Genomic DNA, 144179 nt, shown 5'->3' with positions numbered 1-144179 from the left:
GCTGGTAACATACAGAAATATACTTTTGTGGTTGGTTAAGCGATATCAAGCAATATACTGTATCTAACCACACTGTATTTTAAAAACAAGATAAAGAAAAAAATTATCTCTTGAATCTTTCACTTCAGTAGTAGTGAAAAGCGTATGCCAAAATATGGTCGCTTTAATAGCAGTGGATTTGCTCATTAAGGTCTACAACAATGGGCCAACCTTATCGACCCAGCCAATTCTTTTTTAATGTAAGGTGCGGTCCTCTTTTCAATTCAATGCTGAGGTGAGGTCATATCAAGACAGGACAGCTGTGGGAAACATATCACTGTTGTTAGTGACTTCATGTTTGAATGGCTAATTAGGCATACAACGTCCTCAGGATATTAAACAGTATTAAAAGACATGGTGATTTCAGGCTCAATGGTACAATACAAGGCAAACTTTGATCTTGTTTTTCATTTTTGTCAAACATTATTTTCATTATTTTTACTTTTTACTAACAAAAATAAAAAATACAGAGTAGCCAGGACAATTGTGTTATCACTTTGACAACCAATAACTTAAAATGTGTGCTGTCCGCCTGTTCAGGGGAGGGAGGAGGTGGGGGGGATAGCGTGTACCTCCACATGCGTTACGCCCCCCTAGTGAGACCTTTCACTGTCGGGTGTAAAGAAGATGTTGGCTTGATGGCCCGGGTATCGGAGGAGACCCGAGGCTTTCTTCACCCTCCCAATGACTGATTGTGGGGGTTAGCAGAGATGGAGTACTTGTAGAGAGGCTGGGGAATTGGGAATTGGCTATACTAAATTGGGACTAGAAGGGGAGAAAATGTTTTTCTTTTATCTTGAAGGGGCATGTTTTGCACTAACAGTCTTTTCATTATGTCTGCCCACGATCTCTGTGATTTATACAGTACGTTTGTTTACCTCAGTCACTGATACTAAAATCTGATATTTTATTTTTATTTTTTCTATGAACCTGTGACCACCCATACTGTTATAAAAAGGAAATAAAAAGATTTTGAAAAGAAAGAAAATGTGTGCTGTCATATTATGTATGAAATACGAAGCACACCTCTTCACCTCAGCATGCATGAGAGGCAGACACACAGACCCTCGGCCAGTTATCAATCTGCCCAGCAGGTGATCTGCTCCTCACACATTTGGGGCTGACGGTGTGTCTTCGGCTCCACGGCACTGCAGTGTGATGCTGTCTGAGACAGCAGAGTCGGTGCCTAGCAACCTGATGTGAAAGGTCAGATGCTGTAGTTCAGCGCAGGTTAGGATTAGGGCTGAAAAGCCTCTACACACCAAACATGAGACGTCAGGTGACATCTCGTGTTTAAAAGTTGCTCCAGAAACATAGGCTGTGAATGGTGCTGAAAAAGCATCCTGTGTATGGTTTGGGTCAAGTGGTCGGTCAAAGCATTAACACTGCCATGGTGAGGGGTTCCATGCAAGTGACGGTTCTGTCCTTTTCTGCTCAGTAGTGCAACGACTGGGGTTTTATTTTCCTCTTGGGCTACCCAGGATAAAAATTATACCAACACCCCCAAATGGTATGAGATGGTAAGTGAAAGTGATAGGCTAATTTATAGAATCATCTACACATATTACAGATGTTCCATTGTATCCATTAGTTGTTCCAGACTAACATAAGCATAAGATGCATATCATTTTAAGAGAGTGTCCTGTGATGTTTTTGAACTTTAGGGGTGTTATCCGCAACTGCATGAGCTGTCAGACTGAACTGACATATTAACCTTGTCCCTGACTCCCTAGGCTGACTCAGGTGACACCCGGCTGTGACCCCCCTCGAGGCCCTGGCAGCCTGGGCGTGATTTGTTGGGCCCGGAGACCCCTGCATTTAAGCCACAAATCAAGTAGGAAAATCTCTGCGTAGCCGGCGGTTTTACACTTCAAACAGCCTCCCAGGTCACAGATTACACTCTCAGACACTTATCTCCTCCTCCAGTCAGTCCTCGGCAATACTAGTATAGGGCTGACATGGGTCCATAACACATGACTATGGTTCCCTATGTTATTGACTCTAGGAAACCTTGTGCCATAACTCACAAATTACACCGTCCCCTGCCTTACAGATGCATTGTGCAAATAAATAAAAAACTCCAGCTGTGCAAAGCATATGATAGTTATAGCTGCCAAACATATGACACCTATAATTTAAATTAGAGGGCTGCATTTTGTGCAGAGATGTAAACACTGCTGCAACTGCATTCCATATGTAAGGGAGGGTTCACTCCCAGAGTAATGTCATCTCTGATATGCCTCAGCTGAAAATTGGTTGACATATGTGATGGGATTACCGTAACATGGTGCTGGTTTCATATGTGATGGGATTACCGTAACATGGTGCTGGTTTCGGTCAGTTTCACTGAGGTTTCCAAGCATTAGGGGCCACAGTGACATAACGGTAGAAGCAGTCATATTACAACAGCAGGGTCATTTCCAACGCAAGATCAAAAGCACTGCCACACAGTAAAATCGATGATGGTTTTACTCTGAGAGTTACAATAATAATTATTATTATTATCGTCAAACAATACAAATGACTCTACAGCAGGCATGGGATTATAATTTATAGCCTATACTGTTGCTTTTCACACTCATCAGTGACAGTCAGAAATGCTCAGCATTTTACTGTAAAATCAACAAATGGAGGATCGACTTCACATTAATATTGTGAAATTTGCATCAGTGTTCAATCTACACATAACACTTGAACAATTAACATGAGGCATTACAAGTTTACAAAGACATTTCCCACACATCTACGCACTATCATACACAGGCATCTGCATTATTTTCTCTTGGCAACCACTATAGGCAATGTTATAAGAAAAGAGGTCTCTTAAAAGACGGTGTAATCTGGCCATCTGTTTCTTATCTACACTCCTTTATTTTTTAAATTGGTGAAGTTATTTGTCTTGTGGATACTGGGCTCCGAAGCAGCAGGCACCCAATCCGCTCCATAGGGATCGAGATAGAGGCACAACCCACCTGTGTGTGTGTGTGTGTGTGTGTGTGTGTGTGTGTGTGTGTGTGTGTGTGTGTGTGTGTGTGTGTGTGTGTGTGTGTGTGTGTGTGTGTGTGTGTGTGTGTGTGTGTGTGTGTGTGTGTGTGTGTGTGTGTGTGCGTGTGTGTGTGAGAGAGAGAGAGAGAGAGGGAGAGAGAGAGAGAGAGAGAGAGAGAGGGAGATAGTGAGAGAAACATTATTCTACTTAGAGAAATAACTTCTTCTGCGGTCTCTATACGTTGTACTTCAGAATTAAGCAGTGGTGGACAGTAATTAACTAAATTTAGCAGATATGCTCGATCACAATTATATATATTAGAATTTGGGGGGGAAATTCCCAAAATGTAATACAGCAATGCATTGATGTTAAATGAAAAAAGAAAATGTACTTTTGAATACTTATTAGTATTAAAAAAAAGTATTTTGAGTATTTAAAAAAGAGTAATAGTATGTATTTTTGTAAAGCAAGTACACCAGTACTTTAACTCAAATACAAATTTGATTGAGTAACTTTCACTTGTAGTTGAGTAATATTTTGACCATGAGTGTTGTTGTGATTTAGTTTGACCACCTGAGTGGTCCCTCATGAGTCTCTATCTAAACCAAAGGGGTGGTGGGTGAGGATCAGCTGAGTCACACATAGCATGCAGAGAACATAATGTCAACACCAGGCCACATTGTACATACATTCTAGTTTATTAGACACAGAGAAATATATAGTATTGACAGCGGACACATGACGTGCCTATAGCAGATATGAAAACGAGGATAAGAACAGAATGAACAGCAACAGAGCTGTACAGCTGTTGATGGCATCGTATCATGGATATCAATATGCTTACTGAGTCAAGCAGAAGTACTGGGAAAGAGTACTTTGTCCACCACTGGACTCAAGTCCAGAGTGACTTGAGTGACGTGCCTATAGCAGAACGAGGATAAGAACAGAATGAACAAGAACAGAACATGTATCTCATATCATTGCGCACAGACTCAGTGTCGAAACACTCATCTATGTAAGCCTTACATAGATGAGTGTTTCGACACTGAGTCAAGCAGAAGTACTGGGAAAGAGTACTTTGTCCACCACTGGACTCAAGTCCAGAGTGACTAGAGTGGTTATACACTTGCGCGAGCACACACGCACGCACGCACGCACGCACGCACGCACGCACGCACGCACGCACGCACGCACGCACGCACGCACACACACACACACACACACACACACACACACACACACACACACACACACACACAGGTTACTACAACCCAAGAATAATCAAATAAATGTGGAAGCCATGTTCCCATTTGCTCAGTAGGAATCATCAATCAAAATACCACAATTTGACTATTAATTAATAAGATAACACCTCATTAATTAAAATTGTTGTTTCTCTAGAGTACCACCGGTGCTCAAAATGGAGTCTGGGACCCCCAGTGGTCCTTGGGGGGTTTACTGGAGGCCCAGAAAAATGGCTGTCTGCCTGTGGCCAAACACATACATTTGGGGATCCTTGCAATGAAAATGTTTGAGAACTAGGCTGGTCTAGACCTCTGCTTTTTCAGCAAGCTTTACACAGCACAGTGACTGCTGGAATTAATTAGCAACTCCCCATTGTCACCACTAGGAGGCACATTTACAATTTTACCTTTCCACACTTCATTGCAGATAAATTGCCGGCTTGTGTCAGTATATTTGAAAGTAGACATAGGCCTACTCAAATACTCAATCATGAGAAAATCGTAATTCACTAGCCTATTACAAATTGTTTGAAATGTTGCCTTTCCCTCATTCATTATCCTGAAAACAAATGTAGCTATAAATCACCACAAATCAATCATTAGGTAAAGACGAAAAACAGTGTGAATCGCTACTTAACTTATGTGATGGCAAAAGAAAAATATAGGCTATATTTCCTTGTGGTAAATTAGTGGTTATAACTGCTAGGTAAGTGGCGTGAAGAAAGCATAGCCAAATCAAATTACCAAATGATGTGTGCAAAGTAAGCTATAATTTATCATAACAAACTATTCGAGATTATTTGAAGTAGGGCCTATACAAACACCTTTTTATCTACAAGGATTTATGAAACTTGATCCAGTGATCAAAAGGTTGCTGGAGGGTTGAAAGTGTGTGACGTTAATGGTTTCAGTTGTTGTTGATCACCTCGAAGCTCACACGACTGCCGTCGCCAATTCAGAGGTGCTTTAACTAATACGTTTTATTTCCTCTTTATTGTCTTGTTAATTGTCTTGTTTTGAGCTCGTACTGTTCACCGAAACAAAGAATCCTCTGCGGTAAATAATATAGTCTTAAATAGCCTAAATTGAAATTAGGTAGGAGTCTATCCTGTAAAACAGCCTTGCTCAAGTGGCAAGCCTTAAGGCGTCAGCTCTGAATAAACTTTGAATAAGCATTACGCAATATAGGCCTGTAAAGTAAGGTCCCTCACAAAGACATGACCGATGCGAAGTTTCCTTTTGTTTTTGTTTAAACCTGTTTGTTTGCTTGTCCCTTTATCATGGAAATTAATCCCCATACTTGACAATTGATTTCACACATCCCCTGAGCAAGCATTTACATCAATCTAATCATATGAACCAGTTTGGAAATTCACTGTTGATGTAGGCCAATTGTTATCTTGTTTCAGGCCAATATATTAAATATTTTCTTTCATTGGCTTTTTTAAGTGTAAAACGCAGAGTTAAATTTATAGCTCCTCCACAACACAGTGAACACACAAAAAGTGTGGAACCAACATACTGCAGGTTGAGTTTGCACCATTAACACCTTTTTTATGATTGTACAGTAATGCAAATCTGCAAACCTGCTTGTTCAGACATGCTCAGGGCATGATAAAAATCTACCTAAATGATTGACAAATTCATACACTTTAATATATTTACGTGATACTATGAAAAATAGATTTTTCAGATCATTTTCAGAAGGTGTATCAAAATCAGTTGCCAACTTTTTCTTTCTCTTATTGTCTTTTTTTCCGTTCCTCTTTTTTGTTTTCCATAAAAGAAAATATGTATACCATATCATAATGTTTGTGTAGCAATTTATAACCTGTTCTCAATAAAAAACGTATTTGACAAAAAATTAATTAGTTGTCAACTCAGCTACGGTTGAATTAGACATGATGTGAGTTAGTATAGCCTAATGCCAGCAAATACAGTCAGTCAGTGGGTAGTATCTGAACAGCATAGGGCCGGCTATTGCATGACTGTATGTCATCCCAGGCTCCCTCCCAGCAGCCACTGCCAGTGAGCCATGGTGTGTGCTAAAGAGGTGAGAGAGGAGGAGGAGGGGGATGTGAGACAAAAAGTGTTTTAATGGGGGAGGGGGTCGTCCTGGGAGGGGACTAGGGGGTGTGGAGGGCCGAGTTTAAAAAGGCAGGCAGCAGCACCAGTCCTCACTCTCACATGCATTCTGTGCTCTCAACGTAAATCCATTAAAACTCACAACTGTAACTGCTTTGTAGTCTCGGTTTGCACTGACATTTCGTTTGCTTCTTGTGGACAACTGAAGCCTTGGGATTTTACTCTGAAAACAAAGGAAACTACTTGTTGTGCCTTTTCTGCTACAACTCAACTCCAGCAATGGAAGCCACCACTATGGAATATGGAGATAACTATGACTATGACTATGACGACAACGAGACTGTATGTGACTTCTCTGAGTGGGAACCTTCCTACTCCCTCATCCCTGTTCTCTACATGCTCATCTTCATCCTGGGCCTCTCAGGCAACGGCGTTGTCATCTTCACTGTCTGGAGGTCAAAATCCAAGCGTAGGGCAGCAGATGTCTACATTGGCAACCTGGCTCTGGCTGATCTTACCTTTGTTATTACCCTACCTCTGTGGGCCGTGTATACCGCCCTGGGCTACCACTGGCCTTTTGGCGTTGCTCTGTGCAAGATCAGCAGTTACGTTGTTCTGGTGAACATGTATGCCAGTGTGTTCTGCCTCACCTGCCTGAGCTTTGACCGATACCTGGCGATCGTCCACTCTCTGTCCAGCACCAGGCTTCGTTCAAGGGGGACCATGCTGGCCTCATTGGGAGCGATTTGGCTCCTGTCTGGAGTGCTCGCTGTGCCCACGCTGTTGTTTCGCAAAACGGTCACAGATCCAAACAGCAACCGCACGATGTGCGCCATGGACTTCAGTCTGGTCACTGTGAACCGGAGGCATGAGTACTGGTGGATCGCAGGGCTCAGCCTCTCCTCCTCTTTCCTGGGCTTCCTGATGCCTTTCCTGGCAATGACCATCTTCTACTGCTTCATCGGCTGCACTGTCACCCGCCACTTCAACAACCTGCGCAAGGAGGACCAGAAGAAGAAGCGTCTGCTGAAGATCATCACCACCCTGGTGGTGGTGTTTGCCTTCTGCTGGACACCCTTTCACGTGCTGAAGAGCATGGATGCTCTGTCCTACCTCGACCTGGCCCCCGGCTCCTGCATGTTCCTTCGCTTCCTCCTGCTCGCCCACCCCTACGCCACCTGCTTGGCCTACGTCAACAGCTGCCTCAACCCATTCTTGTATGCTTTCTTTGACCTGCGCTTTCGTTCCCAATGTCTGGGCCTGCTCAACCTGAAGAAAGCAATGCATGGTCAGATGAGCTCCATTTCATCCACGCTCAGCGCCCAGACTCAGAAGTCAGAGATACAGTCTCTGGCCACCAAGGTGTAGGAGTGGATGGTGGAGATAGGTGGAGCAAGAGCTGCTGGACGGTTTCTGTCTCTCGCACTATTGGAACATTTAAAAGACACAAAAAATACAGACTTTATGTGTAGCTGATAAGACATGAATGATGAGATGATGAACTATGAAATGTCACTGCTCACCGTTGTGAGTTTCTTTATGTTTTCCTTTATTGCTGATGTATAGCTATGAGATGGGTGGGAGCTCTGCGTGTGTTTAGGCGGAGAGACTCAAATTGCTGGACTTTAAACCGGGAGCCAGCTGGCTGAGCTCCTTGGTTGCTTTTCACCCCCTCAAATGTACTGCAAAACCTTATCTTTGAACTATGATGGACTATGGGTGACCAGAACTATGTTTGTAACCACACACATGCATATTTTTTAATTGTGAGTTGATGACACATATTGGTCCTGTATTACCGTAACTGTAAATCTGTTTACACTGGGTAAACCATAAAGTTGTACAGTATTTTCATACCATATCTTTTTTCAAATCTATTGTTTTGTTTTGGAAGCACTTGTTAAATAACAGATTAAAAAATACACCCCAAAAAAAGACCTGCCTTGCTTGTGTGAATGGCTGTATCTACTATCTTCCTTAAGCTTGTTTGTGAGGTAGAGGTGCTGGGGAGCGAGGGAGGGGGGGTGTAAGAGTAAAGGTGTTGCAGCTTAATTATATAGTTTGTGGAGGAGACGAGGGCAGACAGGCAGATGGCTGTTGACAAATGTTGTCGGGGAAGTAGAAGGGATTGGGGGTGAGTGGGTGGCTGATGGGGGGGATTCACAATGTAGCCCTGACACTAAAAGTAAGAAATGAACTCAATAATTGTTTCTGTTTGATGTATATATTTTATTTTTATGACAATGTTGTAACTAACTACTGTATTAAAGATGTGTTCTAGGAACCCAAATGTGTATGTTTCTCGTGTGTGTGTGTGTGTGTGTGTGTGTGTGTGTGTGTGTGTGTGTGTGTGTGTGTGTGTGTGTGTGTGTGTGTGTGTGTGTGTGTGTGTGTGTGTGTGTGTGAGAGAGAGAGAGAGAGAGAGAAAGCAAGTCAAATAAAAACAAATGAAAACATAGGTTGTTTTAAACATCTCAAAAACATTTATCAAGGTTTGGGGGAAAATAGGATTGTGAAAACAATGCGTTGCAACTCTTAACTCCATTTTAATATTCATGAAAAGGTCTGTACGTGGCTCTAGAAATTCACAACAATTTGCAGCAGTGTCTTGCCCCTTTTTATTCATCATGGAGCATGTTTACATTAGTTTCACTGGAGAGCGTTTAATTGCTCCATCCTGTTATTTCTGTGATAAAGATCACCCAGAGGGGCCAGAGCTTTGGTATGAATGCCTTGCATTTGGTTTACACCTAGAGACTAATAGATCTCTAATCTCTATTCATTCACAACCACCATCCAGACTGTAACCGGATTATGCAAACCAACAGATAGTCACCCAGGAAGAGTGTGTATTGAAAACTCACCTGGACCTGCCTAGTACCTTCTGGCACAATAGGTCTCTGTCTACCTTTGGAAGGTTGAAAATGTTTTTCATCAAAATTCAGGTTTTAATGTTAGAAAATGTGGAAAAATAAATAAGATGACAAAAGACGTTGGTGTTATCAAAGCACGTTAAGGGGCACTCGTCCTTAAAAAATCACACCCGTGTGAACTGAGTGGTGTAAGGTTTTATATAGCATGATCAGCTGTGGTCTGACGTAATGTCTGACGTAATGAAATCATTATTATTATATAAGGTAAGGTATTATATAGCCTGATCAGCTCTGATCTGACGTAATGAAATCACACCCGGATGTGATTTCACAACTGGCCTTTTTTGTGCAGAAAAAATGACCATGGTTGCTACGGTCATCCAGTTCACCCGGGTGTGATTTAATTACGTCAGAAAATATTTTGAACATAGCAACCATGCTCATTTTTTTCTGCACACAAAAGCCAGTTGTAGGAGTGGTTTACACCACTCAAAAAAATAACCTAACCTAACTCTGTACTTCAGACAATTTGGTTGTATAAAATTGAAAAGTACAGGGACAAGTGAAACGATTTCAGAGAGGAATGGTTTCAGAACTGTTTCAACATGTATTCCGATCTATCTATCTATCTATATATAATATATTGACAAAAACAATACTGTCTGCACCATGGTCAGTTCCGCCTTAACAGCATTGCAGCCAATATTACCAGTAGGCCTACCTCTGGAATCTGGACGGGTTTATCTATCCACAGGAGGCAGGGCCAACCGCCCACATGTTCAATGAATAATGGGGTCATTACCAATGAGTGACTCTTCTGAGGGATTCTTTGATATAACAGTAATGAGCTCTGTTGGACATAATTACTGTTTAGCGGTAGTGGCGGTGGTATAGAGACTGAGAGAGAGGGGGGGGGTTCTAAACCTGGCAGAAATCGGGCTACTGAACAAGTCAATATTTGTCCCTGTTGACAAGAGATTGCCGTTAGAGCGGTTGTAAGGGTGAGGGGGGAGGCTGTGAGGCGGTGATGCTATTTGGTCGAGGAGGATGGGTGAGGGGGTATAGGGGATTATGCAGATGCCCAAACACAGTGATGATAGAGTGGAGGACTTTTGCACAAATCGCAGTTGAGCAAAGGAGAAATGAATTAGCATGGGCACCAAAAGTGTATGGATCATAGTTGTACAGGACAGGTTAATCCTGCACATTCCAGAAACCAACAACAGATGTGAAATGCTGAGAATGTTCAGGCAACGTGGTTCAGCTTTTCTTCATACAGATCATATGTTACTCATTGGCTATCGTGGAGAACAGAAGAGATCTGACAGCGGTGGGGCTTAACTTAAATCACGCATGACTGCAACACTGATGTACACAACAGCTTCAGCGTGTTTGTCCCATACAGGAAAAACTGACAGAGTGGCTTTAGTGGTGGGAGAAACCATCCTGTAACTCAAAGGCCACTTACAGGTTTAATCCTTGCAGCCCCCAATTTGGCCATCATCACTCATGAGGTATTTTCAAATGTATTTGAAAATACACAGCAACAGCAAGTTGCCCTGGATTACAGAAAACGGTATAAGGCAAACTAACTAGAGTGTACTTCAGTTTATGCATCATTTGGCTGATGCTAGTGATAAGTAATAGTTAATTGATAATATGACAGATAGAGTGGAGTCAATCATGCATGGAGGACTGACCAGACTTGTTGTTATTGAGATAAGTTGTGCTGACAGCTTGTCCAATGGTGTTAGCCAGTAAGACCGCTTTGGACTAACTCAACCAGAAGGCCAGCAGACCAAGGCACTGAGAGGGTGCATGGAGGCCACAGCCAATTGAAAAAGAAAACAATGGTACAAGCTCATCAATTATTTCTGTGCTTGTGTGTGGCCTGTTTGTTGTAGGTCTTTGGGTGTGACTAGGTTGTGCGCAGCTAGAGCGAGGTGTGTGTATGTGTGTGTGTGTGTGTGTGTGTGTGTGTGTGTGTGTGTGTGTGTGTGTGTGTGTGCGTGCGTGCGTGCGTGCGTGCGTGTGTGTGACTGTGTGTGCGTGCGTGCATGCGTGCGTGCGTGTGTGTGTGGTTGCGAAAGGGGTTGAGCTTCCTTAAGTATTTTCATAAAGAAATTGGGCATGTTAAGCCCTTGGGCCCTTCAAAACTATTTTAGTACCTGCTTGATTAACTCATCCATTAGTGTATGAGGGTTTTGTGTGTGTGTGTGTGTGTGTGTGTGTGTGTGTGTGTGTGTGTGTGTGTGTGTGCGTGCGTGCGTGCGTGCGTGCGTGCGTGCGTGCGTGCGTGCGTGCGTGCGTGCGTGTGTGCGTGCGTGCGTGCGTGCGTGCGTGCGTGCACAAGTTAAGGGGGTTGAGCTTCCTTAAGTATTTTCATAAAGAAATTGGGCATGTTAAGCCCTTGGGCCCTTCAAAACTATTTTAGTACCTGCTTGAGTAACTCATCCATTAGTGTATGAGAGTTTCTTTTTTTGATTGGGATATTCTTATCAACTGCCACACAGCTGTCAAACTATGCCAAGACGAAATAAAAAAATAAAATAAACACCCTGTAGGTAACACACTTTAAAGATGCGATCTCTGGAAGTTATATAATTGCTTGTGTGTGTGTGTGTGTGTGTGTGTGTGTGTGTGTGTGTGTGTGTGTGTGTGTGTGTGTGTGTGTGTGTGTGTGTGTGTGTGTGTGTGTGTGTGTGTGTGTGTGTGTGTGTGTGTGTGTGTGTGTGTGTTTTTTTTTTGTTTTTTTTTAGTTTAGCCTCAAGTTGTAAAGAAATGTAGCAATTTCTCTGGAATTTAACTCTAATCAATCTTAATCTGAACTCACAATCTAGTCACACCACATTTGGAGGCATGTCATGCCCAAACAAAAGTTCAGCATTTAATTTTAACCTCTGGAACTGCCACACAGTACAATGTAGTAGGAGTAATAATGTAAAACATCAAAACGTCAATTTGGCATTGATTGATTGCCTTGTGACACGCTCCATATATGGCCGTCACCATAATTATATGAAGATCACGACACTGACCTCATCAAACCCTGGATAGCCATACATGGAGAAGACTGGATCATCACCTAGATCTGCATATATGGAGCCGGCCAGCGAACTTACATCTGACCTCAAACCTCAAACCCTTAGATCTCCATATATGGAGCTGACCTGTTCTGACCTTCCATATGTGGATCTTACCTCATCAAACCCTGTACACTCAAGACACGCTCCATATATGGCCAGACCTCATCAAACCCTGTACACTCGAGACACTGCCCCCACTGCCACCCTTAGATCTCCATATATGGAGCTGACCTGTTCTGACATTCCATTGCGTTGATCTGACCTCATCAAACCCTGTACACTGAAGACACGCTCCATATATGGCCAGTACATAATTCATTCCATATGTTGATCTGACCCCCCCATGCCAAAGTGCCAGCGCTTACCCAGCAGTCTGCCGTCACACGTGTGTGTGTGTGTGTGTGTGTGCGTGCGTGCGTGCGTGCGTGCGTGCGTGCGTGCGTGGGGATTTAGCTGGACAGGCAAGTCAGGCATACTTTACTCCAATACAAACCCCAATCCCTATCCCAGATTGTAAAATGAAACACATTGAAACCAGCAGACACAGGTGCATGTGTTGTCATCAGTGTGAGCTGCCACACCCAAATGGGACATGAACACCCTACAACTCAACCAAAACACAACTGCTAGCCTTAGATCTCCCTGCTGTCCCATCCCACCCAAGCAGCAACAAATGTACTCTATTGTGAGTGTGTTTGTGTGTGCGCGTGCGTGTGTGCGTGCATGTGTGTGTGTTCATATGCACGCGTAAACAGAGATCACATTCCACAGCCTGTCAACACTAACCTACTTTCTCTCCAGCATTCGTCCACCTGTTGCAAGGCTGCAACGCACGCACGCACGCACGCACGCACGCACGCACGCACGCACGCACGCACGCACGCACACACACACACACACACACACCCACACACACACACACACACACACACACACAGACAGACAGACACACACAATGAAGTATAACAAATGAGGCTTAAACTTCCATTTATACATCTCTTTCCCTCTCTCTCTGTACACACACGGAAACACCTACTCCCACACACAAACACCTATGCACACACACACACACACACACACACACACACACACACACACACACACACACACACACACACACACACACACACACACACACACACACACACACACACACACACACACACACACACACACACACACACACACACACAGTCACACACAGCCACACACACACGTACACAATCACCTATACATACAATCAGCTCCTCGGGCAAATAATCAGTCTCAAAACAAACAGCATTAGTTGAAGGGCACGCTACACAAAAGACCCAGTTAGCGAAAGTATCCGTCCATACAATCCACCCATTAGTCAGGTCACAGAGCAATTAGATTGCACTTAGATACGACACAGAGCCATAAGCTGTGAGAACAGGGCCGCAAAGACTCCCCTCTCTCTTCCTTACAGCTCTTCTTCTGAGAGATCAAAGACCAGGGGTGTCATGCTTACTGTGCAGACTTGCTTCTTACCTATGAGGCTGGAACATAAAAGAGCCTGCCAGAGCCTAAAATCAAGGAAGAAGAAGGATTGGGGTGGTCAGTGAAGCACATTTGTTCTTGTTCATCAGGGAACGTGTGTGTGTGTGTGTGTGTGTGTGTGTGTGTGTGTGTGTGTGTGTGTGTGTGTGTGTGTGTGTGTGTGTGTGTGTGTGTGTGTGTGTGTGTGTGTGTGTGTGTGTGTGCGCGTGTGCGCGTGTGCGTGTGTGCGTGTGTGTGTGTGTGTGTGTGTGTGTGTGTGTGTGTGTGTGTGTGTGTGTGCGTGCATAGGTGTGATGTTTTGCCTTGCGGTTTTGAGTCAGGGCTGGTAGGCTGGTATATACCAATTGTATATACATTATAAAACCCTGGATCATGCATGGATGTGCACAGGTCGAAATTAACAATAATCCTCACAACACTCGGAATGAAATATGAGCAGGGGAAAGTTCTCAGTAGATGAAGAGATATATGGCAGCGATTCTAGGTTTTTGTTTCTCACAGCCTTTTCTTTTACACTATCTTGAAATATCACCTCTAATGTCTCTTATTATGACATTTTTTATATATTATATTGGTATTCTATCACTAACCAAATGTGCTGCTGCCTTGACCAGGTCATTCTTGTGAATACAATCTACCATTTTACCGGGTTTATGCTAGATGAGACTAGATCAGACCTTTTTTGTTTTGTTTATGTAATATAAGAATTAAATCATCTTAACTGAGGACAATACATTATAGGTTGATCTGGAGACATATGACCGTGTTATAAAACGGCTACAAACTGCCTGACATTTGGAGTCTTAAATTAATATGTATGCACACACTTGCAAATATGATGCTGGTGTTGGTGTGCACACCTGCAGCTGCATACTAATGTTTCTCTAAACATCATCACTATCACATATGCTACCTTATTGTATCTTTATTTGTTTTATTTAATCTGTTCTATGCCTTTTCATTTGCTCTCACACTACCGCTGTCCTCTCTCTTCTCACGGAATATACAAAAATGGAGTGCGCACAGAAAAAAATACATTTCACCCACTTTCACTTCTTTACACATGTAAACCTGTGATCTGACAAATTCAAAATTGATTCTGATAATGTTTTAACAGCATCATCATCATCAGAAAACAGAAATAGCAGCAGAACAGTATTATGTATAGAATCAGGACATAAATTGTGTCCCAACAAATACTTTCATGAGCATCAGAACAAAGAGGTCATTTGGTGTGCTATACTCATCTTGGAGAGACCAACTCCACTGTGCTGACTGGAGGGATTAGGACTCTCACTGCACCACTTTCAACCTTTCAACCTTTCAACCCTATTTTGGGCATGTGATTATAGGTGAAAAATATTCACGCAGCTGAAGCATGTGTTTCAGTGTTGCCTACAGTGAGTGTACACACCTTTTCCATTGTGCTTGTCTTTATTATGTGACTTTTCTTCCTCACTGATGCATGCCCCTAAAGCGTGAGATCCTTTGATGTTTCAAATGTCCCCTTTCTTGTGTCGTAATGAAGGTAACAAGACAACTCACCCCTTTTCTGTTTTCCTCCCGGAATTTTCCCCAGTGAGGGGTGGGAGAGGCTGGACAGCAGACGGCTGGACTTTGAATTTCTCTAACTATAAACTTTCACGACAGCAGACAGCCTAAGTACAACATATATTTATGAAAAGCTACTACAGTGAAGTCTGTTCACAGAAGTTGTTGTAGGCTATGTGGGGATTATCTGACCAGGTACCATTTGAGTGAGAAAAACCTTACATACTAAATAATACTAAATTGTTTATAGGGTCAATATAAGTAAAATAATATAGCCTTTCCACAGGAGTATCTTTTTATATTTTTCCAAAAAGAATACAAACAGCCAATAGCATATTACAAAGTTATCCCCCTCACTGGGGAAAATTCCGGGAGGAAAAACGGGCAAGCACCGGGGTGAGTTGTCCAGTATTCGTAATGAATAGGTCTGGGTAAATTAGCCACAAGTTAAATAACTCCTTACAGCTAGGGGACTATCAGTCCAAACAAGACGTTGGAACTGTGAGGTTCATTACACTGCAGAACAGGTGTTGGGACTTTATGGGGGAAACGTCTTATCAAACCCTTTTTTATCTCTCCTTATTTTTGTTATTTTCAGGTTCATATCGAAGGATCCCTCTCTGTTTCTTCACCTGAGACTGATTTTAGATAAGTTCATGGCTAAATGCAAGTAGCCTTATTTTAATTTTCATTCTGTGTTGACATGCTGTAGTAGGGGCTTTAAAGCAAAATAACATGATAGCAGAACTAATTCACCAAAACACTCACTCATTCTTATGGTTTCCATCTGTGATGTGAGTCACTCACTCACGCACGCACGCACGCACGCACGCACGCACGCACGCACGCATGCACAAAAAAAATCACACCTGTGTGAAGGGTTAATTCCACCCTTAAATGTCTAGTAAGGATGGACTTGGTTTGCCTTGGCTTATTTACAATAGTATTTAGATGGTAATTTTCATTTGCCACATTTTAAATAGTTAAATCCGGTCTTTCAAATGGGCCTCCGAATACACCCCTCCCTTAATTGTTATTCATTGTTGTGCAGGGTCATGCTCAAACCTATCCCACCCAACTGTACACAAACCCGATCTGTTTGGGTGAGGGAGCGGATTTCAGCCAGCTGAACAAATGCATAAGAGGATATACAGTAAACCACAAGGATTGGCGGTAAACCCCTCACATATGGTACTGGCACACTATAGTGTACGTCTTGATACATCTTTACATGTCTATATTCTTCTTTCTGTCTTCTGAGTTAAATTAACACAGAGGATTTTATTGTGCAATGTCATTGTCATTCTTATCTTGTTGAAACAAACAGGGTGTGACCTAACCCTAACCCTAACTCACAGATTTCCTCTTTCATATTGCCAAAACACAAAACCAGTTTCTCTGAAACTGTTTTAAAAGTAGACGATGGCAGCCAAAATGTATCTGGGAAAACCAAAGCCTTACATTGCACAGATGAAATGTTGAAATGAAAACCACTATGTAACCAATATAGCAAATCAAGGATGCTATAGTGAAGTGAAATGTAGGCCTACATATTATTTTAATGAATTTCCAAACCTTCTAATTCAAGAAAAGACCCTGGGGACCTGGTACATAGTGCATACTAATTAACACTGGTTCGGGTGGATATCGTTAGGCGAGAGGCACTGCTTCCGATGACAGCGTGGCTTGGCCAGTCCTGAATGTGCTGGGCCCGTGTCCCCTCCGGATATGGGTGCTCAGCGCTCATCATCACTGAGATACAAAGGTCCTCTTCACAACCTTCTCTATCCCATCCATTGTGGGAGGACTCCCTCGAGCCACACAGCTCCTATGCTTGCTACAGAACTAAATGCATCTCCTGTCATTGGCGGGTCGCTTGTGCCAGTTCAGCTGCTGAATGAACTCAGGTGCTCTGATCTGAGGTAAATGTATTTACTCAACTAGGGAAAAGCTAACTTATAACATAATAAAAACAACAGATCTCACACATAAGATGCCTACCTCATCAATCCCCCTGAAATCTTCATCAGACAGACAGACGGACGGACGGACAGACAGACAGACACATAAGTACATACCTACCTACCTACCTACATACCTACCTACCTTATTGATTATGATGATGAAATGTTGGATTAGTCTACTTTGTGGATGCGCAAGGCTCGGGCAGTGAGTATCATACAGTAGGCTACTCGAACAGGAATGACAAGCTTCCATTTTTTTCTAATCATTCTAGCTATTTATTATATAATTATATTGATCATTAGTTGAAGCAAAATTATGTGGCCGTGCGTGCATTGTGCAGGCGTGCAGTGTTTATTGTTTTAATTAACATATAAACTAGAGCGGTGCCCGCTGGGCATGGCCTACTTGGAACGATGCAAGTTGGAAATGAATGCCCCACTCAGTTATTATGTCTGAGTCCCTTTTATGCCCATATATGGACTTATGGAGTTCTTTGTCAGGCATGCCCAAATATGGAGTCTATGCAGATGTCAGAACAACATGTGATGTCAGAACAGGCCAGCTCCATATATGGAGATACAGGGGTGATCAGGGCCAGAACCAGGGAACAGGCTTTTGTGCTGGTTCTGGACAACGGTGTATCCGATGGACTCAACACCGGGCACTGCACTCCCTGTGGTGGTGTGGAACGCATGTGTCGAATTTGAAGTCGGTTGGGTGAACGGTTCTCGAGTTACGTGAATTAGGCTACAGACGCACACACGTACGTACATACATACTTAGTGCATTTATAGATACAAAATATACACACCAAAATTACATTATACTATTAATTACAGATAACTTCATGCCCATGCCCTAAGCGCACTCTTTATCATTTCTCAAACGATTTAAGCTGAGCATGTACGTGTGTTCATGTGTTTGTTGTTGAAAAAGACATCAAGCCATATGCTATTTTTACACCATAGTAGCCATCTGTCGGTATCGGCACCAGGTGCACTCAGCAACTGTTTTTGACTGATCTCTCGGCTTCATTCGACTGCCAGTCTGTAGTAATCTGAAGTAGTGTTTGATGGAGAGCTAATAGGAGGCAGAATGTGACACTGCAGGGATGATGTGCTGTATTGTATCAACTGTACAGGGCATAGGCTCTTTTTAGAAGAGTTGTGCTATCTGAGCGAAAAGCTGTGGTTACAATTTTGAGGTTCTTTTACTTTACTTAAGTAGGCCTATTTCAAAATTTCAATACTTTTTACTTCTGAGGAAAATACAATACTTTTTACTCCACAATTACTCCACTACCAGTTACTGCACATGTTGTTGTTGCGGTAATGACACCACATGAGGATCAATAAAGGCTTATCTGGTCTGATCTTAGTAGCATTCCTGGACTCATGAGTCTCAACAAATAGAAAAGATGTCATAAGGAGAGCTAACTGCTGCCATCTGTGGGTCAGGTTGTGCAATTACAAAAATATTTTCTCTTGTCTCTTACTTGGATATCTGAGTGAGATAAAACTAGATAGGCCTATAATTTATATTATGAGATGATAATTATATGGTCATAAAGTTTTTGTTTAAACTATTTATTTATTTTTCATGCAATATCTGGACAACAAATATAGACATTTCACATTTTTTACTTTACTGCTGTTGTTTGTCTGAACTCTCATCTGTGACTATCCAGCGATACTGGCAGGGGTTCAAACTCACATACAGTTTAAACCTCATTGAACCTGTCAGGGGTTCAAACCCCATGCCAGTATCGCTCTCAGGTAGTGATCACTCAAAACCTCAGTCAAGCACTCATTGGGGTGCAATTATTTTTTTTTAAACTGATGAAGCCCAGCAGTGAGGGGCAGTTTTTGTTTTCAGGCTCAGCACACCTGCCTCTTTATTTGGGATTGTGCACGTGTTTCCTTTTGCTAGCGGTCTTTAGGCATTGATCAGCTTCAACAGCTCCTCTGACAATTCCGTGCTGGAGAGCCCATCATCCTCCTCCTCCCTGTAGTCGTCAAGGAACTCTTTGAAGAGCACGTCAAGGTCATCGTCTTCCTGATGGAGGTCCCCTTCTTCTCTCAGGGGGCTGGTGATGGTAGCTGACTCCATCATGGAGAAGGGGTTCCTTGGACCTGCCAGTTGGTCCTTTCCGCTGGAGGAGGTGGGGAAGAACTTCTGACCCTCATTCATCTGTATGCAGGCTGGCTCCTCTGGAGTTAATGGTGAGGGGCTACATGAGGATGCCTCCTCCTTCTGAGTTGATGGTGGTGAGGGTCTTCTCCTTTTACATGAGGGTGCCTCCTCCTCCTCCTCCTCCTGAGTTGATGGTGGTGATTGCCTTTGGCTTCTCTTACATGAGGGTGCCTCCTCCTGAGTTGATGGTGGTGAAGGACTTCTCCTTTCACGCAACGGAGACTCCTTGGAGATGTTCAGCATGGTCTCCTCACCAGTCTTTATTGTGGTGAAGTTTACTGTTGTTGGTGATGAAGCTGGTTCACCCTTGTGTCCTCCAGAACCAAGTTCATTGGCTTTTTCAGGCACATGTGTTGTTGGCTGCTGAGCCTGAATCCTGGTTACTTTATCCTCAAATTTGATCTCGTCCAGTTTTTTCGCCCTCAATGTCATCACGCCAGCAGTGACGGGATGGGGGTTGCAGCTGGGTGAACATTGGACATTGTCCAGACGTGGTTTGACAGGTTGGGAGTTGTTGGGTGGGCGTTGGACATTGTCCAGCCGTGGTTTGTTGTGAAGGAAGGGACAGTCGGGCCGCCGACAGCCAGTAGGCCTAGTGTCGAACCGACACGGAACCATGTGGCGGCCACGCCCCCTCTCCCACCCTCTACCATTGTTGTTGTTGTTGTTCATCATGGTCAACGATGCTTGAAGCCAACTCATATCGTTTGTATTAAAGAAAAGAATGCTGCGGTGGCTTCAGTTTTCAGCTTAAATACACGATAGGGAGGCGTGACGTGGCATCTCTTGACGACTTGACCAATCACGTGAGGTCAGATTCAGAATCGTTTGTGCGCGACATTCAACGCAAACTCAACAAACGGTTCCCTTAACAACGGCTGTGCAATTTCACAGCACGTAAACCACGCCCTGCGCGACATTCAACGCAAACTCAACAAACGGTTCCCTTAGCAACGGCTGTGCAATTTCACAGCACGTAAACCACGCCCCCATACCTTGCGGCTGGAAATAACATAGGTCGTTTGGGATTGAATCATATTGAATACGGACAAATCTATTAATTATTTTCTCCCAATAGCGTCCCCTTTCCTGTCTCTGCACTAGCTATACAAAAACAACAACAGAATACTTACTTATTACGGCGCATTGCATTAGGAAACATCAGTAGCCTACATCACCAATTAAGGAGCAAGTTGTGGCTTGTGGCTGTGGGTAGGTGGGTCTATGTACAAATATTTTCGTTTCTTAATATCTATCTACAATAACAAAGCACACACAATAACGAGACTCACATTACTTTAGCCGATGTCTCCTCTCCAGAATTAGGCTGGCCAAACCACAACAATAGAATGTTGTATGGCAAACAACATTCTATCATCAAAGATGTAAAACAATAATGCAGCCAACTGACTAGGCTACTACACAGCATAAAACTAAATCCTCCTGAGTCCTGCCCTGATGTCGCTTATATATTTAATATTTATATTAGGCTACTCTCCAGTCCAAACACTTACTTTTGTATTTTAAAGTTTTGCCTCAAGATGGCGCTAGACTCAAGATAATGGAACAGGACCTAACCATCACTTAGCCTACAGTAGCTGTTTTGTAACAGGTTCCGACCTAGACCATGCTGTTCTTTGCTAATTTACTTGTCTATACGCGTTGAGATACTATGAACGTACGCGGTACGCCTACTATAACTTTCTCCAAGGACCACAATGTAAATAAGCTATTTCGCTTTTTATTTTATTTTATTATTTTGGATTCTATCATTTTGACATAGCCTATTATGCTGTTATGCATTTTTTTAAATAATCAGTCAAAACCACCAAAATCAATAGGTAGGCCGATGGTCCATATGAAAACCCTGTCCAGGTTTGACTATAGTTTAAATAAAATTATGCAGTTATAGATCTATTAATACGGTAATTAATCATTGAATTTGGACAGTGCGATGTGTAAAATTCACAAATTGTTAGGCTTCTAATTCAATATCAATTGGAAAAACTATGAAGTGAAATTTGAATACTGAATATACTATATATATATATATATATCTAGCAGCACATTTCAAAGCATACAGTTCACTTCTAAAGTGTGTCATGTGTTAAATTGTAATAAAAAACAAATAAATGCATAAAGAAAAGCACTAAGCAGCAATGAAGTTACTGAGAAAATGTAGGTGAATCAAAGGTGTGTTATAGACCCATAATTAGTCAAGCTTCACACAGTCTATTTTGGTGTTTGTTAAATATAAATCTCTGACTGTTACTTAGTCGTATATAGGCCTACTCATCAGTGTGTGTGTGTGTGTGTGTGTGTGTGTGTGTGTGTGTGTGTGTGTGTGTGTGTGTGTGTGTGTGTGTGTGTGTGTGTGTGTGTGTGTGTGTGTGTGTGTGTGTGTGTGTGTGTGTGTGTGTGTGTGTGTGTGTAGTATGGTCCCCTTACTTGATGACAGTAATCTGGTGAAAAGGATGACACTATTGTGGTGATTACAGTATATTGTCAGTTTTGACCCAACGAACACAAAAAAATACAATCATCATCATCATCATCATCATCATATGTAATTGTAATTGTAACAATTTTGACCACAATCCTTGTCCAAAAGCTTTAGCATTAATCACGGTTTAGAAAATCTTAGAAAACCGCGTTAGAAGACTATAAGTCGTCTTTGCCTCACAGTATAAAAGTCAGTTTCCAGGATGACCTTTTGTCCGAACTGGATTTTGGAGATGGGGAAGGATTGGAGGGCAAGTTGGAGGCAGAGGCCTGCGGTTATGGGGGCGCTTGCTGCTAGTACCTGGAGATGTGAAAACACAGAAGTCTGGATCTTTCAGTAGAAGCCGTGAACAGTTATCTCTTGAGGAGCTTAGTGTCTCTGACTTTGCTCGTGGACGCGGTCCAATGATGACGGGTGCACACGTCTTAGGGATGATGGTAGTCATGGTCCTGGTCAGGACTCTAGCTTTTCTGGAAGCTAGCAAAGGAACTGTTGGAGGCTTTTGTTTCTTATCTGGGCCTTGTTCTCTGGTGTGTCGCCCTGGTTGAAGGTTGTGAGAGTACCAGCTCTGCATCCTACGTTCCACATTCTTCACAGCCTGGTCAGTGTACACCTGCATTTCCTTACGCAGTTGGGAAATTTGGTCTAGAAATTCTTCTCTCAAAGCCTTCTTACTTGCCTCTATCTCTTTCTCAAAAATCACAGAAAAGACCTTCCCATTTACATCTGACTCGCCAGAGCACCTTTTACACAGCTGTCCTGTTGCATTCTTCTCATCATCACTGTTGTGATTACTATCAAGATTTTTGTTCGCTGATGCTAGCTCCATTTCTTGTTGGTGTTTGACCATCTGTACTAGCTCCGTAATGCTGTTCTTTGGGACATTTGTGCCCACATGCCCACATTTGATCTTGTTCCGTACCTGTTTGAAAACAGACTGCATTTTTGTTTGCATCTCCATGTCTGCAGGAATGCTGTCCTCTGTGCCGCTGTCACTGAGACGGACAGAGATGATCTGCCGTTCGTATGGCTGGGATGATATCAATGATGTTTCTGTGTCTGCTGCCTCATGCTGCTGTATCTCCTTCACTTCATTCTCCACTGGTAGTGGCTGTGTTTGTGAGTATAATTCACTCATTCTAACCATACGCTTGTGTGTCTGTCCTGCTCCTTGAACTGAGCCGAATATGAGCCTACTGTAGGTGTGGGAGGCTCATACTCATTGTCTCTTGTCCCCAAAGGGTAGTGACTATCAGGGGAATACATTGTGTAATCTAGCCTGACACTTATGTTTTTGTTGAGTGCCACATTATTAACACACCAATAGCTTACAGTATTCTCAGGATGCCACTCAGTATGAAAAACAAAAAGATATCTGGGGACAGGTGCAGTGGGAGCAGGTGTGTGTGTGTGTGTGTGTGTGTGTGTGTGTGTGTGTGTGTGTGTGTGTGTGTGTGTGTGTGTGTGTGTGTGTGTGTGTGTGTGTGTGTGTGTGTGCGTGTGTGCGTGTGCGAGAGAGAGAGAGAGAGAGAGAGCGAGAGAGAGAGAGAGAGAGAGAGAGAGATACACTCATTAGAGTGACACTTCATAATGGTCTGTATATAGTCTAGGACCTGGCTAAAATACTGTATGTATGCACTTAATTTAGGAGAGAATGTCTGTTCTTGGCTAATATGATCCCGCAAACAACTTAGGAACTGTGAGAAATTCTCTATCCGAGGCGAAATACCCGAAAATGACCACGCCCTTTTAAAAATAACCGCTACTTAAAACATGTCTCTATCTTCTCAACCGTTAGATGTTCTGAGATGAGACAGCCCATATATCCAAAGTCCTATCCAATTGTATTACGTTACGTCAAACTCACCAACATTGCAGCTGTACGAAAAGCTTGAATTATCCTCTTTCTATCTGCAAAGTGTTTGTTTCATGAATATCCAACATAAACACAAAAACTCCTTGCAGGTGATTTCTTAAGTGCCAACATTTAGGGAAAAAAATGTGTGGAAGCGTTCGTTGGGTAATCACTCAACGGCCCTGCATGCCACCTGTTTTGAATTTGAATGTATAATGCAGGAGGCAGCAGAACATTGCTTTACTGAAAGCGAGCGCTTCCAAACTCCAATACTTACACCTTGTATAAACAAAAAAATACTATACTATATCAACAAGACAACAACAACGTAACATTTTACTCTAGGCTCAATTTCATTTAGTGGAATGTGTGTTGCATGTTTTCTTTCTCTGTCTCAGTTTACTGTCTATATAGGCTACACTGAAATAGATAACTTGTAGGCCTACTTGTTATGATTCATGCCATGTACAGCTAAGTAAGTCAGAAGTCTGTGTACTGAACTTGAGATACAGTGTACTTGATATGTGACAGTACAGCTTGCATTGTGCTTGATAGCAATATGTTTCTCTGTCTGCATTGTACTTTCTATATATGTGAGGCATCCTGTTAGGTGGCACCCATATGCCACATGGTATGCGAGACAGTAAGGCTATCCTTGTACATCGTGAGGGCAACCTTACACATCAACATGCCACGTTCCTATGTCGCATATCTTCATATCTTGCTGTCTCATTTCTACGATCCAGCACTATAAATATTCCCTGTCTGTGTAATAAACCTTGTGAACCAATAGTGTGATACTGCCTACTGTGTCTCATTACTTGTTCTCCCGGGACCATCTCCGTACCAACAGAGATACTTCCACTGGATCATCACACACCACCCAGCCTACACACACTACCTGCCTGTCAGAGCCAGACCCAGGGTCCATTTAGAGATCACAACACTACTGTATCCCTGCTTTGCAAACACCCTATTTCCTTTAATGAATGGGTTAAAACCCCAAAACATTAATAAAATGGATAATTTCGTAAAAAGACATAAACCTGGCCCATATACTGTAGGCCTACTGATAAAATAAATAAATGCATTAGCTATCCTAGATACACTAATTACATTAGCTAAACACAATTTGCTTTGGGTAGCTTTGCCTATGTTTATTTAACAATTATTGTATTGCTTTTAATCTGCAGTGAAGAGTCTGAAGACAGAGTTATGGTCTAGCCTCCTAGCCTACACTTATAATAATAATCTTAAATTCCTGAAGAAGGTCGGGATGGAATGGGGGCATTTTGGGGTGGTTGACCCGCTCAACTGCTATGAGCCAATGAAATCCCTGCACGAGTGAGCCTCCTCTCGATACTAATTGTTAACATATGGAGTTTTACCCCCAAAAATGCAGCAGCACGGACAACGTCGTGCAACTTGCATTAAAGTAGCCTACTCCCCCCATAAATGATCACCCCAATTATCCTCCTATAGACTTCACACGTAGATCCTATACCTGCACAGTGAGGGAACAGAAGCCAGATTTTTATATTGTTTTACAAGTTGTGAGTAAGGATTATGCAACAGTGTATGCACAACAAGCATCATCTCCGCCTCCTCTCTCTCTCTTTCTCTCGCATCCCCTCTCTACCAACCTGAACCTCTCCTCCTTCTTGTCCTCACATGGGCGTGGAATTGTGAACTTCATTCATTTAAAAATGCTGGGTTTTCATTCCACATTCCCTTCAAGTATTGTGGGTAAACGGGAGCAAGATGGTAAGTAAATACACAACTTTATTATATTTATCTTATTATATTGTTTTATAAGCTATTTCTTAACAGCTGTTTCACAGGCTACTTTTGTTTGTCTAAAGGCGTGCCTATTTTATAATGCATACTTTCCTTGTATGTTGCATATTTGAATGATATAGGCCTAATTATATTAAATTGCATTATTATGTACTTTTCAGACAACATACACTGACAAAGGTGAAAAGGTAAGCTTATCACATAAAACATTGTATTGCAGCCTACAGATGTGATTATGATATACTGGTATTGAGAAGACTATATAAACAATATGTTCTGATCTACCAATATAGTTTTTGTTGTCCTATTGCTAACAGAGTAAAGCCATCATTGATTGTTTTGACACTCAAAATTCATTTTTCTTTTTTTTAAGCACGATCAAGGGAAGTTCCTCTGTTTTGATCATCTAACTTTCTGGGTTGGAAATGCAAAACAGGTAGGCCTATCGTAATCCTCCATTTAGTCAAACTTTGCTTTGGACATATTGAGAATGTTTTCCTTAAATTGTTCAGGGATGGAGGGGTAGGCTATGTGTTCTGATGATGTCTATTGGCTCTGCAAAGGGGTGGGTGAGTGGTGATGAAGCCCCTTCTGCTGTTGTTGGAATTATACTCCCTGTGACTCTTACAGTTTATTGCCAGGAGGTGGCAGTATTATTCAATTGAAGCACTATTTGCAACAAGAATTGTCCTTGAGTAAATTAAATCCACCATAATACAAAACGTGGGATTGATAAAGCATTGTATTAATCTTTCATCAGACACATAGTTATATATGTTTTTTCTATTGTTGCATTCCATTGTGATAATTGCTTTTAGTGCATATCTTTAATCCACTATCTATTTATTAAACATGCCCACCTTTATGAATTCCCTCAACAGTATCTTTTGACTGTTATGACAGTAGATTTCACCTGTTTTAACCATCAGTGTCTTTCATCAAGCTGACAGTTGTCTATTCTGCTTAAATCTATTCTAAAACTAACTGGTGTTACTGTAGCCATTACAGGGAATATGGGTTAGTGATGTTAGGAGTTCAAAGCATATTTTCTTCTTTCTCAATAGGCTGCATCATACTATTGTAACAAGCTTGGGTTTGAGCCTGTGGCATACCAGGGGTTGGAGACAGGTTCACGTGAAGTGGTGTCCCATGTGGTCAAACAAGGAAAGGTAATGAGCCCTTAGGCCTTAAGGCCCAAAATAATTAAGTAATATATAGAATCTCTAGAAATAGAAACTTTCTTGAATAAATTGGAATTTTAATTGATTAGTCATAATACAACATTTAATCATACATTCAATACATAACTTAACATTAATAACATAAGACAATGCTGCTAGGAGTTCTCACATCTCACAATCTTTGGGATTTCACAGATCTTCTATGCGTTCTCATCTGCCCTCAATCCAGGAAACAAAGGTATGGTAGATTTTATTTTAAAAAGAATCACGCGAATACAATGCACATGATCTCTATTAGTCATGTGATCAAGACGGATCTGTTGGATTTTTCAAATTCCATCCTGATTGGCTGAGATTCACATCTAAAGTTTACAGCCACAAATCATCTATCTGACCTGTGCTCCGAGGAGCACTTTTTCTAGTTTGCTTTTGTATCTAACAAAAGTCAGACTCGATAAAATACATCTATGATGTTTGACAATCAGACCAAAGACACCCAAGTGTTAATTGTAAACTCTTGCATATATTGACATTAAATTATGCCTAGGCTATAATTAATGTTGTGTGGGATATTTGGATATTGACTTGAAAAAAAGACATGAGTTTGGGACAGCAAAGTATTCCTGAAAGTTACATGCGTTTTGGGGAACCAGACACTGGCATTTATTCCTATGTTTGTTCTCAGAAATGGGAGACCATTTGATCAAGCATGGGGATGGAGTCAAGGACATTGCATTTACAGTACAAAACTGTGACTTCCTTGTGCAGGTAAAACTGCAGGCTTTTTTACAACCTTCTCAAAACATCTCACTCTACTTCTATTACAATACTTTTTTCCCCCACACATCCTTTACTGAAGTGATGTACTGATGGTGTGTTGAACTGATTGTGCTACTGAACAGAAAGCTCGGGAGCAAGGAGCTGTTATTTTGAAGGAGCCTTACACACTAGAGGACAAACATGGTAGAGTAAAGCTGGCTGTACTTCAAACGGTAAGGACCATTCATATAGACGGATTAGACGCATGTGCAGTTGTACTGTGATAATTTAACCAAAACCAAAAATGAGTGCAAAATGGACTCTTATGGACTCTTATGAGTTAAATGAACAAATTTCATAAAGTATCTTTAAGAAAATATTAATTTTGAATAACACTCACAAATAGTCCTACTGAGAATGTGCCGGAGTATGGCAATCATTCTTTCATTTTCTTTGTGTGTTAAAGTATGGAGACACCACACACACATTTGTGGAGAGAACAGGGTACAACGGTTTGTTCCTTCCAGGCTACCATCCTCCTCTGTACAAGGACCCTTCCTTAGACAAGATGTGAGTATGAAAACTACTCTCAGATGTATGACAATTTTACTATAAGTCTTAGAGCTCTGGAGGTTGCAACCGTGCTTTGTAGGATTTCACACCAATGATTCTTTGCAGGCCAAGTGGGAAACTAGACTTCATTGACCATGTCGTTGGTAACCAACCGGATGATGAGATGGTTCCTGTGGTGGAATGGTAATGTCACGCCCGATGTTTCTGTATAGACATCTCCACACATGCAAGTAGAATGGCTTACATCAGTGGTTCTCAAACGTTTTCATGTCAAAGACCCCTAAATTATATGTATTTGGCCACGGACCCATCTGAAAATATTTTGTGCCAGGGACACCCATACAAGATTTCTATTGTTAAAATGTTTTTTTTTCTTTCCAAGATTTAGAACAGATCTACAACCTCACAACACGTTTCATCGTGACCTGTCGAGAGCTTGTGGATCAGCTATTTTCAAATAGCTTATGTATATACGTAGGATTAACGTGGTTAAAATGTTAATATTTGATGCTATATATTAACTGATAGAGCTTTCAGATCTGCAAAATAGAATTGTGCTTAAGTGGTTATGTGCTATTGCGTATGGATTTAGCATAGAAAATAAGTCCCAGCTCATGGCCCCAGATGTAGTTTTGGGGGAGTTGGATGTGGGAGTATTGCGTAACTCCGCCCCTTTGGCATCAGTCAACCACCACCATGACTTGGCTTTTTTGGTTGAGGGGTCCCTGTGGTGATGGACATCTGGATTTGGTTTGGGCCCTGCATTACAGCACTGCGATCAAAAGGAGGGGCAAGGCACCTTTCCAAGTGAACATGGTCATTGGATGATTCTAGAAAATCCTAAAGTCCTCCACTAGAACAGTTCATATGAAAATCCTATCGTAAGGCAGTTCCCAATGTGAAAGCTCAGATATGGAAACAATTAAATTATTAATACACATTTGAATTGATTAATTCATATTTAATTGTTGAGTGCCATACTGTCAGAAGAACTAATTATTATTATTCTGCTTTTATTGATTGTCAGTGAGAGAGACAGGAAACCGGGAAAGCGAGTAGGACAATACGTTTTCTAAACTCTTAAAAAATAGAAATAAACAATAGCGGAAATAGATCTACAAGCTTAGATGCGTTGTGATCTTGCATTGCAGATCAGCTATTAGTATTTTCTCTATTCGTCAAAGTATACAGCGTTTAAGTGGCTGCAGTTCTTCACCCCTTGTTTGCAATGCCACAGGTATCGGAGGAACCTGCTTTTCCATCGTTTCTGGTCGGTGGATGATAAACAGCTGCAGACGGAGTTCAGTGCACTGCGCTCCATTGTGGTGGCCAACTATGAAGAGACTGTGAAGATGCCCATTAACGAGCCTGCTATTGGGAAGCGCAAATCACAGATCCAGGCATGTTCTTTTAAAAGCATCACCATACCATCAGTTTATTTTGCTTGATTGATTGATTGAAGAATTTATTAACAGTTTGCAGAATTACAGTACATTTCAAGCACAAACTCAATACAAAGGCTGTTAACTGTGAGTGGACGACCCAATTAAGCATTACACTTGTTTCCAATAGGGTCCACCATGTTCAAATCATCAAAACATTTAGAGACGTACAAATAGACACTTCTATAGACAGAACAGGAATTCATCATAAAGGAGGTAAAAATAAATATATACAGTGAGGGGAAAAAGGGGGGGGCGGGGGGGGATTCAGATTTTACGGGGGCCAGTTTCGAATTGCAGCCATCCGTAGGTGCCCTTTGAGAGCGGTTTTGAAGGAGTCAAGGGATTCGCATGTCTTAATGACAGTTGGTAGAGCGTTCCACATTTTGGTGGCATAGGAGCGAAAAGAATTTGCTGTCACAAAATAAACTGATATACATTTTGATCTCAGTAGTCAATGGTTAACAAAACTGTAGGTACATTTAAAAGAATATTTAATACAGTACATGCCATGGATCATATTTTACGCAACTCTAACGGGCAACGGGGCTCCAGCAATAATGTCAGCATAGTTACTTCAATGTACAATATATCACACAAGAACACTTTGCTACAAGGGAACATTTTAATCCTGTGTCTCACTTTGATGTATACGCTTTATCCATTACCATTAAGTATGTGGTATTGTTTGTTTTTAACTATAGGAGTATGTGGAGTATTACGGAGGTCCTGGAGTCCAGCACATTGCTATGAACACATCTGACATCATCACTGCAGTAAGTCCACAGACAGCTCCCACTGGGCCATCATTTGGACACATCCGTACTCCGTACAGTACATGGTGTGGCAGTGGTCATTCTGTAACAATTTAAATTGCAGATTCGTAACCTGAAGGAGCGTGGCATGGAGTTCATGGTTGTGCCAGATACATACTTTGAACAGCTGAGAGAGAACCTGAAACACTCACAAGTCAAGATTGCAGAAGACTTGGATGTCCTACAGGTTAGATTAGAACCATGATTGTACTGTAAATGTATACTTGAACCGTGTTCATGACTCTTCAAGCTTCCCCTTAAAACCTTTTTAAATCTCCATAGAGAAACATTGTAGAAGTAATGGCTGATGTTTATTATTGTTCCTATATCCAGGAACTAAAGATCTTGGTGGACTACGATGACAATGGATACCTACTCCAGATCTTCACCAAGCCTGTTCAGGATCGACCCACTGTGTTCTTGGAGGTGATTCAGAGGCATAACCACCAGGTGAGAGAAACATCGGGCCTAAAACACCATCTACTGGAGAAAATATTACATCTGCTGACATTTATTTAAGACAAAGAAAATAATAATTCCTATGTATTGTAGTGTGTCCACACAATGGCTTTTCTGAAAAACATGGCTTGTGTTTTCTTTACTGAAGGGCTTTGGTGCCGGGAATTTCAAGTCACTTTTTGAAGCCATCGAAGCAGATCAGAATGCAAGAGGGAACCTAACCATCCTGACACCAAATGGAGTGTCAAAGAGTATGTGAACCCAGACCAATAAAGGGCCTGTTATACTCCACACCGAAAATAGCAGATCTACAAGCTCACAACACGTCGCCACATTAGTGCCCGGCCAAGTATAAACACTCTTAATGCATCTCTCACCTCCTCCTGTTAGCTCACTGAACAGCTACGAGAGCTTGGATCGTGGAATTACACTTATATTCTCTGAAGACTTGGTTGGTTGCTAGAGGGACATGGTTACCTGTTACTCTATGAGGAACAATAAAGAATGCACAGAACATATTTTTTTATTTATGTAAAAAAACAAAAACAAAACATAGCGTTTTCATTTTTATGAATCTAATTTACATATATTTCTTCAATTCAGCATGTTATTATAATTGCACGTGTTTTTATTGAATATTGCATCATAATGTTTCCTGTGTGAGAAAGAGCAGATGATAGAATTATCTGTCAACTAATGATAACATCAATTTTTTTATCTTTAGGTCTCAAACTAGATGCAAGAGAACTAACGCTAATGCTTGACACAAGCAAAACATTATTAGCTCTCATAAGTGAAAACATTATTATACTTACTCATTGTGACACTGTGTGAACTACCAGAGCAGGTCAATAGAGAAGAGCATCACTCCTATTAAAATCTGAAGAAGAACAGTCCATCTTTGAGCTCCTCAGTGACCTGTAGACATTTCACATTTACTGCTTTTGGAACATTATTTAAAATTAAAATTAATCTCTTCTTGCCATATTTCAAATGTCTCTTCTTTTGTGTAACAGATTTCTGCTTTGGCATTTAAATTATTGTTCTGTTCGCACAACAAAGGTTCAAGGTTCAAGGTTCAAGGTCTTTATTAATGTCCCAGAAGGGCAATTGTGTTTACAGCAACAGTAGTGGTTTCCGACATACAAACAATACAAAACAATACAGGACAACAACAGACAAGAGACACCATGGCATAAACAGAGGTCTGGTCGCATCTATTGCAGGTAGAAGAATAAGAGATAAAAAATAAAAAAAGCAAAAAAGTGCTTAAGATATAAGATATAATATATAAAGTGCTGCATAAAGTGCATATTTCAGCATCATCGTCATCACATTACATGATTACTGGCAGCATTGACTGCACGAATCGAGGGCACAAAGAAGGCCCAGCCATGAGGCCCTCCATCCATCAACCATTAGTTCAGAGACCCTCGGCAGGTATCTGTCCCACACAGACATCAACCATTAGTTCAGAGACCCTCGGCAGGTATCTGTCCCACACAGACAAGGGATCTTCTCATCTTCAATGGGGAACTTGTAGTCATACGTGAACTCCTCATTGATGCTGATTGGCTGCCGGGAGTATATCACTATCTTCTTCTGAGATTCCACTGTGATTATCTTTGCGTAGCAATTAGGCTGAATGTCAAAACAACACAGGAGGCACATTAAGTTAGTTCCAATCATGTTTGCTGTACAATAAGTACTATACAACAAACTGGAGACAATACGTTCACATGGCTTATACACATGGCACTGTACACGAACAACAAGCTATATTAATTTATGAAAAAAAACATAAAAGGATGAAATATGGAGATACAAGGTTTATGTCCAACAGGAGTGTCCAGTCTTCAGACACAATTAATGAATGTTCTGTATTGTCTTAGTGGATTTACTCACATTGCAGCTGTGGTTGATAAACCTGGCTAGGTTCCCACACTTTGTGGCGTCAATGATGATATCGTCATCAATTCTGAACAAATAACTACTTCCGATACCCTCGTCTTCATATCGTTTCTCCCGCATGTCTGCAACAACCTGAAGAGGAAAAGTAACAAATCGAACCTTTAATAATCTGAGGAGAAGATGTGCTATCACCCTGCTACAAATTACATTTTTAAAGGTTAAATTAACACTCAGAATTTTGCTATGCATATTTCAGTTATTCTCATTCTTTGGTCTCACCTGTCTGATGGTCTGGCCAACATATTCAATAACCATTTCATCAACTGCTATGGGCTCCATGGCAAAAAGGCCCCAGTCATGGATGTGACTCCGGCTGAAACGGATCCTCTTCTTGCGGAACTGAGGGAAACGGGTAAACATTTGCTAGGATCATAATGTGTATTTTCTGGCACGGTGCTGTATACTGTATTGCCCATTTAATTGTCTCCACCAGGCCGAAGGCATGGTGAGAGAGTATGTTTTGCACTCCATCCGTGTGTGTGTGTGTCCGTCCGTGTGTGTGTCCGTCCGTGTGTCCTTCCGTCCGTCCGTTACCAGCTAATCTCCGGCACCGTTAACCCGGTCGATGCCAAACTTTGCACACACACTCCCTAGATGCCAACGATGAACCTCTGCCCCGCATTTCCCAGAACGGCCTGTTATAGCGCCACCATGAGGCAGCTTTTCACATTTGTTACCTAAAACTGCACCGATCTGCGTGAAACGTTGCATGCACACTCCCTAGAGGCCAAGGACAAACCTTTGACCTGCATTTTCCGCATCTGCCTTTTATAGCGCCACCAGGAGGCCGACTTTTGTAAAACACATTTTTGGATATTACTCCTCCAGATTCTGTCCAAAAATCTCACAAATCGTTACACAGTATCTCTATGGTGATGTGCTCAAGTCGGATCTGTCCGATATTTCATATTCCACCCTAATTGGCTATAATTGCCTTTCACAGTTTGCAAGATTGCCCCGTTTTGAACAAAAGCCTCAAATCATGAACACAGCATGCAATTTACGTGAAATCTTTCACACATTTTCTTACTAGGCTGAGGAATATATCCCACCCTTTTCACATTGGCCTGTTATAGTGCCACCAACACGTTGATTTTTGCAAAACAGGTTGATTGGAACAAAATGCCTCAAATCATCCAATTGCCATACAAGGCAAACATGTTTATATTACTACTAAACATTTTGCCAAACATCTCACACAGTCCTATCCTCCTGGTGGAGACCTGTGCCCAGAAGGGCACTTTTTCTAGTTTGTCCTATTCCTCATTGGTGTGTGTGTGTGATTGGAATGGTGTCTGAGTGTGACTGGTATTAGCTAAAGAAAAACAAAAAAACAACAAAAACACAGAAGAGAAAAAGCAGCAACAACCTGATATCGCACATTAAGAAAAACTAACAGACAAAGACAAAAGAAAGAAAAAACTGTGTGGAGTTCAGTTACCATATAGTGTGGTCTGGTCTCTAATTGACATAAATGTGGAGCGCCCCCAGCCTGCTGGACGACCACCCCCCAGTGCCACCATTGAAGGAGTAAAAGTGTTTGATGAGGGTAAGATACTGAGATGAGTTTTTATAGGGGATTTGCTGGTGTCAAATTGAGTCTAAATTGGTAACTATACTGGTAACTAGTAGGTGGAAAACGGGGAATATCCGCACTCTCTTAATAAAGTTTGAGTTTCTTTATTTCATGAAATCACATGCAGCATGAGCAGTCCATCTATAGAGAAACGCGTTTCGGCACGCAGGCCTTCCTCAGCGTTTCAAACTCAGTTTGAGTTTGAAACGCTGAGGAAGGCCTGCGTGCCGAGACTCAACTTGACTCAACTTGACTCCCTGAGTAGAGCACGCCTTCACCTATAACGGTTTTGTTGTTCTAACTAGTAGGTGGAACCACACAGGTGATTGGCTCCTGTCTTCATAGACTGGCCTATAAAGATGCCTTCCTCCTGCAGCTCTCTCTGTTCTTTATGTTACAGTAGTACTAGTTTAAGTTACCATTGGTTAAAGTTCTGGATAATGTAATGCCATGAGAGTGTAGGGGTGGGTGACCTCTTTTTGTTATTAGTTAGTTTTTGTTAGTTTATATTAAGTACGATATTTGTATTCTTGGTTTCCTGTCCCACCCTGAGGTAACGTTCACATGTTTTTTTAATTATCTTAAATATAAAATAAATCCTTGACATTTGGATTTTAAACCTGTGTGGACTGGCTGTTTGGGGACTGGGAAGGAGCTGGAGTCTGTCTATAATGTTACACCTAGTGACTCCTAGACTGGGTTGTAATAACACTAAAAACTGCTGTTGAGTTGAGGAACAGCAGCATTATTAGCAGTGAACAAATGAAGATGTTTTCTTACCTTGAGCTGGTTGAATCTGACCAGTTCACTGTCACAGCTGAACGAGGACAGCAGACGACGCTGCTCAGACCTGAAGTCAGATCCAGAGCGCAAGGAGGTCTGTGGTAGGGCTGGCACAGTCCCTCCCTGTAGGAAAACACAGCTTTCAAAAACTGTCCATGGAAATTTACTTAAGTGAGAGACCGGTGTGCTCACTGCATACCTGTGTGCTTGTAGATGGAAGGTCTGCGTTCAGTAGTGCATTGTTGAGGTATCTCATTTTATCCATCCTACTGATTTTGTAGAAACCCTCAGCACGGGCACATCCACTCACATGGCTCCGCTGCCAGCTGCTGTGGTCCTCACTACTTTCTGCCAGGACTCCACTCAGTAATTGAGATTAAGGAAGTACACACTACAGTATGATGTACAATATGACTTTTGTTATGGCACCAGACTAAACTGTGATTTCTTCATTTCAATCAATGAACATTTCCATTTTTTTTATGTTGACTTATCGACTTTGCCTTGATTTCTTCAATATTTTGATCAGATAATCTGTTGTGCTGGGGATAGTGGGGATCTTTCCTGTAACAAAAGAGCTTGTGGATTTGTGAATTGTGGCTGTATGGGAAACACAAATCACAACTTGATGGATCTGTCAAGGCAGTATCCTCATGCTCTCTTCTCAGGAAGAGACCGTATCACTGGCCTGGCACTAACATCTAATACTTTTACTTATAGTCACTGCACTGTTTCTGTCTTCAAAAGGATATAAGGATGAGGAATCCAACGTATATCACTGAGCCAACTAAAGCCACTACCCTTCTGAAGCAGCCAGTCATATGTATCCTGCAGCAGCCTTGCATCCTCCTCATCGAGACCCTTCCTCCAAAAACGGTGGAGTATTCTCCTCTCCTCAGACCTCGAACGACACCTGGCATGAGGACGGCGAGGGTAGTGTGAAGGTCTCAGCAGTGAGCTCCACTTCTGCAATCGGCACATCCTCCTCCACCTCCGCCATCGCTCTCTCCTCCGGGTGGACTTCACTGTCTCTCTCCTGTTCTCCTCATCAAGGAGTCCAGGCATGTTCTCCAGGCCTTGCAGGGGCCCTGCTCTAGCAACCAGACTGACCCCCTCCCTGCTTGGATCGGGAGTCTCTACCGAGAAGTCGGAGAGGCTATAGGGAGAAGACGTTACGACTGGGGATCCGCTGCATGATAAAGGAGACACAGTATTCCTTCCGTGTGAGGCGGGCATAATTTGCATCCTCCTCCGGCGGGACGTGGTTCTGCGGGGTAGGTTAATGTCTCTTCCAGGAGTCTGTGGAGTCCAGATGTAGAGGTGGCTGGTCAGCGGTGGTGGATGGGGGAAATGGCTGCAAAGAGATGGGCTCAGCATTACACCTTCCTCTGAAGGAGTTAACGCTCTTCCAGGCGTTGCTGGGATTCTCAGAGAGCCATGGGGTGTCCACAAACCTCTGTCCTCTCTACCAGGTGTTTTGGGTATATCTTCGTAAGCTGGGTATGACACCTGGATCTCTGATGGGGACCTGCTGGGCACTGACTCGCTGTTTGTGGGAGAGAAGGAAAGATGCTCGGCCAGTATGTATTCACTCTCCAATTGAGCTTCTACTCCCAGGCCTGGTGTTTGTGGCCTTTCCATCTCCTCTGCAACAGGAGGTGTTGGTTTGCCATGTACAAGCAGGTCTGGGTCACTTTCTACCAAGGAGCCAGTAGGGGTGAGGGGCCTAAGGTTTTCCATGTCCACGTATTCCAGTGACTCCACTCTCCATTCAGGGCTCTCCATCTCTACATCAAAATCAGGCTCAACAACTACAGAGAGAAGAATTAAGAGCATACAATTATTGAATCAATATAATAAGTTTTATTATTTATGTAACTAATAATATTATTAACCACTTAAACCCTCTACACCAAATCTCTATATACTATACTCTGTGTATATAGCCGAAATAGCTGATCTTGCGAGCTCACAATTGTAAGCTTGTAGATTGTAAGCTTGTAGATTTGCATTTTTTGTTCAATGTTCGCCCCAAGGGACGACAGGGTTCATGTGGTTAATGTCACAATTTGTGGGTATTTTAGGACTCAAGTCTAAGGTGTTTAGTATATCAGACATGTGACCTGCAACTCCTATAGGTGATGGGGGGCGGAGATGGTCTGGAGAGGCACTCGGTTGGAACTCCATCACTAGGTCAAGTTCACTGGTGTCACATTGACTGACAGCATGCTGTCCCCCTCCTGGTGCCTCCCTCAGGTCCTTCTCGGACCACTCCTTCAGGTCAAGATCTAGCTGTGCACCTGGGGTGAGGGGGGCTGAGGGGGTGGCAGGCGGCTCGAGCTCCATTGACTCCTCGTCTGACGATATCACCACACATTCGATGCTTCTCGTCTCCATACTATCCTCCAGTGCGTCTTCGTCCTCTGTAGAACTACAGTCTTGGTAGGACGAGTCCTCTGTCCCCTCAGAGGAGTAGGACTCTAATGAGTCAGAGTATAACGAGTCTTCAGAGGAGCTAGACTCCACCTCTGAGAGACTCTCTTAAAATAACAAAAACAAGAATGCAAATTAATTAACATCGTTACATCGACCGACCAACGTCATGGTTGGTCGGTCTGTCTGTCTCTCTCGGATCTGCACGTTTATGCTTTGCCTGCCCAGTTTTTGGGATAACCTTAGTTTAAATAAACCCTATTGAGTCTAACTATCCTGCCTCCAGTTGTAGGCTATGTGTTTGGGTCCTGGTCCTGTTCACTACTCGCATGACATTAAGGTCTTTGACACATTATGTACTTATTGAACAACATAAATGCAAGGGTGGAAAGAGAATATTCTATTCAAGTAGAATCACTGTTGAGAACTATTCAAGCAAAAGTACAAAAGTAGCTCTTTTTACGACTGTTTTGATTCACAGCTATGTACATACAAAAAAGGGTTTCAAAGCAAACTTTAATGAAATAGCCATAATAACTGTATGGTATTCTTCATTTCTTGCCTTTCCAAAAGTTGTTGAGTAGAACTGCTGATTACATGAAAATGCTACTCAATTTCAGTAATGAGAGTACTTGTGATTAGTTACTTTCTACTGCTGTGAACAGGTACCTCAACTTGGACCTGAGTGTTTTAACTTACCAGTGTCTGAGGAATGCAGTCTCTCAGTAGTTCTGGAGTCAAAAACATCTCCATCCTCAATTTCATCTGTTTTTTGTGTATCATCCTTTTGGTCATCATCAACTATGTGACACTATTGAAAGGACCATCAAAACTAGTTACAAAATACTGTACATGTGTATGTGAATTTAAATCAAACATTTATTTAGCCATCTCAATTTCATGAGTTGGATTCACATGTCTGAAAGTTTTCTATGTGCATCATTCTCTCGGTCCAAGCATCAGAAGTCAATTCAATTACAGATTGACATAAATTAAATGTGACTCATTGGAAACAAAGTCAACAGTGGGGCAGCAATGCTTCATACATTAGTGCTTTCATACTATTTGAATTCTGCCATAACTCTTCATGTAAAATCACCATTTACCTGGGCTTCAGGAATATCATCATCAATGACTGAGGAACTCTCCTCTTTGTCCGATCTCTCATCTGATGGTGCATTGTCCTCTTCCTCCCCTTCTTCCCCATCACTTTCAAGCTCAAGCGGCCTTGCATGTCTGCGCTTCAGAGCTGGAGCAGTACCTCCAACTGGTGCCGTCTTCACAGGTGTATGTCTGGTTATATCACTTACCTGGTCCAAATCTAGAAAAAGGAGAACTTAGATCAGAACTAGATGAACAAGTTGAGCCACAGCACCCTCTGGTGGACAAACCTTCAGCCAGAGTGACAGACAAACAAACAGACAACCATATTACAATATTCTTGTAATGTATTGATGAACCTGCAAATTAACGGCATGGAGTAGTTATAAGCACTTACTAGCACTGTCACGATGAACATCATTTCCCTCTGAATAAGACGACACATTCTCTGGAACGTCTGAGGTGCTAGGATGGGTTGTTTTCCTCTTCACCTGCATAATAATGTTAAGCCAGCATTGTGAATATATAGCACAAATTAAATCACCATTCAATGTCTTTAAGTCAAAGTGACATTTTAATACCTTGAAGGAGGGCAGTGGAGTGTTTTTTCGTTGGCCAATAATGGAATTTATTAACTTTGCCCTCTCTTCCACTATTTCTATTCCGGCTTTCAAAGTACCAATAGCACTCTGATGACACAAACAAAAGCAATAGAGTTAACACTGAATATTCAAAGCTAATACAGTAATGCATTGTGAGTGTCTTCAAATAGGATTTCATGCAATCAGTGCTGTGTGCCATAGTGTTATTGCTGCAATACATTTAGTGAGATCACCTTTGCTTTCTGCTCCTCACATTCCCACCACAGATCAAACGCATTGAAAGCGACAACCTCAACCATTCTACGTATAATATCCTTCTTAATGAGTGACCTCAGTTCCTCCACGACGACCCCCAAAACCTTATCCACTGTAACCTCATGAGACTCTTCTCTCACAGGCATGTAGCCTGGGGGTGGCACAAAGGGGTTGAACAAGGGCACCGGTAGTGGCCAGGCCAGTCCCTGTAAGGGCAAGGGCACACTACCACGCTCGGAGGGACCCACCATGTCTGAACGCCCAGAAGACTGCCTGTCTGGGGGGAAGACCTGGACAGGGAGTATGGTAGAGGGTGGAGCTATCAATGGTGGAGGGGGTCTAAGTACAGGTGGAGGAATAGGTGGAGGAGGCATGTTGAAGCTGGTAGGATGGCCTGGAGGTGGGATCCAGCCTGGAGGTGGAATGGGAATTGTGCCATCTGGCAGGCGAATTGGAAAGGGCAGGATGGCAGGTGGAATAGAGGGTGGAATGGGGAAAGTGAACGGAGCGACTGGAGGGTGAGAGCGTCCAGGGATGGGATAAGGGGGAGGCTTCGAGGGAGGGCGTTGGATGGTGCCATTGATGAATGGAAGAGGAGGACGCCAAGGCAGGGAGGCTTTCCCTTTGGTGGGATTCCTGACTCCAGATTGTTTGCTCTCAGAATGCCCCACACTTGTTACATGAAGTTGCTGTGAGGGTGATAGAACAAACTTATGATTCTGATTTAGGACTGAAGCAGAGGATCATGTAACTCATATAATATTATCCATAACATAATACTGATTTACGTATTTATTTTCCCTCTTTTGTGAAAAGGTTTCTAAATGATAATAATAGTAATGATGACAAAAAAATACAATAATAATAAGGGTAATAATAATAATAACAATAATAATGATGATGGATGTATGAACAAAATGTCTACAGTAGACATTTCAAGTACTGGTCATTGTGTTATTATGTATTACCTTGGACAAGGACAATGCATAGCATCCATTTTCTATATGATCTCTGTCCAAGGGAGGCTGGTTTGCTTGGCACATATCCACCCGCCTAGTCAAACCCCCTGTCTCTATATGTGAGTAAAGAGAAGGAGACTGTGAGTTTCTCAAAATTGAAGCCACAGCTTGGGCCGTCTCGTCCCCTCCAGAGAGAGGCGTTGGGCTGACATCCTCTATACTGTTGTGGGAGGACTTTTGGCTGGTTGAGAGGGATCCACCAGGAGCTGGGGGGCAGACAGGTGTGTGATCTGAGGCAGCAGAGTTTTCAGGTGACTGAGGTGAACTGTCCTGGTTATGCACACAACCTTCCCAGCCCAGTTCTTCAAAGTCAGATGTGTCCACGTTTTTGTTCAGTAACATTTCGATTCGGGAGTCCAAGCTCTTCATCTCTTGTTCATTGGGGCTTCTAGGATCTGCATTGGGAGGTGAGGGGAGAGGATCTGTAATGCATGTTAGGTAGTCAGGTGGGGAGGATGCTGCTGCCAGCCTCTCCGTGGAGCCTCTCCGCTTCATATTAATGCTTAAGTCACTGGGAGAGCTGGAGCTCAGAGTTCTAGACTTTGAGGTAGTAGTAAATACATCACTGGACTCCTGATCAGCAGAGTTAAAGTAAAAGTAAGACTCTTTAGAGGACAGTGCATTCTGATCCCAAGAGCGTGTGTTACTTGCAGTCTGCATATGGACGGGAAGCAGAGGTTGTGGTTGGAAGTGCTTAAAAATTGAGCTCAAGTCTGAGTTTTTGTACGTTCTCCCATTACAATTCCATCCTGGTTTACGTCTCAACTGTCTGTGAACACTGAAGGTGGAGGGTTCCCCCTGTAGGACAGGAGTGGTCTGCAGGCTGGAGTAGCACGAGTCCTGAGAGAGAGGAGTCCCTGTCAGACAAGGGGTACGAGGGGTCCCGTGAGACAGCGGGGTCAACCCGAAGCTTCCAGGTGTGTCCTGCCAAATACTGGAGTAGGCCGTGTCCAGGGAGCGAGGAGTGGTGACACTGGTGGGACTGGAAATGGGCCCTTGTCTTTGGGAAGGTTTGTTGCACTGTAGAAGACAAGTACATATAAAGAAAAACATGTATGAAGTTCCATATTTCTCCTTAACTCCTTCTAACGCTATGGACTACTTAACAGCAGTAAATACCAAATATGTCAACATGATCTCTGCAATAGTATGAATTAACAAAGAGTTTGAAGAAAATATTCAATGGAAAAACAGCAAGCTACCAGCAAATTGTCAATGAGATATTGAAGCGTTTCTTCACTGCTTCCCACTGGCAATGTCCCAGGAGTATACAGCCCTTTTAATAGGAGCTGGACATATTGCATCCTTTTTTCACCTGAGGGGGGTTGCAAGTAGGTTATAGTTACAAATTGTATTGAGGGCAAATTACATAAATACATCAAAATACAAATGAAAACGTTCTTATCACACAAAAGCCATGTTTGTTTCTTAAACTTGTTACCATTTGGATCAATTTCCACATGAATGATGTTTCCCATCACTGAAGTTTCATGCAGATGTTCAACAGCGACATTTGCAGCCCTGACCGTGTCGAAGATGACCTTTGCAATTCCTAGATGTTTCTTGTTCTTAGGATTATATAATATTTCCACTTCTTCTACTTGTCCATACTTTTTGCACATGTCAGTCAAAAAACCCTCCCGCACATTGTCATTTAACCTGGCGAATGTGACTTCTTTGGGGGGAATGGGGCCAACATAACATTCATCAATCTGAAATAAAACACAGGTAATTGTTAAAACATGATTCATACACGACTTGTCAGACAGACTATAACAGCCTATAGGCTACCCTACAGTAATAGTCAAAATAGACAATAATGACGAAAATATTAGGCCTACCTTAAATTTAGGAACCAAAAAGTCGATCATATAACTCGTGAGTCGACAGATTCGGGGGTCTCTTACTGCTTCGATAGGAAATACTCCTAAATCATGAACCTGACAAGTGACAAAGGTAAACACACAATCATTCCATATGTTGCAGCCTACTAGGCCTAGCCTACTAGCATGATAAAAGAACACCTGCATCTATAAAACAGCAACTGTGCACCGACAATAAAATAGAGAGAGAGAGAGAGAGAGAGAGACAGAGAGAGAGAGAGAGAGAGAGAGAGAGAGAACTAAATATACTCACGGGCACGTTAAAATGCTGTCCATCATAACGATACACTTTGTACAGTCGATTTGTCAACATGGGGTCTATTATCAATTTGCAACTTCTCCACTGTTGATGCGCTGTCTCTCTCGGAGTATCTTGTTGATCGCTTTCCATTACATTCACCAAACCTGGAAATGTAAGGAAATAAATAGGCCTATATGCGAAATATTGTCGGTGTCTGGTTCATTTTGGTCCTCCATTGTAACACGCCCCAACAGGTGATGGAGAGCATCACCTGTAGCTTATCCTTCTCAGACAATAATAGGCAGAAGATTGCGCCATATTAAGAATTTCCCCAAACAATCGAAGATATATATTAAAAAAAAGGTTTTATGATTTTTTTTCGCTCTTACCTGTACCAAAACTGTATCCTTTGTTGGACCTACATGGTGTAAACCTAGGGAGGTCGGGGGTTTTCCGATGTAGGCTATAGCCTGCAGGAGGTTGCGCAGGTGTTTACGAATCCTTCCGCACCTGACAGTGACGGTGACATACAAGAGCGAAATATAGGTCCTTTGCCTTTCCTAAGTGTCCGTGGCACTCCGTGCTAACATGGCCCGCCCATAACACATAAAGTGACACTTTTAAGGATATTGCTATATAGGCCTATAGACTTATAATAACTTAAATATAGCCTAGCCTATACTAATAGCTTCTTTATTATTATAATACACAAACACATATATAATATAGGCCTATATAAAGTTTTATTCAAAAATGATCGAAATAATTAATCTAATCAATTAGTCAAACAAAAGGTATGCCTACATTTAATAAAGATATTATATGTGGCCCCCATTTGTAAAATAAATGTAGGCCTAGATATAAAATAAACCAATGATTAATAATTCTACCTCTAAATAATAATTAGAGGTAGGAAGAGACATGGCAACTTCTAACTATAGAAAAACTTGTATTGAAGGTCTCACACATATTTAACAATAGCCTATGTGAGGGGTGGGGTCATTATTTTGTTGAAATGGCAAATGGTGCATTTATATAGCGCCTTTATCCAAGGCACTTTACATAGATTGTGCATTACATTCACCTACACATTCATACACCAATGGCGGCGGAAACCATGCAAGGCACCAACCAGCACATCGGGAGCAATTCACCCTTTGTCAAGTCCCACCCATGGTTGTGCCCCTCTACGCACCCATTGGTTGCTGTTTCGTGGTTGGACAAAAATCCTTTCTCTCCATCCACTACAATTGAAATAATGTGTATTTCAGTTGCTTCATATTGATATTCTGTGCGTTCAATTCTTATTTTAAACTTGGTGTCAGTAAAAAGGAACATCACAGGTGACTGGGCATATCATGTTAGTTTTTAGTTTTTTCCAAGAATGATGTTATAGCAAATTCAACATAAACAAGGCAGATCCAGGGCGGAACAAGGCAGAAAGTGCCTGCTGGTTAGTCAGTCAGGGACCAATCAGAAGTCTGACAAAGGATGAATTAGGGGTTCAGAGTCTCGCTCAAGGACAATTCGACATAACTCTGGGGGAGCCCGGGTTCGAACTGGCAATCCGGCTACTCTACCCCTGAACCACCTCCGCCGACTGCATCACAATGATTGTGATGCGGTCAGTAGTAGCAGTTTATTTTGTGAAGATTCATTATGAAAATTGTGCTGATAACTGTGAGTTCAGTGTGATTTCAGGGAAGGTTGAAATGAGTGCAGAATTTCTGACCTTGTTTGAACATGGTTAACCACACTGGTAAGGTAACCACACAAGCTCTACGTAAAAGCATTCTCTAAACGTACAGTTGGAGGCCATCGATATTGTCCTTTTCTTTTTGCTGAGGTTTGCGTGATCTGTGCAAAAGGACAGTTAACCCATTTTGGGCGGGAACCCCTTTTGGTGTTTTAAACATTATGTTATAATTTAGCTATTGAAAAATAGCAGATCTACAAGCTCATGCGCTACGAGCTTGTAGGTCTGCTATTTTTGAAAAATTGTGAAAATATTTATTTCAGAAAACTGGAGGATTTAGAAGGATTTTTTAAAATTTTGAGGTCAGGCCTAAATGGGTCAAATGATAAGGGTGGCACCCAACTGTAAGTACAACAAGTACAACAATGAACAGTTTGTGGGTGTGCCTGAGGCATACTGGGAAATCCTGCCAAGTTGTGTGGCTGGGGCATTATTGCAGAGGGCATGACCTTGAACTGCCACAGCCCTTGACTGGTGGAGATGACCTTGAACTGCCACAGCCCTTGACTGGTGGAGATGACCTTGAACTGCCACAGCCCTTGACTGGTGGAGATGACCTTGAACTGCCACAGCCCTTGACTGGTGGAGATGACCTTGAACTGCCACAGCCCTTGACTGGTGGAGATGATGGAATTGGGACAAGCCTCAGCTCTACAGTTGGGTGCCACCGATATTGTCCCTTATCATTTGACCCATTTAGGCCTGACCTAATTTTTTTTTAAAATCCTTCTAAATCCTCCTGAAATAAATATTTTCACGATTTTTCAAAAATAGCAGACCTACAAGCTCGTAGCGCGCCACTCGGTGGCGCACTGCATCTGGTATTGTGGTTTAGTGCGTCATCAATGCAGGGCAGCACGTATCTTGTGATTCACACAGTATTAAGCTTCCTATATTAAAGTCTATACACAAAACTGCTAGCCATCTATTGTTCCTTTTCCGTACTAGGGGCGGCCCAGTACAGGGGCTATACCTGTATATGGAAGCTTCCAAGATGCCTGTTTTTTCCATCTCTTGAATCTGCCTCGGCTGCCTTTTGGCTATAACAGAGAGGACCTGTTTTACCTATATTTCTACACATATAGCCTAATGAGAATTACATTTGTACATCACATTTGAACATTATTTGCACAGTTAATAAATGCACAGTCATGCTTTTAAGTATTTATTAGAGCTTTTTCTGAACATTTGAAGTTAGTACTTTATTTTCCAGCTGAGCTGCACTCAGTCTGATGTGTGTGCACCTGGAGAAATGCAAACAAATGTTGGTTGTGAATCATGATGGGAAGTGTAATACCTCTTAATGCAAAAGTGCAATACATGTGTAGTGTGAAGTTTGATTGAATGGTTATCATTACCCCCTATGTTTTAGAATACACCCTTGTAATGTGCAGTACAGGTTCAGATTGTATATAAAATGCTGCCAGAGGTATAGGTGAAAGGTTGGACACCACCATGCTTGGGGTGTTTGAGCTCATGTCCTTTTTGTCAGGTTTGTTATGCTTTGTGAATCAATACACTGTTTGGTTGCACCATACCGGCACCTCTGTACTGAATTTCCAGCCGCTAAATGACTCATCCTCACATTGGCTTATGCAGTCGGCAGGGGCAGAGGCAGATAGGGTGGGCATCCCTGGTTTCCAACTCCTGTTGAACCAGCTTAGTCTGGGTACACATTCTACACATTCTACGCATCGATAGTAGCCAGATTGGGGACTTACAACTACCAGGCTTCTAATAAAAATCACACCCGTGTGAACTGAGTGGTGCAAGGTCTTATATAGCCTGATCAGCTGTGGTCTGACGTAATGTCAGTGACCATGGTAACCATGCTCACCTGTGCACGGACACGTACACAGGTACACAAACATACAGACAAAGCTGGTTGTTGGAGTGGTTTGCACCACTCAAAAACTGCAGTGTCAAATAACATATACAACACTGCTTCATTCTTATTAATCTATTAATCCTTATCTAATGTAATCCTGACCTGAAAGCCTTGCAAAAAGCCTTGCGGCCCCCACCAAGGACGCTGTGGGTGTGTCCTCTCCTCCGCTCATCAGCGCCCGTATCCTAGGTGGGGTTGGCGAAAGGTCCTTTCTGTGGAGTTTGCATGTTCTCCCCATTTCCCCTATGGTAGGTACCCCCACAAAAAACATGCAGTAATCTTGGTTTCTATACTGCCTCCCCCTGGTCAGCCTGATGGAGTGAGCAGAAGCGGATTGCTCACTCCTTATGCATTGGAGGAAGCATGAGCTCAGTTCGGGGCTCTCCCCAGGTTGACAGAGGGAGAGTAGCGCCCAGGATTACGGTGAATTTACCGTGAAAAATGGGTTACAAAATCGTGGGATAAAAATAAAACAAAACAAAAAGAAAAACAATTTGGTTCTTGCTCTGGACCTTTTAAGTGAACTTTAGATTGTGAAAGGCACCTTAATTTTAGTCAGATAACTCACGAATAGATTTAATCAATATTTATTAAGAATGAATAGAAATATGCATATATTTTATCTTGGCGTTCGGCAAGATTTTCTCCCTGCTCAGCACAATTGACAATATGCACACGACTGCCATCTTGCCAGCAAGGTGCTAACTAGGTGCAACTTCCCATAGACAGCCCATTCATCCAAACAGAAAAGTCTTATCTAATTGTAATTGTATTAAATAACGTCAAACTCACCAACATTGCAGCTGTACGAAAAGCTTGAATTATTGTCTTACTATCTGCAAAGTGTTTGGTTCATAAAAATCCACCGTAGACGTTATGAGCTACTTTCTGTCAAGAAATTCCTTGCAGATGATTATTTTTCTAAGTGTCAGAGTTTGGAAGCACTTGTTATCAGTAAAGCAACCTCCTGCTGCCTCCTGGATGTGCAAATTCAAAACAGCTATGGGCTGTTGAGTGATAGTCAACGAGCACTTCCAAACTCCAGCACTTAGTAAAAAATCATCTGCAAAGGAATTTCTTGACAGGGAGTAGCTCATAACATGTCTACAGTGGATTTTTATTAAACAAACACATTGCAGATAGAAAGAGGATAATTCAAGCTTTCCGTACAGCTGCAATGTTGGTGAGTTTGATGTTATTTAATACAATTAGATAGGACTTTTCTGTTTGGATGAATGGGCTGTCTATGGGAAGTTGCACCTAGTTAGCACCTTGCTGGCAAGATGGTAGCCGTGTGCATATCGTCAATTAAACACCATAAAACATAAAGAGCAGTGAGATAGATATACAATAACAAACAAATAGCAGAGCCCACTGGTGGTGCTGGGGAGGCGGTGGGAGCAAACAGGTGCATGCCAACAGTCCAGGGACAAATGACAGCAGGAAGAACAGAGACTGAGGTGAGCTTAAATAACCCGGCAATTGGTCAGCTGACTGCAACGTCAGCGAATGGCATGTAACCAATGAACATGTGTAGTACCATTTTAATACGCATGAATGTGCCCATGATCATATATAGCAAGCTACGTATCATTTAACTCTTGAGTTTAATATTCTTTTTGTAATGTAAGATGCAAGAGTCATCATGACAGTACTTTTCAAGGGTTTTTGCTCGGCATAAGTTGGTATATGATTTTGTCATTCTTGTTTACTAGCAGCAAAATTTGCTGCCCTGCAGAGGTGGGGCAGCCTACACAGCAATAAGACTATCAAACAGGTTTTGGCGGGGGTGGGTGCAAAACAGTTTTTGTAATGTTAAGACTGTTTTAAAGACCTCATCTGGTCTGACCACAATAATGGATGTTCAAGGTGGATAAAGATAGAGCAACAAAGTGGCTGTTCCTGTTTCTCTATGGATGTCCAATTCCACCTTTCCAAAAAGCGAAAGATTTTTCTCTTCATTCTCTGTTTATCTCTGGTTTAGCTCTGCATAGCCAGACAGGTCTTGCTGTGTGTGGAAGCACCTTTTCCCATCTGTCTGTACAGAAACATACCCCAGAAAGGAGCAGAGGGTATACAAGCCAGCAAGAAGAATTCAAGATTGTTATTGTGGGAGATGATGGGGGTTGAGGGAAAAAGTCCCTTGTCATAGCTTACATAAAAGGAGACTTTCCAGACATAAGCCAAGTTGCATGGTTCACTGTTCATTTAGCTTTAATCAAGGAATCATCTGTTCTTATACATAAAACATATTCAAGAGACCTGTGCCCTGTCTCCACCAGGAGGATAGGAGTGTGTGTGTGTGATGTTTGGCAAAATGTTTAGGAGCAATATAAACGTGTGTGTGTGTGTGTGTGTGTGTGAGACACGGCTTGGCCTGTTGTAGCGCCACCATGAGGCTGATTTGAAAACTGTCAAGTGGCATTTCTTCCAAAGCCTAGTGGGAATATACATGCACAGTTTCACCACAACCGGACGCTGCGTTGAGTAGTTGTGGCGATTTGTACAAAACTGGTACAAAGCGGGCTACTCCTGAAAAGTTTAGAAGCCAATCATAGCCAATGAGGGTGGATTATGAGAAATCAAACAAACCTGTCTTGATCACATGACTATGAAGAGCATGTGTACCGATTTGCGTGAAATTTGGATAAAATGGAGTAATATTAGAACATGTGTTTTACATATGTCGGCCTCCTGGTGGCGCTATAAAGAGCAGATGTGAAAAATTCCAGGCAAAGGTTTTTCCTTGGCCTCTAGGGAGTTGGCATACAAAGTTATCCACAGATCCGTGCAGTTAGAGGTAAAACACTAGTTATAGCGCCACCATGAGGCTGAGTTGAAAATGTTCATGTGGCATTTCTTCCTTGGCCTAGTGGGAATGTGCGTGCACAATTTCACGGAAATCACACGATGTGTTCATGATTTGCAGCATTTTGTTTGAAACTGAGCACTCCTGCGAACTTTGGAAGCCAATCTTAGCCAATCAGGATGGAGTCTGAGAACTCTGAAAGACCCGTTTCGTTGAATGGCTCTAGAGAGACTGTGTACCAATTTGCGTGATGTTTGGACAAAATCTGTAGGTGTACTGTCCAAAAACCTTTTTTTGCACAAAGCGGCCTCCTGGTGGCGCTATAACAGGCCGTTCTGGAAATGTTGGGGCAGAGGTTCATCGTTGGCATCCAGGGAGTGTGTGTGCAAAATTTGGCATCGACCAGGTTAACGGTGCCGGAGATTAGCTGTTCACAGACGGAAGGACGGACGGACACACACACACACAAGGACACACACACACACACGGACGGACGGACGGAGTGCAAAACATACTCTCTCCCCATGCCTTCGGCCTGGTGGAGACAATTAACAACCTTATGGTCTTTTAAGTGATGATTCCACCATATCCCTCACTCGATATCCTAATGTCTCAGTCAGAACAATACTATTGCTTGGCACGTCTCCTAGTTGCAATAACATTGAATTTAACTTTAGGAAGGTGGCCAACCTGGTACTGGCATGGTGGTGGACATACACTGTAATGCCATTTCAAATACAACTGATCAAAGAGGCCTATGTTCGATTCCGACTACTCTCCTACCCGGATGTGAACTTGGTACTACTACTGATCTGTGTCATGTGTGCTGCAAGCTTTGAGAACATCTTGAATGTATCCCTACGCAATCTGCTGCATAATGCATTGCTGTTCGGCTCCTTTCAGTAACAGTGGTATCTGAGTTGGGGTCATTTTCAGTAGTACCCTGGGGGTGCACCTTTATGCAATCATCCTCATAGGTGCAAGGCAGACCTGCGTAAAGACAAGATTATGGCCAGGAAACCAAATTTATATACCAACTACATACCAAAAGGAAATTATTACAAAGTTGTATGTGTATGCAAGGACAATGTGGAGGACCAAAACATCCAGAAAGAGTTGTTTTTGTGAGTTCTTGTATTTGTCTATATATGGCTATCAGCTTTGTAAGCTTTTCAGCAACACATTTGTAGCGGTTAGGTCTGGACACATTTCCTGTGTGATATTCATTCTGACTTCCTCAACAATGTTGGTATCATGCATGGGTTTTTTATATGAAATTAAACAAAGAAGCATAAAATAAATACTGCATTTAACTTGCATATCTATCTACCTACCTACACCGGTATCTATATATAATGTATGTATACACACACACACATGTATATAGTCATAATATATAAAATATTAATTAGGAGATTTAAACAGTTTATTTTTTATTGAATACGTATTAATAAACTCAAAATTCAACCTAAATATGTATTTTATTTAAAGACGCAACACAAATCCTGCTGCACGACCTAAACAGGTGAAAAAAAGTCTAGTAAACCACAGATATGCAATCAAAGTGCAACACAAATATTTAGACACTTCAACATGAGACGGAAAACACACTTAAAAGGTGTATATTCACACAAGCACTTAGACTTACATAATAATTTACAGTAGGTCAAATAAATAAACAGCACAAACTAAGAATGCTAAAATCAAAAGGAACCAAGAAAGAGTGGTCATCAATTCTTAATTCATCAATTGATTTTTCTCTTCTTTTTTTTTTTTTTTAAAGAAAGGCACACGTGGCAGTTCTGAGAAACAAAGGTTCAAATGGCTCCATCAACTTCCTTCCCCTCCTTTTCATGATCTCCTGTCCAACGAATTGACTGAATTCAATAAAATCACATGTAATACAAAGTTGACTGCATGAATATCTGCAAGAGTAACACTCCACACCTTTGTTACTTCACACATAAAAAACAGTCAGTGATTCAGACAACTGTGAGAACTACTAAGGGCCTTCATGCAAAACAGAGAATATAAAGTTCAAATTACATCCACAGTATTCAACAATGTGCCACAGGACAATGACAAAAATATACTGTATACATTCCATACTTTGTAGTAGGTTACCACAGAGTATTTGCTCAAGCATCCAAAATACAAAAAGTAAAACGTAACAAAAAAACAGCATGCTTTGGAATATTTTCCCATAGAACACCACCAAATGAATGGGTTATATTAACGTTTTGAGCAGCAAGAATAATTCTGACTCAAATACATTTCTCATACACCAATTTTTCCAAATGAGTGAAAATGTACAAGCTCACAACACATCGCAATGTATTGTGTTTGACTCTGTGAGCTTGTAGATCAGCTATTTTGTGGCAGTGGAACTGACAGATATGTGTGCGTTCTATCACAATACAAAAAACATAATAGTCACAGGCTCCTTCAACATGCTCAAGATGTGACCCCATGGGCTTCAACTGCACAGAACACCAATACTGCCCGAGTTAACATTCACTTTCACTTCTTATACGGGTTTAACAACTTTCAACCTGGCATCCCTATTTCAGCATGTCATAGGCGAATGATTTAATAACAATGTGACAGGGTGTGTACTTATTTTTGCCATTTTCAAAACAAAAAAGCTAAGGTATGGTCAAGGTAAAAATGTACTCACAGTACATTATAACACTCATTCACTAACCACTGTAGGACTGGGCGATATTGAAAATGATTATTGGTGCTTTCAAAAGATATTGAAGGACCAGACATCCTTTTAGAATTTATGTGAATATGACCAATTAGGTTGTTGTTGTTTTCATAGTTCATTTCACTCAGAAGGCCAGGAGTCTAATAAGTTCATAAAACATTATCGTTTTACACTAATGCACCTTTAAGACCAAGACGACATTTAAGTAAAGTATATCATATTACGATAACCAAAATCGTAAACAATATCCTGTTGGATAACATGATATTGATACTAAACAGCATATATATTTTCAGCATTATGCAGAGGAGGAAAATACTGGTGTCCATCAACAATCAGTTTCTTGTTTCCTTAACTTTCCATTATAATGTTATCCAGTGTTCTGCATTAATTCTCTATGGCTTGAGAACAAATGCATCCTAATTTTGCAAATGATACAGAAAAACTAATCAGAGCATCTACAAGTTGATCACATAAGTAAAATCTTCAGATCACAGCTGCACTAATCTTCTGGAGTAGAGGATCGGAGTCTATAATACAGATTACAATACACCGTCATTCTTCCAATAACACTAGGCAATACAGTATATTTAAAATGTCAAAAGTGAACATACTGCAAAACCCTGTTTACAATCCATTGATCATGAATCCTATTCTGATAATGGAACAACAGTATGAGAGTAATACAATTAAGTAATTTGAACAAAATGTGGTAATTAAATTAACCAGTTATAGTTGATTTAAAACAACACTAATGGTATGTTGGATTGACCAGAACAACATGTTTGAAGTTAAAACAGTCCAAATAAAATCCTACATCCTGATAGTGGGTCTGGGTCAGCCAAAATAAATAAACAAATAGAAACTATAGACTCAATAGAAGAAACAAAACACCCATGAATTTGTGCTAAAAATATGCAATCACAGCTGTGTGCAGTTCTGCAACAGCAGAGACATTTGGCAAAGTTATGTTTTACTATACAGTATTAATAAAAATATGGATGAGTGACTTTAATCCATTAAAACCGGGAAAGCATCCATTGATTGATTGATTGATTGAAGAATTTATTAACAGTTTGCTTTACAGTACAGTACAGTTTAATTACAGTACATTTCAAGCACAAACTCAATACAAAGGCTGTTAACTGTGACATGACATTTTAGATCAGGGGTTTTCAACTGATTGTGAATGAGGGACCACCACCCTGACTTAGAATCAACCAGGGGACCACTTGTTGTGTTGGGTGGGGATATGGGCTAAGATTAGTGCTTTTTTAACACTTGCTATACATCCCACTGTTTCTCAACCTCTTGAGATTCTAACTCCCCTTTTCTGTTGAATTTCTTGACTTCCAACTTGTCAGTAAATTACTACATGGATGGTCATAATAGGTCACCAGGTCATTCAGTTCACGGTTTCTCAACTAGTGGAAAGATTTTTTTTTTTTAAATCAACAAATCCTACATTACTAAATGAATGGTCAGGGACCACTCAAGCAGGGCCCAGGGGAAGAAAGCACCCATCAGGTGCAATGGATTAATAACAATGAATACCAATCTGTTCAGTTCACCTTAGGTCTAAATAAACTACACAGCTGCCTCATGTGTGAATTACAGTATTATTTGCATGGATAAAAGCCGTAAAAACCTCTTGACAACATAAACATTGTAAATTAGTCATGTTTTAGAATATCAGTAACTAATCAGTAATAAACATGAACAAACTGATGAAATTCCATCGACCTGAACACTATTACTAGTATACTAGACTACTATCAAAACCACTGATGTAACCCATTACATTTGCATGATATTGCACACACATGCCCGTCAGTCTTTCAGACGTATAACATTTCTGCATTGAACATAAAAATAAAAAAATGTTACAATTAACTGTAACTTTACTACTCCGATTGAAGGTTGATAAAGTAGCTCACCGCAAAAAAAATCTAATTATTGGCATCGGAATGCGACAAAAACAAAATAATCTCCATGAATTCAAGGCTTCATGGGGTGTGTAATTGATAGAAAATAAGTAATTGTTTGGGTGAACTACTCCGTTAACCGATTTACCTTGGCATGAGTGGCAGGTCTATTTGCATACAACATAGAAAGGACGGCGAACATGCAGTATTCAAAAGTGGACTGACAAATTCTGTAACAAAAGAATATAATCTTTTTACTTATTATAGTTAATAAAATGCATTTGAGCACACGTCACAACTTCACATCCTCTTCATCAGAACTTTACCATTAAGGTTCTGTTGAGAGAGTCAGCTGCACATCCATTCCTCATCAGGGAAAATGGACTGACGCCTGCACATCATCGTTCTCAGTGGTCCTGTGGTCCAACTGGGTCTGAAGCCGAATAACTGATTCCAGCTCTCGGATCTGACGGTCTGTTTTGTGACTCACAAGTGTGCGGTAGAAGTGAACAGCGAAGACAATGAATACTAATCCAAATGGTACCATGATGGCCGTTGAGGCGATGGCGGCGGCCTCACCAGAACTCATTGTGGCATTTTTCTCATGGGGGGGTCTGAGAGGCAAGAACTTGACCCAGCACAACAGAACCACCTCAGTGAGGAAGAGAAGGGTGCCAATGACTGTGGAGAAAGCCCAAGCCAGTTCTATGTGACGGTGCATGCGCTCGTGGGGAGATTCGTGGACAGAATTCAGATTATGAACATTGCTGACAGCCTCCAGATTAGGAAGAATACAGGTGCTGATCATAAGGGCGAAGAGATGCACTGCAACCAGAATAGTGGTACAGGCACTAAATGCTATCAGCAAACCTGGGGGATACGTATGATCTGTCTCCAGTTGGACCTCCACCATGGCAACCTGAAACAAATAGAAAGGACATTTTCCCAAATGTGTTTAAGGCATAATTTTCATGTGAGCTGAGCAGTAACAGAATGGTACACCCATGTATAGGCAGAGAGAGAGATAGAGGGGGGGGAGGGGGGAGAGAGAGAGGGGGGGGGAGGGGGGCGAGAGAGAGGGGGGGAGGGGAGAGAGAGAGAGGGGGGGAGGGGAGAGAGAGGGGGGGGGGGGGAGAACAGTTGCCACAGACTAATATATTTTAGCACCATTGTCGTATAATCGTACCTACTGTACTATTTGCAAAATGTTAATAAAGTAATCAATCAATCCTTAATTGACTGAGCCTGATTAACAGTCTCATCAGCATGGCCATAGCACATGCGTCATCCATTGATCTATTGATTTATATCAACGGGCAATTGTGGGCCAGTCTTCAAGTAATTCGGAATTTGATAAGATCAAGTCCATGCAAAGTATTTAATATGTAATGTTACAAAAATGATCCGCGGAATCTAAGTTTACTTACCATTGCGAAACCAGATAAAAGAGCTGAAGTCCGGCTGGTGGCTTTTAACTTTGCTCGGCTCAAGTAAAGTTTTCTCCATGAGAGTGCCTGTAAGGAGTGCTCGTTCAAACTCATTCCGACAGTAAAATGTTTACTTTTCGCAGTTACGTTTTTTGGTGTCAAGCACAATATTCGATGTGAGCGTCGACGAGCACCGCACTTTGGATACGAGATTTGCTACACTGTTGCATGGAACAACGCAAGAAATACGAAAATATAACTCTTGCCAAAAAAAAACATGGACCGGTGCGCGCAACAGCTGACTGTAAGTAAGTAAAGCCACCAGGAAACAAAACATACATTACCCACAGTGCACTGCCTCTGACGTCACTGGGCTTTCCGCAGTACCGGTGGAAAGCGGTGGAAAGCCGGTTCTATTTACTGCTCGGTCCTCAGATCCGGCCTAAAACCCGCCTACTGTGTCCGGTAATTTACAACGCACACATACACATACATACATGCAGAGTTTGCAGACACACAGACTGTTTCCGTATCTGCTCTACACCGGATCTGGGTGAATGGATCAGCTCAGACAGTCTTGTACTACTGTCGCTTGCTTTTTTCCCAACCCTCGCAGAGCACACGATGAAGTAATCTGTCACCGTGTCAGCAACAACAGTCCGCCAGACCGCCACATTGCGCCAATTTAAGCGTAAGTAAGTATTTCAGCCCACTTTTTTCCACTAAAATACATGTATATATATTTTTATATCTGAACAGTTTTTCCACCCGCGCAATTCCAAGCGATAGTCCAAATAAATTGTGATAATGTGCGCATTTGGGAGGAACATGGGGTCACATGGGTTTATTAAGCATGGTCAACATGCCAAAATGGTTCCTCCCGAATTCCAAGACAAGCCGTTTTATTTATACAAAACATTATACCGATACTGGTAAATCGGTAATACGATACTAGTATTCATTATTGGAAAAGTAGTATGCGTGTCTACTACTCTACAAATGGTCTTCTATAGCTAATTATTCCTGCCAGTGATGATGATGATGAGGAGGATGATAATGATAACCTTAGTATTTAAATACATTAGTCTCTATTGCACTTGCAATTGAAAACACCGGATTGTGTATGTAATCATGGTTTTAATTATTATAGGCTTAGGCTACTCAAAATGTTATATCCCCATAGCATACTACTCACCTGAAAGCTGATTGAAAACCAGTTAGTTAATATTCAGTAGTGACAATTCTTACTTAATATTTGCCTCTAAAGTTCACTGCCACCAGGTTTACAACAACACCTGTCTATTGCTCCATCCCAAGTGGCAGCTGCAGAAAACAGTTCATGCGAGGTTTACCATCATGTTCACCTATGAAATGCCTATGTATGTGCACTTTTGATGGATTGATTGATTGAAAATGTTATTAATAGATTTCAGAATGGGTACAGTCCAAGGAAGGTACAGGTCAATACAAAAACTGCTATGTGATAAAAACAAACAAAGTACTAAGATGTGTTTACATCAGGGTCCTAGATGTAAACACCTCCCACTTATATGTCGAAATTTAGCAGGGAGGGACAGTCAGAAACTAGAACATTTCAAATGTGTATATTGTGTACCTGAAATATACTCCTGCATTAGTTTTGGCTCAAGAGCAGGGCTGGAACAAAAAATCAAATTTGGCCCAGACCAGCCCACCACAACCAGCGCGCAGATAACAGAAACTCTACCGCCTGCTCCGTCGAGGAACACACAAACAAACAAGCCCTGCCCCTAATACCACCACTTTTACAGAACAACATAAATGATACAAACCAAAAGACAACTACACAACCCTTTGTTGCTCTCACAAGAATGATGCTGGCAAAAGGATTCCAGATAGAAGAGGGTTTATTTGTCACTCACTGATACAGGTACAGTGAAATTATCATGATGGCACTGGCAGAATGGCTGCAGGCCCGAACTGGCCCGCGGGACGACCGGGACCTTTCCCGGTGGCCTGCTGCCTATTGGCCAGCCTGCCTGTCAATTTCTATTTTTTATTTATCATATCATAACTTGAGCTGCCCCCTGCGGTCGCGGCCCACCGGGAATATGTACGTCCTGTGGCCAGTCCACCCCTAAGACTATAGATTTATTTTGTCTGACTTTTGCTTTTGTATACGAAAGCAATCAGAGGCTCGATCAAATTCATCGTAGATAGTCTTGATCAAATGGGCTACTCCTTCACAGTTAATATATTGGGTTATCTAATTTTCAAACTATACTATAAAAGCTGGTCAAACATTGGCCAAATTGTCAAATAATATAAGAAAGAGGCAAACATTGTGAGGCGTTGTGAGCCTGTAGATCTGCTATTTTGGAACCGAGTCAAACAAAAGGGAACGCCTCAACTCCTACAATTTCAACTAAGTGCTTGTCAGGGTGGGGGGCCGCCAGTCCCCAGTTCAAATATGATTATTTTGGGGGGTCACGGCCTGAAAAGGTTGAGAACCACTGATCTGTTGGTACGTAAATTGATCTCTTTCTTACTCATCTGACTAGTTACTATAGTTGTTGAGTGGTGTAAACCACTCCTACAACTGGCTTTGTTAAGTGGTGTAAACCACTCCTACAACTGGCTTTGTTGAGTGGTGTAAACCACTCCTACAATTGGCTTTGTTTGTCTGTCTGTCTGTCTGTGCAAAAAAAATGAGCATGGTTGATGCTGATTGGTTGATGCTGATTTCATTAAGTCAGACATTATGTCAGAACACAGCTGATCAGGCTATATAATACCTTACACCACTCAATTCACACGGGTGTGATTTTTAGTTTACGTGTCTGTCTGTCTGTCTGTCTGTCTGTCTGTGCTCAAAAAATGAGCACGGTTGCCATGGTCACCCAGTTCACACGGGTGTGATTTCATTACGTCAGACATTACGTCAGACCACAGCTGATCAGTCTATATAAGACCTTACACCACTCAGTTCACACAGGTGTGATTGTTTTATTGTGATTGACATGACCTTTCAGATAATTTATTTATATTTAGTTATAACTCATGACTGAGGGACAAACAAACTGTATTATGTCAGGACAAGTTGGACAACTGAACTATTTGAAACCTGCATACAAAAATCATGGAAAGTCAAGAGGGACTGAAAAGTGAAGTAATTAACTGGAATGATAATACCAGGATAGATGCATTTTATTGCATAACTATTGCATAACTGTGGGATGAATCAATGTCATAAAGCATCATCCTGTGAGTAACCATAACAGCCGAGGGGCATGGTGGGTATTAAAAACAGAGCAATCACACCCAGAGAAACTGATGGACTTCCTGATTATCATTATTGTTTGTCACAGGATCACGGCACAAAGTTGGAGACAGAATTTTAACAATACTAATGCTAAAGAAAAATAATAATACTACCAAATACTACTAATAATAATTTACTGTTCCTGTGACGTGTGACATTGCTGAGCTATTCCTGACTCTTATTTGTTGCCTTAGCTAGCCCTGCTCTGTTGTCCCACCCATAGTTATCAGTGATCCCTCCCCTCTCTGCTTCTGGGCGCCCCCTTTGTAGGCCACCTTGTAACCGAAAGCCATCTGCCTCACTATTGGCTTGGTCTGCCCCCTTCTTTGCCTGACCTTCCCGACGACGCATAGAGGCATATTCATGAGGTTTGCCTGACGCCTTGTGTGTGTGTCTGTGTGCAGCTGCTGTTGTGTGTGTGTGAGTGTGTGTAGAAGGGAGGGGAGAAGGGAGAGGGGGGCGGCCCAAAGCCACAGCAGAGGAGGAAACAAGCAGACAGAGAGAGCAGCCAGGAGCTTGGAGGTTTCAGCCATGTCAGTTTTCTGTGCCGTGGACAAATGATGAGAGAAGAGAGGAGTAACCATGGCCTTGTCAATGAGTGGAGACGAAGAGGATTATGATTCAGAATCGGAACAGGTCAGTGCTTTCTGATTTTTCTGCTTTTGTGGTGTTCTCTGGAGTCTGGACACGCTGTTGTATTTGTCAAGCGTGTGCGGTGAATCACTAATCCTTTTTGAGAAGAATGCTGTTTTGTTCCCTAATCACCTTCTGTCGTTGCCTCTCTGCCCTTATCTACTCTAGTAGCAAGGAACAGAGACAGTGCAGTGTGTCTGAGAAAAGCCTATTACCATTATTCTTTCGTTTTAGTGTCACCTATCATGTAATGTTTTGAATGCAATGGCCAAGTTGGTCATCGAAGGGAATTTCTTGATCTCTGTGTGCATCCCTAGGCCTACATCGGTGGATCCAATATCTATAATCTGTTATGTTAGCCTCTCATAGACCCATTTCTTATTAAATGTGGCAGGCAGACAATGCAATTTATCCAAACATTGTAGCTTGAGAATGAGAAACGTAGTGCAGCCTCCACTCCATGTAAACATTACACTTCTTCCCCATAAAAGCTCTGATTTGTCTGTACACTACACACACATACACTCTCCCCTCTACGTGTTCTGTTTTTTTACCTATCTTCATTTTCTCTCACTTCTCAAACTTCCCTACTCTGTCAGTCTCTGTGCCTTTAAGAAGGCTTTAGGCGATGTTGTTCAGCAGGAACTGGGGAGGGGGATGGGGAGAGGGAACAATGAGGAGGCTCTTACAGCACTTTACCGCTCCTGCCTGTTGGACTACTTTTACAGGCCTCTCCACGGGGCTCCCAATGCCCACTTGACCAGCCAGGTTCTCAGAAATCTTTTGATTTGTGTAGACTTGTGAAGCAGGCATTAACTTGGCTCTCTCTGGCAGTTTATAGACAGATACTTGCCCTGCTTGAATAAACAGTTGAGGAAACTACTTGTTGTGCTTAAACAAGTACAATGCTCCACAGTCGTTGGGGGGGGGTACTATTCCGAGCTCCTCTTCTCTGCAGCACAGTGATTGAGATGTTAAACATTTCCCTCTCTTTTGTGCAGCCAGTGTGGCAACAAGGTCCACTGGAGTCAAGCAGCCTTGTGACTTCCTCCCACTGAAATCCACGCTGAGTCTGAGTCAGAGGGCTGTACTCATATGGCCATGTTTTTGTTCATGGAGCCTAGGCAGCAAACCAATCGCGAATTCTTGACACATTACTCAACAAGTTACAGTAAATGCTGGTCAACTGATCTTTGCTTTTATAGGCTACCTGCACCGAAGAGGTCAGGATTGTTCTGTCTTGTAAACAGCAATTATTTGATGCCGTAATCAGATTATGTCAGTGTTTTAAACAAAGGGTCCATTAAAACGGCAAACATTCAGCAAATAGAATCTCATGGTCTTTGGAGAATGAAACATTAAGAAGTACTAAAAAGAAGATACATGGCTTCTGTCAAATAAGTGCATGAATATGTTTATGTGTAATAGCATTCACACATTTTACTTGCATAGATAAACATTCACTTCTGTGGGTGTTGTGAACATTTTTGGCTTTTAATGATAGAACAGAATTCCAATAGAATGATGTCACAATACATCATTGTCACATGGTTGTGTGAGCTACATGATGGTGCATGTTGTTTGCTTCTATAATGTCAAGTTATATAGTAGCTTTTTATCCCTCTTTTGCTAGTGAAGTATGTCTGTCTCACAATCATCTGTTTATCTATGTAAAGCGCTTTGGATAAAGGTGCTATATAAATGCACCACTTACCATTTAAATGCACCATTTATCTGTTCAGAGGTCCCCTACCAATAGGTTCCAAATAGCAACAGTGTCAGACAAATCCTGGAATGAAATGACGTATACACAGTTGAACATGGATGGTATTATGTTGTTACTACAGTAAGTTATACCTGTAGGTCCTGTAACTTCTTCCTTTTATGTCTTCCTGATATTATGCCCACCACAGTTGATCAGATTGTACAGAACATGTAAGCCCCATTTTTGCCCCATCTCATCTGCTTTAACTTTGAAAACAACCTTTGTTATGGTTCCAAGGTTAAGATAATGAGCTTGAGATTGGCCAAAGTTGAGACATCAACATCTCTCTCTTTCTCTCTCTGTCCAAAAGTTCTCTTTATGAAGCAATTCTGCGAAGGAGGTGTTCTGCTAAACGTGAAGGAACATGTTGTTCTTTGTAACTCACTAGTGATTTTAAGCTTTGTGCCCAAATTCTCTGGCTTTTCAGCAGTTATTGCGTTCTTATTACACATATCCGTTCCTCATGGAATGTGCTGGTATATTACATAATGACTGTGAGAGAGTGTTAGAGAGGGGTGCTGTGAATATTTTTTTTATTTAAACCATCATGCTATTCTATATTGATGGATATTTCCATCCATGATTTATTGCTTGATTTAAAATGTAGCCTAATTTGGGGAAATGCTCAAAAAGGAACAGGTAGCACTAGCCATGCTGCAGCAATCTTGTTCTCCGAATAGGCAGTCTTTTTTGGTTTTGGATTATTTTAAATAGTCATGACATCATTTGTTTTTGCATCTACAGTTAAACATTTTTCTTTGTAACTATCCATAAAACATATTCTATTTCTATGACCAATTCCAGGCTTTTGAGTATTGTCTGAACTGAAGGGATAAAAATAGGTTTGACATAGTCAGAGAGTTTTCTCTGTTGAAAATCATCAGATTCTGCACTAGCTTCACTTCTTTACAGGTCCTATGATTCTGAAACTACTACAGATTATCCTGGAATGCCGTGGTGCATTTCCATTTTAGCTTCACTCCCTGTTTTGCGATGGGACTTGTTGACCGAAGTTCGCAGTTAACTATATGGAATCGTGCATTTGCCGTCAGTGTGTTGGTCGGGCATGTGACATCACGTGACATCATCAGGGATGGAGACCCCTGATGTCATCAATATTGGCCAGCTACTCTACATCTGACCTCAAACCCTTAGATCTCCATATATGAAGCTGACCTGTTCTGACATTACATATGTTGATCCTTCCCCATCCATCCATCCTCTCTCTCTACGTCATCCTCAGACGAGCCCTCCATCGGCGTCTCCAGTCATCTCGGTTCTACATACATCTGGCTAGCTCATTTGTGCTTTCTGCACCAGCATCTTTCTTTAGTACGTCCACGTAGGTAGGTGTGGGACGTCCTCTCGATCGATGCCCGTGTGTTGGTTCCCACAGTACAAGTTTTTTGGCCGGGAGTTCTTGGTGTCTGTGGCAGTGGCCAGCTAGTCTCATCCTCCTTACTGCTATCTTCTCTTCAATGTCTCCCTTTTGACTGATAGCTGTCCATAGACGGGCCTGCCCCAAAGTTATTAGTGCAGCCGTGCCCGGCAGGCCGAGTTCTCAACAGGCCAGAAAATTAAGATCTTACCCCCCCATGCCAAAGCACCAGAGCTCGCCTAGCAGTCTGCTGTCACCCATGCGGATATGTTGATCTGACCCCCCATTCCAAAGCGCCAGCGCTCGCCCAGCAGTCTGCTTTAACCCAGGCGGATGTGTGCACATCGCTTCTCACTTCTCGCCCTCAGATGTCTTACTGGTTCATATTAAGCATGGTTTCACTCAAAAGACAACCCTTAACTCACCCGTAAGTCATTTAATGGAGTCATACTCATAGCATTGGATAATTATGGAAGACATAAAGAAGACACTGTATTTATATATTTTTCCTGATGTACTATCTTCTCTCAATGCAAAAATAACAATGAAATGATAAAATACTCACACATGCTTGACCCCCATCTATAGACCTATTTTCCCCCATCTCTTTTCATTACCCTCTTCAAATTGTTGCCACAAGCAAAGCAAGCGTGTTGCCAAGGTAACCTTCGTTTCTGCAGCAGGAATCAGATTAATGGATGTTTTATGAAATGTCTTATATTTGTGGATTTATTATTCTTGCATAGCAGCTGGCAAGAGAATTGAGATAAATTTGAAAAGCTCATCGATGTGGATCTGTTGTCATTGAACTGAAGTTGATTGGATTCTCTAAACGGGACATAAACATCGCATACACTGCTATTGCTCAGTCATATCACTGTTGAATTATGTTTGTGTATATTTCACAAGCATGCATACGTACATGTACAGTTGTACACATTCAACCTGAGAGCACAACCTCAACTAGGATCAGTGCCCCTGGAGGTGTAACCGATATTTGTCCTGCTCAATGACAGATAGGATGGATACAGTCGTTGCAGGGATCAAACCTGCAACCTTCTGGTTATGAGACGGTCCCTTTGATCACCAAGTCTTTCTCTGATTCCCTCTCTTCAGCAGCATTTCACCAAGTCTTTCTCTGATTCCCTCTCTTCAGCAGCGGGCTGCCAACCGGCCTCACCAAGTCTTTCTCTGATTCCCTCTCTTCAGCAGCGGGCTGCCAACCGGCCTCACCAAGTCTTTCTCTGATTCCCTCTCTTCAGCAGCATTTCACCAAGTCTTTTTCTGATTCCCTCTCTTCAGCAGCGGGCGGCCAACCGGCCAAAGCCCAAGATGGGGGTGTCTGCGGCCGTCAAACTGCCGTCCAATAAGAGCTCGTCCGGCGCCCGGCGTAGGAGGACGCGTTGCCGAAAGTGTGAGGCATGCCTGCGGACGGAGTGTGGGGAATGTCACTTCTGTAAAGACATGAAGAAGTTTGGGGGGCCAGGCCGCATGAAGCAGTCCTGCATCATGAGACAATGCATTGCGGTCAGTCATATTACATTATTAATATTATTATAATGCATTTGCATATAATGTTTTGCTGACCTATTGACCTAACTCGGAAGAAGTACCAGAATTTTGAAACTCTGCAATGCATGGAATTAAAAGTTGCACTTCCAACAGTTCCTGTTATTAAAGATTCAACATAATTGATGAAAACATTTAACCTTTGAATGTATTTGTAGGCTTTGTACAGTATTTAGTTTTTCCTGAAAAAAACATCCATTTGCTCTTTGCAGCCAGTCCTGCCCCATACAGCTGTGTGTGTGGTGTGTAAAGAGGCAGGCAAGGAGGAAACTCTAGAGGAAGAGGAGGACAAGTTCAACTTCATGCTGATGGAGTGCTCCATTTGCAATGAGATCGTCCACCCCAACTGCCTCAAGGTAAGGAAAGGACAAACTAGGCGGAGCGAGCAGTGCTTCACCTGAGTCAGGTGACTCACACGGCTGACTCATGTGTGCGGGAATGCGCTTGGAGTGCCATTTTACTTTCTTAATTTACATGACTCAGTGGTTTGGACTGTGGTGGTGAAATACGATTTGATGAGGCATCAAGTGTTTTACTTCCTGTTTATGTTGCACTGAAACCACTCATTTCTCTACCCTCATTTAGCATCTAGCATTAGTCCTGGATAATAACTCTTGTGGTAGTATATGGTTTGGCACCAATACTGCCAGAGTTGGTTTGCTACCCATATAAAACCATAATGCCATAATAGTCCTGTGTGAAATTTGGGATGAAAGCATCCACTAAATGGCACGTTTAGCATGACTCATATTTGCTGGAGAGGATATGCCTGGGCCAGAGGAAATTGCATGATACTAAGTAGGTCGTTACAGTGGCATTTCATGAACCAAATGCAAAGCAAAATGTAAAGCAGTACACACCCTGTTGGTAACTATTCTGTCAAAATGTAGCAAGTTGTTACTGGTTTAGTCTTGGTCAAACCAGTTTTTAGACTTCAACAGTGTCATGTAACACATAACTGCTTCAGTACTGTATATCACATCCTGGTTTTGTATTAAAACACAAAACAGCAGTCATACAGCAGGTGATTTCAGTGAACATTGTTCAGACCTGTGGTTTGCAGTAGGGTATATAGAGGATGTCAAATTTGATCAGACCTCATTGTGGTTTGCAGCAGCTTTTAATGGGAGTGTGAGAGAAAAACAGACCCCTATAGTCATTTGTCTGTTGTATTCGAATGCATGCAATCTTCCGGAGAAGTAACTGCTTAAAAATATAAAAATCATAAAGTCATTGAAGCAAGCAGCACCAATATCTGCTATCTCTGAAAGACGTAAATGCTAATCGCACATTTTCCAAAAAGCACCTGGATTATCCTCAGCAGAGGAACAATGGTCTGTGCTCACTCACTCACTCGCTGTTCTGGACAGATCACTCGAAAGTTGAAGTTTTGACTGACGTCTCATGTTACAGTGCACAACTGCACATGTCATTGTACAACAACTTGGTTTATACTTGCACATTCTATTCAGTGAGTTCTTACTGAGGGGGATGTGCTACAGTTAAAGTGACAACACCTACTTTCATTTCCCTTTTTAGTTCTTTGGTAAAAAAAAAGAAACCTACATATCGTCCAATTGTTTCTCACATTAGTCACACATTTCGTTGCCGTTTCAGGTAAACGATGCTTCGGGGGTGGTGAACGATGAACTTCCTAACTGTTGGGAATGTCCAAAGTGTAACCATGCTGGGAAAACAGGAAAAGTGAGTACCAATATAAACGTGCTTTAAGAACTGCAGCATTTACATTACGTGATAAGCTTAATGGTTCAAAGTCTTGAATGTGTCTGAGATGAAGATATTTTCACTCTGAAAATAATGTTGCTGCACATTTCGTGGTCTAAACAACGACAACAGCACAGAAACAACCTCTACATATACATGAATTGACTCTCACAATACACAGTAAAAACCCTTGGTGTTAATTTATCCATTTGTAACTCTTTGTGTAAATGTAATTTGTACACTTTAAAATAACAGAGGATTTTACTTTGTATATAGTTTGTGTAAATTATGTATTTATATTAGTGTATTTCACCTAAAGTTTGTCAGGTGGTTGCCACTTCCTGTTTACATTCTAGTAGTCACTTCTATCATATGAATCTTCTCTCTCCGTCAGTCACAAGGGCAGGAAACTGTATTATATAGCAGTGTTTTGGCATACAGAGCGCAATTGATAAAACCCATGCAGGGTGTCTGCATTGTAGCCCATCGAGTTACGATAGGCTAAAGGTATAAAGTTGTCTTCCCCCTCTTTTGTCCCTTTTGGTATGTAAGCAAAAAAGAGGTCCAGGGTTCAAGTACGCCTCCAACCTCCCTGGCTCCCTGCTGAGGGAGCAGAAGCCTTTGAAGGAGGAGGGTGACATGCCGTCTACAGCCAAGAGGAGGCCCGACAGAGAGGAGACCCCCAGGTACAGACCCGAGGAAACCTTCCATAGACAGCCACCGCTGCTGTCCCCCAGCGGCCTGCCTAGACCCAGACCCGAGGACAAGCTGAGGAAGAAACGAAAGCTCTTTGATGACGACGAGGAGGAGGATCTCAGTGTAAGGAAAAAGGTCTGTGTTGTTTTTTATCGGCCTTTAGTCATTATTGATGGGTTTTGTTGTTTGTACAGCTCTGCAACTGATTTGATGTTGACTGATGTTGTGCTACACTATTGTACGTCATATTTTACTGCTCTAAGCAAATTAGGAAACAGAAACAATATTGCACCTGTATGGACAGCTTGAGTTGTCCTCTTTGTTTCATAAAAATCCACCATGTTATGAGCAACTTTCTTTTCAATTATGTTTGTGTGTTCGAGCAGTTCTTGAAAACAAGCATAAATTAATCGCTGCATAGAATTTATTGACAAAAAGTAGCTCATAACATGAAACAAAGACTTGATGGAAACAAGATAACACAAGCTGTCCATGCAAGTGCAATATTGGGGAGTATCTTCTAATACAATCAGATAGGACTTTTCTGTTTTTGAAGCACCGAAGTCTGACGTCAATTATCGGTAGAGGGCGCAAGTCCACGCAAATGTTACTGCTGCTGAATAAATTAGAATTTAGCTAGAAACTGACTGTATCAAATATGATTATACAACTGGTCGTTTTGAGGAAGCAATCTGATTGGTTGAAACAGCTTCTAGCCATTGAAATAACCATGTTATTTCACCGGCTAATCAAAACAAACAATTCAGCCGTGCTTTTCTCTCAGAGTGCAGCAGACTCGGTGGCTAGGCTAGCTAGTTTCTTGGGACATTTGTGGTCGTAGTGACTACATCTGTGATTGAATGTTTTATATTTTTCAGCGATTCTCTTAGTTTTAAGGGTAACTGTTGTATTATTGCAATATTACACTCAAGGGTGTTCTTTAACGTCATTAATTCACTTCTGCGATACCTTTCGGAACTCTCCCTGTGGGCGACTTCCTACGGTACCAAAGGAACTCACCCTCTGGGCGACTTCCTACGGTACCGAAGGCGTGCATTAATGCGTTCTCATTTTTTATTGACCCTTTACAGAACGCACACTTTATGAAAACGCTATAATGTCGCTAGGTGGCGGTAACATACAAGAAGGAGAACCAGGTAGCCAGCTCCCCCTTCACGCAACCCTATCGGGGTTTTGCTTCCAGAACACAACGTGGTTGTGTATGTCGCTCGCCTGCTTTCTACTAACGCATCGAGGCTGACAGGCAGCACAGAGCATGCAGGCAGAGCGCGCCACGGGATGGTTATATATTTTATAATACATTAGGCTACATAAACGCTGCTGCCGCCTATCGCAAGGCATTTTATTTACATCATGGTTTTACATTCACCATCGCTGATGAGCAGCACTTTGTAGGCGAGGAGGGAGGCTTGTTCAGGAACTCCATTATATCATATATGGCTCTGCATCAATGTAATAAACATATGCGCTGTGAGCCAACGTGAGCCATGATGTCATAAGTTTTGCGGATTCACCGTTTTGCCTGTTTACATGGAGAAGGGATAAAACGGCGTTCTCAAAGATTTCCACTCTGGAAGGTGTTTTCACTTTGTTGCGTTTTCACCTCCTGAAAACACCGTTCTCATCTAAAGGGACACCAGCAAACGATACTTTACTTTGCCGTTTTCTATGAACACCATTCTCGTGTAAAGACCACCTTAGATAACATAGCTTGTGGCTAACCAGCATGTACAAATAGAAATAATTGCATTTACATTGAGTTTTCTAAGCAATGTGTAAGAGTTTTTGTTTGTGTTTGTTTTTGTTTTGTTTAATGCTACAGGAGAGGTCAGACGATTCTTTCTTTCCCAAACTCCTGCATCAAATCAAGACGGAAGACGACTACGACGAAGAGGAGGACGAGGAAGAGCATGAGGCTGACTTCCGGCTTGGCTTAGAGCGAAGTGGGCGCCTGGGTGAGGCTGAGGAAGACACAGAAGACAGGGACTTCAAGACAGAATTCTTAAATCCTGCCCTTAAGACACCTGTCGCAGACAGCGACCAGTCTCTCTGCAGCTCTCCGCAGGCCGGCCCCAGCAGTGAGGGTGGCAGCGAGACCCAAGAGAAAGGCCCTCGACCCAAAGCTCGCCGCAAGCGGCGCCTACCCAACAAGGAACTGAGCAAAGAACTGAGCAAAGCACTGAACCAGGAGATCCAGAATACAGAGGCCTGCCTGGCCAACGAAAACCGGCAGCCCCTCAAGGGGGAGCCTGAGAGCGAGAACGAGGAGCCCAAGAGGTCTGTGTTCCGCAACGGCAACGAGCTGGGGGATCAGAGGCCCCACCTCAGGACCAAGGAGATGAACGGAACCCCATGGGAGCTCCGCCACTTCTATCCCAGTCAGATCACCCCGCTGGGATTCAACAGGAGCTCCCCGACCACTCGCCCAGTCCCGCCACGCTCTCCGCCCAAGTGTGTCCAAATGGAGCGCCACGTCATTCGGCCGCCCCCAATCAGCCCGCCGCCTGACAGACTGCCCCTGAGAGATGGGAAGACCCATGTCTTACAGCGGGAGTTGTGGATGAAAGTGTTTGGCTATCTCACACACAAGGAGATGTGCGTCTGCATGAGAGTTTCCAAGACCTGGAACAGATGGTAAATGCACAGCATAAGAACAGGAGTTTGCTTTGACTTTTGTAATGATGACATTTTGAACAAGTCTTCTTTTTTTCAAATAGAATCAAAGAAAAAGCAGCAAAAATACTGATACTGTTGTTGTACCCTTTTATTTATTCTGCTGTGAAAACTTAGAAATAATTGTTCTTCACCATTAAATATCTGTGACAAGGCACTAAATAAAAGAACAAGGCTCATAGCCTCATACTAATCCCAAACTTAAATGCATAGCTAACTTTAGCAAATACTGAGTTGTCTATTTGTTGTGGCAGGTGCTGTGACAAGAGACTTTGGGTGGAGATAGATCTGAACCGGTGCACTGGTGGTGTCACTCCACTCATGCTCAGTGGCATCATCCGTCGACAGCCAGTCTCCCTGGACCTCAGCTGGACCAATATCTCCAAGAAACAGCTAAGCTGGCTCATTAACAGATTGCCAGGTGTGTGAGTCACAGTCGGGTGCATGACTTGCTACTCTCATTACTCCACCACGTTGGTTGACCAGGGTTCATGCCAATGACCTTGAACTTTACTCTGTCTGGATAGGATTGTCTAAAAAAAACACTGAACACTGTTGATGTGTGTACACTGTAACCACAAGAAATAATATATACATTGTCTCTAGTCTACATATACAGTATTTGGCAGCTATAAATCTGATATTTTCCCTCATGGATTATAATGGACTCAAGAGAACTTCTATCTTTGTTTTTGATGCAAAACTGGTACTTCCCAATCCATGTTTGAGTCCCACATTTAAACCAATGTGTTGTTTTATCTTCCAGGTCTGCGTGTCCTTAAGCTCTCTGGCTGTTCCTGGGTAGCTGTCTCTGCTCTCTGCACCTCCAGCTGTCCACTCTTACGCACCTTGGACGTGCAGTGGGTGGAGGGACTCAAAGATGCTCAGATGAGGGACCTTCTCTCACCACCCACAGACAACAGACCTGGTAGTCCTTCAGTTTTGTTGTTTTGGACGTTTGGGGTGTGAATGTCTGCTTTAATAAGAATGTACTAATCAGACCAATTGAGAATATATTGGAGCACCCCCTACTGGATACAATTAAATTAACCATGATTTAGTTTTGATGTTATTGGTTGCTGAACTTTGCTTACAAAACTAGTTTGCTTACAAAACTTTGCTTACAAACCACCAGCATGTATACTCCACCGACCATAGATACTAAAATCACAAAATATTTAATTTCAACACCTCCTGCTGTTAAAAATGTCAATTTAAAAAGAAAGTGACATTATAGTGATTTGCCACAGTTGCAGCGATGTAAATTAGTTTTCACTGTAATGGGTCTCGGGACCCAGGGCCCCTGGGCCAGGGGTGGTCTTTAGATGGGTCCCATGGACTGTTGGACATTTTATGAGTCCTGCTTCAACTACGTTAGAAGTCATATTTTGTAATTTTTACAAATTGCAGCATTTTACTCCCATTTCATCTAGTATGGTTATAAAATGGTTATATTCATGTATAAAATATATCTGAAAGAAATAAACACAATTCTAAATCTTCTAAAGAGTTATGCAAACAACAGTGCAAAGTACCTTAATTTCCGGACTATAAAGCGCACCTGAATATAAGCCACACCAGCTAAATTTAGGGAAAAAAACAAATGTGTACATATACAAGCCGCACTGGACTATAAGCCGCATAGAGGCCATGTTATGGAAATAATTTATGTCCATCCGGGTGAATGTATATCTTAGAAGTTTATTCAGAAGAACAGCAACAAGCAAACAACATCTCTCAGTCTAGCAGGCTTAGCCTGTCTCACTCAAACTTTCTCTCTCAGTACATCTCTCTCTCGTCGTCTCCATCCCACTAGCCTCCCTTAGCTTCTCCGTAGGTCCTCTCTTATACCCCAGAAGCAGGTCCACAGATAAACATGACCTTCACAAAGGTACAATACAATGCAGACGCCCTGACTGTCTTGGCCGTCGCCAACAGGAACTACCTAGTGATACCTATTCAGGCCCAGCAGGGTCTCATAACAAACAATAGGTGTGACATGGTCTTTTACATACAGCTTGATCAAAGGGTTGATTGGATTAAGACAGGCTTTCAGGCCAAGGTGTCGTTGCTCACAGACACGACCAGACAGACTAACATGGAACAATATACTATATAGATTTGAGTTCATATTTCCCACAACAGCCATAGCCGGCCATAGAGATAGATTTAGAAGGTCCCCTAGTGGCCGTTAGCTGTAAAAATTCATAGATTAGCCGCACCGTTGTATTGGCCGCAAGGTTCAAAGCATGGGAAAAAAGTAGCGTCTTATAGTCCGGAAATTACGGTATATGCAAACATAAAGTCAATTAAATGGCACCAAATTACAGTACAGTGCCAAGTACATTAGTGCGTCCATGGGACCCCCAGAAAGGTCCACGGATGGGTCCATTATCAATAATCTGCATTTTGGGATGCAAAATGCACCCTATTAGCATCACTGCAGTTGTGCAGAACTACAGCTAAAGTTGGGAATGATTCTCTCTCTCAACCTCAGGCCAATTGGACAACCGCTGTAAGCTTCGAAACGTGGTGGACCTTCGTCTAGCCGGGCTGGACATCACGGACACATCCCTGCGGCTTATCTGTCGACAGATGCCCTCGCTGTCCAAACTGGACCTGAGCTACTGCAACCACATCAACGACCAGTCTGTCAACCTCTTCACAGCTGCAGGGACCACAACCAGGGATTCCCTCACAGAGATCAACCTGTCGGGTGAGAGACCTCATTTTGTGCTTTCTTTTGCCAGCCAATTTCCAACATAAGATCCGGGCTAAGCACTTGGCTAACATTAGATTTCTTCCTTCTCTTTCTTTCCCTTCAGTTTGTAACAGGGTCACAGACCACTCCCTTACCTTCTTCAAGCGCTGTGGAAGCATCTGTCAAATTGATCTCCGGTATTGTAAACAGGTGAGCAAGATGGCCTGTGAGAGGTTCATTGCAGAGATGTCAGTGAGTGTGCAGTTTGGATTGAAAGAAGACAAATTGCTCCAAAAGGTCAGCTAGTCCCCAACATGCAAGAAAGACGACCTTTGCACTACATGGAACAAATTAAGACTATTTTTTTCAACTCCTCTGTGATAGATCTGACTCAATGTCACACTAAGCGAGTTACAAGGAGAGACAGGGAATGTCACTGCTCTACCACATGTCTTTCTGATGCTGCAAACCGTAGCAACAGACTCATCAATTGAAAGGATGGGATCGTTCACTGAACATTGAAGCAGGAAGACGAACAACAAAGCATGCGTGTATTTGTGTTTATGATTGTACTTTTACAAAGACCTGTGCTTGTAGAATGACTTAAACTTTGTTGGTTTCTGTTTCTGGAAAAAGAAAATATTTTTGTACAAGTATCATTTCAAGAGTTTACAGTGTCCTTTCACACTTCTTCTGGAGAACAATTTGTTAAGCATTCTTTCCAGACATTACAGCAAGTGTTGAGTATCATCCTATTTATCAATTTGCCTTTATACAGCTGTGTACAAATGTCAATTATGTGCCAAAACCAATTTAATGTAACCTCAGTTGCAGATGGATGATGGATATATGTAATAAATATCTGAACAAATATCTTAATTAGAAATGAAATATCCAGAATTTTATTTCAAAAACTATAATGAAATTAAATGGTAAAATATGATTTTCATATTCCTCAATGACACCCTTTTTATTTACCTTTTTTTATTATTATTTTACACCTTTTGTTTGTGAAATGAGTGGTGTGTTTGAGAACTTTTTCTAAGAACTCCAACATTAACTTATAGATGTTTTATTTTGTATTTATTCAATTAAGCTATTTAGTAATGAATATTTGACACAGGTATCGTATCAAACAAACCTGGGTCAAATATTTGCTAATACTTAACGTTGGTGGTTTGCTTTAGCTCACTGCAGTGCCAAATGGTTGGGTTTTGCTACATAGGGCAAAAAATATAACTTGGAACAATTACAGGAAAACATTTGAAGTTAATTTACTATATGACTGACAGCCTACACTACCTGACTTGTTATCCTGATGTGGTAAACCCACCCCATCTGGCTATCTGTATATTTAAACAAACACCAAGAACCTAATGCAAATATGTTTGCTTCTGTTTAAATAATACCACAATAGATGTTATTTGTGTATATTTTGGCCCCTTGGGGGCAGGTGTTGTGCTGTAATAGCCCTGATATCACCTCAGGTGAATGTGGTAACATTGTTTATATTTGTAAATCTAAAACCAAGTGCTGGTATTATGTCATTAAAAATCTATTTCCTTTGTACCGCAATGAGTATTTTATGAGAAATGGTTCCTTTTCTGAATGTAATTTGTGAAGAAACTTATACTGTAGGTCCAGGTGTTTGCCAGCATACATGCTATACAGCTCAAACACAATCTGTACAGAATGTTATGTTGTAGCATAACACATGACTCCAGCCTTATTTGACCCAAATGTAAAAGGTTTAACTGAAACCAAAAATAAGGGTGCAACTTTATCTTAATTATGCAAAAAACAACTTTGAATAAAATCTCTTTAATTACCAAAATAAAAAGTTCAACATTCCCAAATACAAAGAACAGACCATGCACATAATTACACCCTTTCCCAGGGAAAGTGCAACCTCTACTGTATTTGATTATGGGACATCCTTTTCTGAGATGGCAGCAATGTTGACTTTGTTTTGAGTACAGTACAGACTTTGATGTTATGCAATGAGCAACCCAATCTGAGGGGCCATTTCAATCTGGTATTACACATTTTAAATCAAATGGAAAAAATGCGTTTCCTCCTTTGCATATTATTGATTTTAACCTTCAAAAAGATATTGACATTAACCTTCAAAAAATAAAGCAATTCAATGTCTAGCAAGTAGGCCCACTCAGGAAAGATGCCATCATGAAAGACATGCCATCTCAAACACGATGATCACAGGTTATTATACTTTGCAGTTGCATGTGAGCGGTGGTGCATTAGTAGTCTACAGTGTGTGCTACTACAAAAGTGCTTACTGGTAGAACATGCTAAATTGGCGATCAACAGCCACACACTGGCAACCACAGGCAGATCAGAGAAAGAGAGTGAGAATAATGAAGGGATTTCCCATTATTTGGCACCTAGTTGACTCACCCAGTGAAGCTCCATGTGTTTGTCCTCGGCCCTTACTAAGATATGTAAGTCAATTGCGGCAATTGTAAAGAGAAGTGCCCTGCTGGAGATTCTCAGACAATAGAGTAGTGCTAGCTACAGTTCATAGGCAGATCTGAGGGTGAGAAATTGCATTAGACGAGATCGCACATGGACACGTGCAACACATTCCTCTTCGGATTAGAACACAAAGCATCACAGGAATGAACATGTTACAGATATGTTTAGTAATGGAATGAATAATTCCTGGGCTCATTTATTTTTCCTTGGTCAAAGAAAGTCAAAATTCAATGTCAAAATTAAAAGAACAATTTTCTCACATTATTTATTATTATTCAATGTGCAAATAATGTGAGTTATTTTTCAGAGGGCGAAGTGGGTATATAAACATTAAACATCCACAAATAATTTTTGGGCATTCGGGTAAGACTTTCTTGAGCTGCATGGGTGTGTGTGGATTAAGGTACAGTCTGAGTCTCCTAGTGACAAGCCCACAGATGCATTTTTCTGTGAAGTAGTATGACAGGTGAGGGGGTTGGAGCAGTGTTGCAGTGCATTAGGACTTGAAGACATGCACAGCCCTCACCACGTACTGCCTGCATATCGGGCACTCGCTCATCCTCTTGCCACACTTGGTGCATGTGACCATGTGACCACACTCCAGGAGGACGCAGTCTATCACGGCGTCCATGCAGATCCTGCAGAGGTTGTCGTCATGACTCGTCAGCTGACCCCTGTCACCGTCTGCTATGGAAAACAAAGACACAGAGAGGAATGTCAATAAACTCACCTCTAGTCTGTAGGCCTGGCCTACATATAATAGCGTTTTATGGACATCACCAGGGCCTTCCGTCCATCGGGGCGTTCTGGTTCAGAATTACTTGAACCCTCCATTCCACCACGGCACAGTTATTCGGGTAATCATTATTCTAGACAACAGCGTACCTATTCTAAGAGCGGATACCACTATTCCGAGCACCATGCGCCTGGACAGCAGCATCACCCGTATCCCAGACATTGATCTTATTGCTCAGTTCGCGCCTCCTCAGAGCGTCAACTTGAGTACTCCGGGAGACGACATCGCTCTCCCCAGTGACATTACAGAAGAAGCTCTCACTCTCCGTCACATGGCCACCGATACTCCAGACATAGATCTCACTCACCGGTGTACCCCCATTCTAGACGAGGACAATTACCAAAGTCACCAGGGATAACCGGAACTCACGTCTGCATCGATCTCGATCTAATGGACCTGACATATACAGAGGTCAGGAGCAGGTCTATCAGGGGCTGGTACCCGTCATTCCCATTCTCACATCTGCAGAACCCATGCAGGGAATTCACCACATTGAAGAGGGCATTAGAACATACGTTCCCTCATAATGTCACTGAACGATTTCAATTTGGGATATTGTCAGACTCAGTTAGAACAAGCCTGTCTGTTGGCTGAAGCATATGCCAATTCACCTCGCCCATTCACGGCTACCATGAAATCTCTGGAGGAGCGTTTCGGACAGTCTCACAAGGTGGCTCTTCGGAGAATTGATGAGTTGACACATGGACCCAGCACTAGTGGAGAACACGATGTATTTCGGACCTTCGCTCTAAGAATACGCGCCTTGGTGGGCCATCTAGAGCAGCTATAGGGAGAGGAGGCGAGGCAGAATTCCGTTGTGGATCTCACGTCACACAACTCTTGCGAAGATTGACCCCTGATCTGGAAACTGCTTTCAGGAAATTCATCTATCCTGAAGGAATCAGCGTACCATCTCTCCTGAACCTAGCTAAATGGTTAGAATTATTTCGAAGTCAAGGTACAGGCTGAAGATAGGCTGTGGACTGGTACACATAGAGAGCAAAGAAGTAGCCCAACACGGGGACACCCACGCAGGGCAGAGCAGTCGTATCGGAGACCTGCAGCCGTATTACTTGGATCTGTCAACCAATCCCCAGCTCAGACTCATCTTCAGAATCTAACAGAAACCAGTGGATTCTACTGTCCGTACTGCGATTCTGTATTCCTTATGCCTGCTTTTAAACAAAAGGTCAAGCAGTCACCTCCAATAACGAAAACAGTCCAGCGCTGGTCAGATGAGTCTGACTCTACCCTACAGGACTGTTTTGAGTCCATGGACTGGTCAATGTTTAAAGAGGCTGCAGAGGGAAATATTGATGAATATGCCGACAGCGTACTGTCAGTGATCAAGAAATGCATTGATGATGTAGTCCCCACTAAGACCATCAGAGTCTTCCCAAACGATAAGCCATGGTTAAACAGTACTGTGCGTGGGGCCATAACTCAGAGAGACATTGCATTCAAATCTGGAGACAAGGAAGAGGAAAAACGATCTCACTACTTCCTCCGCAAAACACTGAAAACCGCCAAAAAGGATTATGCTAAGAAGGTAGAAGAACACCTTGCTTCAAATAACAGCAAGGAGCTGTGGAAGGGTCTGAAAATCCTGACTGACTTTAAATCCCCCCCGAAAAACGATAATGCCCTGTCCCCTTCTCTCCCTGACCAGTTGAACAATTACTATTTCAGGTTTGAAGAAGCACAGAGAAAGCTGCCCCCCTCCCCCCCTCCCTCCTCCAGCAGCCTCACTGTCTGACCCCTTGGGTTCTCAACAAAGGAACTGCCGTTCACACCTCGGTGACGGAATGTTGCAGAGATAGCCATCAGATGGACGACCCACTACAGCCTCTGGAAGAGGCTGATGTTCGTCTGTCATTTCTGCACACCAACACCAGGAAAGCAGCAGGACCGGACGAGATCCCAGGGCGAGTCCTCAAAGCCTGCGCAACACAGCTGGCCGGTGTCTTCACAGACATTTTCAACCAATCTCTCCGTGAGAGCAAAGTACCATCATGCTTTAAAACAGCAATCATTGTCCCAGTCCCTAAAAAAGGCAAAGTAACTGGGTTAAATGACTGGAGACCAGTCGCACTCACACCCATTGTGAGCAAATGCTTTGAAAAACATGTCAGAAAGATGATCAACAGCAAGCTGCCACCCACACTGGACCCCCTGCAATTTGCCTACCGTCAGAACAGATCTACGGACGACGCCATTGCAACATCACTCCACACCACCCTCTCACACCTTGAGAAGGAGAAGTCCTATGTTAGAATGCTGTTCATTGACTATAGTTCAGGGTTCAACACCATTATCCCCCTCAAACTAGACTTCAAGCTAAAGAGCCTGGGTCTAAACTCAAACCTTTGCAGCTGGATCCTCAACTTCCTGTCAGAGCGGCGTCAGGTGGTGCGGATGGGAACAAAGTTCTCTGCCCCCCTGACCCTCAGCACAGGAGCCCCTCAAGGATGCGTTTTGAGCCCCCTTCTCTACTCCCTGTACACCCACGACTGCGTGGCTTTGTTCAACTCAAACTAAGTGGTCAAGTTTGCAGACGACACCACAGTCATAGGCTTGATCACGGATGACGACGAAACAGCTTACAGGAAGGAAGTAGAAAACCTGGCACAATGGTGTCAAGAGAACAACCTGGCTCTCAACGTTGACAAAACAAAAGAGCTGATCTTTGACTACAGGAGGCCTCCCAGAGATCACTCTCCTATCCAGATCGGAGGTGCTGCAGTGGAAAGGGTCCGAGAGTTCAAATTCCTGGGAGTGCACATCACTGAGGACCTCACCTGGGCAGTGCAGACAGAGCGGGTGGTGAAGAAAGCACAACAACGCCTCTTCTTTCTCAGAAAACTGAAGAAAGCTGGAATGGGTCCAAAAGTTCTAAGAGCTTTCTACAGAGGCACCACAGAGAGCATCCTGACTGGTTGCTTCACGGCCTGGTATGGCAACTGCACTGACCTAAACCGCAAAGCATTGCAAAGGGTTGTGCGGACAGCCGAACGCATCAGCAGATGTGCTCTCCCCCCTATCCAAGCCCTGTACGATGAACACTGTGTCAGCAAAGCTCGAGGAATAATGAAGGACCCAAGTCATCCCAAACGCAGTCTGTTTGAGATGCTACCACATGGGAAGCGGTTTCGCAGTCTCAAAGCCACTGGAAATAGACTGCAAAAAAGCTTCTTTCCCCGAACAATCAGATGCATGAACGAACTGATAAGAACCAAAGCGTATCAGGGAAAAGGAAAACGCTAGCACCCCCCCGCACCTTTGCCCTTTGCCCTCGCCCCGCACTATTAAGCTCGAATTGCACCTCTCTAAAACTTTTTTGTTGTATATATTTAATAATAATAAAAGAATACTATAATAATAATAATTTTCCTACTACAAGGAAAACATGCACATGTACATATGATACTCTTTTTCTACTCTTGTTTGCTCTTTTTTGCACTCTATATTCTATTTTGTTTGCTGTGTTTTGCTGTTTTGATGTCGTATTATATTTTTGCTGCTGCATTGTCTGAAGGAAGCCAAACAAAAATAAGTTTTACTCTTATGTACCTGTACACAAGATGTAACAATAAAGCACAACCTTGAACCTTGAACCTTGAGTCACACTCTTAACCGCTGTGATAACTTTAAGCGACTGACTGTGGCTCTAAAGCATGATTGGATTGTGGATGGACACCGGTGCTGGCGTTGTGGACGGAAGCATAATGCCCGGGACGGCCGGGAGTGTGGCCTAAGAAATACATGCCCAGAATGCAGTTTTACGTGTTTTACATGGAAACAACCAAAGGCAACAGAAGACAGATGAAGATGAGAGCCAGGATGGAAGCCACAGTAGGACACTTGAATCCTGAGCTTGCAAGGGCTGCATGGGGCGGCTGCAATGCTTTATCAGTGTGTCGTCCACAGTAACAGTCTTCGTATTGATTTGTGCTTTTCATATGAAAAGTACCCATTCTGCAAACTGTTAATAAACACTTCAATCAATCAATCAATCAATCAATCAATCAATCAATCAATCAATCAAAACTGCAGCACAAAAAAGCCTCCAAAGGCACAGCACTGCCCTAGAAAAGTACAACACTGCCTTCCAGAGGCAAAATGCTGCAACTGCTTGTGGTGTGGCATCCATGGCATCCATAAATGCACCGATCTATCTATGCCCTACAATAGATAGATCTATAGATCTATCTATGGCCTACATTACAACAACAGTGCTATCATCACACTTTAATGGGAAGCATGCATCACTCTTTAGAAATAGACCGATTCTGGCCCAGACGGTTAGCTCAACTGTCTGGGCACCTAGGCTGCCAAACCAGCCGGATGGCGTGCCGTGGGTTCGACTCCCGAGCCCGACGGCCCTTGCCGTGTGTCACTCCCCGTCTCTCTCCCCCTTTCCTGTCTAATTTACTGTACCCTATCAATAAAGGCAAAAACGCCCCAAAAATATCTGAAAAAAGAAAAAAGAAATAGACCCATTCTACAACACACACAGACAGGATATAGTAACTGTTTGTGTGTTTGAGGAAGCCCAAGTTAGTCTGGTGCAACGCACAGGTCCTGGACCTGGTGAGGGCAGGAGTGGACCTGGTGAGGGCAGGAGTGGACCTGGTGAGGGCAGGAGTGGAGTCAACCCACAGAGCCTAGTCCTTCCACACACCAAGATTGCTGTCCCAGTACCGGCAGAGTAGTTCAGGAGCAACGGATTGTGTGGCCCTGGTCTTTCCCTAATGGGAATTGATCAGCCCGGCTGGGTCACCTGAGTGAGGGGTATGTTGTTGCGAGACCCGAAACCCCGATGACCTTGGGATACATCACTGAGGATGCGTCCCAGGTGCATCGATGCAATGTTTTATTATAATTTTTGTTTTGTTCTGATTGTTCTGATTTCTTACACAAATGTATTTTTTCATTTATTTAAATGTTTCCTTTACAGATAGATGGCCTCGAAAGCCATTCAAACCCAAAGACAGACAATATGGATGAATTATTTTTTTAAATATTTATTCAGAACCCATGATAAAATGTTCTAAATGAATGATCGCCAATATGTTTGTTTTTTGTTCTAAATGCATGTCTTTAAAACTTGTGTCTTCAACGACTTTGACAGGACACACATTAAGGTATTCAGCTGACAGCAGGCAGAAACACACATGAGATAGAATTTAAAAAATCACACTTGTGTGAAGTGAGGGGCGCTCTTATCAACATCATCTCCGTCCGGGCCTGGCCAATCACAATTGCTATGTTGTTGTTTAATGTTTGTCTTTAGTTCAATGTTTGTTTTGTAAACGCCATTGACAATGAAGGGAAAATGTACGTCATAATGTAACTCATTACGTCATATTGTCTCTTTATTGTTAATGGCGTGTAATGTTATTGTTGGCACCGTTTGTTTTACATCACCATTCCATCACCTAATCAACATGAGTTAGACTTTAATATATTAGCGCCCCTCACTTCACACAGGTGTGATTTTTTGTTTTTAAGGGGCGCTAGCCCCTTCTATAAACAGCTTTTGTCCCCACACGTCTCAATATTTGCCATTGACAATGAACAGAGAAATTACATCAGAATTCCGCTAAATATGACTTACGTCATATTTAGCGGATATATATATTTCATTGACATTGAAGGGGAAACGTACATCATATGTAAACGAGCAAATCGGCTAACCAATCACATGTTGGCTTGGCCAATAAGGGACCACCTTATGTACCTTATGTAGCAATGTCAAATGTCCGCTAACATAAATTGATGTACGATGACAAGAGCGCCCCTCATTGTGCTTTTTTGAGTGGTGTAAACCACTCCTACAACTGGCTTTTGTGTGCAGAAAAAAATGAGCATGGTTGCTATGTTCAAAATAATTTCTGACGTAATTAAATCACACCCGGGTGAACTGGATGACCGTAGCAACCGTGGTCATTTTCTCTGCGCAGAAATAGCCAGTTGTGAAATCACATCCAGGTGTGATTTCATTACGTCAGATCAGAGCTGATCAGGCTATATAATACCTTACCTTATTTCATTATGTCAGACATTACGTCAGACCACAGCTGATCATGCTATATAAAACCTTACACCACTCAGTTCACACGGGTGTGATTTTTTGCCTATATTGATATATTGGGGGAGAGAGAGAAGGAGACAGTCATGCAGCAAAGGTCGTCATGAACGGGACTCGAACACGCAGCACGCTGTCAAGACCAAAGCCTACAGTATGTGGCATGTCGCTGGACCACTTGGTCAGCGGGCGCCCCTTCAATGTTTGTTTTTGCACAAACACTCAAAACTGGCCATTCATTGTCAATGGCATCCAATGTTCGGAACACTCAAAACTGGCTATTCATGGTCAGCATCTTTCGTGATGTTTCTGATGAGTATACGTCAGAGCTGCGAGCAGCTCCAGTTCCGAGGAAGATGCCCATGCCCACCGGCGCTTTGCTCTCCATGGCACTTGGAATGACTGGCAGCCGGGAAAAGCGGTTAACGTTTGTTCTGTCTCGAAATAATATATGGTTTTATAGTGTGCAGTTAGTAGTTAATAGCAACGCTATTTGTCTGATGATGAATAAGGAGTTAATTAAATTAATAATTATAGCACCCTAATTTTGACAGCAAATTTAGATTTTAGTAATAGTCTTTTGAATAGTTGAATCACCTGGAATGTTTTAGTGTTTTAGTTTTGGTCGACTCAATATCATAAGATTTTAGTCGACTAAATCTACAGTTCATTTAGTCGACTAAAATGTATTTTGGCGGGCCTTGATGCCCTCGTAATGAATAGCCGATCTACAAGCTCACTCCCTTTCTAACATTTTAGTCTAGTTTTTATTTGTTGACGAAATTGTCAATATATTTAGTCAGTTTTTGTCATCATAGCGTAGATTATTCAGTTTCCATTTAGTGTTCGTCAGTGAAAAAAGGTTGTCGACGAAACATTTTCGTCATAGTTTTAGTCGACAACATCAACACTGCATAGCACAACACATGTAGCTGCCTGATTCATACTTTACGCTATAGGAGCTTGTAGATCTGCTAATGCATGTCTTTAAAACTTGCATCTCCAACGACTTTGATAGGACACACAAGTGAGATAGAATTGTAATAGTCATACGTGTGAAGTGAGGGGCGCTCTTATCAACATCATCTCCGTCCGGGCCCTGCCAATCACAATTTGCGTCCTCACTTTTGTCTTTTTGTTTTTTGAGTGGTGTAAACCACTCCTACAACTGGCTTTGTTGTGCAGAAAAAATGAGCATGGTTGCTATGATCACCCTGTTCACCCGGGTGTGATTTCATTACGTTAGACATGTGCAGAAAAAATGAGCATGGTTGCTATGTTCACCCTGTTCACCCGGGTGTGATTTCATTACGTCAGACATGATTTCATTACGTCAGACAGGCTAAGACCTTACACAACTCAGTTCACACGGGTGTGATTTTATTTTTTTGTTTATTCTGCCTTTATTGATATAGTATCAAGTGAAGACTGACAGAGGGAGGGGGACAGAGAAGGGGAGAGACATGCAGCAAAGGTTGTCATGAACAGGGCTCGAACATGCGACGCGCTCTCAGGCCCAAACCAATGTGGCATGCCATGCGCCTGGACCACTTGGCCAGCAGGCGGCCCTTCAATGTTTGTGTTTACAAATGTTTGTGTTTGCACAAACACTCAAAACTGGCCATTCATTGTCAATGGCATCCAATGATCGGAACACTCAACTGGCTATTCACTGTCAGCATCTTTCGTGATGTTTCTGAGGAGTATAACGGTGCACGTCAGAGCTGCGAGCAGAACAGCTTCAGTTCCGAGGAAGATGCCCATGACCACCGGCGCTTTTCTCTCCATGGCAAGGCAGCCGGGAATGATGGCAATAATGGATCCGTATTCCTGGGATGGAACTGTCCAGTACAGAGCATAAATTATGTTGTGGAAGTCCAACAGCTTTGTCCCAATCTCATCCCTTCTGGAGTAGGCGAGCACTCCGAGTACTGCCAGAGACCCAGCCAGGAGGGCCAGCAGACCAGCGTACAATCTGAGGCCCCATCGATTCTCCTTGTGGGTACTAAAGTCTCCAAAGGCGACCACGACCAGCAACACTGAACCCACTGTGATCACTACAGTCACACCATTGACAAATGGACTTTCGTAGTATGTGTCTTGTACCAAAAACATACCAGACCATTGAATGAAAACTTCACCTTTGGTGTCATTGTTGAATCTCAGCCACAAGCCAAGGGACAACACGGCGATCCCCACCAAAAGAAACACAGTGTTGAGAATGAGGAGGATCCATTTGGATAGCTTGCCGCATGCGCCCAGTGCCATGATGATCAAGATCTTTCCTTCTTCAGTGTCCTGGGACCGTCTGATTTATCACTATTCTTAGACAAGAAAACGCTTATTAGGCACCTAGTTAAAACAACGATTGTTTGGAAACGTTCCAACTGCAACTGCTTATTTGACTTTCATTTTTAAAGGGCATGTTGTGATGTCGTTGCGTGATGATGATGTGATGTCATTACTTGCGCAAGCAGAGCGTGCAAGTAATGTTATCAGGTGCTACAATGCGCGTGTTCGGGGCCAGCACATGTTATGACGTCATATGCTGGCCCCAAGCTGAACGTGCAGGTATGTTTTCCGTCATCCTACGAAGTATATGTCCCATGACGTGATGAAGATATGTACCAATGTCCCTTAGAATGCACGTGATATGATGTCATACAGACATACGGAAGCTGACTGTGCAGGTATGCTTTCTGTGAACCGTGATGAAGATTATGTACCAACGCCAGGGTATAATTGGTTGACGATGGTGACGTAATGATGATATGTTTCAGTGTCAAGTACATACGCATCAAACCACCCAGCTAATCACATTATACCACTATACCACTCAGAAACTACATATACATACATATAGACATATACACATATATGGACATATGAGCATATGATGTGATGAATATATGTACCAATGCCAGGGTATAATTGGTTATCGATGGTGACGTAACGATGACATGTTTCAGTGTCGGGTGGACTAAAGGTAATGCCCCTATGTATACATGTATGTAATCTGACACCACTGCCATAACAGGCATAAGTAATCATTACCATACTTCAAAATACTACTTTTTCTCCTCCAAAAGCAAGGTACGTAGCAAATAGCTAAACCTAATAATTCAATATTGCAAAGTTCCTTCACAGAGAGGCTGAGATTTGAAAGTTTGTAGCGGTCTACAGAACTTGCACGCTCTGCTTGCGCACTAGTAGGCCATTTATGGCCTACTTGTGTGCAACAAGCAAGTAGGCACTCGACAGAGTGCAGTTCTAGTTACATACTGTAATTGGTGTGACCCTCGGTGGTGTGACCCTCGACAGAACTCTGTCCTTCAAGTATTACATACTGTGGGAGGTCTGATACAAATCAGGAGACAGCAGGACCAAGGTTTGACACACAGTGGTGCCCTTCGTTTTATTGAACGCAAAACAATAAAACGCCACTTTCAGTTCAGAAACAATAATGCAACTTTCATTCACGTAGCAGGTTATCTTCAGGATGGGTTCCCACTGCAGAGGACGAGAGGAGAGCATAAAGGTGAGTTCACAGGTAAAGTGCAGTGTTAGTTGGGGCCTCAGGCTCCGGTCTGGGCTATCTACCAACTACACCACTGACTAACTTTCTTCTTCTTTCCTTCTAGGTTCCAGGAGTCTGCGCGAGGATCCCTAAAGGTAGGTGGGCAAAGGTATATGAACGTCATATAAACGCATACCTATAGACGAATTCAAAAAACGGGTCTGTCTCATGGTCGCAGCTTACGTATTTCCTGTAGGCGGACTCGACGTAGCTGCGGGGTTTAAACCCTCACCAGGCGCATCTCTTCTACTACAGTGAACGGTAGAGTGACTGATGTTAGTCTGCCTCAAACGTTACGCTTTTTACTAACACTAACATTACAAAGATGCCCAGAACATCGAGATGAACCTGTGTAGTTTATGGCTGCTCCAACAGTAGTGGCAACAGGAGAGGCTGGTCTGATTTCGATTTGAGATTTAAAACCGAAAGTCCCATAGCCAGCACACTTTATAGTAGGGAGGATTATCCAAAAAATAAGAAAAAATAAGTGATATTTGAATTAAGTGTAATCACTGAATATACCTTTAAAGGTATATTCAGTGGCTTTGGGTGGCAAAGCCTTCATCCAATCAGGATGAGAGGGGGCTTCCTCCAATCATGATCGAGTGGGGCGGGCATTGGTGCACGTGCTGTTGGTCTGTTGTACTTCCCCCACTGTAGAGCGTGTGCATGTGCACATCTTGTTACCGGGTGGACCGTTTTTTTTTCCAAATCACCCAAATCACTGAATGCTCCTTTAAGTCATTTTTTATTGTTCATTTTACTCCCATTTCATCTAGTATGGTTTTATGTATAAAATATAGGCCTATCTGAAAGAAATGTACACAATTCCAAATCTTTATAAATAATATAATCATACATAATCTTTATATATAATTATATAATCTGTATATTTGTACGTCTCTAAATGTTATGAATTTAAAATGGTGGCCCCTGTTGTAAACAAGTCTAATACTTTATGGTGTCGTCCACTCACAGTTGACAGTTTTTGTATTGAGTTGTAGCCTACTTGAAATGTAGGCTACTGTAATTCTGTAAAATGTTAATAAATACCAAAGAGTTATGCAAACAGTGCAAGGTAGCCTATATGCAAACAAAGTCAAAGGCAAATGGTAAATGGCACCAAATTACAGTAGCCTACAGTGCAGAGTACAGTACATTAGTGCGTCCATGGGACCCCCAGAAAGGTCCACGGATGGGTCCATTATCAATAATCTGCATTTTGGGATGCAAAATGCACCCTATTACTATTAGCATCACTGCAGTTGTGCAGAACTAAAGCTAAAGTTGGGAATGATTCTCTCTCAACCTCAGGCCAATTGGACAACCGCTGTAAGCTTCGAAACGTGGTGGATCTTCGTCTAGCCGGGCTGGACATCACGGACACATCCCTGCGGCTTATCTGTCGACAGATGCCCTCGCTGTCCAAACTGGACCTGAGCTACTGCAACCACATCAACGACCAGTTATCATACGATCTTATGGGCCCACGGCCCAGTATGTCCGTTTATCATGCATCTTATGGGCCCAGTATGGCCATACTGGCATACTCACCATGGCCTGGTCAAGGTTTCCCCCTGGTGGACGTGTCATTTCCAACTATTGTCGGCGCATGGAAACTATGGGGCTACTAATACTATTCTCTGCCTATCGGGACGTAACTCGGACGGCGCTGAGTCGGGTCTGGTGGCCTTGCGCCAGGACATCAGTGATAGGACATCAGTGATAATCAAGCGAAATAATCACGGAGAACTACCGACTGAGCCGTTGGGTCGGCAGAGCATGCCCATACTAGCTCGAAACAATCGTACTGATCCTAACTGATAACTGCGGTCTTGTCCATTGATACCAGTCGAAACGGGTGGCAGGGACCACCAGGGATTCCCTCAGAGAGACCTCCCCTCATGGTCATTTTGTGCTTTCTTTTGCCAGCCAATTGCAATTTCCAACATAAGATCCCGGCTAAGCACTTGGCTATTAGATTTCTTCCTTCTCTTTCTTTCCCTTCAGTTTGTAACAGGGTCACAGACCACTCCCTTAATTACCTTCTTCAAGCGCTGTGGAAGCATCTGTCAAATTGACCTCCGGTATTGTAAACAGGTGAGCAAGATGGCCTGTGAGAGGTTCATTTAGTCCGGAGGCTTAGTGAAAGGATAGTGCAATTGCGGATAAAAGCGTCATTTTTTGTATGATGGTTCGTTAGGGTCAGTTATTGAATTTTAGCCTAGGAGCCCTTGTCAAATATCTATTTTAAATATCAAATTGCAAGATATTATTATCAATGCAATATGTGAAATATGTGAAAATCCGCCTAGTATTTTTCAGACTATATACATCATAAAATGATCAGATTATTTCCAAATGTGATTAAGTTGACTTATTTTGACATTATTAAAGTCACAGAACATGAAATATCATCAATAACACCTTTATTGCAATGAAGAATACATACAAATGAACTATAACTCGACCGGCCATCGGAACGGTCTCGCGCCACACCATCCAGGTGGCCAGTTGTCCGGGTGGCCACTTGTTCAGTCAGACTACATTTTGGGTGCGGTACTGAACCATACTGTACCGTACTGTACCGTACTGTACTGTACTGTACTGTACTGTACTGTACTGTACTGTACTGTACTGTACTGTACTGTACTGTACCATAATGTATGTTACTGTACCGTACTGTACCAGACTGTACGTTACCGTACCGTACCATACTGTACTGTACCATACCGTGCTGCTGTGTGTGCATTCGCGCGCGCGCGCGCGCGCGCGCGCGCGCGTGCGTGCGTGCGTGTGTGTGTGTGTGTGTGTGTGTGTGTGTGTGTGTGTGAAGTGAAAAGGGGAGGGGTCGGTGAATGTGGAAATTGTGATATAATTTGCGTCACAGCAAAATGTTGCACAATAACAGTATGGCACACAAAAGCAATATTTGTACAATACATATGACAGGTGAGCGGAGGCAATGTAGTGCAGATGGATTCCTGTGGCATGTAGAATTAGTTTGTGCTTCTTCTGTCGTATATGTCCTTAGACCTTCAGCTCCATTGCAGCAAACCAGTCCAGTGTGTCATTGTCTAGGTCAATTAAGCCTTGATCACTATTTGGTGGCCGGTATGTGGGGCAGCTGGTCAGCACGTGTTCCACAGTCTGTAATGGATCCCCACATTCTCAGTGGGCACTGTCTGTGAGACCCCACTTCTGCATGGATGCACCAAAGCGTCCCACACCCGTCCTCAGGCGGTTGAGGGTTGTCCACTCCCTGCGGGGGAGGCGCTGGCCAGGAACATCTTTGAGATCCTCGATGTAGTAGTGAAGCCTGGAAGGATCTGCTGCCTTCCACTGGTCCCTCCATCTTGCCTTCACCCAGGAAGCCTTGGAGGTGTCGGCTGGTGTTGTGCCGAGCAGTTCCTGGGCCTGTGTGGCAAAGGGCCGCCGGGACTTGAGATGCGTACGCTGTGGTGTCTCCGTGACGACCTTGTGGAGGAGGTGAGATTTGCTCAACTGTGCCTTCCGAGTGAGGGCCAGTGTGGCTGCTTCTCGCCTGACCTCTGCTGGGGCGATTCCAGGCTGAGGCACAGTATTCAGCGGCAGGGAAAACTAGGGCCTCGGTGGAGATGTGCAGTGTCTTTGTGGTGACTCCCCACGTGGTGCCAGCTAGATGCTGTATCAGTGCGGCACGGGCTTTCCCTTAACACTGTCCAGGTGTTGTTTAAAGGACAGTGTTCTGTCGAGCTTCACTCCATGTATGTCGGTGAGGACTGGGACTGTAGCCGGGCACCGTCGACCATGATGTTGATTTGGCGAGTTGCTTCCCTTTTGTAGAGGTGGAACATTGTTGCTACAGTCTTCTCAACACTGAGCTTGAGGCGGCAGTCCTTCAGGTATGAAGAAAGGGTGTTCATGTCCTCCGAGAGGCCTTCCCCTATACTGCTTCCCAGGATGGCTTGCTGAGCAGAATTGCCAAGTTTCGTAGGAGAAGCCGGACGGATAAATATATTGGTTTGCTCCCCCTTTCCATTATAGTACAAGGATATGCATCATAGTGTGAAACATGTTATAGAGCTGTGCTTTCTGCCTAGCTGTCACAATTGCATTTGCAAAGTGGGGAACAGTCCAAATTTGTATTACTGCATTTTCAGGTACTACACTACAGTCACCTTTACAGGTGCATCTGATCAGCTCTCTGCAAGCTCTGGAAACCTCTGGAATGGTCAGCCAAACTGGCACCCATGACCCTTCTTCCTTAACCCACCCATAGTTCTGTGGAGAAGGAATCACTTGGTGGCTTCGTGTGCTGGTGGCCCAGATGCCCGCTTGGTAGACTGCAATAGCCTAGGGGAACCCAAATCTCGAGCCCTGCCTATGTTTCACGCATATTCCGGTTGTGACACAACATATGCCTTAATAGCCGGGGAGCCAGTCACCCAAAATTTGAGAGGACCTGTGATGTCATAACATACTTTTTATTTGTGTTTTTTTTCTATTCTATTTGGTCAGAGCAGACCTCTCATTCTGTGTTCCTTAATGACCAAGTTAATAGAAAAAACACAAATAAAAAGTATGTCATGACATCACAGGTTCATCTCTATTCCCGCTCCCCGGCTATTAATGGAAAGGGTAAGAAGTCAGCTTGGCGGACCTGGCAAGCCTATGATGCTGCCTGCGACAGAAACATTCGTCAATCTGGCAAAGCATCCCTTCCAGCAACTAGATGTTGACTGCCAGCACTTCCGGGTAAGTAATTTTGTACGACAAATCCAGTCCTTTGAGCTCCATCAACGAAAAAAGAAAATAACTCTTCTGTGAACAAAATCGAACGATAGAGAAATTACCTCCCACCCAGGGTGCACTCACATGTGAAACGGGCAGTCTACCAAGCAGGCATCTGGGCCACCAGCACACAAAGCCATCAAATGATTCCTTCTCCACAAAACTATGGGCCAAGGAAGAAGGGTCATGGGTGCTAGTTTACTGACCATTCCAAAGGTTTCCAGAGCTTGCAGAGAGCTGATCAGATGCACCTGTAAAGGTGATGTATACCTGCCAATGCAGAAATGCAAATTTGGACTGTTCCCCACTTTGCAAATGAAATTGTGACAGCTAGGCAGAATGCGCACAGCTCTATAACATGTTTCGCACTATGATGCATATTCATTTGTATTATTCATTGCAATAAAGGTGTTATTGATGATATTTCATGTTCTGTGACTTTAATAATGTCAAAATAAGTCAACTTTATCACATTTGGAAGTAATCTGATCATTTTATGATGTATATAGTCTGAAAAATACTAGGCGGATTTTCACATATTTCATTGATATTGATAGTCTTGCAATTTGATATTTAAAATAGATATTTGACAAGGGCTCCTAGGCTAAAATCCTTTAGCATGACATAAAGAAGCCTCATACAAAATTTGGCGCTTTTATCCGCAAGTGCACTATTCTCCTAAAAAAGTGCACTAAGCCCCTGGACTAATTGCAGAGATGTCAGTGAGTGTGCAGTTTGGATTGAAAGAAGACAAATTGCTCCAAAAGGTCAGCTAGTCCCCAACATGCAAGAAAGACGACCTTTGCACTACATGGAACAAATTAAGACTTTTGTTTTTAACTCCTCTGTGATAGATCTGACTCAATGTCACACTAAGCGAGTTACAAGGAGAGACAGAGAATGTCACTGCTCTACCGTTCACAACTTCACATGTCTTTCTGATGCTGCAATCGGCGACGGCGCAGCAACAGACTCATCAATTGAAAGGATGGGATCGTTCACTGAACATGCAGTGAAGACGTAGGAAGACGAACAACAAAGCATGCGTGTATTTGTGTTTTACCCTATGATTGTACATTTACAAAGACCTGTGCTTGTAGAATGATTTAAATTTAATTTCAAGAGTTTACAGTGTCCTTTCACACTTCTTCTGGAGAACAATTTAAGCATTCTTTCCAGACATTACAGCAAGTGTTGAGTATCATCCTATTTATCAATTTGCCTTTATACAGCTGTGTACAAATGTCAATTATGTGACAAAACCAATTGTAACCTCAGTCGCAGAATGCAAATGGATGATGGATATATGTAATACATATCTGAACAAATATCATAATTAAAAATGAAATATCCAGAATTGTATTTAAAAAAACTAATGCAATTAAATGGTAAAATATGATTTTCATATTCCTCAATGACACCCTTTTTATTTACCTTTATTATTATTTTACACCTTTTGTTTGTGAAATGAGTGGTGTGTTTGAGAACTTTTTCTAAGAAATCCAACATTAACTTATAGAGGTTTTATTTTGTATTTATTCAATTAAGCCATTTAGTAATGAATATTTGACACAGGTATCGTATCAAACAAACCTGGGTCAAATATTTGCTAATACTTAACGTTGGTGGTTTGCTTTAGCTCACTGCAGTGCCAAATGGTTGGGTTTTGCCACATAAGGCAAAAAATATGACTTGGAACAATTACAGGAAAACATTTAAGTTCATTTATATATATTACTGACAGCCTACACTACCTGACTTGTTATCCTGATGTGGTAAACCCACCCCATCTGGCTATCTGTATATTTAAAGAAACACCAATAACCTAATGCAAATATGTTTGCTTCCGTTTAAATAATACCACAATAGATGTTATTTGTGTATATTTTGGCCCCTTGGGGGCAGGTGTTGTGCTGTAATAGCCCTGATATCACCTCAGGTGAATGTGGTAACATTGTTTATATTTGTAAATCTAAAACCAAGTGCTAGTATTATGTCACAAATCTATTTCCTTTGTACCGCAAAATATTACTATAAATAGTATATGACAAATGGTTCCCTTTCTGAATGTAATTTGTGAAGAAACTTATACTGTAGGTCTAGGTGTTTGCCAGCATACATGCTATACAGCTCAAACACAATCTGTACAGAATGTTATGTTGTAGCATAACACATGACTCCAGCCTTCTTTGACCCAAATGTAAAAGGTTTAACTGAAACCAAAAATAAGGGTGAAACTTTATCTCTATGCAAAAAACACAACTTTGAATAAAATCTCTTTAATTACCAAAATAAAAAGTTCAACATTCCCAAATACAAAGAACAGACCTTGCACACAACTACACCCTTTCCCAGGGAAAGTGCAACCTGCTGATCTACTGTATTTGTTTATGGGACATCCTTTTCTGAGATAGCAGCAATGTTGACTTTGTGTCGAGTACAGTACAGACTTTGATGTTATGCAATGAGCAGGACAGGGGATCAGATCATGTACAGTAGTTGTAGGGGAGCATGTCTCAAACCCATCACTACACAGGCAAACATCGTCATGCTCTGGTTCTCCAATAGAGACAGACACTTCAAGCAAACCTATGCAGTTATAACACATTTCAAATCACTTGACAGTAAAACATAATTCTTTAGTAATAAACTAACCCAATCTGAGGGGCCATTTCAATCTGATATTACACATTTTAAATCAAATGGAAAAAATAGATATATACACATCTCAGTGATAATATATGCAACTGTACAGCAAGTCATTTTTTGATATACTATCTATACCACAGGTGTCAGTAAACTTGTTACTATATATTTGAATAGTTAGTTCAATATTTTACAAGTACATGAATTAAAAGTCTAAAAGCATTAAGACACTTCAATCCACTCCCAATGATATACCACACAAAATAATCGGGGGAAAAAGTAGACAAACCGCATCCACAACTCAAACAGAAAACACAGAAGATGATTTAATGAAATAGCACCGTTTTCCTTGTTGTCTCAACACTCACATGCTGAAACAGGGTGTGGCAGGAGAGGTCATATATTGCCGTTAGTGAAATCTTAAGTGTTTTAACTCCTAGTGTACAAATCAAACCAAATAGACCCTTAGAGGTACATTAACACCAAGGATGTTTTACGGTGTATGTTGGATTTCAATATCTCATCTCTGTGATACTGACCAGAGGTAGACTTGATTCATAGGGGTAGATTTGACATAATGGACCATTTCTATTAAGTGGATATGAGTGAAAATTATTTGCTGAAGTGGCTTCGTCAAATATCTAGTCTAGCATGTGAATGATGATGAGTCTTCATATTTGGATTAATACATTTGGGGAGCAGTGAGCTCACTTTGCTTTTCCTCCTTTGCATAATATTGACATTAACCTTCAAAAAATAAAGCAGTTCAATGTCTAGCAGGTACTCAAGAATAAGATGCCATCATGAAAGACATGCCATCTCAAACACAATGATCACAGGTTATTATACTTCACAGTTGCATGTGAGCGGTGGTGCATTAGTACAGTGTGTGATACTACAAAAGTGCTTACTGGTAGAACATGCTAAATTGGTGATCAACAGCCACACACACTGGCAACCACAGGCAGATCAGAGAAAGGGAGTGAGAATAATGAAGGGATTTCCCATTATTTGGCACCTAGTTGACTCACCCAGTGAAGCTCCATGTGTTTGTCCTCGGCCCTTACTAAGATATGTAAGTCAATTGCAGCAATTGTAAAGAGAAGTGCCCTGATGGAGATTCTCAGACAATAGAGTAGTGCTAGCTACAGTTCATAGGCAGATCTGAGGGTGAGAAATTGCATTAGACGAGATCGCACATGGACACGTGCAACACATTCCTCTTCGGGTTAGAACACACAGCATCACAGGAATGAACATGTTACAGATATGTTTAGTAATGGAATGAATAATTACGGATAAAGTCCTGGGTTCATTTCTTTTTCCTTGGTCATACTAGAAAGTCAAAATTCAATGTCAAAATTAAAATAACAATTTTCTCATATTATTTATTATTCAATGTGCAAATAATGTGTTATTTTTCAGAGGGTGAAGTGGGTATATAAACAAAAAACATCTACAAATAAAATATTTTGGGGCATTCAGGTAAGACTTTCTTGAGCTGCATGGGTGTGTGTGTGTGTGTGTGTGTGTGTGTGTGTGTGTGTGTGTGTGTGTGGATTAAGGTACAGTCTGAGTCTCCTAGTGACAAGCCCACAGATGCATTTCTTCTGTGAAGTAGTATGACAGGTGAGGGGGTTGGAGCAGTGTTGCAGTGCATTAGGACTTGAAGACATGCACAGCCCTCACCACGTACTGCCTGCATATCGGGCACTCGCTCATCCTCTTGCCACACTTGGTGCATGTGACCATGTGACCACACTCCAGGAGGACGCAGTCTATCACGGCGTCCATGCAGATCCTGCAGAGGTTGTCGTCAAGACTCGTCAGCTGACCCCTGTCACCGTCTGCTATGGAAAACAAAGACACAGAGAGGAATGTCAATATAGTGTCATACAGTACTAGTAGTCATCCATTGCGTGTTGAGTTTGAACCCGTCACTTTAGCCTGTGGGTTAAAGCGACCACAGTCTAATGCCTAATTTATGCTCTGTCATATGATAGAGATTAGGCGATCTGCAAGCACAGAATGCGTCGATTCCGCTAAAGCATTGAGGGCTTGTAAATCGGGTAATTTCATCACATGACATAAAATGAATTATGAATCAGGCTTAAATCTAACAGATTGAATTTCTCATTCAGTTGAGGTGCCATACCCCCACAGGGATGACTGTTTACTGCACTTGACATTGTTTCATGCATCTTTTCATTTTATGGATCATGTGTTTTCTTTATATTTGGTCTTTTAGGAAAATGTACTGTTTCATGCTTTGCTGCAAACCAGATGTACCATTTGGGATAGTAATGTCTTGAACTGAAGTAGAAAGCTTGGAACACTGAATGAGGCACAGCGTGAAGTGGAACGAGGTTGTTTTTTTGTTTTGTTTTTTACAACTAAAATAACTTGCCTTAGACAGAATGACTTATATTGGCATGGGTGTGCTCGGTAAGCCACAGGGGAAAAACCAATTCCAGGAAAATGTCATCATCATCTCATTACAGCTTCATGACAAGGCGTTTCCATGACAACTAGCCAATCTTTATCACAGGTGTGTTAAGTAAGGGAGTGAATGGCCCAAAAGATATTGCAATTCTGAGCACATTTAACATTACAAACCTAACAGTCAATACACTTATTTTTTTTTATCTCTGAGCCGTCAGATTAAACAAAGGATGGTTCACACTCCTCAATGCCTTCTGTGCATGACAAAGAACAGGTGGACATAAAGGGCCTCTTAAGTAGAATAGGATAATGGACAGTCTATTTCATGGTCTTTCTGATATACCAGCAGAGAGGTTGGCTACTCTCTTATGGTTGACTCAGGTTGACAACACAGCATGAACGAAGCAATCCGGGATGGCATCAAACATGACAACAATGAGCAATGGATCATGGCGAGTACAATGACTGTGGCAGGCAAAGATGGGAAGGTGACACTCGGTGGACAATGGAGTGGGCAAGTCAGATGGCTTAAGCGACGACCACATTCAAGTATTAATAAACCTTACCTCCCATGGCACCTCCATTGCAGATAGGAGGTGGATAGGCAACCACTTGTGTGGTCAACTCGAGCCCTATTTACAAAAATATATATAATTTAATTTTAAAATGTAGCGATCTACAAGCTCACAAAACGTCGCTTTTTGAAGAATTTCCCACATTTTTCTAAACGTTTAGTCTATAATGACATGCCCAATATAAGTATGCCAGGGTGAAAGTTGCTATGGTTAATAATTCTGGGGGGGAAAAAGTATTGAAGCGGGTCACCTCGACACCAGTTCACTTGAAAATACATACACAGGGGTGTCACAGGGTATCTGAAGGTGGGGGGGATGAGCGTGGGGAGGGGACGACGCCCGCGTGCCAAAACATTTTTTTTTTTTTTTTTAGCCTATTCCCGGCCAAAATTCTCAGGTAGGCATACTTTGACTAGGCAAAAATGGCAGTCGCCGTTCAATCAATCTTAAATGGGCCAATAGGCTTTCATATACGGGAAACAGAGTTGTTGCTGACGTCCAAGTGAAGAAAAAAATAACAGTCAGTCGGGTGGTCAAAAGTGTATACCATATCCAGTACATAGTACATACATATTCCAATGTGAGCTTGAACATCTACTTCAGTTTAAGGTATAAAGGGAGTGGACTGCCTACTCTCCTACACAAAAAACAAAACACCTGATCTATCATGCTTCATAGACATGACATTTCCTCTCCCTCGCACCAAGGTAATTTTTGTATTTTGTCCTTTTGTATTTAGTTTAGATTTTTATTTCATCACATTTTGTATCAGTATTATTTTTATTTGTTTCATTATAATATCGGGGGGATTCGTCACGGCAAGAAAGGACTAGTTCAGAATAGGTATTACCAATACCAACACAGCACTTCTCAAGAAACCTTTCCACCAATGAGCCATCATGCTCGATATGTTGACAAATTATCAAAAATAAAAAATAAAAAAATTGTCTGTTCAGTTACATAGCCCTTCACACCTAGGCTTTATTTAGTTAACTGTCACACACCCAGACGATCAATCTCTTACCTGCAGTTATAGCACCGCTCACATTTTCCACTGAAGAAAATAAAGAAAAGACAAATCAGATTCTTTAAACGAGTAAACATTAGCTTTCATGCCATGCTCAATTATTGTATTAATATTATATTATTAAGTATTATTAAAAGTGCTGTAAGTGATATTTTTTGGTTAAAACAAAATGTTTTGTTAAAGCTCTACATTCCGATAGTAATCATTGCTATAGCATGTTTACTTTGTTCAGTAACAGGGGTCTCCCCATCTCTCTATCATGTAACGGTGGGGTTTTCGTGTGTCATTGTTGATACCTTTCTTTTTTTTGTATTGCATTTTGTATAATGTGTTTATTGTTTATCGAGTTATGGTTATTGACACTAAGATGCATCTTTGTCCCCCCATTTTGTAGTTTTCACATTGATTTAATAAAGAGCCTTAAAATCATCAGTTAGAATTCACCATTATTAAAACCGGGGTCTGCTACACTCCAGATCTATAATAAACAGAAAATACATTCACCAATTTCCTCCAATCATGTTGTAGAGAATTTAGCAGCTTCAATTCCAATTGTGTAAGCTCATTTGTTTGTTTTGTTTAATCAGTTCCTTTCATTTCTTTATCCTGTATTTCTGATTGGATGAAATTGGTATTTAAAACTTTTTTGTTTACTGTTTTTGTTTTTCTAAACAAACACTTTAAAACAGCGATTGCTATGAGAATATAGAGCTATTCAACAGTTTTAGAAAATAGGTAAATGTTACAGGACAATAAGAAGTACCCACTTGATTTCCTGTTCTGTTCCGTCTCTCTGTACAGCCTGCTGACACGCTCCACCAGCTCCCATTTCTCACAGCACCCTGAATAGTTGACAAAGTTCCTGGCCAGGATCTCTTTCAGCTGCCGGACCGTCAGGCCCTCGATGTCCCTCAGACTGGAGATGTCCGAGAGGGATGCCCTGGCCCGTCGCCGTGTCTGAGGGCTCACCTGAATAGACGGCACGAGAGCTGGATGAAACGGTATGAAACCTGACTGATACTTTGTTGTACAATGGAGTATACATACAGTACATCATGCATTAGGCAACATTGCGGGAAGATACCCATCATGCACTCACTCATGCATGGACACAGGGTTCCTTAATAAACCATGAAACAAAACTATATCATTTTCTTTATTGGTCCGTTTAGAGTTTCATGAATCCTGGATTTTGTTATTTTGTTATTGCTTTTATTTATTGGGGGGGTTTTGCACATTACGGACTTTGTGTAATTTTCTTATTGGGAAGAGGCTGCACTTATTTTGTCAGAGACAAAAGATGGTCTTTTAACAACATTTTATGGTGATGTGCAATGCAAATCATGATAGAGGAAGTGACTTTGGGTCTATTATTACTTTCAAACAGAACAAACCAAAGCATTACCATTTAATTTCTTCAACAAATTATTTGTGGTGAAATACAAATTTGCACAAAAACAGGTGTCACAAGGACTGTGATTCAATGGCAATCACATCATTATTCATACACAAAAACACCCATGCATTGTCAATATTGTGCAGAGCATTACTTCTGACATTAATTTGACAGGGATTAAAGAAGCAGCACTAGTGATCTCTGATCAAGAAACATGAGTATGTAAATTCTGTTGCCTTCAGAGAGGGAAATCGTTGCTGCAGGCTACAGTTGTGAACTTGTGACTAAGACAGAATACTGAAATTGTTATTATATAGCAGGTAACCTGTGAGCACAACATGGATGCATACAGTATTGCCAGGGATGCCTCTACAAATTATTCTGTGTCTGCATCCATACAGGCTGTTTAGGTGGCTGATTTTAAAATATTACTCTCTGAACAGAATAATTGCATCAGAATGCAGTCTGTAAATTCAAACAATAGATATTGTACGGCAACCAATTTTTTCTAATGTCATACACCCCGCTGTAAGATCAAAGCGGGAACTGTAATACATAGCACAAGTTATTTATTGTGCAGCCTAGTAAGAAACGGATCACCAAGAAAAAGGGTCATGTCAAAATTGAAAAAAGAAAAAAATGCAGTTTTGTTTTTTCCTACAAGAAACTCATCTAAACAAAACTGAGCATGAGAAACTAAAACGATTTGGATACAGGAACTCATATTATAGTTCATACAAAAATGGAAAAAGAAGTTATATAAGAGTTATAATACTGAGCAGAATGAATAAGGGTATGGGTAAATGCCTATATGTATTATGTAACATGCAGGGTCTGAAACGCTGTGTCGTTTCATTTATTTTTTCCTTACATGTCTGTTTGTACTGTGTTTTTTCTTGTTCTGTATGTGTTTTTCTTTCTTTTGGCATTGTTCAGGAATTAATACAAATTTAAGTGATAAAAAAAAAAAACGGATCACCTCAGGAGTATGTTCACTGTGGTCCAAGTTGAGGAGGGAGACTGATGTGGCATCACCTATATCCTGCAACATAAACAACAACAAGGATAGCACACCATTTCCTTGGCCAAGACAAGCCAATAAAAGGATTAGGACTAGTCACACCTTGGCTGGGACCATTGGTACAAGTATTTATGGAGCACTCTATAGTCTGACGTAATTTACACATCCTACCTGGGTCGCACTTTTTTCCCCTATTCTGAATTCCCACGTCAAATATGATCCCGGGGGTTTTACTCATATAGATATGAAGAATCAACCGACTGTGATTAATCGCTAATGTTACTGCCGCCAAATTAGTTACATTTTCGCTAGAAACAGGCTGTATCAAATATGACTGACTATCAAACGATGCAGAGCCACTCAACCCATCAATATCGCAGAGACAGTTTGTTTGTTTTTGGACCACAATGTATGAGATGATTTTAAGAAACCCAATGTTATTCTCCATTCAAACCTCTCTCATTCCTTCTCTCTCCGAGTTTCCTACATAGCCTATCTAGCCCTGGCCAGCATTTTTGAGCGTTTATGACTAATCTTTCAAGACCCACAGAACATTTTGTTCTATGACAATGTAAACACCAAATATCACAAAAGAAAGAAGAGTGTTTCTACTTTCATCTGGGAAAACATTGTGTAACCGCGATGTTCCGTTCCTTAGTTATTGTCTCTACCAGGCCGAAGGCATGGGGAGAGAGCATGTTTTGCACTCCGTCCGTCCGTGTGTGTGTGTCCGTCCGTTACCAGCTAATCTCTGGCACCGTTAACCCGGTCGATGCCAAACTTTGCACACACACTCCCTGGATGCCAACGATGAACCTCTGCCCATTTGATATTTTTGACACATTATTTGATATTACTCCTCCAGATTGTCCAAAAATACCGCAAATTGTTACACAGCATCTCTATAGTCATGTGCTCAATACCAATATTTCTTATTCCATCCCAATTGGCTAACATTGGCTTTCAAAGTTTGCAGGATTGGCCCGTTTTGAACAAAAGGCCTCAAATCATGAACACAGCGTGCAATTTCACACACTTTCCTACTAGGCTGAGGAATATATCTCACCCTTTTCACATTGGCCTGTTATAGCACCACCAACAGGTGGATTTTTGCAAAACACATTTTTGGGAAAAAAATGCCTCAAATCATCCAATTGCCATCAAAGGCGTAAGAACAAATGGCACCCTTCAGAAAATCTTTGAAATTATTTAGAGAATGATTTAAGTAGAAGGTCGGGAGGCATGCTTATGCACAAGAAGCCCAACCAGACCGGTCAAAATGACCGCAGATGTGTTTAAAAGTGAAATACCTACTTTAACAAGTAGTTAAAGCTCGTCATATCCACCCATGGTTCACTCTACCTGGTTGTTATCAGAGCTGTCACTTCTGATGAGAGGTTCCTCCTGAGGGGTAGCGAGGGCAGACAACTCTGTGGCAGACTGGGCTGCTGATGGAGGCGGGGTGTAGAGGGGGCGGGAAGCGAGGCTGGCCGTGTCGGGGTCCTCGTCTTCCTCCTCAGGACCCTGGTGGCACAGCACCAGGTCCACCAGGTCCTCCTTCTCCCTGCAGGTGTCTGTGGGGATGTTACGCAGCAGCAAGTACTGGCGAAGGTCTTTGACGCGTAGGCGCATGAGCTGCGGCCTCTGGAAGGCTGTGGCCTTCAGCAGGTGACAGGTGGTACAAATGCGCAGATTCTCTTGCAGCACGGAGCAGATCGAACAGAAGCTCTTCTTACAGTCACAGCAGACATGCTGTGTAAAACAAAGCAAAAACAATTGACTGAGGCTTGTCATGGACGTGTATAATATAACAATAAGTAATTGTCTGCACTCTTTTGCGGTATTTGTCACTGTATATTTGCATATACAGTATAGTTCAGTATAGAAGGGAAGACCTCCGCAGGTATAACAGGTGTGTCGGCGACAAAGCAGCAGACTGCAGATACGTAGAGAAGGAGGGAGACCCGCACTGTCACTTGCTGGTTCAAGAGCTTTTTTATTTATGCGTGACAGTGTACGGGTCTCCCTCCTTCTCTACATATACAGTATAGTGAAATTAGGTATATGCATTTAACCAAGGGACACTTCAACAGGTAGACCAGGGCCCGAACCAGGGACATTCTGTTTCCTTGGCGGCCTCTCTACACACTCAGCTACAGCCGCCCCATTGGCAAGCATACACTTCTTTTTTTTCTGTGGAATTGCTATGTTTGGTATCTCCATAAATCATTCATGGGAGAAGCTAAGAAGATCACGATTCATTTAACACCCAAAATTAGAACATTTTCTCCTATGCACGCTTTGCACTATACGGTGTACATGACACTGACAGAGGTATAGAAAACGGTCACAAACAAACCAAGTCCTGTGGAAAGCATATCGATGTCAGTACAGATGCTGCAAGCATGTTTTAACCATCCACATCTGCTCTGCTACCCCAAGCACAGAGGCAGGCTGCTGCAGCCCATTTCTTTTAAGTGACAAACATCAAACAGTAATGAATGCATGCTAAGGGATTAGATTCTCAGCTGGCACGAGAAAGTGCAGCACAAGGTTCAGAGTGACAGCAGCCTGGTGCCATATGAATATAATACTGCCCTCCAAAAAGATATTACAGAAATCTGCATGCAGTTCTTCTGCCACTGCAATCATCCAGTGGAGCATTCTCACAAAACAATCAGTACACTCAGTCAGGACGTTTGTTAAAGTTACTGTACAATCCCTAAGATTTATGTTTGTTTTTCTAGTTAGTAGTCGTAGAGATGAACAATATTGAAATTATGCCCAATATCCGATATGATTATTTGCAGGATCATATCGGCCAATACCAATACCGATATATATTATATTGTTATAATATATTGTATTGTATTATTGAACTCATTGCAGAATTCTTTTTATTTAATTTATTTGGTGAAAGTAGATGATAAGCACCCCTCCCCACTAACAGCTGACGCTCTTAAAGGGGCATTCCACTCATTTTCAACATTTTACTATGTCATTAATGTACCTTAGAGCTGTTATATGAAATAATAAAAAAGTTCCCCCGTTCTGTGTTTCCTAGAACTAGAGGTCTGAAAAAAAACATTAACATGGTGAAACACATCTTGATGATGTCATCAAGATGTGTTTCACCATGTTAATGATTTTTTTCATAATTACAGTTCTAGGAAATCCAAAATGGGGGGACTTTTTTATTATTTCCACACAACAGCTCTAGGGTATATTAATGACATAGTAAAATGTTGAAAATGGGTGGTTTTCCCCTTTAAAGAGACAGCGACAGGCAGACTGGCTGCTGAGCGAGTACAAAGCTGTTGACGCTCACATTATTGCGGCATCAATATCGGTGAAAATAATCAGGATTATTTTTAGATCGGTTCGACACTGACATGGCATTTTTATGGCCGATTTCGATTATATTGTGCATCTCTATTGTCTAGTAAATAATGAATTAACCATTAATACTATCAGTTAAACAGTACATTTCATTTTGTGTGTTTTTTGTTGGCTATATTATTTCCCCCCATTTCGTTATGCATACGCATGGAGCAATAGATTATGAATTGAATAAATATGAGCTTTACATCACTAAAGATTTGCATTTGATGATGCAATTACGTACTATGCACAGCGTCACATGCAGCAAGGCCGATCTAATGGTATGTGACAGCAAACCTTTCCAACGCATGTATTAAATTCATTCATTCAATACATATTGGTTAAAAAATGTTTTATTAAAATAAGCCTCAGATTGTAGCTTTAAATTAGGTTACTTCCTATACTCTTACATGGTACATTTCTTATCATATGGTTCAACTATATGGAATTAATTCATATGCAGTGGTCTCAGTGTAGAGCCATGGCCAGACTGTAGTATCTGAAAGATTATGCATCTCTCCTTGAGTGACTCAGACAGAGGACAAATCATATTACATATAAATTTGTACCATAACCAATTCAATAGAGCTTTATTGGCAGTGTCAAAGTATAATAAAAACTGTTGAAAATAGGGCATGTATTTACAGTTGGAGGGGGTACAGCATTGTGTACTGTAAACAGAACTATGTGACATTGCATCGTTATATACATGGAATACAGGGTATAACAGGGTAAAACTGTTTTTGGCTCAGTGGTCCAGGCACCTTGGCTGGCAACACAGTCTGGCAGTGTGCCGCGGGTTCGACTCCCGATCCCGACGGCCTTTACTGCATGTCTGTCCCTCCATAAAAAAATATAAAATAAAAAGGCGAAAGCCACAAAAAAAAAACATTAAAAAAAAAAGAAAAGAAACAAATAGCAGTCACTTTAGGATAAATTAGTAGCATTTTGGTACAGATAGTAATCCTTGGGGTGGTTGTATTCCATTGGCTAACCGTCTTTTATCGCAAAAGTTCACAAATCTTGCTGCTGTGTTTGCACATTGTTGTATTTCTCCCAATAGGTATAGGTTGGTCATAGTTTCAAATTCACTTTGGGTGTGTGTAATCAGTGGGAAGTATCTTTGTAATAGTGGTTTAGATTTAGGCTTATTTCGTCGCACACCTTGGCACTTCTCACTTTCAGAAGAAGGAAGGTGGAATAGCATAAGGCTGCCCTTATATTGACTAAATAATGTGTATAGAGCACCGAAGTCTGACGTCAATATCGGTAGAGGGCGCCAATCCACGGGTTCATGTACTTTTTATTTGCATTGTAATCCCCATAGGGGGATTTTAGATTGCCTCATATAAGAACTGTGTTTGAAAAATAAACAAATCATCCAGGCCGCTTCACTCATATGGATATGAAGAATCAACTGACTGAGAGAGGAGGCTATTGTTACTGCTGAATATAGTTACATTTTCGCTAGAAACAGACAGCATCATATGAGTGACTGACTGTCGCAAACGATACAGAGACACCTCCCTGACAATAACGCCAAGACAGCTTGATTATTTTTGACCACAATGCTTATATGAAACGGTTTTAAGATGACCCCATGTTATTCTCCATAGAGAAATTGCTTCCGTGAACCAGGGGAATCGAGGGGATGGACTTCGGCGCTCTATATGTTTCAAATTCTTCCATTCTTCCACATTAAGTTGGAATAAACCTAGCTGAACATACATCAACAAAATGTAAACATTCACACGTGATTATCACAGGTTAGCCCTAGTTGATTATCACACACAGGCTCTGTCTGGAACGTACCTTCCTTCTGAAGACGGAGAAGGCCTGACCACAGGCCTTGCATACAACACTGGGGCTCCCTGAGGTTGTGGGCGGGTATGTGGAATATCCCGCACTGGGGGCAAACCGGAAAGGTCCAGCCCCAGCACCAAACCCTGGCTGCTGGCCTCTAACTGCCCCTGTGCCCATGACTTCGTTCAGCAAACCACAGCATGAAGCCCACATGGACGTGGCCCCTGCCTGTCATTCCCAAAAGACATACCTGATTAATGCATTTAGTACTACTAGTTAGTAGTTACACAACATATTTTTCTTCAATGGGTTCTTGGGTCTCTAGTGAGTTAGATCCAGACTTGAAGATATGACACTGGCGTCCTTCAAAGCAGGCCTCAAAATTCATCTTTCAGGAAGCCAAAGGGGAGGTAAACTCACCTCTAGTCTGTAGGCCTGGCCTACACCATATAATAGTGTTGTATATATAACCATATTATAACCATATAAGATGAAATGGGAGTTAAATGCTGCAATTTGTAAAAATGACAAAATATGACTAACGTCATTGAAGTGGGTCTCATAAAATGTCCCATCTAAAAGACCACCCCTGGGTGCTGGGTCCCATTCCATTGAAAACCTATTTACATCACTGTTTGTTGATGACATTGTATGCTATGTTTGTTGATTTGAATTGAATACAGGACCACAATGGAAACAAGTCCCCAGGACTTTTTTTCTTGCATTATCTTTTTAGACAAATATGTGACTGTACCTTGTGCTGTTTACATTTCTGTCTAATAAAGTATTCAATCAATCAATCAATCAAAACAGTTGGTGAATATAATAATATATTCATTTCAAGTCTGCATGTCTGCCTTCAGGGGAGTCACATCTGTGCATATCAAAATCAACTTGAAATTAATAGGTGTCATACACAGGTTTATATGAGTTTTGTATTGATTGGTTGACTTGATTGATTAAATTTTTGCAGAAAAAAGCACAGGAAACTAAAGTACAGTTCAATACAAGGTCTGCTAAGAGGATTTAAAACCCAAGAAAGCCTATGGCGTGTTTCCATTGGGGTCCTTCATATTCAATTCATAGGAGTGACGACACACGACCATAAAAGGCAAAGCTGATTGTCAATATTTTGCCAAGTGGTGGAAGAGCGTAATAAACAAAGTAATGGCACCCCACATTATCATTTAACACTAACAAAACACATGCGTTTTTTTGTGTGGTTCTTGAGATTTATTTAACTATACGATGTTACAGGTATAGAAAAATACACTGAACCATCCGGGGATTAGTAAAGTACATAATTCAGAGTACGAGGCATTATACACACTGACTGATCGGCCACATTTTGTAGACCTTTCAAATGCTTTTACTGTATAATTACTCTGTAATTACGTTACACACCAAGCTATAGCTAACCTTAATGCCAGCTGGCAGATAACAAAATGAAGCTTGGTTTGCTATGTTAGCTAACGTTAGCCAACAGTCGAACTCGAAACCATTTAAAGGTGTGCTAAATGTCATATAAATAGAATGGAATCGTACCTTCATTGCACCAACGTGTGTAATGTGTGAGAACAGATTGATAGTCGAACCATTGCAACAAGGAGCTTCACTTCTTTAGATGAACTGTCTGTCTTCTTCATTCCCAACAACGGCTGCAAAGAACGCGAGCGAGGAATCGAGGAAAGATGAGTGCGAGAGTGACTTGATGCAAGGAGTGCACCAATCATAACACTGAAAGAGTGACGTCTAGATCCCATCTGGATCCCATAGCCCGGGCTGGTCGTAACGCTGTGATTGGCTAGACTTTGTTGACACTGACAACTTACAAACCTCATTATTATATTATACCATTATATCATTTTTTTTTTTTAATATTTTGTTTTTATTTTCAATTTTTCACAAAATACACAGACCACCCGTCCACAGCCCCCCCCCCCCCTGAATAGTTTCCCCTTTCGTTAAAAAAGAGAAAGGGTGGTGGGAGGGCGTGGGACTTTGGGGCATTAATAGATCTTTTGATTGATTGATTGATTGATTGATTTATTAACAGTTTGCAGAATTACAGTACATTTCAAGTACAACTCAATACAAAAACTGTTAACGGTGAGTGGACGACACCATAAAGCATTACACTTGTTTACAATAGGGCCCACCATTTTCAATTCATCAAAACATTTAGAGACGTACGAATATCTTCTTTAATATCTTTATATGACATTCTTGGTAATTGACTACGTGTACACGCAGTGTCGCACACACACAAGCACATGCACAGTTAATAAGGGTTGCATCACTGCTTTTTGCAGATGATGTGGTCCTGATGGCACCATTGGTCCAAGACCTTCAGCTCTCACTGGACCAGTTCGCAGTCGAGTGTACGGCGGCTGGGATGAGGATCAGCATCTCCAAATCTGAGGCCATGCATGGTTCTTAGCAGGAAACCGATGGATTGTGCAGTCCAAATAGGGAATGAGACATTACCCCAGGTGAAGGAGTTCAAGTATCTCTGACTCGGGTTCTTGTTCACAAGTGAGGGGAGGACGGAGAAGGAGATCAGCCGGAGAATCGGAGCAGCAGGGGTGGTATTGCAGTCACTGTACCGCACTGACGAAAAGAGAGCTGAGCCAGAAAGCAAAGCTCTCTACCGAGCAATCTTCGTTCCTACTCTCACCTATGGTCATGAAGTGTGCATGACCGAAAGAATAAGGTCGCGAATACAAGCGGCTGAAATGAGTTCTCTCCGACGGGTGGCTGGCATCTCAGTTCATACGTCCCATTGGGAGGAGACCCCGGGGCAGACCAAGGTGCAGTTGGAGGGATTACATCGACTCACTGGCCTTGGAAAGCCTCTGGATACCCCAGGAGGAAGTCTGGAGCTCTCTGGTGGAGCTGTTGCCCCGCGACCCGACTACGGATAAGCGGTTGAAGATGAATGGATGGATAGGATCATAGGTAAACTATGAACCTATATCAACAGTCTACTCTAGATAGTAGATTAGAATACCCAATACATCTATTTCTATGTACCGAGGTCACTTAAGTGCAGGAATACACACAATGATTAGGTTGTGTTACATTTATATCCTTCTCGCTCCTATCACAGCTCCTATCACAAATCTTGCTACTGTGTTTGCACATTCTTGTACTTCGCCCAGCAGAAATGGGAGTTTTTGTCAATAGTCATGTGTCTCTGATATCTTGGTACAGTGGACAGGCGGTTACGAAGTGTAAGTTTCCACTTTATTTTGTGCACAGTGGGTGCACAGTGGGTGGTGGTGCATAGTCTGTCTTCTATAGGGAGGTAGCTAGGTCTGCCTGTATCTCAATCTTAAGACTGTGCTCACTGAGTCTGAAAAGGCCCTCAGCTCTGAACTCGGTAGAATTGCACCTGGCTCGCTGATAACAAACTATCATTACACCTGGGAAAAACTGAATAGATTCTCTTTGGATCAAATAGTAATACCAGCAAGGCCGACGGCTTCTCAGTTAAAGTGGGTGACACTATTATCACGCGAACAAAATTAAATTACCTACAGTACCTATAGGTTCCATCATGGAGAGGCAAATCCTTCCTGTGATAAAATGGCCACCACCAATGTAATCAAAAAAGTCAACCAAAGAACAAGATTGCTGTACTCATTACATACATTGAAGAGCCTAACAGGAGCCCTCTTACAAGGTTTCCCTCGACTATGCATTCGTCTCAGGTTACCACAGCACATCAGACTCTTAAAACAAGGTTCCAGACATCCCAAAACAAACTGGTCAGGCTACTCTCAGAACCCAACTCACCACTGCCAGTTTTCATAGGTTGGAATGGCTTAGGGTTGACGACAGAGTGCAGCAACTTGCAATGTGCCTACAAGATTCGCTACACCACTAGGATGCATGTACCAAAATACTTCCGTTATGTCAACAAAGTCCACGATCACAACATCAGAGGGAGTTCAACAAATCATGTTCAACCCAGATTCGGCTCAAACAAGGGGTTAAAATCATTTCGCTCCTATGCCACTAAAATGTGGAACGCCCTACCAACAGCTGTTAAATGTGAATCCATAGCCTCCTTAAAAACGCTCTCAAAGAGCACTACAGGCGTTTGCAATTCTAAACTGGCCCCTGTAAAAGAGTAAAAGTCCCCCTCCTCTATTTTTCTATATTATTTTGAATTGAAAATAGAGGACCCTAAAGTGAACAAAACAAGTCTTTATAGTGCTTTTTCTGGTTTTATCCTCTAGAAGTTTTTGTATTGACCTGTAGGCCTACATTGGACTGTACCCATTCTGCAAGTGCAATCTGTTAATAATGCTAGACAGAGATCTGTCTAGCATTATTATTATTATTATTATTACATGTAAAATACATACAAAATATAAATAAACAACGAAAACGACATGACAAAACAACTATATCCAATGTGGTCCTCTTAAAATAAAATATGACTGTACATTGAGACTCGCATTGAGAATTTGAGAGAAGATTCATCGAGCAATCTGTGTTCGATGTGACGCCTGGCGCCGCGCCGTGGTCTATGACGTATGTTTCAGTGGACAGGAGGAGGGCGGTTTGAAGCAAAGTGTGACAGAAAAAATACTGGTGGTGTATGTAAACATTAACATACATAGTCCCAATTCTTCTACGTGAAAAGTTGTAAAAGTGTCTGCTGCTGGACAGTTCGTTTGCAAGGTAGCGTCAGCGTGCATCAGTCACTGAGGTTTTGCCGGCTTTCTGTCACATTGTCATGGACGGCTGGCAGCTACTACGATAGCTAAGCTAACGTTAGCTGACTGTTTAGTTGTTGATAGACTGCAGCTAATTCCCTCCAGCCAAGGCCAGGTTGACCTGAAACAGCTCTTGAAATAATGGCGAGTGTGCACGAAAGCTTGTATTTCAACCCAATGATGACGAACGGTGTCGTTCACGCCAATGTGTTTGGCATCAAAGATTGGGTGACGCCGTATAAAATCTCTGTCCTCGCCTTGCTGTCTGAGATGGCCACATCTAAAATTGCTCTGCCAGAAAGAAGGCGACTTAACAAACTAATTTTGCCTCTACAACAGGTTAGTTACTTATGCTCTCTAATATTGTTTTAAAAAGTTGTGGAATTGCTAGCTCCAATATGTTAATTGCATAATGTTCAACCTCTGTTGAGCATGAATGTCTCATAAGTTGTGTTAACCTTGCTCTGTCATCATAGGGACCAGACTTGAGTCTAGGGCAGTTTATGAAGACTGTAGAAGATTGTTGCCCTCAAACTGCATATGCCGTCAAATACAGGTATAAACTGTGGCGATACTGTAGTATTGCAGATTTCTTTCCCTTTATTCTCTATTTTTTACATGTTGAATTAGCCATTGGCCCATTTGTACAGACAGACCAGACCATATACATCATCTCAGGTGACAGCTTAGCCCCTTTCGGGACCCTAGTTTACCTTTTCTGAAGTTTGGATGAAGGTAACCCTTCTCTGAAATTCTCTCTCCTCTCTCTTCCTTGACTTCCTTATTGACTTCCCATTGTACCGCCTCCCGAGCGGCGACTAGCTAGCTGCGTGTCCCTACGTTACTGCCTCGCACCGACCACCCTGCCCTGGTGCGGGAGGCGGTACAAGGGGAAGTCAATAAGGAAGTCAAGGAAGTGAGGAAGAGAGAATTTCAGAGAAGCCAAAACTTTAAAAAATGATTAAAAATACTTAACGGCATCGGCGGTTAATGCAGTTTCACCCACGTTTCCGTTGTCTCCTATAGCCACGTTATGCATCTTTGAAACATCTCACCAACACTCAAGCGGCGCCGCCGCTCTCCGTGATAGAGAGTATGTAAATCTCCATCCCATGGAGAGTGAAATAACCGATCAGGGACCCTAGGGTTACCTTCGTCCAAACTTCATAGAATGTAAACTAGGGTGCCGAAATGGGCTAGTGACAGCTGTCAGTCGTTTTGACTCGTATAACTTTTGGTTTCATTTGTTAAAGGCTACAGGAAATGACAGATGGAGTTCTTCACATGGAGTGTTTCTTTTCCACCCTCCCCACACCTTACAATGCCTTTGAATCTGAGGCTTATAAAACCAGTGTTGTTGGTGAGTAATCTTTTGGCAAACTCTAACATTGTGGTTGAAAGCCAGTTATAAACTCAGGAAACCTGTCTGTCTCATACATTGTGTGTACTAAAACGCTAGTTCTCAAGAATACAGGAATGCTCGCCCAGGGTCAAATCCGATGACCTCGGAACGGTCCCCACCATTCATTTCTTATTGTAACCTCAGTAAAACTATGCCTAAACCTAACCTTATTCCTAACCTAACCTCAGTAAAACTATGCCTAACCTTAAACTTATTCCTAATCTTATCCTCAATAAAACCAATACAAGAACCGCTCAGGGTGAGCCGTTTGCGGAAAAAATGGGGGCAAGTGTGTTTTGGGGGCGAGCCTTCCAATTACCGTTCTCAATGTAGGGTACAGGGTCCTTGAGAGCGTTCTAGGGTTTCGCTAGCTAAATGATTTATACTATTAGTGAGGAATAAAATAAACCCTTTAGTTCATACATGGGAGACTGGCGGCCCGCGGGCCACATGCGGCCCCTACCAACAGGTTAATATCAGAATACTGATATTTTGTCAACATGACCCGCTTTAATTACTTCAGTCTGTCTTTATTTATGTCCAATGTATTTCTATTTAGTTCATAAAGTCATCATAACTATAACTAAATGCATTTGAAATTAAATAAAATGTTACTTTTCAGGATTCCAATTAAAAAATAGCCAAAAATTATTCAGGATTTAAATGAAAATATAGCAAAAATAGGCCTGGGCCGTGGCTCAGCAGTCCAGGCACCTTGGCTGGTAATCCAGTCTGGCAGTGTGCCGCGGGTTCGACTCCCGATCCCGACGGCCTTTACTGCATGTCACTCCCCCATCTCTCTCCCCATTTCCTGTCAGCCTACTGTCTGTCCCTCCATAAAAAAATATAAAATAAAGGCGAAAGCCAAAAAAATAAATAAAAATAAATAAAAAATAAATATATATATATATCAAAAATAGCAGATCTACAAGCTCAAAACGCGTCACACTCCAACATGAGTGTGGACATTTAGTGGCCCTCCATCTTCAAAGTTGCCCACCCCTGCTTTAGTTTATGGGTCCATAACCCAGATTTAAATTAACACTGAAGATTTTACAGTGTAGATTGGACTCCAGAGAGAGATCGTATCAAATGGTGGTCCGTGGCCTACGTTAATGCATTATTTAACTGAGGATCCTTCAAATTACAAAGGTTCAGATTGTATGAAGGCAATAAGCTAATGATTCTACAATCCTTTGTTTTAGGTCTTTTTATGAGGCATATGCTTCTTGCCTACAATAAACTGTCCTTCAGCCAAGTGTACAAGCTCTACAAGTCCTTGCAGCAGTACTACCTCAGCCACTACAGCAAGCCTAAATGCCAGGTGGAGTTGCCACCGCCATTGTTTGCAGATGACGCAGACATGGAACTCACTGGTAATGAGGACACAATAGGGGACCGGATAAAGAAGGAGGAACCAGACACACCGCTGCTTGAGTCAGAACTTCGGTTGGAAATTTTCTATTTTTGCCATTATTTATATTTATCATCTGCTATTGACATCTAACTACTTAAGACCTGTTTCAACCCAAAATTTAGTTATTTCACATGACGTTCCGAGGGGGGAAAAAGTTTGGATGTCGAAAGGAGCATGCATTGCAGTTTATAAGTACCCAAATAGGTTTGAAATCCCCTTTTTTTATTTTTTACCCCTCGATTTGTGTAACCCTTTTTTCCCACCCAGTGCCAATATTGACTAATGTAATCCTACACACGCCAACCTGGGGAGAGCAACAGACTTTTTTTATTAGTCAATGTTGTTGTTGTTTTTGTTGTTTTTTTTGCAAATTGCAATTCAAGATGAAAGTTCACACCATATGCTACATATTTACTTTTTATTATTGTTCTTCTGCATTTTAGAACTGATGATGCACCAAGTAGAGGTCCCCTTTCACAAAAACAAGCAGAGTATTTTCTTGCGAGGCAGGTAAGCAAGGGTCAACACATTTTTGTCATTTTGCCCCACCTGTTAATGAGTAAGGCTTTTGCCATACGGTACCGGAGTTCTATAACTTTGCTATGATGTTGTCATAAAGCATTGTACATTTTAAGTACTGTAAATTGCACATCAAATTGTTTTTATTTCATCTGCACAAATTACTGATGATACTGTATGATCTATGTTCTGTTGAGCAAACAGACTTCTTACAGTAGCAATGAGTGGTATTTGGCATTGATTTCAATCATCCCTTCTCCCCAGGCCTATCTTCTGAAGAATGATGAGAACAAATCTCTAAAGCCAGCAGCCTTACAGGATGAGCTCAACAACATGCTGAAATTTAACCCAGACTTTGCCGAAGCGGTGAGAGTCCACTCATCTACAAACTAAATAGTCTGTATAAACAAGCTGTCAACGTTTGCTTGTTACTTGCCAAACTGGATTTCCTCTCATTACTCCTATGCTCACCATCCATTTTCTCTTTGCTGTCCTGTATTAAATTAAGCAGAAAAACAAAACAAAAAACATCCTTATTGCAAATGTCATTGAGTAGGTTTAAGAGATAACCCTGAGAGGCAAATGTTTGTCTTTAATTAGATGCTTTGTGCCTTGTATCTCTGCCTCAGCATTACCTGAACTACTTGAACAGCATACGAGTTCAGGACATCTACATCTCCACACACAGTCTCCTGCATTACTTTGACCGCCTCATCCTGTCTGGCAGTGAGGGAAAGAGCAATGGTGATGAGGGTTATGGCAGGAGCCTTCGCTACGCTGCCCTCAACCTAGCCAGTCTGCACTGTCGCTTTGGCCACTAGTGAGTATAATGAAAGCATTTATACTCGTCTAGAATAATAGATGATTTGTCATTTGGATTAGACTTTATTGTCAATGGCAAGTTACACTGAAATGCTGCGTTCACATTTTGGAGACTAACTGCAAAACGGCCAAGTGTACCCATCTATATTGCAGCAGAATCGCCATTTAAGAGTTGCTGAAGACATTGCAAACCGGTAAATAATTTGAGGAGAGTGAAGGGGACTGGAAACAGTGCAACACCACAATTGATTGATCCTTCACCCTATCAGTGTATGCCGAAAATATTGAAGCCAGTTCAAGATTGACTATTGTCTTCCATTGTAAATTACTTTGTTGCTGTTGGTGAGAACTCGGCAATAGACCTGTTGAACTCTCCCTTTCACATGCATGGGTATGTTTGTAGAGATACATGTGTGTGCATTTACTGAGGTCAGAAGGCTGCCGTAGGGATGCAAATTATCGATGAATTAATTTATTGATAACCTTATCGATCTGGTATCATCAACTGGTTAGCAGAGACGTTTCTGTGGCTACCAACTACCAAGGTGTGGGAGAGTTTTCTTTAACCGGCCAAGATAAGATAACATTACATTCACAGAATACCGCCTAATGAATTGACGTTTAATTGAAGAATTTCTTAACGGCGATGAATCCATTTTCGATTAATTGTTAACATCCCTAGCTGTAGCTGGTACACCTGTGGTGCAGCATTCTTAGATTCAGTTCAAAGCTTTGGTGCTTCTCCCAGTGGCTCCATAGCAGAGTTTACATTATATACCTGTATATATGGTTTATATCTAACGCCCTCCGTTTGATGGATCGTGGCAACCCCTGCTGGTGCATAGGCTAGATCCAGCATCTTTAAAGTTACTAACTAGTCAGCCTCTGTCTCTTGGCCCTTCAGGTTCAAATGTGACTGATACAGTTTTGTTTCTTCACCTCTGTAGTCAGCAAGCTGGCCTGGCTCTACAAGAGGCTATCCGCATCGCCCAGGAGTCCAACGATCATGTGTGCTTGCAGCACTGTCTGGTAAATTGATCCTCTTAGTCTTTTAAAATTATTGTTTAATTTTGTTACTTTCATTTGATTTATTCTTAGCTTTTATTGTGTTGCTTCTTCCCTGTGTGTTTTAATTGCACTGCTGCCTGCTGGGACCTAGGGCTCCCTTGGAAAGGAGACTTTTAATCTCAACTACATTTTCTGCTAGTTAAATAAAGGTCAAATAAATACGTTATTTAAAAAAAAAAAAGATTAATCAGTGTCTCTTCTCTGTCTACAACTGTTTTCCCTCTACTATTTTCTTTCTTTCCGGGTGTCATGCCTCAGAGTTGGCTCTACACACTGGAACAGATGAAAGGATCTGACAGCTCAGTGTTAACTGAGGATTCTGTGAAAATGGCAGCACATTTCTGTCTTCCGGTAAGACAAGCATGAGCCTTCAGACGGCACCAGTTCAGGACAGTGGCAGTTTGTACTCCCTAAATGCACCACCACCAACACCACCCACACTTCTCTATGCTCTCTCTTCTCTAGTACTTGGCCTCTCTGGGGATTCAGTCATTGGTCCAGCAGGGGGCGGTACAGGGCAAGACAGCCCATGAGCTGATGGACCTACTGAAGGACACAGATATCCTGCACTGGAAGCACAGTCTTTCAGAGCTGATAGAGATCAGCCTAGCCCAGACTACCTCCATATGGAGGATGTACGGCAAGAGGTCAGTGTCCATTTCCTTGCCTTGCAGAGACTGCGGTTCTTCTTTGGCATCCATTGGCATTTTACAGTTCATATCTTTCCCGGCAGGTGTTAATATGTGATTCACAGACATTTGTCCATTCTAAAGTGTATTTTATACTTTATTGGTTAATAATGAATTTCCCTATATGGTACCAAGAAGACATTACCTTGATGCCAGTCGTTGCTATCAAGCAAAAGTGTAATGCAAAGCTCATAATCTATATTTATTTATTTATTTTTATGTTTTCCACATTTATGTGAAATGGTTATTGCGAAAAATTTAGCAGTGGAAAATTATAGAAAAAAATAACTTGTTTAATTGAAAAAGTTACACGACAGCATGACTTTAATTGTAGTCTTTTTGTTCATTCCCTGCACATAGGCAAAATAGTGGACCAAATCAGATTGCATCATATTTGGAAATTGTCAACATGCTTATCATAGGACAGCCAACTCCACTAGACTGGCTATGAATCACCAGTGAGCATGTTTTTATTTGTATGTTGAGCTCCAGTGAACCGTACGAGTGGCCAACTGGATAATAATAACTGAACAATATTCTCTGACTTTGCGCTTGTTCACATTGTTCCTCCTATTCCATCACCTGTCTTGTGCAGCACCATGGCTCAGCAACAGGCTCAGCTCCTTCTGAACATGAGCAGTCTGGAGCCAGTCAACTTTGGCGTCCAGCAGAACAACACGGAGGCCTTTGCTGTGGCGCTTTGCCACCTGGCTGAGCTGCATGCCGAGCAGGTATAGCCCATCTGATTGAATCTCATTTGTCTGGTTCCTGTCCTGCTCTTACAATACCCCCATTAGTCTGTGTGCCCCTGCCTTGCTGCAAGGTAATCAACATTGATCAGTTCTCCTTTCCAGCCCCTGGGCTGAGTTCCAGTGTTGGCCCTAGAGAGTAAGCCTTGTTTTGTCCGTGTGGCTGTTCTGTTGACAGGGCCTGTATGGCGCTGTGTCCGAGGTTCTTAAGCACCTAAAGGAACAGTTTCCTCCTCACACGCAACATGCCAAGGTGAGTTCCTTCAATGTTATGATGATAGAGCTTAGAAGTACTGCCCAGTTTGATGTACCGCTCCTCCCTGGTCAGATATGTGCTAAAAACGTTTTTTCTTTTCATTCAGGCAGCATTAACGTTAAAAACATCCAATGTGGGTTTTATCTCATTAAAAAAAAGCGTTGAAATGATGTCCAACAAATGGCCAACAATAGCATGTCAAAAATAAAGCGATTAATCTAGGGATCTTCACAAGGAGTGCCCAGTCTTCTGTAACCACTGACCAGTGACAAGTAACACTTTGCTACTGTCGAATGTTCCTCACTATACCCAACACACTTTACATGGCCAGATTCTGCATACATTTCGCCCTTGCTGACGCTTAATTTCATTGTCATAAAATGCCATCAGGATATGCATCAACGTATTGCTGGTTAGAGAGCTACTGTGAGAGTGTGCTGGGTATTATATAGTCTTGATCAGACTTTGATAATTATGTGTCTATTTTGTTTAGTCCAAATGCATGATATCCTCATAGAAGGCAACTGAAAACGGGGAAATTCCTCTTTTCAGTTGTCTTCTGGGTCCAGCCAGGAGTCGACTTCAAACTCAAAGTACTATATATGGTTCTGTAGCAGCATTTCTGTTTGCATAAAATTAAAAAAATCACACCTGTGTGAACTGAGTGGTGCAGTGACGTCACACACTAACCATAGCAACCATGCTCACCTATACGTGGCCCCACGTACAGGTACACACATACATAGATACAGACAAAGCTGGTTGTTGGAGTGGTTTGCACCACTCAAAAAAGTGGGATTAACGCTGGGGATGAAAAGAGGGATTAACACTGGGGGTGAACCACTATTAATGATAAATCTGAAATTTGAATTGAAGTGCACTTGAAAAGATATTGTGCACAAAAGTGCTGTTGATGCAGCAATGATGTTTTTGTCTTAAACAGCTTTGGATGTTGTGTGAGCTGAAAATCCAGTTTGAAAGACTCATGAACGATGGGAAGTACCACTTGGCAGAGCCGCAGGTCACTGCCATCGCTGCCTTAAACAACTCTGAAGGATTGTACAGGTATATTTGTCTAGCCAATACAAATATAGCCTAAAGAGGAGAGATGGTAACTTGTACTGTAAATCCTTTAATGCAATCTTAGATTAGTCGTATTTGCTCAGGCGTTGGTTATTCCCCCCCCAACAAATGCAGCATATTATCTCGTCTAAATTTGCATCTGCCCCACATCGTCTGGCTCAAACCACAAATGTGCAGAAATAATCGGCCAAGAATCTAGGTCAATTTTGCGTCAACTGTATGCTTATTTTACCACATAGAAAAGCCATGTAACTCACTGTTGATTTTATGCTTCTGTCTTTTATGCATCTTGTGAGTATTCATATTCAGTTGAACATTATCTGTAGATGAAATACTCAAGCTGAGAAATAATTAAGAATAATTGGACACACAAAATAACCTAAATAATCAATCCACATCAGTAATGATGGCTGTGTCATAATTTCAAGTATGTGTGCTCTATTTGTAATAGTGTTTGTTTTTGTCAAACAGGAAAGCTCAAGTTTTGAAGGCCCTTAACAGGACCACTGAAGCCTACAGCATTTTACAGAGGCTACAAGTACATTGTGAGAGGACAAAATGTACAGAAATGATTATCAGGTAAGAGGATAGGAGACTTTATCTTGCATCAAAATAAATACAACATTTTGTGTTAATTTTGGCAATTCTTCTTTTGATAGAGATTTGGGTTGTGTAGTTGTCATGACGTACTGGCGAGATATCTTCAATAGTAGTTGCTCTGTTGATTAAAATGATATCGGCCAAAATAGTCTCCCCATTGAGTTGCATCGCACGGTCGAACGGGTCTCAAAGTAAGACCTTTAGAACACAAACAAACGCAGACAAAGTGTATTCTGACTTTCTGATTCAATTTGAGGGTTTTAATATATTGAGTGTGTAAGTGATTCGTCTTTGCCTTGCTGTCTTTGATTTGTTTTGTTTGCGCTCTCCTGCAGGGTGATGCTTTCTACTGCTGCGCTCCACTGGGAGTCTTCTGGCTTCTCCACAGCCCTCCCCCTCCTGTTGAAGGCGTTGGCTTTGGCTAGACAGCACCATCTGCAGGCTCTGGCTTCAGAGACAATTCTCCACTTGGCCTTCACTCAAGTCAGTCACAGACGGGCATCTTTATTGTCTAACTACCATAACTATCCTTATTATGGGATGGCTGTTATCGGTGTCAAATCTCCTCCTGATGCACATACCGTGTTCCTGAACTAACATATTCCAGTGTGTTTCTGACTAATTTTCTGGGTTTCTGAATTATCCTAACCTGCTGTTAGTGATATTATCTACTAGCCTGGCATTGCTTGTGAATCATCACGTGGGGTCACTCACAAGTTCCCCACGATGGGGAACCTGTTTGTGATTCCATGTGATCAGTCTGGCAATGCCAGGCTAATTTTGTACCGTTCCATTATTGTTCCCACACATAATAGTACATGCAAATAGTATTTTTTGTCAGGTGAAACCTGACTAACAGCTCATGAAATGTAGAAGACCTAGTCATACATGAGTCATACTGAGGTCCTAGTCCTGATTGGCTGCCGCACTCGCTGCTGTCATGTATTGGTTACTCGGGTCACATGACCAGGAAACGGGTAACAGGTAGCAGAAATCTTTAGAGACACCCAATGTTATGTGATGTAATGTTATAATCGAGACCGGCCGTTTGAGAGGAGTGTTCGTTACTAAATAAAGAAACCAGCGCTTCATTCACCTGACAAATATCACTATGTGATCATTTCTTGTTTTACATTGTTGTTTATGGTCTTCTCTGTAGCTGATGTTGGGAGTACCTGAACAGGCTCTGAGTGTCTTACATGAAGCCATGGAGCCGATTCTGGCACACGGAGCAGTCATGGACAAGGGCCGAGCTCTCCTGCTGGCAGCCCGCTGTCAGATGGCAATGGCTGGGTTCAGGCCAAATGGACAAGGTCAAGCAGGTAACAGCCATAGGCGCTTTGCCAAATACAGATTCCTATCTTATAGCTATCATTAAGCAAGCAAAATTATCTATCACATAGCTATCATTAACCTATCAAAATGATATGCTGCCAATATCAAAATGTCTCTGTAATGTCAGGTAACTCAATGCTCCTGGTCACAATATTTGCCAATTTATTGGACACATTTATTGGACACAATTTATTGGATACCATTGTGTTTGGTCACATTCAAAGTGACCAAACGGCATACCTTTCCTACTATGTATCCTACACTATGCTTGTTTTTCCCCCTCAAAGAATGAGCTGCATTGTGCAACCTTTCAGGAGACCTGTTGCACCGGTTCTACATGGTGTAATCATTCTGTAATTATGGAAATTTGTCAGAAGTGTTTGTTTAAAAGCATTTTATTTCCAAACAGACTACGAACGTATGTCATTAAGTAAACACTAACAACAAACACAATGCCTTTGGGTTGATTCCCATTTTGGGTCCAGTATTGCACATCAACCATCTATTCTTGCATCACCTTCCAGTTACTATTCAATGTCTTATCCCAAAGCGCAAATCCCTTTTTAAACAACATGAACAGCATGGTTTTATTTTTGTTCTTCCAGCTCTGAGTTTGGCAGTCGAGACATTGGACGAGGCTGTGTCATATTTCTCCATGTTGAACTGTAAGGAGCGTCTCCGTGACGTGTACTACCTGCAGGCTCGGCTCTACCACGCCTTGGGACAAACGCCCCAGCGTAACAAACGTGCCATGCTGTTCCGCCTGCTGGACCTGGAACTGCAGTCACCAGGAGCTACGGTTGCCATGCGACTGTAGCTGTTCCTTCGTCACAGGTTTAACCACATTAACCCTGGTATCCCTATATTGGGCATGTCGTTATAGGTGAAACAAATCTAGCCTTGTCCTATATGCTTAATTTATTCAGTACACAGTGTACGCCAGTGTTGCACAGTGAAATTAGCAGATCTTCAAGCTCACTTCACATGACATGTGTACATTGGCTATTTTCGTCATGGGACTATGTCAGGCTTGCGTGGTTAACAAACTATTTGCGGACTGCTCAAAAGCTGAATAATGCATTGTAAAATGTTCTTTTGTCATACCAATCCTCTGAAGAAAAGGCTGTTGAAAGTCTATTGCTATGGTGAAAAGATGTTGTTTGACAAAGTCACTATGCAAAAATGGCATATTTTCAACTTGGCTCACTATAGAGCGCCGAAGTCCTGACGTCACTCGCTCATCCCCTGGTTTCCCCTGGTTCACGGAAGTAATTTCTCTATGGAGAATAACGTGGTCATCTTAAAATCGTTTCATATAAGCATTGTGGTCCAAAAATAAACAAGCTGTCTCGGTCGGCGTTATTGTCAGGGAGGTGTGTCTGTATCGTTTGCGACAGTCAGTCACTCATATATGATACAGTTAAGTGGTTTATTCTTCAATAAGCAATTTTGGCACTCTTGTAAAATAGCTTTTTCCCCCCTTTTTTGTAATGCACCAATAAAGTGTACAATACATTATAACGAGGTGATTCATCACATCAAAGCTCCCCTGTTGTTCCATATTTGTTCTAAATACTGATATGAATTTAAAGCCTGATCTCCACTAGATGGTGATAAATATCTGGCCTCCCCTGTCAGAACTACATTACATTCTTCTTTTTAGTTTAGGCCTGAGGACATTTCTAGAACTCTAACCCCTTGAATTTCAGGTCGACTCAATAATCCAATTATCACAGACTTTCTAATGCTACCAGAATAGATCTGTTGTCTCAGATCAGGGAGGCACTTGATTGATAGTCCTAGGTTGATGCTTTAACAATAGCAATGTGTTGCGTCTGTCGGTGTCAAGCTCAGCTTGTCAAACATGAATGTTCGCAGATGCTGCTGCAGAGTGTCACACTGAAAGTTTATCGGGCTGCTGTCATGGTGGGGGCTGCGTCAACCTCAGCTTTTTGATGAATGGTGGTAATATCACAGTTAGCCACAAGATGAATGTCTTTGAGTGAGTTAGATGATTCTGTTTACACTCAAAGAATACTGATGAGGATGGGGTCCATTTTGGTTGCTGTGGCTGCTGAGGAGAAATCATGTGATCATGCTCACATTTGTAAAATAACAGTCCTGAGATGAGATATCTTAGTGAGGGAAATGCAATTTATTTGAACAAATCTGAGCAATGATATTAGATTATTTTAGAGACTGATGTGACCTAAGAAATTGTAATGCTGCACTTGCTGAAATCTGACATTTTGGACAAGGTTCTTCAGGCATTACCGTATGTCCTTCAACAAATGATGAATGAGCTTCATACAAATGACTGGGCCAAATTCAACGGTCCTAACACCCACTTAACGGGTAATAATACATTAGGTTGCACGGTTATGTTGCAAGCTCACATCAACACTAATAAGCCTAAACTTAAGCTATAGGATTGCACTAGTGTAGTATTATTTGGGATTGTTATGCCTTTCTATTGATGGGTATACATTAGACAGAGGAAATGGGGAGAGAGTTGGGAGGTGGGGGGCAAAGGTCGTCGGGATCGAGACACGAACCCACGACACACTGTCCAGACGGCTACGCCAGCCGTGCAGGCCAGGAACATGCCTTTGTGAGATGAGCAGTGCAGCTGTGTATGTGGGTTCCATAGGCATAAAAATATCTATGCCAATGTCAAACCACTTATTCTGCTGTTATGTTGCTATTGTCTTGTTTTGAGCTACCTACCCCACCTGTGAGCCTCTGTGTCTCCCTATAAGATGCGTTTCTCCCCTAAGAATCCTACGCTGTTCCATCTCTGGGGAAAAAACTTCCATAAAACACTCGGGGCTCAGGCCAGCAGCTGTATGGGAGAATAAAGACCGGTCCATTGGATAGGATTAGTGGAACGGCCCCTTAATGGCCTGGCGGTCTGTTAGTGTGTCTATCTAATCTATCATGTACAGGATCAAAGGGAAATCTCAAGCATTGTTTTTACTGCTGGTAGTGAATGTTTTTGCAGTAAAGTTTAGGCTTATATTTTAATTGTTAATAAACTAATAGTTATTTGTGTGGCTTTTGCTGCACATACCGTAACTGCAGTTATTTTATTGCATTTATTCTATTGCAACTTCTGCTATATCTATTGCGTCCACAAATTACATTTTATTACTATTATCCCTAAGAGTATTTTTTAATAAACTTAGTTCTAGTTTAACACTGGCAATAACTAAACGGGCACTAACTTGGAACCCACAAGGCAAACGGAACAGAGGGAGACCCCAAAACACCTGGAGAAGGAGCAGTGACACAGCTAGATGTTAGACAGAAGGGACTGACATGGAAACAGCTGGACAGTGTGGCCCAAGACAAATGAGGGTGCAAACTATTCATCATTGGCCTATGTTCTGAAGGAATATAAAGGCCTAACTTAAGTAAGTAGTTTAATACTCCATTCTTTGGTCAAATCACACTTCTGTTTTGCAATACAATCTTGTATGTATGTCTATGTGTATATATATAATTTGTCCCCCCCAAAATAATTGATATGTTTATGTAGTATCTGATCGGCCATCAGGATTAGTCATGGCTTCAGCTACCTCAGCCATTTACCATATTTTCCACCATGCTCAAAGTTCCTATTGGCTGAGTGTAAGCACCACTTTCAAACACTGTTTGGCTTCCTGTCACTGCCCTGTATAAACAAATAGATCACATAAGGGTCTGTGGAACATGATAGAAGCTTCCTATGTAAATAAGAGCATGAATCTCGGATCTTGCTCAGTTTTTACACTTAAGTCGAGAGTGTTTTTAGGATTGGTTGGGGCGTATGGGAGCACGTTGCATGAATACGATAGAAGCAAAGTGTAATGTTAAAGCAAGTACGTTAACAGTCAAAATGAAGTACTAGACACCAGATGGAGCATGTGTACATTAATAGATACATGATACAATGGAATACATAAGACCAAGTTGATGAAAATGCACTAGAAGAATTGTATTTTTGGCTCCACCAGCCGAAGGCATGGGGAGAATATGTTTTGTACTCCGTCCGTGTGTCCGTCCGTCTGTTACCAGCTAATCTCCGGCACCGTTGGCCCGGTCGATGCCAAACTATACACACACTCCCTGGATGCCAACGACGAACCTCTGCCCCAATTGTTCCACAATGGCCTGTTATAGCGCCACCATGAGGCTGATTTTTGCTAAAACATTTCTTTATATTACTCGTACACATTTTATCCATACATCACGCAACTCGGTATACATTATCTCTATAGTCATGTGATCAACACGGAACTGTCTGCTTCCCCCATATTCCATATCCCCATTGGCCATTCCCCATTGGCCAGGATTGGTCCGTTTTTAACAAAATGCCTCAAATCATGAATGCAGAGTGCAATTTGAGGGAGATTTTGCATACTCATTCCCATTAGGCAGAGGAAGAAATGCCACTTGAAAATTTTCACATCAGCCTCGTGGTTATGCGCTATAACTGGCCCATTTGTGTTTTTACTGCACCGATCTGTGTTGTATGCACACTCCCTAGAGGCCAAGGGAAATCCTTTGCCCTGCATTTTTCACATGCTCTTTATAGCGCCACCAAGAGGCCAACTTATGTAAAACATTTTTTGATATTTCTCCTTCAGATTCTATCCAAATCTCACGCACAAGTGATCATGACGGGTCTGTTTGATTACTCATATTCCATCCTGATTGGCTAACATTGGCTTCCAAACATTTCAGGAATGGCCCATTTTGTACAAAATTCTGCAAAACATTAACACAGTGTCCAATTGTGGTGAAACTGCATGCATATTCCCACTAGGCTGAGGAAGAAATGCTACTTGACATTTTTCCACATCCTGGTGGAGACCTGTACCCCGAGGGGCACTTTTTCTAGTATTATTATTTTAATCCCACTATTTTTGTTACACATTTTTTCACCCAGTGTCAATTGTCTAATGTAATCATCTGCGCTACACTCCCTCTGCCAACCTGGGGCAGTGAAGAAGCATTGTAATTCGACTCAAGCCAGCTCAGAAACATTTAGGCAGAGTACCAACTTTTGAGATTTATTGGCTTTTTAGTATTCTAATCTGTACATCAGTTTAGAAAGTGGAAGCAGGAGGTGGGGGGGGGGATAGCGTGTACCTCCACATGCGTTATGCCCACCTAGTGAGACCTGTCACTGTCAGGTGGAAAGAAGATGGTGGCTTGACGGCCCGGGTATCGGAGGAGACCCAAGGCTTTCTTCACCCTCCCAATGACTTATTGTGGGGGTTAGCAGAGATAGAGTACTCGTAGAGAGGCTGGGGAATTGGGAATTGGCTTTACTAAATTGGGACTTGAAGGGGAGGAAATGTTTTTTCTTTTGTCTTGAAGGGGCATGATTTGCATGATTTTGAAAAGAAAGAAAGTGGAAGCAGGTTGCTTGCTTCAGGGATCCCACATTCTGCTATTTATTGTGACAGGCTGATGGACATTTTGTTTTATACTCCATTTAGTAGTTGGAGTGGCATTTCTTTCAGTTTACTACATCTAAACTCTCCTCTGACCACACCTTGTTTTAAGTTCATAAAACCCGTCCAACGTTTTCTTCACTGGCTCTCCAACTCCTTCAGGACTGAAAAGATTTCCCTTCTCAAACATCAGTGCATCTACGGCAATGCCTAGGCTGTTTTTTGTTTTTTGTCAGTCTGAGATTCAAAAGAATGTAACATGCTTTATAAATAAAATGCATTATTATTTGTATTAATAAAACAACTGATCCCCCTAGAATCCATGTCCATTCATCAAAGTCTGGGTGTCTGCCAAAGGACAAGTTTCAGATTCATTACTAAATAACTCCCAAACCAAAATGGAAATTGCACAAGAATTCTTTTATATATTTTTTAAATGGGTGAGAAATGAGGTACATGATAACTCAGGTTTGTTTTTCTGTACCCCCTTTAAGCCTGCGATTTCAGAAGTGACAGTACAGTACAGAAACTGGCAGAGGTTCCACATGTAAAAAATAACATCTTTGATCAAAATGTTTAATAACAAGCATGGCAACAAGCATAGCATAAGAACAATGCATGTTTAAAAAAATATATCTGCAAATGTATTTTCTGAATACCCTTTACATTCACTTAACCTCTACTCGGTATTAAACATTTACAACTTCAATGAGCATTTCAAACACTCTGCATCACAAAAAATAGAAGTAATAATTTAATTAGATCCATGGTAGCAAATGGACCCGAGTCACTGCGCCCATACTAACAGTCTTGCACATGATCAGCTTCTTAACCACTTAACCACAAACATTTTCAAATTTATTTTCGAAAAAAAAGAAAAGAAAAAAAAAACTGATCTACAAGCTTACAACGCATCGCATCACGATGCATTTCTGCATATTTTTTCATATAATCACATGCCCAGAATTTGGACGACTGGTCTTCTGTGACCAGTAAAGTCGCTTTATATTGTCCTTGTATGAAAACAAAACCTTGTTTGACACAAGATCATTTACATATTTTCCACTTACACACAAACTACACTGACAACCTCCTACCGCCAAAGTTCTTCCCTACAACATACTGATGCAATGTAAGAACAAGTAGTTCATTCATAGTATAATTTGTCAAATTTTAGGGATAGTCTATTGCAATATCCACATAGTCTTAATTTCTAATAACTTCTTTGCCTACTATTTCTAATATATCAATCTCATATCAAAGTATAGCAGAGGATTTATTATTGCTATTACATTTCAGGGCCATTGTTTGTTGTATCCAAAAAGCCAAGATTGATGTGCTGTTTCTTTTTCAAAATGTCTTGCAATCAATAATTAGTTGTGTTTTCTTATTTCTATTCTTACATTATTCAAAATGCCACAATCTCTGGCACAATCTCACTTTTTCTCAAAACACAAATAGTAATAAATATAAATAATGTCAAGGAAAGCAGAAAGGCTGAATATTTGGTTTGAATTCACAGTAAAATCCTCCGTGTTCATTTATCCATTCGTATACTCTCAGAGTTGAATTAACAGATCAGGATTCTACGGAGTGAAAGAGGTATTGCAACAGAGAGAGTCTTTTTCCACGATTAAGTCAAATAAATTAAACTCAAAAAGGAAAGAATGGCTGTCTCTTCATAGCTTAAATTAGCACTGGTTTGTCCCTCAGAGGCATTCACTGCAGACACATAGTTTAGTTTCTGTCCCTGTGTCTTTGAGGGGGACAATCCAGAGGGTGAGGTTGATTGAAGTCAGACTCAATACCCAGCTGGATATCCTCCTTTCCTTGGGTCAGATTCAGCACAGAGACGCTCCCCTTGTCTGACCACTGCCTGGACCACTGAATCAGGAATCCTCAGCAGCTCTGTTATGTGGTTCTTCTGAGCCAGGCCATCTAGGATAGTCTGCCACGCAGAAATTATTGACCATTATCATTTGATTAACATCGTTGCCATTATCATCATTGGCATCTTCACTATTATTATATTGTCTGTATCATCAGCATAAATGTTATTATTGTCATTATTATCAGGAACTACATCAATATCATTATATTCACACCAAATCCCTCAAATGCAGGCTAACACATTTTTGCAAGCTAACATAATTTTGTGTAATCTCTTATCTTATCTCTAAATAGTTTGTAGTACATTTTGATTGGTCCAGTGGTTTGTGAGATTAGTTTCTGACAGTCAGGCAGACAGAGGGGTGAAAACACAATCTCCCGCCTTGCCTTCAGTCTGCCTGGCAGAGATAATTAGGCTTACAGTAGCCTAGGTGTCAAATGGCATGTTTGGCTTACCTTTTCAAAACCCTGCTCCACCACTGTCATGTTCGGGTTGAGTTGATTATGAAACCGAGGTTCTGTCACAGCTTTCTTTAGGTCGTAGTCAAAGAACAATGAATTCAGAATTACCTGTGTGTGCATAAAGGAAACAAACTCAAGACCTTTTGTATGCAGCGTGGTGTGCAAGGGTACACGCACATGAGACTATGTCTGAGTCTGACGCGCTCGTGTGGAGAATGAATGATGAGTCAGACTTACTAAGGCAGTGGCTGTGGTGATCTTTGTTCCCCCAGAGGCTCCAACAACCATTTTAACTCTGTTGTCTTTGTCAAAGATGATGGTAGGGCACATGGAAGAGAGGGGCCTTTTGCCTACAACAGAGTAGCAAACGAGGAACAAAATGGTTGACTATTTCATGCACAGACATTTTTCTCTTTGCCATGTCTTTTATCAGGGTAATGTAAAAACATGTACTGTACATCATGGTTCAATCGTTTTATTGGCAGTGCAGTACAGCTGTTGCAACATCAGAAGGCAAATAACAAAAGCAATAAAATAGCATAAACTATAGTAGACAACAGTTAATCTAAAGATCTTTACCCTCTCTGGTTAGGTATAATAGAAGTATTAGTTGTTTGAGCTGTTGGAAATATTTAGGCTACACTTGATTGGTAAAGTCCAGATAGCAGCAATATGACTTAATTCATTATTTTTGGTCCCCAATCCTCGTCACTGTATATTTGCACCTTAGTGGAATTTACATGTATGCATTTTTGCTATTATGTTATTAGTGTCTGTCTATTCATCCTCTGAAACAATGTGGTTTACAGTTAGTGATAACTACTTCACTTGTCCCTTGTCCATTAAGATTGTATAGTTTCACTTTTTTGTGTTAGCTAAACAGGGGACAGATTCACAGATGACCTGCACTGTGTAGCTTATGATTTAACATTTTGATATGTCAATGCAATCCAGTCCTACCTGGCTGAATAAAGTTGTTGGGTGATGGAGGGATTCCAAAACCATTGGTCATATGTGGGGAGCTGAAGTCATCCATTTCATCGTTGAAAATGATGCCAGTTGATCGGGACATGACTTTGGAACCAAAGCTGGTGACATGGAACAGGTGTTATTGATAGTTCATATTACCATTAATACATGTAAAACTCAGCTTGCAGGCAAACCGTGTTCGTTGTATAAATATAGTATGAATGGATCACTACAGGTTCTGTGATTGACACAATTTAATTTAAACATACAAAACCCAATTTATATTTCCAACCAGGCATGGCTTTTAGAACATATACAGTACATACGTTTAATATATTAGTTAATTGACATTACTGAGTTTACCAAGGTTTGAGCTTGAACAGCTAGTCACGATGCCATCACATACAGTAGGCTAAAAAACAGTGCAACCCTCACGCCATTATAATTTCTTTATCTACAAAAACATGACATTTTAGCCATGCATGTTGGCCATGTAGGGATTGAGGCATTACCCCAGGTGAAGGAGTTTAAGTATCTCGGGGTCTTGTTCACGAGTGAGGGGAGGACGGAGGAGGAGATCAGCCGGAGAATCGGAGCGGCAGGGGCGGTATTGCAGTCGCTGTACTGCACTGAAAAGAGAGTTGAACCAGAAGGCAAAGCTCTCTGTATACAGAGCAATCTTCGTTCCTACTCTCACCTATGGTCATGAAGTGTGGGTCATGACCGAAAGAATAAGGTCACGAATACAAGCGGCCGAAATGAGTTTTCTCCGACGGGTGGCTGGCTTATAGGGTGGAGATAGGGTGAGAAGTTCAGTCACGCGGGAGAGACTCAGAGTAGAGCCGCTGCTCCTTCGCCTGGAAAGGAGCCAGCTTAGGTGGTTCGGGCATCTGGTTAGGATGCCTCTCGGGCGTCTGCCTAGGGAGGTCCTCGTCTCCTCGATGCACGTCCCACTGGGAGGAGACCCCGGGAACGTCTCGGTATCCCCCCGGAGGAAGTCATTAATGTTGCTCTGAAGAGGGAAGTCTGGAGCTCTCTGGTGGAGCTGTTGCCCCCGCAACCCGACTACGGATAAGCGGTTGAAGATGGATGGATGTTGGCCATCAGATGTTCATCTGTTAAACGTCAAATCATAATGTTCTTTCCTATGTTTTTGTAGATAATAGAATATATATCATGTCACAATGTTTTTGTCTTAGAAATATCCCTGAATATGTTGCACTTAACCTGCTCCTTGCAGGGCTGGCAATACCTTGTGCAAGAGGGGTCCCCTCCCTACTACTTCAGGGTATGTGGGTAGTGTATTTAAGAGGAAACACCCTTTGCCAACTGAATGACATGATGATGTAAAATATTTACTATTATTGTCTGGACCCCTTCAGCATTTTTAATTTGATGCAGTCAGTGAGTCCTAAGGGTAATTGGGTGTCCCCAGACCTTCCCTCAAGGTTGTCCCCAATATTGTTGCACTGTGCTCAGTGCTCTTACTATAGATTGATTGTGCTGGTGGCTGCGACAGCACTTCCATCTTCAGCAATGACAGACAGGTGTGCCGTCCCGTGGTTGTCTGGGACAAAGTATTCTGGCTCGTAGTAGCTGTCCGGGTGAGTGGTGTCGTCCGTGATTTTACTTCTGATTCCGTCAGCAAAGTAGTCTGATGTCATATTGTGGATGAGCTGGGGAAAACGAAGCAATCGGTCAGAGGCCGGTTTGTCTTGGAGATTATAAATAGCAGAAACCAAACATAGTTTTTTGTTGGCAAGCCACTACACTCTTATGCTGATATTTATACAGAATGAGACTCAGGATGATGATATTTTACTGTATTCATCATGAAAATGGATGTCATAGGCAGCTCTCTTTAGTAGTCAATATTGCCTGAATTCTAAATCAGTGAGTTTTGTACTCATGTTTAATTGTTGAGTAATTTGATACAGTTGATACAGAAACCCCTCTCTATTGAGGTGTCCTTCAATAAGCCACAACCCCCACTCCAAGCTATTCATTGGCCTACAGGAGAAAATGGTGATTGTACTGTGCAGAATGAGCGTAAACTCTGTGAAAGTGAACCAGTGGCAAAAAAGAGATTGCATGTTCAGCAAACCTTCTCTATTACACAGCCTGCAGAAAATGTTAACAATGACTTACATCTGTAATATTGAGATAACGTGGATCCCCAAGTCTGCTTCTTTTGGCGTAAGCGAAACGGAATGCCTCAACAATACGATGGTATGTCAGGGTCTTTTTCTCGGCTGTAGATACACTTGTCCCTGTGAAGTTGTAGCCTGCAAAACATCAATCAGATTTTAGATCTAGACTTATGAGAGAATTACAGAGTTGAATAGATGATGCCTTCTGATTACTGAGAACAGTATGCACTGTATCCAGATTTGGGTCATGCTTCCTTCTGAAGTGTGCTCGATAAAACCGGAAAAAAAACCCTGTACTTTCACTTTTCATCTATAATGTTTTAGATAGGGTAAGTGATTATTTTTTTTCTTCCTTTTTTAAGGTTAAAGCACTATTCCAGGGGTCTCCCCATCTCTCCAGGCTCCAGCTTTTTAATAAACAGAAAATATATTTTCAGGTATAGGTGACAAGCTTTCAGCCAATCAGGAGAGAGTACTAATTTTTTACTAATCCATTTGTACATTATCTGAGTTAAATGAACACAGAGGACTTTACTGTGTATGTTCTGTGTTTCCCATATAGGCAGAGGGAAGCCTTTGTTCCACATGGCCGCACAAGCTGTTTGCCTGGCTTCTCACCATCTACAATGTTGAGGATGAGTGCCAGTACTGGGCCACTGGAGGGGGCGTCTGGAACATGCATGGTGTATTCCCCCACATTCAGCTTCAGGGGATTCTCGTTCAGCACCGGCTGGTACTCCAGTAAGTCATCCAAGGTTATAATTCCACCTGCATAAAACACAGTTACTGTAAGTGTAGGGATAAAGCTGATATAGCACAATTTCATCTTTTTTTTATTTATTTTTTAAAGATTTGTTTTTGGCTTTTCTGCCTTTATTGATAATATCAAGTGAAGATGGACAGGAAAGAGGGAGAGAGAGAAGGGGAGAGACAAGCAGCAAAGGTTGTCATGAACAGGACTCGAACACGCGACGCGCTGTCAGGCCAAAGCATATATATGTGGCATGCGCCTGGACAATTACATCTTTATTGACTATCACTGCAGACACAGTAAAATCCCAGTCTTAAGTTAAGGCAGAAGAGTGTACAAGTGGAACCATATACGGGTTCATTTGGTTCCATTTGTATTAGAGAGTTAGTTAATTAGTAATTATTTTACTGTGTTTTACAGTTACAGTTTGACTTTTCTCAGTTTCCTACTGGATCTACTGTGTGTAATTGTGTTCACGAGTAACGGATGAGGAAAGACAGACCTGCTGCCTGTATGTCTTCTACGATGCTCTGGGCCATCGAGCCATTGTAGAACACATTAGGCCCTTCCTCTGCTATCCTCTGATAGGTGTCAGCCAGTTTGGGAAACCTGACGATATCGTTTTCCTTCAGGATATTTTTTTGTGAATCACAAAACACTTCACTGAAACACAAGAAAGAAAGAAAGAAAGAAAGAAAGAAAGAAAGAAAGAAAGAAAGAAATTCCAACAATGAACAAGCCTGCACATTTCTTTTTAATGAGCATCAATTTAGTGCAATGACTTCTTGCTGCTGACTTTATATAATTATCTTAACTAATAATTTTAGTAGTGGTCAAAAGTGTGGACAAAAAAGTGAGGACGCAGATTGAGGACGATATAACTAGTCTATACCCGTTTAGGTTCCCATTGTTATTTTATTAACCCGTTATGCTCTCTTAGATATACATACTGATGTAGTATATTGAAATGATAGTATAAGTACTGTAATTATGGCTGTTAAATATTAATATACTGTAACATTGTTTTACTGGATGTGATTTCTCACTGTGGTACTGAATGATAATTAGCTAGATAAAACCAGAGAGCTATTGAACAGAAATTCAGTGGGTGTGAAAAGGAAGGAAATTCAAAAAAGCAGTTTTGAGAATGTAACTCCTTTAACATTCTCTCCTCACCACATATTAGCATCTCCTTGAATAGACTCTTTGCTCTTGAAGAGGGCATGAGCCAAGGCTTTGCCTATAGGGAAGCCGTCACGTGCCAAGGCAATGCTGGGCTTAAACAGCTCCTTCCATGGCAGCCTTCCATGCCTCTTGTGAGCCATCTCATAGCCACGGATCTCACCAGGAATGGCAATGGACAACCCACCTGTCACAGAACAACAGCAGCTGTGTTATAGCCAAATATCACAAGCTCTCTCCGTGCCTTTTCAGATTGCATTGTCAAGAGTGATTACGGGTATATAGTAAGGCTGTCATCATCACACTGTCATCATGTGAATGTGACCCTTTTCATACCAATGACTGTTGTTTTGTTTTTACATGACGGTATCATGTAATGGGTGAACACGTGTTTCGTATATATACCGTATACAGCATATTTAGGTTTGGTAAGGTTTTGCAGACTTAAGAAAATGTCTACAATGTCATCAAGAATTGTATTACTTACTAGCATTATACCCAGAATTGGTCGATACATAATTTCCATATTGAAATATATCCATGACACAGCAACTCAGGAAAACATGGTAGTCTAAATTCTTCTAAATTAATGTTCCGTCATCATGTGATGGACTGGTCACTGGTCTCTCCAGTGACCAGTCCAGACCCAGCAGAAAACGGACCCAGTTGATACCTTTGCGAGAAAGTTGGGTGTTATTGCCAAACATGTCTTCAGTGGCATTCATTGGCGCCGTCTCCCTGGCGTCAATCGTTTCAACCTTCCCTGTTGAGCACGAAGCGAGGACAGATTGATGAGGGCTGAATTATTGAATTATCTTTTAATTATGGAGTGGAGTCCCCTGTATCTATAAGCTCAGACAAAGACAGAAGCTCACCCGTGGAAGCGTTGTAGATAATGAAGAAGAGCCCTCCGCCGATGCCCATGCTGTGAGCGTTCAAAAGACCAACACAGAGCAAAGCGGCGATCGATGCATCCACCGCTGAACCATTCTTCTTTAGAATGTCTCTGAGAGCAGAAATACACACTTAGAAACCAATGGCCTCACAGAGCACACACACCTTAACACACGCACGTTCAGATACGGCATGCAAACACGCCTGAACACACGTTCACAGACATACAAAGACACACCTACAGACAGATGTACAGATATACAAACACATATATACGCGCAAGCAGACATGCAAACACTCACATACGGACACATATATACAAACATAACAACACCTGCATGCACAGGCATACAAACACACACATAGAATCACGTGTCTGCAGACACATGCAGAGGCGTTATGCACGATATTGAGATTCTGGTTGATATCCGATCACCAATTATTTGCATGGTCAAATCCACTAATACAGTGATTTCATAGCTGTTCAATCGCAATTCAAAGTATATAGAACCACACATTTTTTTAACACAACATAGGAAAACAAGTATCACAATACGGACATTGCAATGCACAGACAAAAATACAAAATACCAGGCCTGAGGCCTACCATACCAGGCCTCAGGCCTGAGGCCTACCATTGCGTGGCACTTCTATGCACGGAATGTCTATGTTCACAGGCTTCTGTGTGCGGCCTAGAGGGCATCTGAGCATGTGCGGCACTACAAGTCTTACACTAAATGTGTTCGGCTTACCCAGCCATAGGCTTTCAAAGTTTGCGGGATTGGCCCGTTTTGAACAAAAAGCCTCAAATCATGAACTTTACGCAATTTACGTGAAATATTTCACAGACTTTCCTACTAGGCTGAGGAATATATCCATCTGGTGGCCAAATAAACTGAATATAAGGCTCTTAATGTTGGAACAGTTTTAAGAACCCGTTTTTAGGCCAGTGCAGCAGAGCATGCCTTTTGCCTTTTTTAAACCTCACCCATTTGAATCCAATACATACACACACACACACACACACACACACACACACACACACACACACACACATACACATACACATACACATACACATACACACATACATCTGACATACAAACACACAGAAACACACACCTGTAGACCTGACACATGCCATTGACACACACACACACACACACACACACACACACACACACACACACACACACACACACACACACACCTGTTGACGCTACAGTATAGACACACTGACATATTACAAACACACACATGCAGTACAAACACACTTGCACAGACATACAAACACATAACTGCAGATACACACACATACCTCCCCCTTACACACACATACTGCCAGAACTGGGGCCTAAACCCTAAAAGCCCCTCACAATTTCCACAAATTCCAATAATGCTTGCAAGATTGTTGGGAACGCACAACCACGCACACACACACACACACACACACACACACACACACACACACACACACACACACACACACACACACACACTTACCTCCCTACTTCCGAGCACGTTCCTGCATCTGCTGCCACAGCAGCCTTGGAGAAGAAGTGGTCTGAAGGAACGGTGGTGTTCTTCCGTCCCATGCCCATAAACACTCCCAGAAACAGGCCCACTGTAGCCGCCAGCAGGACCACTAGCCCAGCAACTAGGGACTTCCTGACCATTTTCCTGCCCAGGAAAATTCAAAATCACCTCACAGTCAGTCAGAAACCTTATTACAGTGCCCACCACCTCCTCCACCAACAGCAGAATGAATTGTCTGCTGCCGTTATCATTACCATCAGTGCCTCTGCTGTCGTTACGTACAGTACATTGTCATCATCACATGAATCAATGTGTGCGCTAAGCATGTCATTCTAACACTAATAACACAGTAGGGCTCGTGGCCAGTGCTGTCATTATAGGTTGCGGTGCACCTGTGAAGAACACGCGTCATCTGTGGGCATCGTCTCCACATACAGTATACTTCAGATGATCTGTGATGTGTTGTTGTTATGTACTGTGACATGAGAAAAAAATAGGAATTGTGTAATTGATATGACTATCATTGGTGTAATGATCTCATCAACACCTATTATGTGGATATCTGGACTTGAATGCTTGATGTGCCTAACCTTTATTTGTACTGATTCACTCTCATCTACATGATATAGCTCTATCAGATGCTACAGTATATGCCCAATGATACAAGATGCACTTGTTGAAGGACAACTAATCTACATTGTAGAACATCATGCTCATTATTCCTTTCTATATCTGTTACAACTCATATCTTCTGGTCACGTAATGTGAATCAAACCCACTTTCCACTATGATATGCATCTGGCGGGCCCGCCAAAGTGAAGGGGTGTGTGATCTGTTTATCAATGCAGGCAGTGTTGCCAGCCATAACACGGTACATTGTGATTGGCTAGGCTTAGGCCAACGGCAGCGGCGCGCGCGTCACAGTAGCTATCTTTGCTGGTATCCTCGGACCGATTGTGATGCATGAGCCATCACATAGCGACATAGTTCCCACCTGACGGACACAACGCCAAGAATGTCTTAAAAGACCACCCTCTCTGCTACCTTAGCTAATTTGCCATGCACTCCTGTTGCTAGGGTGTACTGATAGAGCTCTGACGAATGAACCTGTGTACTGCTGCTGCGGTTGTGATAGTGGTCTAAATCTAATCAGTGCCATTTTGTACTGAGTCTCCCACCTTTGCTTAGTATGCACTTGCGTCATTTCCAAGAAACATTGATGTGTTCTTTGCGTAATTAACCTCTTCCCTTTCTTGTAGATTTCAAAAGCTTTATGGAAACAAAGAAAAGCAAAGAGTCAAATTAAAACAAGTTACGTTAAACAAGTTGCATTAAACAAGTTAACGTGAGTTATTTGATCAGCACAACTGAGAATCAAACACGCTTTGGTAAGCCATGATCTCACTACAGATGACTCAACATAAATATATTAATTAAAGGCCAGCTAATTACCTCTGTCTCTCCCCTCTGGCTTTGCCTCTCTCCTGTCTCTGTTCTTTCCTGTTTCATCTATTATGTGGCCGGTCCCTCTTTCCTGACACCTCACGTCACTCTCTCTCCCCTCTGGCCACTCCTGTTTGTCCGTCATCTTGCCTCTTTCCCCAAAGCGTATTGGGCCCAGCCCCTCCCACATTCTTATACACCTGTGTTTATTGGGTCACTGCCCAGCACCCTGCCATTGGGTGTTCCAGCTGAAGCCCGTCTGAAAACCTGTTGGACATCCTTACCGATGCACCACATGAAAAACCCCATTAGCTCTGACGCACCACCTGAAACCCAGTTTGGCACATGAAGATAGAAAGAAACGATAGATTCACATTATTCTCTCTGCTGGGCAACAGTCAAGTAATACTCAATCACGCACGGCCACTGATTCTGACATTCTAGCGCAGCAGAGGCTGCATCATAATATCACTAGGGCTGCAACGATTCATCGATTAATCGTAATCTAATCGATTATTCAATTAGTTGTCAACTAATTTAGTAATCGATGAATCGAATCGGCAACTAATCAATAGAGTTTTTTTTGCAATTTATCATAGGTGATTTATTTCCCACTTAACCATAGTTTTTAGTAAAGTAAAAGAGGAGTGAGCCATCTCTCTTCCCTTACAATCTGATGATAGTTGAACAGTAGCGACTGCAAAGCAAAATATGACACAGTATCAAGAACAAAACATATGGCTTGAATATTTATTTCTAAATGACCTATTTGAGTTCAGAAGAGTACTGTTCCTTTTAGACTGACACATGTGTAGCTATTCTTTAATCAAATGTACAGTATGCAGTCAGAATAAGCCTAAGGCCTCATTCACACGTACCAAACACCAATCAAGCAAATGTTTGGACGTTTTTTTGGGCCACCACAGAGCCTTAGAAAAAACAGAGTTCTGCAAACTCCGTTGACTTCATGGGGCCTGCGTAATGGCGGCATGTAGCGCTACTGGGGACGGCTGCGCTCTCATGGAGAGCCTGATTAGGGACAGTTTGTGCGCCGGATGTTGACAGACTGCATGGCTCCGTCTTTTTGGCAAATCTAGAACTTCCTGTTTGAGAGCTAGCAAATTTAACAACTTTTTTACGTTATTTAATTACTTATTTTTACACAGAAACATAATGTGTGTCTTCACCATAACTGTAATGTAATAATAATACTAATAATGTAATGTAATAATTATTTAATTTACGACGCTTTATTCTGAAAGCAACCGGATGTCTTAAATTTGCTAGCTCTCAAACAGGAAGTTCTAGATTTGCTAAAAAGACGGAGCCATGCAGTCTGTCAACATCCGGCGCACAAACTGTCCCTAATCAGGCTCTCCATGAGAGCGCAGCTGGGCGCCCGAGCGCTTCCGGGATCACGTGACCGGGCTGTTCCGTGCCCCCTCAATAACGCAACTCTTCTATTATATGGCTCTGGGCCACCACAATGCTTTTCCAATGGGAGTCACATGGTTTGATCAAACATTTGTGTTTGATGAGGGGGGAGGGGCAGAACACCACCAGCAATCAGCAATCAAACACAAATGTTTGATCAAACCATGTGACTCCCATTGAAAAAGCATTGTGGTGGCCCAAAAAAACGACCAAACATTTGCTTGATTGGTGTTTTGGTACAGGTACAGGTACCAGTGTTTCTCTCAGTAAAATGGTAGTTATGGTCTGGTTATTCACTGTAGCGATGTTAGTATATTCTGTGATGTTATAATGTGGCTGTGTCTGATTACATATTTTTTTGCTCACGCTTTTGCCTTGGGGCAGGATACTGTATGATTAATGGTTTGTTTTGTCCTGGAGTGCATATACTGTATTGTGGTATCGTGGCTATACCGTTTGCCACGACTGTTTGCTTATGTATTTGATTGTGCTTAGGGCAGGACACTGTGTGACACACACTGTGACTGGTATTGCATAGGTGCATATTGTTGACTGTTGTTCATTATTGATGGTGCTTTTTGTGTAGGTATTCTTCCTCTGACCCCTTTGTATTGTTACCCTTGCTGTACCCTATAGATGGTATGCGCATGCATAAAGTGAATGGCAAATCGAGTGGCAAAGTGAGTTTAACTTAATTTAACGTCATTTCATACAATCAGATAGGACTTTTCTTTGTGGATGTATGGGCTGTGAAGGCCAGAAAGTAGTTTTTTCCCGCATAACTTCCGGGTATGATGATGATGTCACACACATACCCTCAGTACCTTTCTCATTCTGTATCTGTAACTTAACTGCTGTGCTTCCTCTGGCAACTAAATTCCCCTTGCGGGATCAATAACAAAGGTCCATTGTTCCATGCGATTCCATCACTGAGCCCTCTTTGGACATTCCTACTGATACCCCCCCGCCCTGTTGGCCTTCCCCCGCTGATGCCCTGCCTGATACCTTGCTGGCTATCCCACCCAGCGCCTTGGCCCTTGCCTGAACCCCATTCTCCAGCTCCCAAGCCACCTGCCCTGAGGTCTGTATAGGGTGCAGGCCCAGGGTTGCATATAGGGTGCTGTCAGTACAACTTCCAAAGGACATAGACAGACATCATGATAAATTCATCACCCCTTCGTCCTCCCCTCTCTGTTCCGCCACCTCACCCTGTCCGTCTCTCTGTCTCTCATTGTGATCAAGCTGTGGTCTGACCTCACAACATAAACCGTTGCATAACAGTGCTGATTTTCATGACTTCAGTGCTAGCGTCTGGCGTATCCTATTTGGGCATAATCCACTCTATCTATGAGCCTGGAAACCAGATTAATCTGACGGAACAAAGTCATGGCACAAAGCACACGTTGGTCTGTGTTTTAGGCTGATAATCGGCCAGTGCTGTGAAGTCTGCATGTCCATAATCTGCCTGCCTCCCACAGACTTTATAGAAGTAGATGGATATTTGTTTTTGATGTCCATATGGAAACAACTTAATTGTATGTGTTTTTGGGCCACTTGTGACACACACACACACACACACACACACACACACACACTCACACACACACACACACACACACACACACACACACACACACACACACACATAGTCACACACACATAGTCACACACACACACACACACACACACACACACACACACACACACACACACACGTGTACGCCGGTAAGTATTAGAAATTAAGTTAATTCACAGTCCCCTTTCTACTGCAAATAACCAGTAAGACGCCAGAGGGCGAGAAGCAGGGTTGTGCACGCATCGGCCTGGGTGACCGCAGACTGCTGGGCGAGCGCTGGCGCTTTGGAATGGGGGGTTGATCAACATACCGGTATCTGCCTGGGTGACCGCAGACTGCTGGGCGAGCGCTGGAGCTGGGATCTTAATTTTCGGGCCTGTTGAGAACTCTAGTTTTTGCACGGCTGCATTAATAACTTTGGGGCAGGCCCATCTAGAGTTTAAATGGACAGGTATCAGTCAAAAGGGAGACATCGAAGAGGAAGGATGGATGGGGAAGGATCAACATATGGAATGTCGGAACAGGTCAGGAGATCTAAGGGTTTGAGGTTTGAGGTCAGATGTAGAGTTACTGGCCGATATTGATGACATCAGGGATCACCATATAGGGCTTAATATCTCCATCCCTGATGTCACGTGATGTCACGTGCTCTCTCACCCCGACCAACCAACACACTGATGGGAAATGCACGATTCCATAGTTAACTGCGACCTTCAGTCGAAATCAACACTCTTTTCTTCCTCCAGGTAATTAGCACGCAAGTATCTTAATTCCCAGATTAACAGGCGAGTTAAGGTAACTTCAATCAAGTATTTTAACTCTTCAGGTTAGCAGGTAAATAACTGAAAGGCAATTATACTTACAATTATCTTGTTACGAGGTGAGTATAAGTAAACACTATTATTTCAATACCCAGAAACCAATGTCCAATCAGCCAAGTATAATAAAATAATATTTACTTAGACAACCATACAATACACATGAAATGTGTATTGTGTATTGTGTGTATTGTGTATTGTTTTTTCCCCCAAAAAGTGCAAACAAATAAAATTCAACCTTAGTTGTTAACCTTTGTGGCCAAAAGCAATTATAACCAACCAGAAAATACCCCTGTGGTATCTTGCCACACTAATTCAAGCTGCGCGCCCCCGTTTATACGTGCGCCTTTGTTCATCTTCTCTTACGAAACCTCACCGTTTGCACACATCTCACCATGCACAACACCTGCAGCATGCCTGTCCAGACATAACACACTGTTTCACCCATGCAACTGTCATAACTACTGTAGAGTTTGCATTTGCATGAAATACCATGTTATTGCGCAACATTTCACGGTGATGCAAATTACATCACATTTTAGGCCACACCCCGTTCCACTGTGCGCGCGCACACACAGGGCGCAGCAGTACAGTACTGTACAGTACAGCACAGTATGGTACAGTACGGCACAGTATGGTACAGTACCGTACGGTACAGTATTGTACAGCACAGTACAGTACAGCACAGTATGGTACAGTACAGCACAGTATTGTACGGTATGGTACAGTATGGTACAGTACAGTGCGGTACATTGCAGTGCAGTACAGTACAGTCTGGTACAGTAGTCTGCTACGGTATAGTATGGTATGGTATGGTATGGTATGGTATGGTATGGTATGGTATGGTACGGTACAGTATGTTACATTACAGTACGGTACGGTACAGTACAGTTTGGTACAGTACAGCCTGCTACAGTATGGTACAGTACAATGGCCACCTGGATGGCGTGGCATGGCGCTAGATTGAGACCGGCCGCAGGCTGGTCGAATTCTAGTTATTCTAATTGGTAGTTTAAACAGTACCTATTTGAATTAGGCCTATAGTAAATTAACCCTATTTTAGAATATGAAATAATCATTTTAGATGTAATTTAAATCCTATTTTAATGTAACCCTACTCAGATTATACTAAATGACACCTTTTAGATTAATATCTGAAATATATATACCAGTAAGACGCCCTGAGGGCGATAAGCGTGCACGCATCCACCTGGGTGACGGCAGACTGCTGAGCGAGCACTGGTGCTTTGACCTGGGGGGTCAGATCAACATATGGAATGCATGTCTTGAGTGTACACTGTACAGGGTTTGATCAGGTCAGATCAACATATGGAATGTCAGAACAGGTCAGCTCCATATATGGAGATTCAAGGGTGGCAGCGGGAGCAGTGTTTTGATGAGGGCCCAGGTAGGACCGGGCCTTAATATTCGGGCCTGTTGAGAACCTTAGTTTTCGCCGGCTGCCGGGCGCGGCTGCACTAACTAGAAATGCACTCTGTCGACATGTTGAGCTGCCAACTGGCGCTTTGCACACAAGTAGGCCATGTATTGCCAATGTATGGCCTACTTGTGCGCAAGCAGAGCGCGCCATGAGATGCGTTCACCACTGGCATCACAGTAGGAATGCGGTTCCAGATCCTAAACCTTCCGCTGTCTTGTCCGAGTCCTTGTCCGAGTCTTTGTCCCTGACCTTGTCCCTGCCGGAGCCCCTATAGCGCGGGACTGCTGTTCTGGGTCTTAAAGCTCTACCTTGAATATTATTAATCAATGTCAATTACAACTGTTTATTACAACTGCTTAGACCCGTTAGATCCGTATAGAGCTCCCTGTCCCTCTCTGAGTCCCTGTCCCCACCAGAGCCCTATAGTGCAGGACTGCTGGTCTGGGTCTGGGTAAGGAGTGGTGTTTTGCCCGGTATGACTTCTGGTTTAAATCCTTTGAATGCTACTAACCAATGTCTACTACAATTGCTGTTCTAAATGTTTTACACATTTACCCTTATATACAACTTTGAAACGTACATAAATTACGTCACCAAGAATGGTGCCCCCCCCCCATTGGCCGGTGGGGGGGACCAACATACATACCCAGCTGATACCCCCTAATGACCTTATACCAATTTTGAAACGTACTTCAGTTACGTCATCGAGAATAGTGGTCCCTCATTGGCCGGTGGAATACACCGACTTACATACCCAGCCGATCGCTGTTCTTGGTCCCTGATTGGCCGATGGAATACACCGACATACATACAACCCAGCTGATCTCAGTACTTGCGCGCTCTGCTTGTGCAGGTAACAAGTAATAACTTTCGGGCGGGCCCATCTAGAGTTTGAATGGACAGGTATCAGTCAAAAGTGAGACATCGAATAGGAAGGACGGGTGGGGAAGGATCAACAATATCATCTGTCACGAGGCCATATACGGAGTCACTGACTGACAGGTTTTGCAGGTTTTCATAGTAATCTGTGACCTACAGTCGCAATTAACCTGGTGGATTACTTAAACAAACCAAAACACTTGTTCAATAAAACTTGATATCAACCTCAAGTTAATCAATACTAGCAAGTTAGTAATGTGGGTCCCCACAACCTTTCACACCTTACACCCTGGCAATAAAGAATTCAAAACAATTAGCCCCCCCGTTGCAGCTCTGTAGAGATGCTTGGGTACGTCGTGGCCTAAAACGGAATGGCCCCTTCACTCTCCTGAGCAGGGACGAGTGTCTGTGGGTGATGCAACAGTTCAGAGCTCCTCTCCAGCAGCGCACCTCGGTCCTGACGGAGACCGAGGTGAACAGCAGAAGAATGTCCTCAGAGCATGACCTGGCTCTATGGCCTAAACACGTCCCTCTGAACTAGTGAGACTTGCAGCTAAAAAGTCACTTTCCCTCGCTGGTTTAGCAAGCACTGAATATCACTTCACCTGCAGCATACAGTATGCACTAGGGAGGGCGATATGGAAAAATATAATATCACAATATTTTTTCAAGCGGTAGTATTACGATACATGATATTATCATAATATTTTTTCATTAGTTTTTTAGGGTTATTGTTCAAGTTACAAGTTAGTAAGTACAACAACCTGGTAACAGAAACTAAAAGAGAAAGGAGTAACGGAACATTTAGGCCAAATACTTTTTAATTTTGGCTAACGAAACCATCGTTCTACAAAAGTATAAATTAAGATATAGAACTGCAAAACATAGAATGTGTATTCACTGTATCACGATATATAGTTATATACAATATCTCTGAATATCGTATCATGATACGATCTGTAGTGATGCGCAGGAGTGGGGATTGAACAAGTCTCCCACTCGCCAGACAGACTATTTGCACAACCTATTGTGCAAATAGGGCTGAGCCCCATTGGCAGGGCTGTTGTGGGCCGTGTCTTGGCTGGGTGCTATCACCCTACCAGTCTTTGGAGCACATCCTCACGCTTCACACTTCATGCCGCGGACCACCGCACATGACTTCCCTCATGTCCCTCACGCAAAGATCCCCGTGCTCCAACTCCTGCCGACTACGCCAGATTCTAGTGATGCGCAGGAGCGGGGGTTGAACCCCAGACTCCCACTCACCAGACCGACGCACAACTTGTCGTGCCAATAGGGCTGAGCCCGATTGGCAGGGCTGTTGTGCCGGGTCTGGGTCTGGCTGGGTGCTACAGATATTTATCACGATAAGATATTGCGGTGTAAAACGTCTTCTGCCCGTGAATCCGTGATTACTGCAGCTTCACTGTACTTTGTGTCGAGCAGCTAAACCACTTTTTTACATGAAATATTACAAACTTTTGGATCACACAGCAAACACAGCCTCTGTGCTCCTCTTCTCTCTCGCCTTGATTGGAAAACCACACACCTGTCCACTCACATGAGTCCTGTTTTCAACTACCCAATCCCCCACATCTACCACACAAGGTAGTAATAATTGACTCAATAATGAATTAATTAACTTGTATGCACATTAGAAAATCATAGCAACAGTATCAAACTGCTACAAAATAAAACTGTTCCACCAGGTTAATACCCACAACATAAAATATCCCCCGAGTTACATTTATAAAATATTGTACATGTTGTTGCTTCTGATGACCCAACAACATGTGTCTCGGTGCTTGAATCCAAACAAGTCCTAAATGTACAGAATGTAAACGACACATGCACATGAATTTATTCTCCATATAGGCGACTGCTTTGCCTTACACTTTGACAACCCCATAATAATCCTCAAGCCTCTGACCACCAGCCTGTGGACATGGACAATTTCAAATATAGCCTAGAGATGATAGATCAGGGGTTTTCAACTGATTATGAACGAGGGACCACCACCCTGACTGAGAATCAACCTGGGGACCACTGTTGTGTTTGGAGGGGAGATATGGGCATGGTGTGGGGGAAAATTAACCTTCCATATTAAACTCATGTTGCTGTTCATTGCAACTTACAGATATGTACTGTATTGATTATGAACACATTTCCCAATAATGTTGGCTCAACCAGGCAATCCGGTAGTTTCCCTTGAGATTCTAGACTACACAAATTTAGACTAGCCTATGTGTTTTGACACTTGAATTAAGGTGACTTGATTTGATTGACATAAAAAATGGCCAGTTGTCCCACAATGGAATAATTTGTTTTTTGTTTATTTTTTAGGCTACTATAGTAAGAGAAATCTATGAAAATCTGGGAACTAAATCGTTACCAAGAAATTTCTTCACCAATGTGTTTCTAAAGGTGTCTAACAACATGTACTAAAGTTTGAAATTCAACTCCCGTGGGAAATTGAGTTATTAGCAAAATATGTTTGCTAATAAATTTCATCATTCTTTAAGTAGCATGTGACATATGAAACTAGGGGTTTTCATGATTCTGAATCCATTCCAAGCATTAGTTTTGCACAAAAAACACTCCTTGGGAGGAAAACGGCCTCACAAACGTGATGAGGTCAGCACATTTGGTCAAGTGGATATGGCCTAATTTAGCCCAAGGAGTGTTTTTTGTGCAAAACGAATGCTTGGAATGGATTCAGAATCATGAAAACCCCCTAGTTTCATATGTCACATGCTACTTAAAGAATGATGAAATTTGGACTTTTTTGCCTTATATAGGATGTTAAGGGTATGGTCACATATTATGCTAATAACTCAATTTCCCACAGGAGTTGAATGTCAAA

General features: G+C 42.0%; 8 protein-coding genes across 15 annotated transcripts; 4 read left to right on the top strand and 4 right to left on the bottom strand.

The window, feature by feature from the left end:
• Positions 1 to 6439: 6439 nt before the first annotated feature.
• aplnra (apelin receptor a) lies at positions 6440 to 8346 on the top strand. Its single transcript, XM_079516169.1, has one exon. It carries the CDS (start codon positions 6634 to 6636, stop codon positions 7720 to 7722), a length of 1089 nt encoding a protein of 362 aa, XP_079372295.1. The 5' UTR covers positions 6440 to 6633; the 3' UTR covers positions 7723 to 8346.
• Positions 8347 to 25656: 17310 nt separating this feature from the next.
• Positions 25657 to 31606, top strand: LOC306933896 (4-hydroxyphenylpyruvate dioxygenase-like). Its single transcript, XM_079516263.1, has 14 exons — positions 25657 to 25662; positions 25857 to 25883; positions 26069 to 26131; positions 26760 to 26864; positions 27072 to 27114; positions 27562 to 27644; positions 27779 to 27868; positions 28102 to 28205; positions 28314 to 28391; positions 29446 to 29608; positions 30355 to 30426; positions 30530 to 30652; positions 30799 to 30915; positions 31073 to 31606. The coding sequence occupies exons 1-14, from the start codon at positions 25660 to 25662 to the stop codon at positions 31181 to 31183; spliced, it is 1182 nt and encodes a 393-aa protein (XP_079372389.1). The 5' UTR covers positions 25657 to 25659; the 3' UTR covers positions 31184 to 31606.
• Positions 31607 to 32391: 785 nt separating this feature from the next.
• LOC306934411 (histone-lysine N-methyltransferase SETD1B-A-like) lies at positions 32392 to 42884 on the bottom strand (the record flags this gene model as incomplete). The annotated part of the gene is made up of 18 exons (XM_079516980.1): positions 42801 to 42884; positions 42506 to 42604; positions 42106 to 42376; positions 41867 to 41979; positions 41423 to 41684; positions 40952 to 41059; positions 40614 to 40717; positions 39624 to 40334; positions 39468 to 39477; positions 38794 to 39008; positions 38387 to 38498; positions 37378 to 37794; positions 36055 to 37065; positions 35454 to 35602; positions 35252 to 35377; positions 33115 to 33234; positions 32830 to 32967; positions 32392 to 32565 (listed from the first exon to the last, which is right to left on the bottom strand). The coding sequence occupies exons 1-18, from the start codon at positions 42858 to 42860 to the stop codon at positions 32392 to 32394; spliced, it is 4200 nt and encodes a 1399-aa protein (XP_079373106.1). The 5' UTR covers positions 42861 to 42884.
• A 7763-nt stretch (positions 42885 to 50647) lies between these two features.
• Positions 50648 to 55603, bottom strand: orai1a (ORAI calcium release-activated calcium modulator 1a). Its single transcript, XM_079517300.1, has 2 exons — positions 55304 to 55603; positions 50648 to 54795 (listed from the first exon to the last, which is right to left on the bottom strand). The coding sequence occupies exons 1-2, from the start codon at positions 55415 to 55417 to the stop codon at positions 54247 to 54249; spliced, it is 663 nt and encodes a 220-aa protein (XP_079373426.1). The 5' UTR covers positions 55418 to 55603; the 3' UTR covers positions 50648 to 54246.
• A 316-nt stretch (positions 55604 to 55919) lies between these two features.
• kdm2ba (lysine (K)-specific demethylase 2Ba) lies at positions 55920 to 73334 on the top strand. 5 transcript variants are annotated; one of them, XM_079517297.1, is made up of 12 exons: positions 55920 to 55998; positions 59009 to 59240; positions 63683 to 63907; positions 64162 to 64305; positions 65567 to 65655; positions 66220 to 66505; positions 68214 to 69025; positions 69319 to 69485; positions 69831 to 69992; positions 71562 to 71780; positions 71890 to 71975; positions 72150 to 73334. In XM_079517297.1, exons 2-12 carry the CDS (start codon positions 59187 to 59189, stop codon positions 72153 to 72155), a joined length of 2250 nt encoding a protein of 749 aa, XP_079373423.1. In that variant the 5' UTR covers positions 55920 to 55998; positions 59009 to 59186; the 3' UTR covers positions 72156 to 73334. The 5 variants fall into 5 exon arrangements, with proteins under 5 accessions (XP_079373423.1, XP_079373421.1, XP_079373422.1 ...); XM_079517295.1 differs by having other exon boundaries at positions 63686 to 63907; positions 71890 to 73334; XM_079517296.1 differs by having other exon boundaries at positions 65567 to 65653; positions 66227 to 66505; positions 71890 to 73334.
• Positions 73335 to 74548: 1214 nt separating this feature from the next.
• Positions 74549 to 105498, bottom strand: rnf34a (ring finger protein 34a). Of its 4 annotated transcripts, none has more exons than XM_079515333.1 (7): positions 105329 to 105498; positions 103793 to 104011; positions 99962 to 100351; positions 98558 to 98620; positions 96950 to 97151; positions 96180 to 96209; positions 74549 to 74945 (listed from the first exon to the last, which is right to left on the bottom strand). In XM_079515333.1, exons 1-7 carry the CDS (start codon positions 105332 to 105334, stop codon positions 74755 to 74757), a joined length of 1101 nt encoding a protein of 366 aa, XP_079371459.1. In that variant the 5' UTR covers positions 105335 to 105498; the 3' UTR covers positions 74549 to 74754. The 4 variants fall into 4 exon arrangements, with proteins under 4 accessions (XP_079371459.1, XP_079371458.1, XP_079371460.1 ...); XM_079515332.1 differs by lacking the exon at positions 74549 to 74945 and adding an exon at positions 91752 to 93988; XM_079515334.1 differs by lacking the exon at positions 74549 to 74945 and adding an exon at positions 91752 to 93985.
• A 2782-nt stretch (positions 105499 to 108280) lies between these two features.
• On the top strand, positions 108281 to 119818 carry anapc5 (anaphase promoting complex subunit 5). Its single transcript, XM_079515330.1, has 17 exons — positions 108281 to 108849; positions 108987 to 109066; positions 109764 to 109870; positions 111118 to 111361; positions 111773 to 111839; positions 112113 to 112214; positions 112478 to 112668; positions 113618 to 113699; positions 113997 to 114089; positions 114204 to 114385; positions 115023 to 115158; positions 115355 to 115429; positions 116376 to 116497; positions 116987 to 117094; positions 117451 to 117598; positions 118275 to 118437; positions 119056 to 119818. Exons 1-17 carry the CDS (start codon positions 108652 to 108654, stop codon positions 119265 to 119267), a joined length of 2310 nt encoding a protein of 769 aa, XP_079371456.1. The 5' UTR covers positions 108281 to 108651; the 3' UTR covers positions 119268 to 119818.
• A 5573-nt stretch (positions 119819 to 125391) lies between these two features.
• ggt1a (gamma-glutamyltransferase 1a) lies at positions 125392 to 133868 on the bottom strand. Its single transcript, XM_079516090.1, has 12 exons — positions 133693 to 133868; positions 132171 to 132301; positions 131969 to 132058; positions 131290 to 131482; positions 130616 to 130776; positions 129981 to 130130; positions 129361 to 129497; positions 128701 to 128888; positions 127204 to 127331; positions 126481 to 126593; positions 126238 to 126351; positions 125392 to 125839 (listed from the first exon to the last, which is right to left on the bottom strand). The coding sequence occupies exons 1-12, from the start codon at positions 133863 to 133865 to the stop codon at positions 125693 to 125695; spliced, it is 1725 nt and encodes a 574-aa protein (XP_079372216.1). The 5' UTR covers positions 133866 to 133868; the 3' UTR covers positions 125392 to 125692.
• Between the last annotated feature and the right edge of the window lie 10311 nt (positions 133869 to 144179).

This window comes from Electrona antarctica, assembly GCF_951216825.1.
Source record: "Electrona antarctica genome assembly, chromosome: 12".
Taxonomy (NCBI): domain Eukaryota; kingdom Metazoa; phylum Chordata; class Actinopteri; order Myctophiformes; family Myctophidae; genus Electrona; species Electrona antarctica.
Note: the sequence above shows the minus strand (reverse complement) of the source record. Positions and strands in the feature narration are given on the sequence as shown.

Excerpts from the sequence above, each read along its gene's own strand:
- aplnra (XM_079516169.1), top strand. The coding sequence starts at position 6,634 with ATGGAAGCCACCACTATGGAATATGGAGATAACTATGACTATGACTAT.
- rnf34a (XM_079515333.1), bottom strand. Across the intron at positions 100,352-103,792 it reads TCTCCGTCTTCAGAAGGAAG|CATGTCTGCTGTGACTGTAA; the intron begins GTACGTTCCAGA and ends TGTTTTACACAG. Across the intron at positions 98,621-99,961 it reads ACAGCTCTGATAACAACCAG|GATATAGGTGATGCCACATC; the intron begins GTAGAGTGAACC and ends TTTATGTTGCAG.
- anapc5 (XM_079515330.1), top strand. The coding sequence starts at position 108,652 with ATGGCGAGTGTGCACGAAAGCTTGTATTTCAACCCAATGATGACGAAC. Across the intron at positions 114,090-114,203 it reads CAGCACATTTCTGTCTTCCG|TACTTGGCCTCTCTGGGGAT; the intron begins GTAAGACAAGCA and ends TCTCTTCTCTAG. Across the intron at positions 114,386-115,022 it reads TGGAGGATGTACGGCAAGAG|CACCATGGCTCAGCAACAGG; the intron begins GTCAGTGTCCAT and ends TGTCTTGTGCAG.
- kdm2ba (XM_079517293.1), top strand. The coding sequence starts at position 59,187 with ATGGCCTTGTCAATGAGTGGAGACGAAGAGGATTATGATTCAGAATCG. Across the intron at positions 63,908-64,161 it reads TCATGAGACAATGCATTGCG|CCAGTCCTGCCCCATACAGC; the intron begins GTCAGTCATATT and ends TGCTCTTTGCAG. Across the intron at positions 71,781-71,889 it reads CACAGAGATCAACCTGTCGG|TTTGTAACAGGGTCACAGAC; the intron begins GTGAGAGACCTC and ends CTTTCCCTTCAG.
- LOC306933896 (XM_079516263.1), top strand. Across the intron at positions 25,884-26,068 it reads ACACTGACAAAGGTGAAAAG|CACGATCAAGGGAAGTTCCT; the intron begins GTAAGCTTATCA and ends CTTTTTTTTAAG. Across the intron at positions 26,132-26,759 it reads GGGTTGGAAATGCAAAACAG|GCTGCATCATACTATTGTAA; the intron begins GTAGGCCTATCG and ends CTTTCTCAATAG.
- orai1a (XM_079517300.1), bottom strand. The coding sequence starts at position 55,417 with ATGAGTTTGAACGAGCACTCCTTACAGGCACTCTCATGGAGAAAACTT. Across the intron at positions 54,796-55,303 it reads TTTTATCTGGTTTCGCAATG|GTTGCCATGGTGGAGGTCCA; the intron begins GTAAGTAAACTT and ends TATTTGTTTCAG.
- ggt1a (XM_079516090.1), bottom strand. The coding sequence starts at position 133,865 with ATGGTCAGGAAGTCCCTAGTTGCTGGGCTAGTGGTCCTGCTGGCGGCT. Across the intron at positions 132,059-132,170 it reads TATCTACAACGCTTCCACGG|GGAAGGTTGAAACGATTGAC; the intron begins GTGAGCTTCTGT and ends CGTGCTCAACAG. Across the intron at positions 129,498-129,980 it reads CATCCTCAACATTGTAGATG|GCTACAACTTCACAGGGACA; the intron begins GTGAGAAGCCAG and ends GATGTTTTGCAG.